Here is a 144179-nt window from a genome sequence, read left to right on the forward strand (position 1 = left end):
ACAGATGCGTCTTGATTCGTCGTTTAAAGATAGTCAAAGTCTCAGCTGTACGGACACCTAGAGGAAGTTCTTTCCACCACCTAGGTGCCAAAACAAAAAAGAGCCTGGATGAATGCCGCCCTCGATCCCTGAGAGATGGTGGGATGAGGCGAGCAGTGCTGGAGGATCGGAGGGAACGTGGTGCAGTGCGTGGTGTGATTAGAGCAGAGAGGTAAGTGGGTTCTGGGCCATTTTTAGCTTTGTAGGCAAGCATCAGCGTTTTGAATTTAATGCGGGCAGCTACAGGAAGCCAGTGCAGGGAGCAGAGGTGAGGTGGTGTGGGAGAACTTGGGAAGGTTAAAAACGAGACGTGCTGCTGCATTCTGGATCAGTTGCAGAGGACGAATCGTGGACAGAGGCAGGCCTGCCAGGAGTGAGTTGCAGTAGTCCAGTCTTGAAATAACAAGGGACTGAACAAGCACCTGAGTAGCCTGTGAAGAAAGAAATGGGCGAATTCTTCTGATATTGTAAAGAAGCTTCTTGTTGGTAGGCAGGGGTCAAGGACAAACACATGGGCATTTTGAAACCACCGTTACCCTTTTTCTACCAAAGTGAGCCAGTGCTAATTTATGTGTGGTGTGGTCATTTTTGGTCATAAAGGAATGGACATGGTCATCAGGAATACTCAGGTGGCAGTTTAACCATGCTCAGGTAGTTCAAAGGGGCTTAAAGTGGTCCAAGAAAATATTCCTCATACCCTTACACCACCAGCAGCCTGATGGATTCACGTGTTCATGTTGATTACGCCAAATTGTCTTTTTTTTCCTATTCTGATGCTTGATTTGAACTTCAGAAGATTGCCTTGACCATGTCTTCATGCCTAAATACTGTACATTGGGTTTCTGCTACATGATTGGCTGATAGATATTTGCGTTAACAAGCTGTTGAAAAGGTGTTTCTAATAAAGTGGACAGTAAGTATCTAAATTTTTAATATTAAATAGCGTACCAAAAAGGAAACACAGGCCAAATTGACTCTGTTCACAATACACAATATTCTTTATTCATCGTATTACTTTTAATTTTAGTTGGTCTAAATAAAATTCAAAGACAAATACATATCCATCCAATGCACATTACAGTACACAAAGCTATTTCAATAGCATTTTAAACATGACACACAAACATAACATTTGATAAATCTCACCATGTCTGACCGTGTCTACTAGTATGAGTCAAATCAACACGCTTCAAGTGTAACATGTTAAGTAGAACAAACAAACAAGAAGAAATTAAAAAAGATCACATCAGCAATAACAAAAATAACAGCCATGTGTTTCAGATCTATCGTGACTTGCTTACGTACAGTTTTTTTTCACAAATAATTTGACGCTTAACATAGATTTCTGTTAAATATTTTAGCTTTTACATCAAGCTAGTTTTTAATAAACATTTTTAAAAGTACAATTCTTAAGATAGTAAAAGAAACAGCACCATTACAGAGCACCACAACAACCGACAAGTTAAATCTCACTTCATTGTTGTTAAAGCCGATGAAAAGGAAGCAGCCTGTCACAGCTCGGATTTCAGATTTAAAGCACTCAGAAAAAATGCATGTCGTTTATAATGCTGGGTAACAATGGGACTGTATTTTCTGGACAATATTTCTGTCCAATGTAAATGGCACATCATCTGAAATATGTCTGATTAGAAATAAGTCAACATACACTATGCCTTTTTTAAAAATAGAAACTACAGGTACAGTTGTCTTAACACACGTCAGTGCTTTAATAAAAATGACCAGCGGCTGGCATGGCAATGCTAATGCTTTTGCTAGTCCAAATGCTAATTACCTCATCCGCAGCTTTGGGATTTTGAAACGTAAAGATATGTGTTAATACCAAACTAACTGTACTGTAACTGTACCTTCCCATAAACATCATGTCAAACTATACTAAATAGGCTAATGCAAAAAAAATAAAAAACCCTAACATATACAGTATATCTATAATACTATAAACTGAAAAATAAAAGTAATAATAACAACCTATTTCATTTATAAAGCACCTTCATAACACTCAAAGTTGCTTAGCTCTTCTAATGCTAATTATATCTAACTCGTTCCAGTGCTTAGTGTATTAAAGCAAAATAAATGCTCTTAATTTTCTCCTTTAACCCAAATTTAATCAATGCTAAACTGATGGATATACGCTTCCTTTACTTGTTTGCTACAAGCTCAAAAGCAATGAAGCAAACTATGGATGGGAAAATCGTAAACAAACAAAAAAAAAAAACGATAGAAAAAACTTAATTTCTGGCCAGATTGTCAACTTCTGATAAACTATTTAAAGCTGAAATCTTTAAGCATCTTACATAAAATGATTTTAGATTTTTTTTTTTTTTTTTTTTTTTTGATAAACACAAGCCACATTAAAGACATTTTCCTTTTTTTGGGAACAAGCAAAGCGGAATCAGACAAAACATCTAAATTTGCCGCTTTGTTTTAGTCAGGTCTATCAAACAGCTCTTATAGAATTTTATTCATTATGGAGACATTTTCCACACCGAATGTGATGAGTTCATTTACTATTAATCACTTTAGTATTTTTTTTGCAAAGTATCCTATATATTTTTCTCTTTAAACTGACAGCTATCCTTTTTTTCCTTTGCTAATATTCTAGGTAGTGTTCATAGTACTACTGTACATGACATCCGACAAAACCTTTTTAAATTATGTCATCAGGTAACATAAGAACTGCAAAACAAGTAAATGTTTATCTAGTTTTACGTTATAGCACCTAATGTATAAAACTACATAAACATTTATAAATGCTTCTCAAATAAGCATTATCTAACTTAATTGACTTTTTAAACATTTTAGTACTAAGTTGACACAACAACTACATAAACTCTTTATAACACCTGACACAAGCCTACAGTAATGTTTGTAAGTGCCGACTCCAATGCACATAAGCACATAAGCCCTAATTACTGTAATGTAATGTTAACATTAATATTAGGGTGACATAACAACTACATAAACCCCTGATTATAATGGCCGTAAAACTAAATAGACATGTATAAATGGTGTTAGCTGATAAATACTACTTTATGTAATTTGTATGTAAAAGTGACAAAAGGACTACATAAGCCCTTTATGACAACTAACAGAAACTTAAACACACTCAGCAATGCTTACTCTGACTAACACTGGTTGCCTTAATTTCATATTAAAGTGACATAGAAACTACATAACCCATTTATTAACCTACATAAATATTTGAAAGTATTTCTCTTTAATAAGTGCTGGCTGGCATAATGACCATTAACATAAACATTTATAAACACTTAAGAATTGGCTAAATGATCATTTCTAGAGTCTTTATCATCTGAGTCAAGTGACAAAGACGGTTGTTATTTCAAGTGATTATAGCCTAGTGCACTACTAGTGTGTCAGATCCACATAACAGCTATAAGGTGATGGAACTGACCATGTGAGTTTGATGAAATAAGCTTACACTTCGGCATTTAGATGGTTATATAAAAGATTGTTTTTCTTATATGATTATGAAGATTGTTTCTTGCCCTTGAGTAATTGTCTTATTACTGCTTATAAGAGCCCAAGGAAGTCCAATAACTATGTCACGTTACCATAATGACAGATTATGTATATAGCTAGAATGCTGTCACGGCACGCGTTCTAGCAGTCCGGTTTATAGCACAGTATGTAGAGATACATTGTGTCATAAAGGGCTTATGGAGCTCTTAAGTAGCTCTATGAACACTACCTTTTATTCGAATTGTTTGATGTGTAAAAATACCGCCTCATGCCAGAGTATAAGGTAGCGATCAATCTTGACCTCCTGCTATGTTGGTCTAGTGATCTGAATAAGTGTGTTGAGATCATAGTTAGATTAATACTTATTAATAAATCTTTCCATACCGAAGGGCAAGATCAGGGCAATCATAATACAGTCACAGAGAGGTTATACAGTATACAGCATATATGAAGCTTATTATACTGAATGGTTGATACTAAGTGTTCGCATTTCCACAATTTTTAGATAAGCTAGATTTTTTTCTAATATAAATTGACTTTTTAAAATTTTTATTTCTTTCTGTCTAAAGTGAGATATAATTAATGCAACATGTGACATCCAAGTATTCCCGATTAATAGAAGGACGCTAAGATTCTGAAGATTGTGCAATGCAACATTGACTTGAACAATACGTCATGTTGCAGCCATGAAAATATCATCTTTTCATGCTCCTTTATTATTTCGCTAAATAAATAGCTGTAAATAATATTATAATCATTAACATGTGTCTTTAAGCCACTTGACTCCACCCACCTTCCTCATTCCAGCACCAATGACTATACTGTGAAGTCTGATTTCTATTTCTAGACTAAAAACACATTTGTGTATCTTTAATACAGAACTGAGACGTTTCATTTACTTCTTAGCAACACTAGGTCTCACATCATCAGCGCAAAACAGTTAAGCAGCGACTGTCTCTTCGTTGATCGAATACATTGGAGAAAGGAATACTGTGCAAATACTGTATGATTATTGGATGAACTGTACATTTGCCAAATGTTTGATGTCATCCTAACTCAGCACGAACACCTAAAGCTCCTAATAAAAAAAGGAAAAAAACACACCAAAAAGGATAAACCAAGATAATGTAAACAGTGAATAGTGTGTGGTCATTAGTGTTGTAGACTTTTTTTTAAACAGAGCACTGCACAGTTCAGGTGTTTTCCTTACATTACAGCTTTAACACACTGATATTTCAGTCATTGCTCTATCTTATGAGAAATAGAAAAGAGGAAGTGATCAAAAAAGAGACCTGAATGTTCCATGCAGAGTCAGGGACTGAGAACTGGTTCTACGCTTGGACAAAAACCAGTCTGTTTTCAGTTCTGTGCGGATGAATAGAAACGTCAGTTTGAGGTTACTGGTTTTACCCTAGAGCATGATGGCCGTTGTAGAAAAAGTGAAGAGCAGTGATTAATTACGGAGTAACATTTGTGAAAGTAGAAATTGCACTTGTGTTCCGTTGCTGTGAAATTTGATAAAGTATTCCTATCATAATCTCTCAGATTCCTTGATTAACTCTAAGCAGGAAAAAGCGTTTATTGAAAGTGAATGGATTACATTTTTTCCTTAAGATTCTTTTGTTGAATTAAGTCAAACTTTATGAGTTTAAATGTAATTCTACTACGGGTATAAATTTTATGTACTCAATTTGATGAACAAATGTGATAAAATGAGTACATTGTTACACCTGACCACTGATATGATGGTCGACAGGATTTGCTCAATATGAGGCTGCTTTCACACTAGGCATGATTGCTTCTCCCTCCCTTCTCCTTCGCTGGCCAGCTTTCACATCAGTTATATTTTCCTGTACCCGAGTACACTTGCACATCCTCGTTCTCCCAAACAACAGGAGGCGGTATGCACCAACTTGGTTTGCGATCCAGAAGAAGAAGAAGATTATATAGATGTCGACCTTTTCATTATGCCTAATATTGTTAATATTTATGAGAAAATTCCGTGTCGCCTGCTTTCCTACGTTATCAACTATGACCATGATTAGACAGATATCAGAAGAGACAGGTGGCTTTTACCCCTTTTCCACTGCTCTGGTTCCCGTGCCGGTTCCGTGCCGGTTCCCAATTTTGGAACCAGTGCTGCGCTTTTCCACAGAAAAAAAATTGGTGCTGGTGCCCTAAAATAAGCACTGAACCGGCCCCTAAACTCTGCTGGTCTAGTTGCGAGAACCCGTGATGTCACGAGCGGTGGGAGGAGTTATAGGGCGCGTTAAAAAAAATGGCGGAGACCCAAAGTCCGTTAATGTGGAGCGCGGACGAAACAAAAGCGTTTTTGCTGCATTTAGGACATTCGCCGAGATTCAGCAGAAATTGGAAAGTGCTTTAAGAAAAAAAAAAGTGTATGAGGAAATAAGAAAAGAACTAACAGTCGCAGGCTTCACACGAACAACCGACCAAATAGTGTATAAGCTAAAAAAACTAAAGAAAGACTTTCAGCGGTTATAACACGTCGAATAAGCTGCTTTTGGATACTGAAATACATTTTCATATTGTTTGGAGGATAACCAGTTTGGAGGATAACCAGTAAACTGACTTCGGTCATGGTCGTTTCTGTTTAGTGGGCGTGGCCTGTGACGTATTATAATGCAGCTCCCGCTGAGCTCCTGTCTAGTGTAAATGCGGGCCGGTTCTCGGTGGTTCCCATACCAGCACCAGCACCAGAGCACCAGAGCACCAGAACCGGCACCTGGCACCAGCACCAGTGTAGTGGAAATGAGGTATTTGTTGTATTCTAACCAGTGGTCCCCTGTGGGTACAACGTCCATGCCCGAGTACAACACACAGTCTTCAAAAGCAGATTTTCAAGTATGTTCCAGCACCTTACACTTATCAGTACCCGGGCACAGTACAAAGTTTTTACATTATGCAAATGTACCATACTTTGGGGTCAAGAGTACTCGGATCCGTGCCTGACTCCGTAGTGTGAAAGCAACCTGAATCTGTTGCATTGAATTTTGGAATTTATTGTTCCACCGAAATTTTGTACATGAAACAGGCTGAGCTTTAATATTTCGATTTAAAACATTAACAAACATTTCTGCAAATATTTTGCATGCTATTTAATTTTCTTTATGTGCTTTATCCGGGTCTATTATATTCTATGAATCAATACAGCGCTTCTGTCTCTTAAGTTAGCTTTGGAAAGAAAAACAAAGTCAAAGCCAGATGTAGGAAGTTCTCTAACTTTTGCGAAATTAGGTTTGGTATTTCCATACTTGGATCGATAATTCATAAATCAGAAACGGTATGAGCCTATAAGCAGGAAAAAACAGTAATCTGTGCAGTCCTATGCTCTGTTTTAGCTGTAACTTAGTAGAACCAAAGTATCCCGTTTGAAATATGGAAGAAATAAGAACTAGCACCATGTTTAGGACAACTAATAAAAGACAAATGTCTCTCTCTCTGACCATCTGACATTCACAGGAACTGCACGAGAGCAGCTGGTTTGGAGAAGTGGAGGACAGCAGCACAGTCCCTCTCTTTTCTTCATTTCTTTGCTCGATCTCTTTCACTCTCTTTTTCTCACTTTAGGGTGGGATTGGGACTCCAAGCATGGAAAGAAGAGACCGAGGGAGCACAAAGAGAGAGAAAAAGAGGAGAGAGAGAGAGAGAGAGAGAGAGAGAGAGGAGAAGAGAGGAGGTCAGTGTCCTTGGCAGGTCTTGCAGCACATCTGTCTGAAATATGGGCGGCTGCAGAACTTAAACCTGAGCACCAGGGGGCAGTATGCGACCGTGTTCACATCTTTACACTCTACAGGAGAGAAGAGAAGAAAAGACACAGATTGAAAGATTTTTCATGTGTGTTTTTGTTGTTAAACCTGTCTATACACACAGCCAGACAGACATATCCAGTGACAAAAAGATAAAGATCACCGTCAGACAGACCAAGAACCCGAGCTCAGGTTACTGTCTGTCTGACGTCGTGTCCATGTGGGTCTCTTCCAGGTTTCTACAGTTTCCTCCCACTTTCCCAACACATTCCAGTAGCTGGACTTGGTATAGGACATTACACCGGGTTGTGAATATGAGTGTGTGTTAAAGGTGCCATGCAGTAGACCAGGGTCCACTTTGAGCGCTCACCCTCAGGGTTGTCTGTGGGGACGCTGATGTCACACTTGCTCCGGCACTGCTGCATAAAGCCAGGTCGGTGCAGCTCCAGACACTCGTTGGACGGCAGACCAGTGTGTGACACACACTGCACGGCACGCATCTGATGCCCCACGCCACACTTAGCTGAACACTGGCGATAAACACACACACATACAGGACTAATCATACACACCATGGATCTGTTCATAACAGCACATTTTTTCATTTTTTTCTAAACATGAAGCTGATTGATGACAAATTGCACCTAAAATACTGCGCTGCCATAAACCCAACGTTACAAAGTTACAGTGAAGACAAACACCGAGGGTTATTTCTTCTGTATTACTGAGAATAATAATTCAAATCAAGACACCAAGCTAGGCTAATAAATGAGCCGTTACTAGCTGAAACTGGCCAAACCGTTGCTATGATTACAGCGACATTTCTTGTGCTAAAATGTCAGCAACTTTTCTGTAAAAAATCTCCCAGCTGTATGATGTGTAGTGGGATTTGTTCTTCTATGGATGTCAGTCAGACCTCGCTCCATGGACCAATGAGCCACTGAGGAGGAGGACAACGCTGCAGGTTACAGCGCATCCTGGTGGTGGGACGGCTATGTTTGGGACACTCGGACTCGTCCAGGATGTCTCCGCTCTCTCCACTCCTGCACAGAATTACCCTCTGTCTGTAACCTGGACCGCAGCTGGGAGTGCACTACACGTACGAGGAGAGAGAGAGAGAGAGAGAGAGAGAGAGAGAAAGAAAGAGATGAACTTCAGAAAGTAAGCTTACAAAAAGAATTGATTCTCCTCCGCTCCTGTGACATCCTTTACTTTATCCAGACATTGGATCACTGCTGAGCGTACTGTACTGCCTCAGTCAGGGCTGTGAGATATGACGGATTTAAACACCAAGGTGTTCCCTTGGTTTTAAAAGTCTGTCTGGTTCTGGACTTACTTCTTTCGTTCTCATGTCTTCTTGTTACTGAACCACTGTCTCTACAGTGCTTATGTATAAATGCACATCCATCCATCCATCCATCTATCCAGGAACCTCTGTAGTACAACTAACGACCATCGGAGGCCAATGGTGACCATTGAATTTACAGTATTTCCATTTTTTACCACCGTGGTGTGACCTCCAATTAACATTTACATGCGCATTCACACAATTTAGTTAACCTAATGTGCATGTCTTTCGACTGTGGAAGGAAACCGAAGTACCCAGAGGAAACCCACCAAGCGCAGGGAGTCGAACCCTGGAGGTCCAAGACGACAGTGCTAACCACTATGTACTATATCTACATCCTTTCCACAACCATTATCCTAGCTAAGATGAGGTTCAGTAATTATAATCATTTACAGTACATATTTAATTCAAGTTTTATTATTTAAAAATGATCAAAGTAATGTACTAAGTATGTACCTATATTAACATATAATATATTAATACAAAAATAATTCATTGTATATATTAAACCAATAAACTAGGTAATATAAAGGGAAAATGTTTTATTTATTTTTGTAGTATGAGTGAGCTGAAGGTGTACCTCAGACCAGTCGAGGGCGTGCCATTCAGGTGGACAGGTGTGATTATTGCAGGGTTCGGTGAGGGGAGGCCGCGGCTGGACGCATGCTGAATCGTCCTGAACCTTCTCTTCCGTAGAGCTGATCCTCCTCTTACACAGCACCTCTCGCGTCTGCACACCTCCACTACAACTCCTGCTGCACTCGGACCACTCGCTCACCCACCAGCTGACGGAGTGTGTGTGTGTGAGAGAGAGATCAGATTATTGCACTTGCACTAACGGTGTTCAGGCCAAACCAGAACTTTTGATTGCGTCTCTTTATAATCCTCTGCTAGGCTAATGCACATTTGACTAGTGCTTGGACACCATCAAGGTACATGTAGAACGTGAAAGCCATGATCAGACTGCCTGCTTCACCTCTGAAACACTGGCCTCCCAAGAACTCCTTTAATGGCCCAAACACGTGGAAATGGCTTAGAGTCACGATGTAAATTTTCAAACTTCAGAAGTTCCACTCGCTGAATGTAAACCCTCCTATAAAATTTCAAGTTTTTGGTTGCACGCCAATTCCTGCCCACGAGCCAGCTCTCTAGATCTATGAATCACAGGTAGACCGTTGATTCGATTCTAATTTTATATTTCTGCTCTACACACACTCACGTCGGAGGACACGGCGCTGTGTTGCATGGACGTTTCTTCTCTTTAGGCTTGCTCTTCTTGTCACAGAAGTGATTGAAAACCACTGAATAATCCGATTGCTTCTTACACACCACCTGCTGGATTTGAAACCCTGTCACACACAAACACAAACATACATATTTCTTACTTAAATTTCCAGCCATTTGTAACAAATCAGACGTAAAGCGTGTTGTGCTCTCAGAGAAGTATTAGAATCAGGGTCACCCACTCACATACACACGACATCCTGCACACACAGCATTGTTTTGAGCTTGTTGAGACTAGTCTGAAACCTAAGCTAAAGTGTAGTTTTGCCTCCTGGTTTGTTAAAGTGCGTGCAATGTAAAGGCGATCCAAACAGGTCTTGATTTTTTTTTCTGTTTTAGTGTATTAATTAATTGAATTTAATAAATGTAATTAAATAATGAATGAAGCTCTTAGCAAGAACCTACAATCACCTCCTTCTTTATTGCGCCCGTATAGGTGTTTAGGTGTGTGTGTGTGTGTTCGTGTATCCGTACCTCCAGCGCATGAGACGGAGCAGCGGCTCCAGGATGTCGAGTGCCAGGTGAAGACACTCTGGGTGTCTCTGTTTACAGGGGGGTTAAAGCGGTAATGAATACCTTGGTTCTCTTCCCTTACCAACACCTACCACACACACACACACACACACACACACACACACACACACACACAGAGTCAGGGATTGTCGAAATGTTATTCAAATACTTCAAAATTTTTCTAATAGTAAATCAATAATATGCAACAAGCTTAGAGAAACAGGTATTATATTTAACTAGCTTTTTCCACAACATCTAGTTTGGTTACCATGACAACAAGAGTCATATTGGTGGGCCCTAATGCCTCGAGGGTCTCAGGCTGATCAGCAGGTCGGCTGTAGTGGAACGTCGTCCCGGCGATGTCGAACCGGCGTGGTGTGTCAATGGTCAGCTTGCCGTTGATGAAGTATTGGTCACTTTTGCCTTTCAGAACTGCAGGGGGGATGTTGTGAAGATATAAAAAAATATTATAAGTATTTTATTCACTCGTATAGTCAACATCCATGCGCGTGTGAACTGTTTACTGTAACATTGTGGGCAAATAAAAAATTTGTTTTATTTTTACTTTATTTTTTGTGTTAATTATTTTTATATGAATATTTTTGGGCTGTGAAACGAATCATCTGAGTTTTCATCACTTCTTATGGATGGAATTCACTTGACATACATGTGCTTTGATAAACAAGCATCCTCCCGGAACAAATTATGCTCGCAATCCAAGGTTTAAATTGGAAATATGTGTAGAATCAATGATGTTCTGAGCATGCACTGAACAGTCTTAGCGGAAAAAACTGCTATGAGTCAATATTATCACGATACCTAGGTGGCGATTCGATTTGTATTGCGATTCTGTTAATATCAAGATTTTAGAAACATCCCAATTTTTATATATATAAATTATATATAATATATAACTCTAAATGAATTTCTCGTCTGCGGCAGAGGTAGGTTTTGGTCTCGCCCTCCTGGGATGGCCTTCATGAGAGCCAGTTTCATTATGGCGCTTGAAGGACTTTGCAGATGCACTTGACAATACTGTTCTTGCAAGAACTATTAGAGAAAGGCTGACCTCTGTGTCTTAAAATAACAACTAACTGTTGTTTTTGATGTTGTTACGTAATTACCTAATTCCATGTGTGTTATTTTATAGTTTTGAAATTCTCAGTATTGTTGTAGAATGTAGAAAATAAACCACTAAACAAAAAAAAAAAAGAAATTTGCAAGTGACCCCAAACTTTTGAACTTTTGCACACCTGTACATTTACATTTCATTTTTTGACTCTGACACTTTCATGCATATTTGCACACCACCAGTCATTTTTCATTTATACAATTTTAAAAATATTTTTCTATATTGTACAGAATCTTTTCCATATTTGTACAGCTACGTTTTCTTATATTTTTTATATTTTTCTTATATTGTATATTTGTCTTCTATAGATATATTATTCTTACCCTAGCTAAATCTTTTTTCTATTGTATTTCTTTTTTATTCATATTTATTTCCTATTAATAATCTTTTATTTTTAAGGTCACAGGTGGTCGTATAAGCATTTCCCTGCATATCATACTGTGTATGAATAATTTTATTATTATTATTATTTATTATAATTATTTATTTATTTTATATTGCAAAAAGCCACCGAAGGAGAACAATTTTATGACAGATTACTGCAGTCCAGTTCTCTAGACACCTAAGAGTCAAACAAATAATCCTTTTCTTTTCTTACCTAAATAATTAAGAGAAATGTTGAGCTCTTGTATATGTATGAACACAGACCCTTTAGGAATCCTGATCACCTCTTCATAACCTGAGAACAGACACACACACACACACACACACACAAATGGAAGTTTATTCATGGTTACACTGAGGAATAATGTGGTGAGTGGTGTTCTCTACAGCAGGCCTGCTCTGGAATAAGCATTCAGCAGAGGTTTAAGATTCCTGCTGAATTCCTGGGCAACGTCTCCACAGCTGAGCACCGAACTCGTCTGAGGTCAGTCAGCGCCGGCCAGCTCTAGACCGCAGGCCTACAAATAACACCATCTCCAAAAACCAGACCGAAGAAGAAAAAAAAGAGTAATTTTTTTGCAAGCGTGTGGGTTTCAGTGGAGAGGAGAAGAGGAGAGCGAGAGTGAGAGAGTAATAAAAATATTAACGGGTAAGAAGCCATGTGGTAAACATAACTGCAAAAAACTGGCAAAGCTCATAAGACTAGGGAAGAAGGAGGAGAAGAACAACAAGATGGGAAGAGAGGAACAGATTACAAAATGACTGGTGGCATTTCAATATTCACAAACAAAAAAATCAATTAAAGCCCAGACCAGGTCCCTGAGCTTGACCTTCCTGGGCTTTGTGGTCCAGGGTGTGGTCTTCTAGGCGTCCCAATGCCTAAAATAAAGATCTGAGCCCATATGTACTGTAAGCCACCAGCGCCACCTGGCTTACCTTCCACTCCACCAATAATAAACCCAAACACCAAACCATGCACTCCTCCCTGCTATATATGAGCTCCTGATGATTCTGTTAGCAGATGAGCTCACTACTTTTCAAAATGCCTATACTGACCAATATATCTCCTGATGATCATAGCACCAACCACGTGGCTACTACAGTACCACATCCTGTTCACTAACAAACTTTCAAGAAGTACTTTTACACCTGCCCATGTTAGGTACTATTAAAGGTACAATTTCTTCCAGATTGTCTTTAACTTATCAATAACGTTTGACGTATCAAAGAAATGCCAGCAACCAAAAACTATCGTCTCTCGTGAACTTCTATCGTCTCTACCGCTTTTATCCTGTATTCAGGGTCGCAAGGGGCCTGGAGCCTATAAAAGGAGATTTAGCGCACAAGGCGGGGTACACCCTGGACATGGTGCCAATCATTCGCAGGCCACACACACACTACAGGAAACTTGGAAACGCCAATTAGCCTAATCTGCAGGTCTTTGGAAGGAAGTCCATGGACACATATACGGAAATCGACCCTGGCTGAGAATCGAACCCAGACCCTGGAGGTGCAAGGTGACAATGCTAGCCACTACACCACTGTGCCATCACCAGCAATCACATTAAAAGGAAATTAAATCCTTTTGCCAACTTACAGTATGTTAAGAATAAATACTGTCGATTGCAAAAAAATTGTTTATCATTACTCTTAGTACATGCTAACTTTGCTGACAATGGTGGCTCAAATGTAAAACAACCACCATTATCACTATCTAAACTCTTCTTTCTAAAAACTACTACACCCTTCCCTTAATACTGACCCAACAGCCCAATGTCAACATTCCACCCAACCACCAACACTGCTACTAGCACCAACTCCAACCCCACCCAGGGCGTTTGTCCATATTAGGGCAGATGAAAGCCACAACGGTTATTCTTAGCCGATATTGAGAACCCATTTGGACTAGAGGCAGCATTCACTGACAGATGAAGTATTTCTTTGGCCCAGTGCAGTAGGATCAGGGTGAAATGTGTTCGACAGTGTGAACGGTGACCATCGCTGGGGTAATGACTAAAGTTCAAACCACAGACCACTGCATGCCAAGTAACCTCTCAAACAACCGCTTTAAAAAAGCATGTGGTTTTCCTGGAATAGTCTCAAACCCATGACCTATTGCTTCATAAGTCAATACTCACCGCGCACATACCTTAATGATGTGATGAATTCTGCAGCATAAAAACTCAAAAAAAGTTTTTTATTCATAAAATGTACAATGACTTCTTGGCCAAGCTTTTAGCTAAATCCTCCTGTAGGCCGCTTTATACCTCTTTAAGCCTTTGACACTACACCATACTACTTTATACAGATCTGTATCACTTTATATCCCATTTAAAACTTTGTGTCTCCTTCTATAAACCAGTGTACCACCCTGTACCTTTTCCATTCCATACATCTATATCCCTTATATTCCCAGAAGTACTTCAGCCACAATATTAACACATTAACATTGATTATCAATTATATACCAGTAAACTGGTAACAGGATCTTAAGCACCCAAGGCTCATGGGGACCAAAGGCAAGTCTGTCTGGTTTGATCCAAATAAAAAGTAAATGCAGCACAAATCACCAAAAAAGTAAATGCTGGCCTGGTACTGTATAAAGGCACCAAAAAACCCAGTGCACCTGGCAGTGAGGCCTGGCAGGCAAAGAGCTCAAGGCTTCCAACCTGGCCTCCCAAATTCCACAGAGTACCCATAGGATGGGCCGGACAAACAAGTCCAAGTCCCACAATTCACAGCACCCTAAGGATCTGAAGGGCCAGAGCCACACTAGTTGCACAGGAGGAGTCTACACAATATTGGACATAATGTTTTTATGTTGCAAATTTATTCCTGATGAGTTTATATCCCCCTGTACCCCTGTTTATCCCTTCTTATCATATCCACTGAATATCATCCCTTCTACATTTACATTTGGCAGATGCTCTTATCCAAAGCGACTTACATTTTTATCTCATTACACATTTGAGCAGTTGAGGGTTAAGGGCCTTGCTCAAGGGCCCAACAGTGGCAACTTGGTGGTTGTGGGGTTGAACCTGGGATCTTCCGAAACGTAATCCAATGCCTTAACCACTGAGCTACCTCTATACCTTCTACCATCACCTGTATCCTCCATAACCCTGAGCATCCATCTCTACAATTCAGTTCTCTACAATACAAGTCTGTTATGGCTACACAATTCCCTTGTCATATCCTACTCGACTACTCCAAATGTCAAATGTCCAATATTCATACACTGTGAATAAATGACTCTGGCCCTTCAGACCCTTCAGATCCTTAGGGTGCTGTGAATTGTGGGATGGATTGGACTTGTTTGTCCGGCCTATAACCATCTCTTTATCCTTATACACCCGCAGTTGCCCAACCCTACCCACCTCATCCTTCCATGCGTCTATCCTTCCTACCCAACTCAACCTTCCAACTTACCTTTTCTTTCTGTTTCAATCTTCCCTGCCTTACCAATCTTTTATACCTTTCAGTTATCATTAACCCCCCCCCCAACCTCCCATGCTTTTTTATATCTCTTCATCCTTAGCTCAACCTTCCACGACCCTTTATACTCCTGAGTACCCTTCACTCATCAATTATACCAATCTCACTAATCTCAACTTCTTCCAAAGAATCCCTCTTCCTATGATGGTTAACTATCCATGTACCCTTTAGATAACCCTTGTATCCATCTCTACCCTCCATGTCCCTTTATATCCACTTGGACCCCTTGGTTATGTCTTTGTACTATTCAGTTACTCTGGATATCAATTTGTTGAGCTCCATACTCCTCTATATTCCCTTATATACCCCCCTGCATGCCATTTCTTATCCATTCATATCCTTTATTTCTCATCATATAGCCTCCTAGACTCTAACTCCACCATCTCCTTTCCCAATCCCAAACTGGATAAGGATGCCAAATTTTTAGACAGTGTATGACAGACAGTTCAGTCTTGGCACAGATCATATATATTCTTAATTTCTTTTTTCCTTTAATCTTAGATATATTTGAACGTTAGAGACATTGCATGTGAGCAAGTAATTATGAATTTGCCTTAAAATCACTCTCTCAAAAGGGGCATGGGTCCAACTCTAAACTGGAAAAAAGAAAAAGAAAAATGAAAGATAAAGAGAAAAAACACGACAAAACACACAGACACATTGTTTGACTTTCCATAAAGCAATTATAGAGTCGTTTGGAGCAGGTATGAGGCGAAAAAGTGTTAAAGTTGGCTCTCGCGAGGCTCAAACCTGATCCAAAAGTCTTATTTCATTTGATTTGAGTCCAGGTTGGCCCGTGTTTTCCAGCCATGCTGAAAGACAGGTTTCACTGCCTGTGTTATAAATGTGGAGACTAATCATGATTTATGGATTCGAGACAGAGAGAGATGGAATATGAGTGGAAAAAAACAGGCTGTAGTACATACAGCAACCAAAAACAAATAAGAGGTTCTGAAATCAAGGTGGTACAAAATGGTGCATTTTAGTATCTAAACAATCCAGAAACAACCCTGGCACGCTCGGAGACTATTTGGCGTGCACTACAGTCGAAGGGTGTGCCAGGCCCGTGAGTATGAAGTGCTTCAATGCAAACTTTACCATTCACAAACTGTACATGATAAATGCTTTAATGTAAGACTGGTCTACTGATAAATTATAACTGCTGAATTCCAGGCTCAGCACTTCCTGACATCTTCAGGGCAGAAGAGTTTCTGGTTTCTTTTTTTTTTTTAAACGTGATTGGTTTGTGCTTGGTAACAGGTTAACTTTAAAAGAAAAGACGAAAGGCTTAAGAGGGGGGATAAAACAATCCAGGACATGGTGATGGTGGTAGGTTTTTAATCACCTTCAGCTTGGTTACAGCTACAGCCCTTGTTGTTGCTTACTTTCCTGTAAGAGCATACCAAAAAGTGTTTCATTCCATACTTAAATGTTTTATACGGTATCTAGTGAGTGAAGTTCGAGTGAACATAAATAGATGTAATAGCGGTTTTCTCTCTCTCCCTCTCACCCACACACGTTTTGCTTTATGAGATTATAATAGAGAAGCAGGGCCAAGGCATTACTGCGGGATTACTACAAAGACAGAAGACACATATCCGATTGCTTCAGTCAGACCACAGGAGCTGAACCGGATCATTTTTTCCTGTACAGCGAGAGCTTTTGCACGTCGTTGCCCGAACGTTCCACTCCAGAGACCTGTAACCCAAGACGTGTGTTCACACAGTGAGCGAGCAGGATTTAAGACCATCCAGTGTAGTTCCAGGAACTGCACCTCAACGCCCGACAAACTCCATGGACTCTGAGATGAGGGGAAAAAAAATTCGTGCTGCTTTCTTTTTCAACCAAATAGCTTCACCGGTCGTATTCTGACACCTACTGTAAATCCACTGTGTCTCCGTGCCGGTAATTAGACAGGTCACTTTATTTCATAATTCGATGACTTATATCTCAGAGCATGAGTTGACATTTCTACAGCTTCCTGTATAAAGTCGGAGAGGACTGCCAGGAGAAAGGGATCTGCAAACTTGGAAAGAAAACGGTATTGAAGCAGTCTGTAAATAGAAAGAAACACAAATGAAACCTACCTCCTTCAGGCAGCGAATCGTTGAAGATGCCCTCGACGGCCTCGCAGCTGCTCCCATCACCCCCACACACGCGGCAGCGGTCCTCGCGAGCATCCGAGCCAAGGATTTTATCACATCCCACGTGCTACACAAACAGACACACACACATACACACAGATCGAATCAAGTCACAGGAAAAATCATTGTTCTTTTTAAATACACTGCAAGGAGACTCGGTGTACGAGGCAGGGTACACTCTGGACCTGGGTGCCAATCCATCACAGGGCACACACACACACTGGCATTTCAGAATGCCAATTAACCTAATCTGCACATCTTTGGAGTGCCAAGAGGAAACCCACCAAACCCATAATATACAGAATATAAAATCTCTGCATATTCAGTTCCAGGGGCGAGTTCTTTATAGGTGAAATTTCATATTACAAACCGCATTTTCTCATAAGGGGAATCATTTTAATGCAAAAATATTCTAAAAATGTACAATTTCCAACATGTAATCAGATCTTTGCAGATAAAAACAATCAAAACATTTACATAAAATACAGAATAAACCCCACTTAATCTTAATTTACGATTCCGCTTAGCTTCTTTAAAAACGAAACTGAAAGCGCTTCCTTGTATTCTTGCTGACATGCCTCATAACATTCTTAGGACCCTCTTTATTAAATATTGCACAAAATGCAAAAAAAAATAAGTTTCTTATGTCGAGGCAAATTGCTTGCAAAATTTTAGTTCTTATGGTGAAAATTCACTAGGCGGGGCGTTCATATGTCGAGGTACTACTGTATATTTAAATCCTACAGTATAAGTCAATGCTAGTCACAATGTAAAGGCAACAGAACACCCAGTGCACCACAGCCTGGTTCACACGGGGCCCAGCAGACAAAAGAGCCAACAACAACGAGCCCACTCGACCTCCAAACTCCCAAGAATCAAGCACCAATGGGTTGCACCAGGCAAACAAGTCTGATCCACGGAGACCTCACCAAGCAACCCACAAACCTCCCTCAACGTCCTGGTGCCAGACACCACAGCACACACCCAGCGGTCTTGTCACTTCTACAGTATAGCGACACTAAAATAGAAGAGAAAGAGGAAACAAAGAGGGAGTGAATGTAAAGTATGAAAAAAATGCATTATCTGAGGGGTATTACAGCAGGAGCATTAACACATACACTGGGCGAGCTCTTTACTTTAACTATGGGACCTTTTATAAAAGTATGCATGACTTTCTATCCATGATCTTTCAATCTAAAATTCTCGCGCAAACCCCTCACACCCTTCCAGTGCACCGCTCCTTGGAAACGTTCCTCCTGACCTGGCCTACATTTCACAACCTGCGAGTGTGTGACCCAGTTCTGGGAACGGCCGGAGTGAGTCAGCGACCCTCTCTGCAGGTCGCTCGAGTGCGTGTTTCTCCTGAGGCTGTGCTTGGCTCTGCGTGCTTCAAAGCTCTGCTCTGAAATCGTCCTAAATCAAAGGCACGTTGTTTTGGAAGCGCGTCGACCGCGAGGCCGCAAACATGCCGCTGCCTTCCACTCCTGCTGCTCCCTCGTTTTAATACACGCCATTAAGTAGAGCGGAAGGGGAAAGACGGGAAAGGAGATCGAGCACTGGGTGTCAAGGAAAGCACGATTTTGAGAGGGATCAAATCGAGAGGGGGGAAAAGAAAATATGAAAAAAAAAAAGAGCAGGGCAGGATGGAGTGAGGGAAAGAGGAGAGGAGAAATCAGTTGCTATGATCTTGTTCGGCTGCTGGCGGTTCAGACAGCTGCAGCCTGGAAGGGCACCGAGTTCATTTAGACTGTAAATATAACACAGAGGAGAGGAGAGGAGAGGAGAGTGGAGCAGAGGGAAAAAGACGAAGAAAAGGACAGAAGAAAAGGAGTGGAAAAGAGACGAGAGAAGCAAACTGAGAAGAAACAGGAAAAATAAAAGGAGAACAATATATAAAAGAACATAGAAAAATCGAATAAAAGAAAAAAGAGAATAAGAGGAAGAGGACAGAAGATAAAAGGAATAGCTGGGAAAAGAAGTAGGAGCAAAGAAGGAGGAAAGGATACGAAAAAAGAGGAGAAAAGGGTAGAGGATAAGAGTACAGAAATATGAGAAGATGAAAGCAGAGTTAGTATAAAATAAAAGGAGAGGATGCGGGGAGAAAAGAGGAGAGGATAAATGAGGTGAAAGGATTAGTGCAGGGGAGATGGAATGGGAGGATGAGAGAAGAGGAGAGGAGAGGAGGAGGGGAAAGGAAAAGCGAGAAGAGATGAGAGGAAAGGAGAAAGAACGAGAGAGGAGGAGAGGACAGCATATGGAAAGAGAAGGGACGATAAGAGACACGGCTCCTTAGCCAGAGAGAGAGAAGACGATGAGGACAGAAGGAGAATGAGTGCAAGAGAAAGAGAAAGAAAGGAATAAAAGTAAGAATAAAGTGTGCAATGTTGGTGATTAATAGAAAGAGAGACAAAGAAAATATAATAACAATGGACGGAGTCAGACACAACATTTGAGCGACTTAGACTTTCATGTTTCTACAACTGAAAATGTTGCAGCAATGTTGTGGAAACGTTATTAAAGGTTACAGAAAAACAACTCGGAGGAAACTTCGCCGAATAAAAGTACCTGAACCTGGATGGGATTTCTTTGTGTGTGAGTGTCTGCGTGTGTGTTTACGGTGCTCTCACCTTACACTCGCCATTAACACACAGATCCAGAGAGTCGTCTCTGCACGGCGTCCCATCCACCACCGCTGGAGCACGCTCAGTGTAGAAGTTATAACCCTCAGCCAGGCAGTTCAGAGAGCAGGGTTTTACTCCACCTGAGTTCACACACACACACACACATAAACACACACACACTTTCAAACATGTCTTCTGCGAATGGAGGTTTAGGCATGATCTTATTTGATCGTGTGTTACTGAGCTTTTTACTGAGGGTTTTTATGCGAGTGTGTTCTTCACCAGCTGCTAGAAAGACGGGGCCGCAGATGGGAGCGAGAGGGAGAGAAAGTGAGGTACTAAAAGGGGAAGAGCACATTTTACCTGGCACACTTACAAACAGCTGAGGCTAATTAACAACACTACACACATAACAAGACACACACACACACAAACACTTTCACTACATCCTCGGGCCTCTTCGGACTGTGCTCTAAAAACCCGTGTGACAGAAAGTGAAGATGGCAGACAGGTTTGAGTCTCATTAAACACATTCCTGTAAGGGTAATGTCCATAAAGTTGAGATCTGGCTGCAATGCATTTTGGGAAGAGGCGCACCATCTCACGAGGAACATGCCACTGTTCATTTGCTTTGGATCAAAAGCTTATACTATGACATTTGTCAAGTGCATTAGGACAGAGGGATTAGGGGTGTAATTAACTGATCGCAAGTTTTCCGGGTCATTTTCATCTAATAAAATGTTCAAGTCAAACCAGGACTTCTGATTGTGTAAAAACTTGTTACACAAGTTAGGCATGTTAAAATTGTGTTAGCATCATGCAAGCAACAGGCTAGTCATGTTAGCATCATGCTAGCAAATTGCTAATCACATTAGAGTCGTGCGAGCAACATGCTAACCATGCTAACATCATGTTGGCGACATGCTAATCATGTTAGCATCATGCTAGCAACATGCTAATCATGTTAGCATCATGCAAACAAATTGCTAATAAACATTAGAGTCGTGCTAACAACATGCTAACCATGCTACCATCATGTTGGCGACATGCTAATCATATTAGCTTCACGCTAGCATCATGTTGGCGACATTCTAATCATATTAGCCTAATGCGAACAACATGCTGATGATGTTGCCAGCTACATGTTAACACAGTTAGCATAATGCTCGCGACATGCTAATCATCTTAACATCACATCATGCTAGCAACATGCTAACATGTGTGTGGGCTCATTTTACTTACCAGTTAGTCTCTCAGGATCATTTTGAATCTGTCAAGCCATGCCCTAGGCCTGAGTTTTGCTACAGCAAGCACCACTCACATTTTCTCCAGAAAACGTACCTCTCTAGTTTCTCTATATAATCCCCTGCTACACTAATGCGCATCCCCCAGAGTTTCACTAGTGCTTGTATACAATCAAGGGTTCCAAACAGTTTTCTTACTAAGTCCGAGCCATGACTGAACTCCCCTTTTTAGGTCTGAAACGCTGGCCTCCCAGGAACTCCATTACATGTGGCATGCCATGGAGCGAGGTCAGGACTGGATGGGTAATGTGGCAATAACTTCCACTGTTAAATAATTGTGTGTACAATTCTCACAGACAGACGCGTCTCTTCTTCAAGTTGGTGATCAGTTATTCGACGATTTTAAAGGAAAGTTGAAAGTTAACGGGAACGACTGCAGCGGCTCCGAGCCACCTTGACCTGGATCGTCACTCACGGATGTACGCCATCTTTAAAACGTTTGCACCGTTCAAATATTTTACTGTGGTCTCATCGCCATACTGTTCTAGAACTCTTCTGTAAACATCACTACACCTTCATTCTCCAGAAATAAACACCAGAAAAGTCACGGTTTAACTTGAATGCCTTTCATAATTTTTTGCTAGAGTATTTAACACATTTACACAGAGATAGTTGTATGCCGTTCAAAATTCAACATGAATGGAAAATTGAAGACACACACACCGATCTAGATGGTACTGCCTCTATTTCTACCCTCATAACACATCGTGCACTGAGCGGAACCCCTGGTCCCAAACAGTGCTGTACAAATATGCACAGACTTGCACACCCAGCTCTTAAACTGCCATTCTATCCTTTCTCTTTGCCCACCTCGTCGTATCTAATCCCCTTTGCGTGCCCTTACTTGACCCTGCAGGTCGTGTGAGACTTGGAGTAAAGCTTTAATCACAGCTGAATTCCATCTGTTACTAACCATAGAATATGTGCACTAAAGGGTTTATTTTCTCTCCACCGCTCCAGACTGGCACTGACACTTTCTACCCTGATGGTTTCCAAGCACTAGTGAAACGCTGGGGTAAGTGCATTAGTGTAGCAGGGGATTATATAGAGAAATAAAGGGACAATTTTTTTGCACAATTAAAACTACCGCTTTGACTTTGTAGTGCAGCCACATAAAAGGGTTCTTTATATAGGCTTTTAATAAGCTGGAAAAAAGGAAAAGAAAACTGCTGTGCCTTATAAATCGCACCCGTTTTGGTTTACGTGGCCCAACGACTTTGTGTTTTGGTTCGGGGATGAAGGCTCGCGAGAGTGCGCAGCCGCGTCCCGAGGTCATCCCAAAGACGTAACAGGGTCAAGGGATCCTATTAAAAGGACACCCAAGGAGAAGCTCTAGGAGGGGAGTATTAGGAGCTCATGAATTCGGAGTCGGCGGATATCCTTTCCAGTTAGATTATCACCCCCGGGCTACTTCCAGTGAAGCCGATCCAGCTCTCCCACTACATATACCCTTCATAAATAACCTGGACTTTGGACAATCATTCCACACACTTACACACCATCGCTTTTTGTATATATTTAGTAAATATTATTATGAATTTTGTTGGTTTTTTATGCACCTCTTTTGTTTATTTATTGTTTAATGCACTTTGGGTTGCTCTTTACATTGGCTGTGTGCGTCTTTTCTTGTTCTGAGCGGCTAACGCTTCACCAGAGACTAGATTTTAGGTTCTTTTTAGTGTAACCAGGTTATTATTTCATCCGAACGTTACAACTTGAACATTCCTTGTATATGAAATTACAGAGAACATAGAAACTACTCCCATAATGCTAATGCAGGCTTTACCAAATCAACCAGTAACATTAGTTGTTAAAAAAACAGCAAGTACGACCTAATACGAATTAATTCACACTGATATGAAGATTATTTTGTTTGCTTCATTCTTCTCCTTTTCCTTCTGCTTCTGATACTAGACACCTTGTGCTCTGATCTACAATGTTCTTGAGTTTTGCATCTACACTACCTCACTGTAACACTGGAAGAACTCTGAGGAATCTTTAATGAACCTTTATGAATAGATGAAAGAGAAGGCAAGAGGAAAAGCTTATGTCTGAAATAAGCACTCGCAGTGTAAGTGGAACTACTGTGTGTGTGTGTGTGTGTGTGTGTGTGTGTGTGTGTGTGTCATTTGTCCAGCTGCAGTTTCAACATCACTCACCGCCTCTGTACGGCTTCCAGGTGTAGAATTTCCCCCGGAAAGCAACGCTGTCAAAATCCGAGCACTGAATCTCTCGGAAATCCTGAGACCCAGGAGGGCACTCCTGCAACGCACAGAGAGAGAGAGAGAGAGAGAGAGAGAGAGAGAGAGCAGTCAGCCTAAGCTCTTTTCTTTTATTATCCAAAATAACAGGTCATTACTATTTGCATTTATTTTTGAGACTTGTCTGTTACACAGTGGAACAAGAGGCCATGTGTTCGCAATAATTATGCACAGAATAATCATAGACACGAAGCGTCTATTCTTATAACACACCACATACTGTATCTTTAATAGAAGCCGATTGATTTTTATCTTTATTATACACCGCTTGGCCAAAAAAGGGTCTGCATCAAGCAATGAAAATTTTTAAATGACTTAAATTGGGTTAAGAACTGTTCAACACATTATTATAACCTGGAAGGATAGTGCACTTTCGTTCGTCAAGTTGAAGTAAGACATGTGGTTGGAAAAAATCTCGACTGATTGTGATCAGAGATCACTTAAACGCTTGGTAAAGTTGCATTGTCAATAAACAAACAGTAGAAATCAAAGCTATATTTAATAATGAAAGTAGAGGCATTTCCACACACACACACACACACACAATGTGATGGGAATTTGTGAATAAACAGCCGTATGGCCGTAGTGGCCTTGTTAGTGGGATTCATCAGGAAAAAAAGGCTTCAGTTTGACTTTGGAACCTAAAGATTGGACTTTGGAGAAATGGAAAGAGTGTGGTCATGTGGTCTTATGAGTCCAAACTGAGCCTATTCCAGAGCGATGGGCGTGTCAGGTTATGGGAAGGGTAAGCCATGTCCTTTGCCTTAAGTAAAGGAGCAGATCTGGGGGACTTATGGACGTATTATGTGTTATGGTGAACTGGTATGTTTAGATGATGTCTTCCACACTGTCATTGATCACTCGGGTTCGGTCACTTTACATCCCAGGGAGCCCTCATGGCTGTGTTTCCTTCAGGCTCGCCCTTTTAGTTATGCTGTCGAAGTTAGTCCTGCCGGAGTCCCTGCTTTCACTGTGCACTAAACATACATTAACCTTATGTGACTGTTAGTAGTGTATGCCTAACTGTTTTCCCTCTTTCTCCTCTCTACTGTTCTCTTCTTTCTCTCTCTCTCTCTGTCGAGCTACACACGTCACTCCTGAGCCCCTCTGCCCTGTGGATCTGTCTGACCTTGCTCCTCCTGGTTCCCCACTTCTGTTTGAAGGCCCCGTGTGGTCTGTTTGGGATACGTGTGCTGACCAGAGACGATCTCACGGTCCATAAAGACAGTCCTGGCCTCGGCTGAGCATGAGGAGTCATTTTCACACATGAATTGAACACCACATAGAGCACTGTAATCAAAGCTGAAGGCAGTCAAACGAAATATTGGTGTTTGACTTCCTTTTATGTTGTAAGTTTTGTGTCTGTGCTTGATCATGAGTATGTCACATGACCAAGACACGAAGGTTAGGTCTGAAACCAAATAACTTGTCTATGCATATTTTATTCTGCATATGGAAATGTTTTGATTATGTAAATTCCCCAAATGTATATATATATATAAAACAAATGAAGGGTTTGCTGAAAGCCTGCTAAACACCATTTTCAGACTTTCACTCCATCTGGTAAATTATTTTCCTCATAAGGTTGTCTATGAGAAAATTGTTAGATATAATTTTTTTTCTTTAACTTCTTTGAACTTTTTATTTAGTTGGGAAATCGCAACATTGAACCTCTGCATTACACAGCAAAACACAGCACATCCGTGAAGATCCAATTGCATCACTTCTCCCTGTCACATGATCAGTGATGTGAAATTATCAAATTTCACATCACTAAAAAGCTGCTGTAAATGAACTTAACATGTTCAATAGGCTTTGAAAATGTTGAAGCCAAGAAAAACAATGATTAAATTCGGTTCCATTGCAGTTCCCCAGCAGTCATGGACTTCTATGAGAAGGACATTTCTGTACATTTTTCATGATTTAAAAATCATAATTCCCATATTTTATGAATAATTTGCTTATTTCTACAAATAATACTAAAAACTAATAAAACATTCAGCATTTCTTTGACATTTTTCCTCCACACCAGTTCAGAAGGTGCCTAAAGTGGTCATAAAGCAAAATAAACATTAAGTAGTAAAAGGTTGTGACCTCTGAAGACGGGCAGGCTGGGCTTTAAAAAACTCTTAGGGTGTTTACTGCTGGACCACACTATGTGTTTTACCTAAAACTCACCTCGATGTTGCAGGATTTGAACCTTTTCCTCTCGCCTAGACAGAAACGTCCTCCAATGGTTGGCCTGCTCGCACACACAGACACACACACACACACACACACACACACACATAAACTGAGATTAAAGTAACATCTGAGAGCAATTTCACATGAAGTCCTCATCACGCTGTCAACTCCACTCCATGTTATTCAAAACCAGCCATCATGTCTGCTCCTGCTCGGTTTAATTTTTATTTGTTTTTTCATCAGTGAGTTACACTGGCCTTAATAACAACACATCATATTATAAATAAAATACACTTCATTACTGAGAGTACACGATGAATTACAATCAGGACAAATCAGAATATGACAAACATAATTACTTTGATATGCTAGGAAAATCTGGCAAACCGGCAACACGTGAGAAGAAAAACTTTCTGAGACGCTGGTTTATTAGTTATGAAGTGTACGTAAAGTGCAAAGTGTAGGTAAGTACAGTACATGTGAGTCATCAATCAACACACAAACAACCTTACAGAGGTTTATATACAGTACACAACTGTAGCAACAAATGGTGAGTTTGTTTAACTGCAAGCACACAGAGATGCAAGAGCAGGAAATATTGACCATATATAGAAATTAATTTTATACAAACAGGACAGAGTATTATAATAATAATAGGGTATGTGTGTATGGAAATGTTTGTAATTCCTGAATACTTAATACCACACTTGAGTATACACTTGATGAAAGTCTTAACTTTGCTCACATCTTGAGTCTTTCAAATGCCAAAAAGCCCTTATCTTCGTTCCAAAATTTATGGACCCAGCTGTAGCTTTCTTTGTTTAATACTCAGTTTATTATTAAATATTAACGATGCATCGTGTTTACCATATAAGGCCCTGTTTCTATGAAAACAATAATTTACTGTATTAGGAACTGTGTTGGGTCCAAGTTAGAGTACTTGGATTACTTTTTTGATGTAACGAGTAATCTACCGCGTTAGGTCCGCCATTTAAGTACTCAGTTCTCATCACTTACTTACTCATCGTCTATACCGCTTAAACCTGTATTTAGGGTCGCAGGGACCTGGAGACTTGGGGCACGAGGCGGGATACACCCTGGACAGGGTTCCGATCCATCGCAGGACACACACATACACGCACTGAGCAATTTGGGAACGCCAATTAGCCTTATCTGCAGGTCTTTGGACAGTGGGAGGAAACCCACCAAACACGGAGAGTGGTGTTAGGCAGAATTGTGGGTAACCGTCTCCCCTGCTCTGTCTTACTGCACAACTCTTACTGGTACAATCAACATTTGGTTTACGAGTGTTTTGAAATACGTTTCCATAACAAATTATGCTCGTGATGCAAGGTTCCACTGTAGTAACTTTAAAAAGTAACGTCCCCCAACACTGATTAGGACACCTGCTGACCAATCAGAATCAAGATTTCAGCTGTACTATGACATATGTGTGTATAACACATACATACAATTTGTAATAAAATGTACATTATATCTGGGAAAAATGTCTCACCTGGGGCTGTCACAATGCCGTACAGAGGAAGAGACTCCACCCCCACAGGTACGACTGCACTCCTCCCACGGAGACCACGTACCCCATTGACCGTCCACTCCCTCCGGACGAGTGCCGTACGGCACACACATCCGCTTGTAGCACCACTGTGCAGAGAAAAAAAAAATCCCTTAGCGTCATCTTTATTCTCAAACAAAAAGTGTAGGCACCCTACTCTCAACACAATGGACACTAATACAGAGATTCTGCTTCTGAAACTAATTAAATTATAATTTATATATGTTTTTTTTTAGGACATACTCACCCCTTTGTCTATAGTGCTGGTTTGGCAGATGGTGCCTTCAGCTGCAGGGATGCTGCTGGTTATACAGCGGTTACTCTTGCTCATACACCAGAGCTCACTGCACACCTCCTGCACAGAAACCCACAACAGACCTTTTTAATATTTAATTTTAACTTTTTTTCATTTCTTAAACAAATGCAATGTATCATCTAAAAGTAAGTAGATTTTAAAACGACAGAATGACAGTCAATTAAAAATGAATTCATATGAGAACTTTATGGTTACCATGTGTAATATGGAAAGCCACTGTGGCCAAAAGCTGTTGCCATGATTGCATTAGTAAAGTTATTATTTTATGTGTTTGTCAAAAGTCTTACTGAACACTAAAATACATTTTTTGCATTGTTTTTCTCTATCTATTTGAACCAATTTATACAGCTGCCCTTTCCAGTAAACTGATGTGTGCTTCCTCCATATTAGTGTGACAAACGGCAGACTACACACTCAGAGGAAAGTGCTATCCACCCTCTTCCACACACACACGAGCTCACAGATGCCCATAAGCCCATTATGCTCACATGTACATAATTGGCTAGTGTTCCTGTGATTGACAAGAAACAGACGGCATAGCCCTCTTACTCCAAAAACACAGTCGATTGTTTAATTTAATTTACATTGCTAGCATTCACACTGATGTTAAAAGCTAAACACATCACAAGCCACAATTCTCTCTGTCTATAACACTTGAAGTTGTTTCAATAAAATTATTTGTTAAAAAAAGAAGGTTAAGTATCAATACTGCTGCCTGACTAAACGTAGTGGCTCGAATTTAGCACTAAGCCACTTCAGTTTTTGCTCTCAAGCAGCTTCGAGCCGACAAGAAGTTTAACTCAACAAAGCACTGGCATCTAGTCTGACATGTACAATATGCATCAGAAATACTGAGCATACCACTGCTTTAAAAAAAACAGTGGTGAGTGAACTGAGTGTTAAGGTGCTATCCATGCACATTTGCATCAATCACCTAGTTCAAAAAGTGCTGACCACCTACCCAATTATAAATGATGACAAATTCCTATAACCAACCCTAAGACAGTAGGTGCAATTTGTCAGCTGTTTTTTTCTTCACTTTTCAAATGTACTTTTTTTTAGCATAGCTGTTTATCCTACAATATTTTTTTCCCTGCTTTATCCTTATTATCCATAGAAAAATGTCTACAGTTTGCTATTTAATTAATGCAATTTTTTATTAATGCACTTACTATGTAAGGTAAAACGCACTCTACAGTATGCATATCTTCAGGATTTACGCATTGATTTAATTTAAAGGAAATACACGTCAAGTGACATTTTTTTTCAGAAATAGCACAGCTAGTGAGACATTTGAACTGATTGACATAATTTGACATATTTTCTCTAAGCAAACGTACAAAGGAAGACAATGAAATAGATAGAGCTACAAAAGTGCAACAAAATGTTCATCAACCTAACATTAGTCCACAGCTCTAACCCCGGACACAGTACACACACACACACACACACACTGCACACCATTCCCACACGGGTTCCTAAGCTAACCCAATGCAGGATTAAAATCAGAATGCGTCCTAAATGTAATTTCCTATTCCAGATGTTCTTCTAGCAGCATGTCATAAAAACCGGGTATACACATAAAGTCCTGGGTCAATAAAGACAGCTATAGATGTTTTTAAAGACTAGCTGGAGCTGGACTGAAGCTCTGTGGTCTGAAACCGTCCTGCAGAAGGTACAAGAGGTCATAGTTATGGTTGGCGTAGTGAGGCCACACAAAAACGAAAGCAGCAACCTTTTTTATCGCAGTTTTTTTTTTGGTAAAGGCAAAAAGCCAGGAATGAGCAGAGCAGACAGAGAACAGAAAGAGCTACAACAGACATCTGGGCCAGATGTGAGCGAAAGTTTGGGTAGGGAAGGATAGAGAGAAAGAAAGTGATTCACTGAGAATCGAAAAGAGGCACCTAATGAGGAACTTTTCCAGACTATTGACTAAAACACAATTCCCCTAACATCTACCTGCTTAGAGTAAAAAAACATGTACTTCACTTTGTTGCATAAGTCAAGTTGTTATAGCAGTTATTTTGTACCGGCTCTAAAGTGACATTCTGAATGTATCCGCATAGTGAATTCTTTTTAAAAATTTTTTTTACTTTTTGTCCTATTAGTGTTGATGAATTGTAGGACTTTTTACTGTTTCCTGTGATTTAACAACAACAAAAAAAAACAAACACAAGAAGTACTGGACTCCTGGAGTCGCAAACCTCCCGTAAAAACCCTAGTAAATGTGCATATATAAATTTGTGTAATAATGATAGAGTTTTAAAAAAGTATGATATTTTTCCATATTTTGTCAAGTTATCACCACAAACAAAAATGTATTTTATGTGGCCCATAATTGTGAAGTGGAAGGAAAATTATAAACGATTTTCAACATTTTTTTACAAACAAAAATCTGAAACGTTTAGCGTGCATTTGTATTCATAAAATCCAGTGGAACCAAGCATCATGAAACCCAAGGAACACACCAGAAGAGAAGTTTAAAGCAGAGTTAGGTTATAAAATAAAAAAAATGCAATGCACACTGTTCAAATTCTCATCTGACCTATGTAATACATTTTTACACATAATAAGGGTCGTGGAATTTGGCCCCTATTGTTCACATTGCATTTAAATTCTGGGTGACAATTAAGTTAACAGTTAAGAATAAGCACCTGTACACATGTATTACCTCTATATAACTGGCACAGCTGTATATGTTTTAGAGCTTGCCAGGGATGGCATTATAACAAATAATTTTTTTGTTTATAACAACCTGAACATGTAAAAACCATGAAACAGAGTATAGAGAAGTGAGTACCCCATATTTACACTGCCGAGATTTTATTCCGTACTGGAAGCGGCACTGCTCATCCGCATCGTAGGCCTGACCGGGCGCCGTAGTCGGATACATAAATTCCTGCTTCGGGGGAATGTTGTTCACACACGAGCCCATTCCAGAGCTGCAGAAAGTGACCCGGACACACACAGAGTAATGTCAACTCAGAAATCATGCTCATTAAACAGCTCTCCCAAACATGCTGAGATCGCTTAGAATGATTACAAATAAACCCAAGGCTAACTTGTTACACAAGTCAACTTCTTTTTTTTTTGTTGCTGAAATTTATTACACATGCTTGCAAAAATACTTTTTCTTAGATAGTACATGGGCGTTAAAGTCAAACCGGGACTGGTGCTGAAATTCATGGTGAGTGAATTCATTAAAGCGAAGACTTCAAGCACCGTACGACGAAATAAAAGGATAACTTGTCGCCAACTTATTAAAGAGACGCATCTGTCTGTGGGAACTGTACACACAACCATTCACCAACACCACTTGGATGTTACAGGAACTCGGACACAGCAAGACATTTAAACATGTTTATGCCATTATAGGAGTCCCTATAAGATAAGTGCATTAGTGTAGCAGGAGATTATATACAGAAATAAAAAGAGTATTTACTCTCAGAACTGTGTTCTGCAGTACAGTATATCAAAAGTCCCAGTTTGACTTGAACACCCCTCGTGATTAGCAACACGAAGCAGTAGGGCTGTAAGGATATTTCATATGATATGAGCTGGAGCAAACTTCTACATCAAAATAAAACATCTCCAAAATCTCATTCAGAGGCAAAAATTCTAAGTTTTCTAGTTCACACAGGATGCTACTTTAATACCCAGTGTGATCATTTAAAAGCTAATAAAAGATTAGTTTTACAGTACGCTAAATAGTTGGCAGGTAAGTTTCTGTACTATGCTTTGACTCATTTCTGAAAAAGAACATAAATCTTTACTTGAGGAAGTTTGTGATGTAATCGCGGCTGCAGGCTGACCAGACAAAGGGATTCGTCTTCATGGTGATGTGTGCGGCCATGAGCTTTGCCGTCTCCTGACTGCGAGCGCCACAAGGGTTCCCTACGCCATCATGATTCATACCAAACCTAAGACAGGGACAAAGAAGGACAAAAAAAAAACAAGAGAAACAGACAAAGAAGGAAAGAGATGAATTGACAGAGGGATACATGGGTAGACATTTTTGTGGTTGGCAGAAATTTTTGTCTTTAATTGACACACCTGATTAAATACAGCAACCCTATGTAATCTTATATGCATATGCCCCCTTGTCTAGACAGTCAGCAGGGCTCAGTGGCTTTAAAGCTGGCCGCTGCATTAGGAGTCATTTGCTAATGACTTTCCCACCTGTGAAAAGCTCAGGACCCAGCGAAAACCGATTACACTGCAATAACACTGCCACGGAGGAATGCAAGGCCACCAGGCAAACGCAAGAGGCTTGGATTTTTGGCTGAAGACTGAGGAAGATCATGACTGAGTGATTGAGCAGGGAGGCAGCAACTTCTTCCAATAACAAACACTGTGTATGTTTAGAAGGAGACCGAGATACAGTATCATGGTTAACTCTCTCAGGATGGAGGATGGACAGGGCTCATTCTGCTATCCACACTCCCTTTTAGAATCATATTTTTAACAAATTCTATAAACGGATGTGCACATTCTACAAGAAATACATTCCTTTGCAAAAATTGTGCATTCCCGAGAAAAAAAACATTCACCAACAAGCACCAACATTCACTTGAGAACTATAATGCACCAAGAATCACCAAAAAACACCAACCATCTTCAATGAACATTGAACATCACCCCATGATTCCACAATAAACATCAACATTTAATTAACTTCATCATCTACCAACTCCAATATTCACCAACAAGCACCAACATTCACCTGAGAACCATAACGTACCAAACACCTAGTTGCACCAACAATCACCAAAAAACACCAACCATCTTCAATGAACATTGAACATCACCCCATGATCTACCAAACTTCAATATTCACCAACAAACACCAACATTCTTTTACATTCATCAAAAACAATTTTCCCCAAACACTTAACACTTTAATTCAACATTTATTTAAAAACATCAACACTCACCACAATTACTCACAAACACCAACATTCATCAAAAACATTATTTACCAAACACCAACACTCCCCCAGAAACACCTACCGTACACTCACCCATAAACAGCAACATTCACGAGAAACACCAACAATCAACAAAAACACCGCTTACCAAACACTCACTGACACACACCAAACTTCATACAAAACATCATTCATCAAACACCAACACTTAACAAGCATTAACAAATAACTAAGCCTCAACATTCACCAAACATCAACATTTACCAACAAACTTCAACAAATATTCTCCAACAAAAATTACCTGCAAATGAGAATGTTAAATAAAAACCAATCTTGTCTAAGAAAATTGACATTTAACCGCAAAAAAGTCCATAGTTGAGGAACAAACACCACAATTCACAAATGCCATCATTCACCAAGAAACAACATCATTGAATAACCATTAAGAAAACACCGTTTACAAAGAAACACCCTCATCCTCTATCAGGCATCCGGACTCCAAGAAGCTTCCTCCATTAAACAACATTTAAAAAATCCAATACATTCTTTGTTTAAGTGCCAACATTGTCACTTACCACCAAAGAATATCTACATTCATTCAAAGCAAATCAACACTCCCCATAAAACAACATTAATAAAAAAATATAAACTTTGGTTATTATAAACCTACATTCATTATCAAACTAACATCAACTACTCAAAATTAACCAAATAAAAAATGGCAATGAAAAGTACTTTTTAAGTATAACACAAGTAAATGAGTAATTCTAATGGTAATTATGTATTAAATGATATTTATTTATTGATTGATTGATTAAACTTTGTCACACTCCACCCGCCATAAATAACAAAGAAGCTACCACTGAGGTCAAGCGGGTTCATGCTGGATAATCCACTTCCTGATACAACACTCCTTAATCTGTTTTGTAAGCGACCACACATGTGATGAAAGTAACACTTTAAAGTCATGAGAGGAAGTTCATGAAGGTGTACTAAAAACACCTGGAGCCGAGTACTACTTATCGTCTCCGCTACAACGGGCCTTAGATTTCGCTTTAGATTCTCTTAGCATTGGAACTGTCGGGATCGGTAAATCAGTGCACATTAGTCACGCATCTCCTCGAAACACCGGAACAAACTGTTCACTAGAGACTGAGCATGAGCAGGGACAATGAGGAGAGAGAAAGAGGGAGAGAGAGAGAGAGCTGGCATGAAGAAGAGCCAGAAAAATGAAGAAACAAAAATGCTGTTGCGAGATGAGACTCACGTGTGTCCAATCTCGTGAGCGATGGTGAACGCCGTGGCCAGACCGATGTCTTCATTTATACTGCAGCTTCTCTCCGGCTCACACATTCCACCAACTGGGGCCAGGCCTGACACACACACACACACACACACACACACATACAAACTGAAAGAGAGGCTACTGAAGGTTTTAACGTTGTGCAGCAGTACACTATTTCTACAGACTACAAAGTTTAAATTGTGTTTCTACAGTATTAGACCTAATTTGGAGATTATCCATAAAATAACACTGATCTGAGATCAATCATGAGTTTCTAAATGTAGCTGATCAGCCAAGATATGTAGAATGTTTGGCGTCTGTTTCTTTAGTTTTGATCTCTACTTATGATTTGCCACAAGACTAATGTAGCTAACTTGTAACATAAATCTGCTTCACCCGGAATTTTGGACTTTTTATTTTGAAGTCGGAACATTTTGGTAAATACTGTACCCATCTCTATTGCTCACACGATCGTAAAGTTGTATCCGTTCTAGCAGGAAGTGATGCGAATCATAAAACTTTTCACTGCAAGAGCTATTTTAAGTTATGCAATGTTTTTATCACCCATTGTGCTCGAATGTGTTGGGTGTCTAATGGTGGATTCCAGCGTGCCCCCAAGATTTACCATGACCCTGATCAGGATAAATCACTTACAGCAGATGACTATATAAATAAACAAATACTGTACAGTGGAACCTCGGATTACGAGCATAACTCGTTCCGAAAGCGGGCTCGTATTTCAAAACACTCGTAAATCAAAGCATATTTTCCCAAAAGAAATAATGGAAATTAAACTTATTCGTTCCACAGCCCCAAAAAATAAATACATAAAAATAATTAACACAAAATATAAAGTAAAAATAAAACAAATTAACCTGCATGTTAACTTAAAAAAAGTAAAAATAAATCCCGACCAATAAGTGTTTCCATTTATGCGCACAAGCGCTGTGTGTCTTTTCCTTTCTCCTGCGCTGCTGAGTGTGTGTTATGTGTGTGCGCGAGCGTAATTTGACACCGTTCCAGTTGTGTGTGAGTGAAGCACTCCCTCTCTGTTTCACACACACAGACACACACAAACACATTAAAGGCGAGAGAGAGAGAGAGAGAGTGTAAACCGGCACGGTGTCAAATTACGCTTGCGCACACACATAACACACACTCAAAAACTGACACACACTAACGACGAGAAAGAGTGTGTGTGCGACCCTGCGCGGTGTAAAATTACGTGCGCGGCCATACACATAACACACACACACACGGATTGATTATACCAGTAAGAGACGAGCACTAAGACCTAGTAGGGGAGATGAATACCCGCAGCGCCAGAGAGAGAAAAACCGTTGGCTCAGTTGTGATAACGCGATGCTCGGTGTCGAAACAAGAAGCGCATGCGTTATACATGATACTTGAAGCTCGTAAACCACGACAACGCTCGTTTTTTAAGTCAAAATTTATTAAAAATCTTTGCTCGTCTCCTGGAACACTCGTAAACCGCTTTACTCGTAATCCGTGGTCCCACTGTATTTATATTTTTCGCCTTAAGAACTGAAATTATGCAAGAATTTTGCATCAGCATATGAAGCATTTTCAGCATACGAGCGACCGAGCTGAGACGAATCGAACATCGGCTTGTGCTTACAGTACGTTGTGTGCACCTTTAGGACCTGGTCAAAACTTGTTTGCGTCAGTGGAAAGTCAAACGAAGCTTTTGTGTTTTTTTTTTTTTTGCATTTTGCAATGAGTAGCAAGCACGTTAGCGAGAAGGAAAGGGAGCCACTTTCAGTTTGGTTTTTAAAGCAGTCGGTGGCAAAAGGAATCACAAATTACACTCTAAAAATGCTGGGTTGTTTCTGTAAACACATTGTTGGGTTGTTTATGCTGGGTCAAAATTCTGGGTTATTTCGGGTACTTTAAACACATGGTTGGGTTGCTCATGTTGGGTCAAATGAGATGTAGTGGGTCATTTATAAATGAACACCTTGTTGGTTTCTTTTGACCCAACAACTGGTTTATCCTTTATTCTCTTGTTTCACAAATGGCGGCCCTCAAAGTGTTCTAAATATATAATACTGTTATTGTGTCACAAAGTGTAGTTTTTTAGAGTTGTTTAAGCAAGAATGTATGTGTGTACAGCTCAAAACATCCATCTGTTATTGAGGATAGCGTCTATTTAAGAAATTGACCGAGCGGTTTCGGAAATTTGAGCTCCAGGCAAATCCCCCAGGCGCCCAGCCAACAAAGCTTCACCTCGGGAAGAACTTCTGAAAACTACCGCTGGCTGTGATGTGTCTGCAGCGGTTAAAACAGCGGATTTATCTAATTTCTAACAGGCAATTTTTGGTGTAATATGGTTGTGGTATAATATATCGCGGCCGTGAGAGACATCCTGTTAGCAATATCCCCGATGTCCTCATGCCCTTGAGTGTTCTTGGAATTGAGACACGGCATGACGAACTTTCTGGATTCTTCACTTCTGAAGTGAGGTGCACGTCACCCAAAGCTGGTAGTATTTTATGGTAAGTTAATATGAATTTTTACCTAAATTGTAAATGTTGTAGTTGTGGTGGGAGCAAGCTCATTTTCATGTTCATCCGCTTTTCCACCTTTTAAGTGCCATTTTGATGGGGTGTGGGGAGTTCATGTTTTTATATTCTGTGGCAATAGTCGACTTTACTGTATGTTATAAGAAAAGTTCTTGTATTTTAGGTAAATTACTAAAAAATCTTCACTAAAGTTGTATGTGGACAGTCAGTTACCATATTTTATAATATTTTATAGTTGTCAGAAGAAGCAATTGGGGTATGTTTTAATATGTCTTCTCTTTCTGTCAGATCCAGGATCATTAAAAAAAAAAAAAAACCTCAAACACCTGGTTGTGTTATTTTGACCCAGCAGTCGGTTTATTTTTGGCAAACTTTCTGGATTCTTCACTTCTGACTAGATCATGCTCAGTAAGTTAATGTGAATTTTTACTTATTTTTTTAGTAAGTTGTGGTAGGAGCAAGAACATTTTATTTTTCAAATTAAATGCTTTGACATGGGGGTGTGCAGTTAATTTTTTTTTTTTCATTTAGTTTTTTTTATTATTCAAAAACTGAGAAAAATGTGCCCGTCAAGTCATAGTTAAAAACAAGCTATTTTTGCATCCTTATGAAATATTCAATAAAAGTTGTAAAAAGTTGAGAATTTAAAAACGTCGTATCCTGTTATCCCTCATATGTTAAATTGTGAGGTAGATTAGTCAGAAATATACACTAAATTCATGTTCACATGATGTATTTTTGTGCATTTACAAGGGAAAAGACATTTTGCATTAAATCCATACGTAGTTGTACATCTTTTGCAAAAATTCTTGCCGTTATTGGTAGTTTTATTAAAACACTAATTGATGGTATTTAATCCACTGATGGGGACCAAAATGATGGGAATATTATGGAGATGACTGGAGCACTGTCCCACGTTTTGTGCCTTGGGGATGAGACAAGGAGGACACTTCAGACCTTTCCCATTGTTGGAGGCAATGCTATTGATACAGATTCTTTGGTGGATGTTTGTTTTGATGTTTGTTTTTTGTCTTTGATGTTATCTACACAAAGCAGTGTCTTCCCACCTGGGAGTTTCTCCAGCATACTGTATCATACTGTATATCAGATTGATGGAGATAAGTCCTCATCTGTTACAATTTTGAGCCCAAATTAATCAATAATATTTTAAAAAGGAAATTAAATGGTAATAGTTAAATAACTAATAGTTAAAATATTAAGATGGGGAATGTTTGATGCCATGTGGATGTGTCACTTAAAAGTGTTAAAACATTGTATTAAATGCAAAAAAAAAAAAAAAGTATTTCAAATCGGATTTACAGGAGCCTCTTGGTTTTATTGTTTTATAGTGTGTTTATGTTACATTTATTTTATATTTAACAAATTGTCAGCTTGGGATTATATGGTTCTGTCTGACATTTGTGTCAAAATTGAGTTATTTGCTTTTTCTTATTCTGTGACAATCTATTTACATTATGTGAAGTTGTGTACATTTTGGGTCTTTTTTGAAAAAAAAAAATAAAATAAATGGTTAGACCCAGAACTTAAGTCAAAACAACCCAGCGTGTTTTGTCCAATAGTGACCCAGCGGTTGGGTTGTTTTTTAACATTATACCATGTAAATGAACATTAAACCATGTAAGGTTCAATGTTTATGTATTTCATATGTTACTTCATTTGCATGTTTTTTCTGTTCTTTTATATGCAAAAAATTATGATTTATAGTGTTGGAAATTTCGTAACATTGGTAATATTTTGGGGTGGAACGGATTATCTACATTTATATTATTTCCTATGGAAAAATGCGCTTCGCAATACGAAATTTTGATATGACCTGTATGTTCCTCATATACTGCATATGGGGACCGTATACAATATACTGTATACAGAAGTGTTACCATAGTTTACCATAGTTTGGGGTGAGATAGAAGTTGCATATTTGATTTGTAAAAAACTTTTACAAAATTGATATTATGTCTATTTTTTACTACAATATAGTTTTAAAATAAAACTTTGTAAATAAATGTTATTCTGTTTAACATTAAACTATAATTATTTATTATTGTTTCAGTTCATGAGTGAAAACGGTTTAAATATAAATTTTGTTTTAAGTAAACATATAAAATGTTTAATGTTTTAAAATGACTGTAGCTTAATTAAACAGGAGTTCGTTGTCTCTTACCGAGCGTCCCACACGGCTTGTTCTTGTAGATGCAGATGTCGTATCTAGAGCACAACACAATTAAACTTTAACAAACACACACACACACACACAAAATACAAATACACAAAACCTGAATGAGCACACAGAGCAAATCGAGGGTTGAAACTGTACAATGTCCTGAAGCTCATCTCCCAGACAGGACAATAACAGGAAGTGAGGAACGCTAACGGCACCCTTTCCCAGACGCATTCCCTGTTCTTTAGATAAAACACACACGCGAACACACGCACATACAGTATCAAAGCAGAAGGACTGTTTTCTGTAAATTGCTTGTTGTACTAAATGACTCCATTCCTGATGCTTGAGTGTTTCCAAGCTGGAGCTCAGCCTTAGGCTCAGGCTAAACACAACAAGATTTCAGACAGCTGTACTGGTGTGTGTGTGTGTGTGTGTGTGTGTGTATATGAATGCGTACAACAATGCTAAGTTTTTTTTTTCCTTCTTTAAATAGCTTTAAAGTTGGCATAAAGTGAGACATGTGACAGAAGGAATATTCGGTTCTGACCTCGTGATGAGGACGGCTGTGTCATGGGGTGCGATGCCGTTCTCGGGGATGGCGTTTCCATGGCCGTTGCTCTGCTGGATGGATTTCTGCCACTTACAGAAACTGTCCAAAGACTTCCCCGCGTGGTGGTTGATCTCCAGAGTCGGCTGTGAAGAAAAAGAACCAGGAGAACATGAAGAATAGATAATGTTATAACTGACCTGAGGACGGGTGTCATGGTGTCCGTAAATCTTGAAAATACTGTTTGATGAGATGTGAGCTTTAATCATTAGGATATGTTTTTAATGACTTTCATGCACTCCATCTGCGAAATATAAGAAATGAGATAAGCATCCCAGGAGGGTCCCATGACCGCAGATAACATAATATTTTCTTAAAGTAATGAGTCAATGTTGTGTTTTTAGCTCATGGCAGTATAATGTCTAAACCGCGATGCCTGGGTCATGACATTTCTATCTTTGGATTTAAAAAAATGAACACATTTATAGCTGCAGTCACTCCCTCTCCCTCTCCTACAGTCTCTCTCTCTCTGTCTCTCTCTCTGTCTCTCATCATTCCACCCTGGCAGTTTTACTGGTCATGGTTTGGTCACACTCACAACCTGGGAATGCACATACTGACATAACCCATAATCATCTGCCTCATACTCCCCCGATGTGTGTTCCTATGCTCTAACTCAGGCTGGAAGTGGAGGTGGAGTGTCATAGGATGTGTGTGTGTGTTTGTCTGTGTCTGTGTCTGTGCGTTCTAGGCCTAAAATGCCCCTCCATACATGAACCGTTCTGGATTCTAATCGGTCAGAATGTTGTTGATTCATTTCCCATAACAGCAGCTCTAACAAGAGCGCACCAGCACATCGCAGGTTTAAATGAATGCACTCATTCTAATAAAGCCTAACACCTCATTCATATAAACAGGGTTAATGTGAAGGTTTTCTCTAAGGAAATGTTTACGGATGGAAGGAGTTCATGTATTGAAGTCTTCATCAAAAAAAAAGAAAAAAAAGGGAAAGTTTTGGTAAAACTTCAAGACAGATGAGTGTATGCTTTGGGATTTCATTGTAATATTACAAGCCACGTAAAAGGAAAAAAAAATTATGCTGGTGAAGGTATGACTGTTTTAAATGACTGTAACATAACTCCTATTTAATGTATATGACAACTTATAACATAGACACTCCACAACATTGAACCTAACTATAAACGGGTGAAAAGGTAAACACATCCTTTTTTAAAGGAGACGTATCACGCGATCTTCACATTTGAGTCATTTTTAAGGCCTCCTGTTTGCTTGTACTAAAACATCAAACAAAATTATGACGTTTTCTCCTTTTTTCCACTGTTGTACTGGCCGAGGCATAAACAAGCCGATTAGATTTTCTCCTAATGTGACCTCATATAAGAAGATACTCTCTCCCAGTTTGTTGCTCAGCTCAAGCTCTGGTGGTGGAGGCGGGGCTTAGCAGGAGCTCATTTGCATAGACACTGAAATGGGATATTTGGAACAGGAGTGAGACAGAGGGAGATTGAGGTAGAAAAAAGGGGTATTTTAGGGGGATACACTTTTGGAGGAGCTCTGCGCCCTGTTTAAACATGGGTCCTTTAATAAACAAAAAAAAAAGGTAAGTCTTGGTAAACTGCTGGTGTTTTTAGAGTGCTGTTATCTTTTATTTTTGGGGCGTGCTGTTATTTTAGAACGTCTACTTTAGTAACAGTGATTTTATTAGTGACTTTATTACAGCACAGGGTTATTAATTGACAGATGCTGTTGGGTGTTTCTGGCTCTGGATGCTCCTTTTATTGCTTTCCTGTATGTCTCTCTTTTCTAAAAGCTAGAGAGAGATAGAGTGAGAGAGCGAAAGAGAGAGAGAGCAGCTTCACCACAGACCGGACCCGCCATCCTGTCGCCATACATAAATGTTTTAATGCGCTTATTCATCGGTTTTCACACACATCCATCCCAATCAACAGCAACTGCATGACATGCTGCAGTCATGAGTGCACCAAATACGGCAGAACAGCAAACACACGAGACTCAACATCGACTGTCTGGATCGACTCATAACAGGAAGGACACTAAGTCCGCAAATTAACAAACAAGAAGCTCTTTGAGTGGGGCATAAACACCGTGGAATGTATTCGTTATGCTTCTCCGAGTCTGAGGACTGAACGGGGAGGAGTGTCTGTGTGTGTCCATCATTTATAATCTGTCATATACACACCACTTTGGTGCGTAAATGCCTTGAATAAGCATGCATAGATTGTCGGCACCTGACCATCACAACCATGTGTTCTTGTTGAACATGCCTTTCCAGATTTATTCCAGATTCATCTGCTTGCGTATAATGAGCTCCTCTCCTCTGGGAAGGGTTTTCATTAGATTTTGGAGCGTGGCTCTGGGGATTTTTGTTCAGAGCCCTGGAGTGCAGTTGGTGTTCAGTGGGGTTAAGGTCAGACTGAACTCTGTGTAGGACACTTCAAACTTCAAACGCAGCGTGTCCTCAGTGTTTTTCCACTTTTAAACTCATTACAGTTAAAGAATGAAATGAAGTAAGCTTTATAAATGTCAACTTACACTTTATATACAGTATAAAGAACATTTTATCATAAACAATACAAAATAATACAATTCCTAAATAAGGTTAATGACAATCTTCTTCTTCTATCGGGTTGCCACAGCGGACCATTTGTCTCCATATTTGTCTCTGTCCACCACTTCTTCCTTTGTTACTCCTCCTTAATGTCCTCTCTCACCACATCCATGAACCTCCTCTTGAGCCTTATTCTTCTCCTCCTGCCTGGCTGCTCCATCTCTAACATGCTCCTCCTAATACATTTACATTTAGGCATTTAGCAGACGCTCTTATCCAGAGCGACTTACATTTTTATCTCATTATACATCTGAGCAGTTGAGGGTTAAGGGCCTTGCTCAAGGGCCCAACAGTGGCAGCTTGGTGGTTGTGGGGTTTGAACCTGGGATCTTCCGAACCGTAGTCCAATGCCTTAACCACTGAGCTACCCCTGGCTAATATACCCCTCATACCTCCTCTGCCATTGTCCAATGCCGATATAGTCATAGCTAATCCTCTACATTTATGTTGCTCCCAAAGCAAATCGCAGCATCTTCAGCACTGCCACCTCTGTCTTTTTGTTAGAAGCAACGCCTTCAAACCGTACAACCTGGCTGGTCTCACTACAGTCCTGTAAACGTTCATTTTCATTCTTACCGATACACAATATACTTCCCCATTAAAGAAAAATCCTTATACTATTTCATGAGTTTGAAAATATTATAAATCTTTCAGGAGGAGCTATTATACAGCGAACTGAATTTTGGTGTACTGTATGTGTGTGTGTGTGATTTACCTGGTCCTCCATCAGTAGGATCAGTCGAGTCACCACAATGTTCACTGCGTTCCCCAGGCTAGAATCCTGGAACAGTTTGGCAACCTGACCTCCAGGGAAACAAGAAAAGACCAGTCTTTAAAAAGAGCCTTCTCTCTCTGTCTCTGTCTTTCTTGTTTTTTCTCTCCTTCCAACTCTCCCTTTATCTCTCTCTCTTTCTGTCTCTTTGTGCATGTGTGTCCCTCTCTCTCTTTCTCTCTTTTCTCCTCTGCGATATGTAAAGCTCATTGACCTCGCTATAAACTCTGACACTTTACACTAGGCTCTTTACAGTCTGTTGTAAAAACTGCATCGTTATGGTATGCAATTTAGCTGACTTCAAATTTAACAAGGCGTTTAGAGTTATTTCTGCTCTGCTCTGACACTGAACGAAATCTTCAGCTCATCATTGAGGAAATCATAAATTACCTAGATTAAGGTTCAATAAAGCAGAGAAAACCCTCAACTTTGCAGCTTTCTAAAAAAAAAAAACAACAACAAAAAAAAAAAACAGAGCTGAAATGTACATTACAGTGGCAAGAAAAATATGTGAACCTTTTGGAATGTCATGGTTTTCTTCATTAATTTGTTATAAAATGTGATCTTATATTCATTCAGTCACGAGCATCGACAAATATAATGAGCCTAAATTAATAACATAAAAAGGTCTGATCTTTTATGTCTTTATTGAAAACAACCATGAAAACCTTATGGTTCTAGTGAAAAAGGATCCTTGAGTTAATGACCTCTAAATGGCTAATTGGAGTCAGGTGTTAGTATACATGGAGACTTGTTAAGAAAATGAGTTTAGATGAAGAAGAAATAGTGTGAGCGAAGAATACGCTGATGTGAGACATGCCTCGCCAAAAAGAGCTTTCAGAGAATCAATGGTCAAGAATTGTTGATTTACGTAAAGCTGGAAAGAGTTACTAAGTGATTTCAAAGACTTTACACATTCACCAGTCTACGGTTAGTCAAATGGAGACACTTTGGGACTGTGGCTTCTCTACCAAGAATTGGGCACCCAGTCAAAATGACCAGAAGAGCACAATGAGGTAAGGAAACAACCCTGAGTGTCAGTCGAAGATTTGAAGGCATCATTGAAACTGGTTAACATCTGTGTTTATGAGTCTACAGTACATAAATACATCAAACAAGTAGAGTGTCTATGGCAGGACACCCCAAAGGAAGCCGCTGCTTAGTAAAAAGAAAATTGCTGCACGCCTGAATTTTGCGAAAGAGCACTCGAAATGTTTTGTGCACTGATGAAACTAAGGGTGAACTATTTGGAAAAAACACAGCACTACATCTGACGTAAAAAGGTCACTGCATACCATCATGAAAACATCATCCCAAGCGTAAAGTCGCATAAAGTGGAGGAAGAAGCATCATGATTTGGGCCTGGTTTGCTGTATCAGAGGCTGGCTAGCTTGCAGTCATTAAGGGGAAGATGAATTCTCAAGCGTATTAAAAAATTTTTCAGGGTAATGTGAGAATGTCTGTATATCAGCCAAAACTCTTTAGAAGTTAGATGTTGCAACAGGACAATGACCCAAAACACCAGAGCAAGTCCACAACAGAATGGCTTCAGAAAAACTGAATCTGCCTTTTGGAGTGGCCGAGTCAGAGCCCAGACCTCAACCCAGCAGTTCTGCCGGGAAGAATAGGCTAAAATTCCTCCTGAACGATGTGCAGATCCGATCCACTGCTACAGGAAGTGCTCACGGGTGGTCAACCAGTTATTAATTCCAAGGGTTCACTTACTTTTCCCACTACCATTTCGAAAGCTGAATGAGTATGTTCAGTGAAGACATGAAAGTTCAGAATTTTTTTGTGTTATTATTGTATGCACATTATATTTGTCAACACACTTGATTTAGATGAAGATCAGAACACATTTTATGACAAATAAATGCAGAAGAGCATGAAATTGCAAAAGGTTCACATCCTTTTTCTTGCCACTCTATATGCTAAGGATGAGGTCTTGTAAAATAGTTCTCATTCTTGCATCAGTGTTTAATCTCATCTGGAAACTGGAGATTTGCAGCTAATAGCATCTCAAAACTGTCTGCTTCTCCTGAACACCCTGTAAACACACTCGGTACTGTTCCATTTTGAGTCTGGTTTCTCTCAAGGTTTTTAGACTAGACTTAAACTCTAAATTAGACAGCTAGATACATTGTTAACGATGTCAATCGTTTAAATCCGTGACATCATTGTTTTCATGGAACAAAAAGATTTTAAACTTACAATATTCATGACAGCCAAAATGTACTGCTCAATGTCACGCCTCCCGTGGTATGACACCATCATCTTATCAGCCACTACCAGGGTCTCTACGTAGCGCTCACGGCCAACCGAACGCTTTAGTGGCAGCTGGCCACGGCCCATCTGGTTGGGAGGTTTAATTGTTCTCTGCCACCAATCGAAGCTTTTGCTTGGTTTCTCATCTAAAATAAAGAAACATGCTTTAACCTTTAAGGTTGAACAGCATTACATCCTGATTAGGCTCAATATCCCTTGCAATCATCAGCATTTATAATATTTGACATCTTACCAATGACGCCACAGGACTGGTCCATGTAAAGGTGTCGCAGAGACGATCTCTTATACACCACATGGGGGCGCGCTTCTTTTTCATCGGCGCTTGTCTGGTTTTCAGCAGAAACTAAAGGTTCAATGAGGTATTCCTCTCTACCAGCTACGATCACCCCCTGCTGCAAGAGAAAATGTGACAAATATTAACCTTGAAATGAATCCCATATAAAATATACACATCTTAAAGACAGCCTGCAATAAAACAGACCTTTTTTAAGCTTATGGCATATGGTTGACATTTCGTTGGTATTAATTAAGGTTTTTATGAACCTTTAAAAAAGACTCTAGTGGTTTAAGTGCATAAACATGTGTGTGACCCTTGATACTTAAAAGAAAAGGCTAATCATTTATAATTTGAAAACATAAAACAAGAGTTCAGCTGTTTCTTATCAGCTTGTAAGAAAACAAGCTGATAAAACTCAACACAATAACTTCAACTCAAACCTCTGGTCAAAGTTTGTAAACAACTTTTTAAAAAATCTGTACAAACTAAAAACTACAACATTTGAAAAAGAAATCATTAATCAGTTTGTATTTTAAAAACATTTTATAATTTTAGTTATTAAAAAAAACAATTCCTAATTAGTTCATTTAAAAAAATGTAAAACTGTTTAAATGTTAAAATTTCAGTGATTTAAAACATTTTACAATTGTAACATAAACTTTCAATTAGTTTGTAAAAAATATGTAAGTGGCACAAACAAAACAATCAAAACAAGTGGAAAACTAATCTGTTGTAACTTATTAATTTGCAACAAAAAAAAGACCTTTTAATAATGTCATATCCGCAAAACAGCTTTACAGAATTGACAACAGGGAAAAATAAGTTTAAAAAATAAGGAAAATCTTCAGAATGTTAAAGATTTATAAAAGCGAATTGTAAATTAACTGCTTCCAGAATGTAAAAAAAACTAATAATCTTTGCATATTTAAAGCTAATTAAACCATATTTCCTTTTTTTAAAAATCACAAAAATGTTAACATTTTAAAATTCCAGTGATTTTAAAATTATTCAAATTGTTAACAACATGTTGTGTTGTTGTGTTTGTACCTAATCAGTTTGTAAAAAAAAATGTACTGTATATACCTGGAAAATGTTAACATTTTTACAATTTTATAGATTTATACTGCAAATTTTAAATCAAATATTTCCTTTGCAGATTTAAAACTACAGTTTAAAGTGTAAAATAACAAAACCAAAATCAAATTTTAAAAAATTGTAAAACTGTTAATTGTAAACATTTATTTAAAACTGTACAAAACTTTGTAAAAAAAATAATACATTTAACTTTGTAAAAATTTAAACACAAAAAACACATCAGTTTGTAACTGTTGTGTTCTGTATCTGTTCTGTTTTTTTTTAAATATGTCTTTAAAAATGTTTTTTGTAACACAATCAACTGCTTCCAATTAGTTTATAACAAGCTTTTGTAAATTTTTAAGTTTAAAACTGTAACTACAAATTACAAATGTAAACAATTTAAAATTATACAATACAACAATAGTTTAGAAATGAACAAAAATTTAACATTTACTCCAGATTTATTGTAAAAATGTTAAGTATCACAAAATAGTGTTTTTTATACAGTATATAAAAAAAAAATATATATATATATATATATACAGTATTTCACGAAAGTGTATTGTGATGGCATCATATCAGCCATTCCTTTAACCTCTCCTCAAGATATACCAGCAAACCCTTAAATTCCCAGGACACTGAGCCAATAGTAGCCGGTGTCTTGCCTTTAGTCCCTCATTAACCTGAGCTGAAATTGTATCTAAGTGCACATAAATAAGCAGCCATTAGTCTTGGCTCTGTTCGCTCTTGTTTACGCAGGTGCATTGCTGGCGCAGGTTGGTAATAAGCATGCCACAGCACGCTGCTCGAAACCAAATCCATCATTAGGATCCAAAACACCTGTTTGTGGAATGGAGTAATAAATCAGCTGGCACTGGGAACGAAGCCGCAGGAACAGCTGTATGTAACAGCCCCCACAAAAAGTGCTCTCTCTCTCTTACAAGAGAAGAAGACAGCAAGGATTGTCATATCATCCTGCAGGAGTGATGGCTTTAGACTCCAGAATAGGAGGGTCGGTAATTTTTACCACATGTTCTTAATCCCCCAAAAAAAAAAAAACCTAGAGAAGAATAAGCGCCCTTGTGTTGTCAGGCTGGTGAAGTTGTGCTGCTGACTATTTGAACTGACACCTTAAGCAATTTCAACACGAAAGGTTCTGCTTATGTCTATGAATTAGGAAAGTCTTTTAATGGGTAGAAGAAAGTCATCGGCATTGATTCATACACATGCAAACAGGTAGCCTGAACAGAATGTTAGCTAGCATACTGACAAGATTTCTGACGGACTTTTTTGTCCATTACTGCTAACAGCAGAAAGCTAGCTAACATGAGCTAACCAGAAAAAGTGTTGTTTTTTTTTAAAGTCAATTTTCACTACTAACTGTAGCTGGCCTGCTAATTTGAGCTAAATTTTCATTCATTCATTTTAACAAACGTTTAGTCATTACTCATCCCTGTCTTAATGAGCTGTCTAGGATTATTTTTCAGTTAGTTTCAAGCATATGCTAATGCTGGCTATACAGATAGAACTTTTGAGAGATTGACAAATGTTTGCTAACACTATACTGCCCTCTAATATGTTCATGAATGCTAATGAGTTCATGAATGCTTATTTATTTATTTATTTATTTATTATATTTACTAATGTTAACAATAGTCTCCACTAATCTTAGACAGCTAGCTAACATTAGCTATGCAAGATAAAATTTTTGTTAGATTATTTTCATCATATCCACAAATGAGTCTTGTTGTGCCTGTGAATGTTAAGCTGTTAGCTAACATGAGCTAACCAAACAGAGTTTCTGAGGGACTTTTCAGTCACTTTCACAAATGCTAGCAGTTTTTTAATGGTAAAGTTATGCAGTTAGGTAACATAAAAATATACAGAGAATTTCAAAGGGAATTTTTGTTATATTCACAATTTGCGTTCCTTACTGCTAAAACTAGAAAACAATTAAGATTTTACTTCCTTTTAAACATTTTCCTTAAGTCCTCTTCTTAAAGAAATGTTAAGCTTTAATGGTAACTTGCCAGTTAGTTACTAGCTATATATAACAATATATAACATGTTTCTGGCTATGTAACCAGAGAATGTTTTTGGAATATGTACAAATATTTACAATCTTTGCTGCTTAAGTTGACACCAAACTAACATAAATTTTACTGGCAAAATTTTGCGAGATATTTTTTACTATATTCACAAATGCTAACATTTATAGTAAATTTAGGCAGCTAACTAACATGATATATAGAGCGAATCTATGAAGGAAATTTTGTAATTATAACAAATGTTTAAAATTTTTACTAGTAGTGCTAGAAAATGTAAAATTGGTTAATCAGGCTAAATTGTGAGCTAGTTAATATCAGTATGTCTGAGATATTCTTTTCAATATCAATATATTGATCGTCATGCTTATTTTAGTTAAGAAGAAATAACTAGAATTCATTGCTGCTCATTTTCAACAGCTAGCCAACATGAGATATTTCATCAAAATCTGTAAGGAAATTTTTTAGTAATATTTCACATTTTTACAATTTGCACAGATAATGCTAAACCGTTATTTAACATGACCTACACACATACCTTAATGTTAAGTTCACACCCTTTACTATACTAATGTTATACCAAATGTTAGACAGAAAACTAACAATCTAATCAGAACTTCTGAGGGAGTTTTAGTTCATATTAACTAAACTAACTTGACCATATTAAATTGTTCACAACCCAGAGAGCTGGCTAAGATAATCATCCCTGACAGGATATTTAAGAACACTTGCGGTTCATTATCTGCAAACAAAGCCTCTATAAAACGACTGACCTGTTTTAGTGCCAGGAAAATGTAAAGTTGTGATTGCTGAGTTCCCCTGGGACCGGATTCAGGAAACACTTGTTCAACACACCTGGTTCAACTTTACGTACCAATTATTAGGAACTTCAGAAGCTGTGGTTTGTTCCAGTAAATCCTGAACTGTAGTGTGCAGGGTTTGAGTCACACCAGGTGGGTAAAGGTAACAAACCCTTAGCAAGTAATCAGCTTTGGCCCTGAATCTGTATACTCAACAGAAGAGATGTTGGAGAATTTACTATCCATCCTGCAGCATAAGGTTTAGAAATACTCGAGTTGATCTAAATTTAGGTTTCATTTGGGCTACAAGAAGACAGGCAGTTGAGATCCAGGTTTTGGATGCTTTCTATTTAAGCAGCGTAAATCACATGAAGTCAGCTTGTATGGATAATTTTGCAAGCTTTCTTTTTTTTTTTTTTTGTTTAAAAAAACAGACAAAACTAGCATAAACAGTGGTCTGAGTAGGGAGGAACTAATCCTGGAGCAACAAGAGATGGCCTTATTTATTCATTCCCGTTAGGGTTGTGGTGTATTTGGAGGATATCCTGGAACACTGGGCACAAGGGAATTAGTGGGAACTGGCAGCTGACCAAATTGGTGAGTATATGGGAAAATGGGCTAAAAAACAAACTGAAAGGTGGAGGACTAGTCTAGCATTATTATGTCCAATCCAAAGCTTGTTTTATGATATAGACATATTCGTGTTTCAGGGCATCTATGCAAGATATTACCAGGCCATTGCAGTTACTGAGGGCCACAGTGCTGGACTGGGGCTGGTGCTGCAGATGCCCCACATACTGGCAGTCGGAGAAGTATGGGTGACTCCATGCCAGTCTGCCTTTCTTCCAGTACTCGACACGAAACTTGCGGGACAGCAGGCCATTCTGCAGCGTGAGGTTCAGGAAGAGGCTGGTGCTCGGTGTGGACAGCTGGTAATAAAGCTGTGGCTCAGGAACCTCCTGTTTTGTCTCGGCGCTCCGCCGATGGCGCCTGTGCCTGTCTGAGGCCTCGCCATTGTACAGTGAATCGCCTCGAGGGCCAACACGGATCGGGACGGCGATCTCATAGTGAGCCAGAGTGGAGAGGAATGCAGCTGAAGATGAATAGAAGAAGTTAGAATATTAGTGGAATAATAACAGGGGTACAATTTTATGTAAAGTAAGCATATTTTTAAATGTTCTCTGATAAGCTAAAATTGTGCTCAGAATAGTGACCTCATGGCGGACAATTTTGCTGCATTTTAGAAAATATTCTTTCAATAAAAATTGAATTTAAAACAGCTTAATTTGAGTAAAGATTTTAAAATAGGATTTATGATCCTTTAAAAGCGTTTTGTCATAAATCCATAATAAAGTCAATATTTTCAGCTCGGACACTGAGCACTTCTTCCATAAATGTTAAATAAACATCTCTTTACAAACTCTTTAAACATCTCTTGAGCGTCCATAATACAGAAGTAAGATTAGAATTGGAGCATTAATATAAACCTGTCACTGCTTTCAAAGAAAATAATAAAAACTTTCTGACCAATTAGAATCGAGACACTCAGAAGGTATGACAAAATCTAAACAGAAATAAAACTTGGGAATCTGAGTGGTGTTTCTGGCATTTGGCAGTCTACTTAGCAATTACCAATACAAACTTAACCACATGCGTCAGAGTCCAAAGCTAGCGGTCCAAAGGTCTGAGAGTTAACTGTTTCCACAGAAACCCTGAAACTGTATACTTCCTGCTCTCCAAGGAGTTACACTATAAATAGCTTATGTTTAGCACCAATGGGTGAGGTCAACTCTGAAACCCCCAGCTGTCCAACTCATTGCTTTCCTTAATGGGTTTAGATGCTAACATGCTATCCACTGGCTCTGGAGAGAAATAAAGACTTTGGCTGGTGCTCCTTCATCAGAGCCAGTTTAAAATAAGCTCTGAACGGGACAAGCAGAAAATCCCGCTTTTGTAAAACAGAATGCCATTGGACAAACGCAGTGCGAGCTCTCCAAGGACCTGACTTATTAAGGATTTGTAAAATCTTTTGACTTGCCGAGAAAATGAGTGTAGCGTTTGCTTTGGAGCAATCCAAGATGAAGCTAACCATGGAAAAAATGTCAAAACATCAGAAACTCAACATAAAACCTGATTATTTTTTATGTCATGCTGTAAGTAGTGTTTCAGGCAGAGACATTTGACAAAGAACGTTAGAAGTCCTTGGACGTCCAAACTTATCTACAGGAGTTAAACCTGGAATTGGAAGCTGCGAGATCTACAGATTTTATGGAAATATGATTTAATCTTTTTGATATATCTATTTCTGTCCCCAGAATTTAATTTGACTGAATCTTCTTGGTAGATCCATTTATACTATATACAGCTTAGCCTGTGTAGGGTCCTGGTGGGCCTAGGGCCTATTCCAGGAAACAAGGCAGGGTACACTCTTGATGGGGTGTCAACCCATCAGACAAAAATATACCCACACACACCCAATAAAACACTACTGCAAACAGTAATCAGCCAACAACTTATGTCTCTGAACTGTGGAAAGAAACTGGAGTGCCCAAAGGAAACCCACCAAGCATGGATTCAAGATTCAAACAAGTGCAAGACGATAAATAAAGCGCATGAAGGGATATCAGGGATTGGTTTTTGATTGACTTTAGGGAAAACATGTTAGGCCCATTAGTTGTTTCCTGTGGTACTCCGCAGTAGGAACAGGTCTTGTTAGGAGCCAAGATTTGCTCGGTCCTAATCTGCTGTTAACAGGCTTTAAACTGCAGGCGTAAGATTCCTAAATGATCAAACTGAAAACACTTCTTTAAGAATCTAACCAGAACCAGCCATCCTGATCTGATTAAATCTGATTCGAGGTTTTACATGTGGTTTCATTGGGTTTTCAACACCTCTCTCAGGCAGACCAAGTGTCACTGACACTGAGCTCATATCTGATCTAATGCTTTTGTAACGTCACTAATGTCTTCGGGAAGCTCAGTTTTTTTATCCAAAGCAGCATGAATTTGCTATTTTAAGTACATGCTTATTCATGCTTTCTCTCTGTCATCCGTTATTTAGTGTAATGAAAGGGAATAATCCAGTTGGAGTGGTGTAGCTCTCCTGATTGTTCAATATGGTGCAATAATTATAAAAATAATTATACTAATTATACCAATACTTTACACCTGCACACTGTAAAGTGTAATTGATTGATGTGTTAGTACAATTCCAGAAAGTGGAAATGCATTTAATACCTAACAAATTTGTTATACAAGGGTCATTCAAGTCAAACCGGGACTTGTGATTAACTTTTTCATGAATGCAGTAAAACATTTGACTGATGAAGTGTTTTAAAGAAGGCTGTACATCCGAGAATAACCATCCCGGGCACATTTAAACTGTACATAAAAAGATCTATACAGGTTCTCAGGTCTGTATGTGTTTTTTTTAAATACGTTTAGACACTTTTATGTGTTTTACATGGAGCAATTTCCTAAAGCAAAATGAGGTCAGGGACCACCAGAGAGCAGAACCCTTCCAGTTCCACATGATCTTATTAAGCTTGTGAATTCCATCAATCAAATAAACCAGTCAAGTACATACAAAAAAAAAATCATAGCCATACAACTTCCTCATCATTAAAAAGACGTTGACACACACCTAGTTTCCGGACCACTATGCACCCAAACACTCTCTTAACTAAACATTGGACTACAATGAGCGGAAAGACCTCTCCCTGCACATATAGGGAAGCCCATTTATTTATTAAAGCCTTTTGATCTTTCCTCTAATCTCTGTGACGAGGCCCAGGGGAGATGCAGGATACCCCCATTATTCTCTCATAAAGTCAACAGAGAGGCCCATAAAACACTAAAAGCACTCACCTTTGATTCAAACACACTCACTATAGTTTACATTACAGAGACCGAAAGGAAAAAAGCCCTTAATTAAATGTGGAAGTGGAAAATAAAGGAAAATTTGATAAGAGGGTCTTGGAAGGAGAATTAGCTGAGGATGCGGGTCCACTTTGAAGGGAACACATGGGCAATCAGATAAACGCCAACAGACAACAAAAAATAATAATAAAGTCTTGGATTCAAATGACAAGACTGGGAGTATATCTGATTTAAAATATATTTGGAATAATTGGTTTAGCTAGTAAAGCTCTGTGAAGGCTGAACGTGAGACTGGCATTCACTCGTCTTCACACGCTCTCACGCCACACTGCCAATTTCTCACGCTTTCATATTCAAAACAAATGTTTTGTGGAAGCAAAATGACTGGACTCCATCCTCTTTCTGACGAGTCAGCAATAAACAGCTTTTATTCTCGGCATGAGGCTCTTTATCCACTTCAAGTGAAGAGAAATAATGTTCATGTAATCTGGTTGAAATTAACACACATTTACAGCTGTGCGGAGCAGAAGTCAAATGGAAAAAGAAGGGATCGTAATTGGAAGAGTCGTAACAGTGCTAAACAGATCAACAGAATAATAAAATATATCAACATTTAAAGACTTTAAATGTTGATATATTTTTACAGACTGCAACAAAATTACGCATCAGCGTAAAAGGGCGAGTGAGGGCAGTGACCGTATTATTTAAAGAGGGAAATACATGTCAATATTTACAGTGACGTTCAAATATTTCTATTGCGTTTTAATCTTGTAGCACTTTATATTCATAAGGACACTACTTGTAATGCATTCCAGTTAAATTTATAACCACTGTTGGTCGTCTTATCAGCGTTTCTGTTAAGGTGTGAACGGAACGTGTCGTAACCTGTAAAGCAAAAATGGGTGCGCCCCATTTATTGTGATTTGTAATAAAGAAAAGCAGATTCGTTTATTGGGGTCTGAGGGTATACCTGGTGATATTGAGTGTATTGAAATATTCTCGCTCAGTATGGAAAAATGTTTTCTCGCCACATACTGTCGCACAAGCATTTGCCATCAAGAAGGAGCGGGACGCCAGTCCATGTCCACGGCTGATGACAAACGTCCACGCATTTCCACTCACACTCTGTTGACGCTCTGCAGAAACTTCGTTTTGAGGTGTTAAAGTATCCTCCCTATAGTCCTGACCTCACACCATCAGGCTTTCACCTGTTTGGTCCCCTGAACGCAGCCCTACGAGGACAAAGATTTACTTCTGATGAAGAACTGAAGACAGCGGTGCATTCATGGCTTGTAGCTCAGCCTTAAACATTTTTTTTAATGCAGGAATACGAAAGCTTGTTGGACAAAGTGTATTGAAAAGCAAGGAGATTTAGATTTATTTTCTAAAAGATAATTAAAATAAATTCTATGCTATATATATATAGTGTTTTTTAAGCACTCTTGTCTGGAAAAAGAGAGAAGTTGGTCCTAAATCACTAGTTTTACTCGGGAACACTTGATGAATATGACTCACTGTTCCTGGAGAATGCAAGGAAAACAGCAGCCATCTGTCTGTCTGTCTGTCTGCTTGTCTGTCTGCCTGTTTGGGTCTCTCTCGCTCTCTTTCTCTCTCTCTTTCAAGTGTCCAACAGCTGTATCCAGTCACGGCTGATCCAGGGCTCGTGGAACAGCGTATGCATATCTGTGTGTCAGGTTCAGAAAGTCCTTTTTTTTTCCTTGAATGAAGGCCACTATAACCACAGGACTCCTGTCCACAGCTCCAAACGAGCCTATTCATAACTCCGTGTGCAATCCTGTCTCTGTTTTTGTCCGTCTCGTGGGGAACCATTGCACGCTTAAGTTATAAAACCATGAAATGCCTGTCTGAGCCCTAAGATTACACACGCACTCAGTGCAGGTCTTTATTAACCGATACATGACACAATGCCGGTAGCATGATGTCTAACCTCATTAGCTATTTAAAGGACAAAGTACATGGAAGAAAAAACACTACCCTGTGCCCTGTCAGCATATTTGTCCCATTACTTGTTAAATTAGCGCAAACCACATTTTACCTTTCCTACAATGTGTAATTACATGTACAGTCCCCAAAAGTCTGACTGCACCGCAGACAGTTTATTCCATAAAATATTATATCCTACGAAACTTCCGTTTAAACAAACAAGTCATTTTTTATGCTTTCCAGCTACTAAACTGTAAAAAAAAAAAAAAAAACCTGGACACTTCATGTTTTATTACCAACAATCTTACCATTAGTACCAGAAGTGATCATGAATTTATGATATAATCACTTTCTTAAAAACTTTAAAGTAAATGGTACAGCTTTAACCGAATGACAGATTTGCACTGAATAATACTAAAGTTAGTAAAAACTACTATAAACTTTCAATTACTTTTAAAGTAATGACCTGATACTTTGGTCAATAAGATATAGATAATTCGTCAGCCATTACCTTGACCCTCCTGGGCAGAGATGCTCACTCCCACTCCGGCGGTTACCATGGCGATGACCCCAACACAGGCCAAGCTCCTCCACACCGTTTCCATGGTTACTACAGCTAGTTTCAGTGCGGTACCCGTCCCTGCGTGCCAACATGTCTTCTGCCTGGTTCGCCCCACCGCTCACCAGAGTGACGCATTGAATTCTGGGGCCATGACAGCAACTCCGGGATTCAATATGTTGTGTTTGAGCAAAGTTGTATGTTCAACTTCAACTTCCAGGCAGCTCTGCGAGATGTGTGACTCGTCTGTGTGTCCACTTCCCACAGCCAGGGAGAGAAATCAGTAGTGTTGAAGACGCTGAAGAAAAGACAAACAAGGCGATAATCAGCAGCGAAAACACTGCACAACGCTGCAGGAAGACATAACAGCATTAGCGTGGATAAAATGTTAAGCAGCTAAAGCTCTGGCCAATTAATCTGAAAGCAGCACCGGTTTTGGGACACTGAGCAAAGCACTTGATATACTCTTTAACAACATACAGTATATAACATTTAAATTGACACACTGGTAAAAAATCATTCTTTTTGATTCACAGTTTTTTTCTTCATAATGGAAACTCCCCAGGAAGGGCTCTTTTCCTATCGTCCCCTGCCAAAACCAAATATTGTCCTTATCCGATGCAAATCAATCATTATTACTTCAAACATATCCTGCAGGTACAGTATATGTCCAGGAATGTTAACATGTCTATTACCTACAGTAAAGAGTATCAGTGTACTCTTACTCAACCCTGACCAGGATCATGTTGTTACTGAAGATAAGAGCTAGAGGATTACAAGCCACGACTACTCTGCTGTGTGAATAGCTAAATTCTTTATAGCTGGCCTTTCACTAGGGCCTTAAAACCAGTGTCAAAGAAAGTATTCCTGATACTTCCTAAGAATCACACCAAAGTCTTAATGCCAACTAAAGGGGCTATTAATGAAAATTGGCCAATTTGAGAAATCTCGCTACTTTTTCCCCACTCAACAGAGGCCTCACAATTCCCAAAGTCCCATCATGGAGGTAGGCTGCAGCCCCAATAACAAACCCCTGAGTTACACACAGTCTGAATGTTCTTTAGAAAACCAGATAAAGGCACTTTATGGAGGCAGACAGGGAGGAGGCCTCAGGGTGGTTACCACACATCACACAACCACCCACTTCTCCACAACTTCAGCTTATACTCCATGTCGTCTCCTGCATTTGGACAGTTTTCTCAAGACTACTAAAATCCATTTATTATCAGTATCATCAGTATTCCTACTCAGGAGTCCTAAGGGCTTGTTCAGTTTTCTCAAGTCTTACAACACAAGTTTGTCTGGAGCATGAAGAAAGACCTTGTACTGTGTAAAAGTAAATGTCAAGTCAATGTACCAAAGTGGTGATGGTAGCCCACAGGCCTTAATGACTTAAATTATAAAAGGGGCTTTCACACTACCAATGGCTGCTTCATGCCACCCCCAAGTACAACTGCATCCCAGTCTCACTACCATGCTGGGCAGCTTTCACATTAGTAATATCATTACTTACCCGAGTAGGCTTGCGCATCACCACTCTCTGATTCAGCAAGTGGCGGCGGTATGCACCTAGTTGTCTTACAAAATTAACAACAAAGAAGAAATGTTCAAGGAAGTCCACCAGCACACTATTCTTAATATTATTGCTATTTTGGGGGGAAATGTCTAGAGCAACCACCTCGAATGACGTCAAAAGAAGATATCGACTTGTGCCCTGTGCATACACAGGATTCCAAGTAGACAGACATAGTTAATGAAGTCGGATGCTAATCTGAGGTCCACTTGCTTGTTTAGGTACGGCTGACTTTTATTTTTATTTGAACTCTGCCCGAGTGTACCGTACCATGCTCAATTGAAAAGCGAACTCGCGAACATTAGATGTGTCCAGGCAGGTGACAGTGTTCACACTACATAAATGTACCAGACCTTGGACTCAAGTGTACTCGGATCTGTGCCTTATTCATTAATGTGAAAGGCATTGAAAAGGCTGGTCTTGGTCAAGCTTGTTCACACTTGTAGTTAATTAGAACCTGTGCCCCATTTAGTTGTAGATAATGTAAAAAGACCTACCTGAATATAACTAGAGGCCATGTGGGGATAATGTGTTCTCCAGTAATTCTGACATTATAAACTAACAACGGTTAAGAATAGGGGAAAATGCAGGTGTGTGCCCTTAGGATTTCAGTGATAATAGGCTACCTGTGGAGCGCTCTGCAATTTGTGAGTTCAAAACTGTCATATAGTGATTACAGGTGCTCCCCATATGAACATACTTTCTTCCTTCCTGTTTAGACGTCACACATCAGTTCTCAAGTAAAACGTGAGTTGTGTTTCCCGCACAAGTTCTCGAGTGATGCAAAAACAAATTATAGGATTTCTAATGTGATGTGGTGGGTCAAAGTTTTAAGTTTTTGGGCTACTGAGTTTAAAGGCCTTGAGTTTAAAGCTTAGCACTGGCAAGCTACAATGGTTGCATCATTGAAGGCAGTTCCATGCAAAGTGATACTACCGGGAAAACCAGTGGTGAGCTTCAGAACAAGAGGACCCCTTCAAGTTTTGTCTGCCTTCACGTCATTAACATACCAAACATAGTGGCTTAGCAGGTAACTCTTTGGGATGCCTATGAGATGGTTGTGAGTTCAAAACCACTGTTGTGTCCTTTAGCGAAGGGTTTAAACTTTTTAACTTTTCACATGTCTGTCATGAACCTCTGTAGTCCAACTAGGGGCCATGGAGGCCAGTGGTGTTCATTGTATTTATTCCCATTTTTACAACCGTGACAGAACCTTAACCCACCAATTTTCCCACCATGGAAACCCACCAATCACAGGGAGAACATACATACTCCATGCACACGGCAGGAATCAAACCCGGACACCGGAGATGAAAGGTGACACGGCTAACCGTTGCACCATTTGTAAGATGTTCAGGATAAAAGCATCAACCAGACAAGCAGAACCTTCCTTTTTTTCAAGTATGCGTTATGTTGTTCCATAGGTACCACTTGCATGTGGTGTAATAAGAAACAGAAAGGCCAGCATATTGTAAATGAATTGACATGTATAATCTCCGTCTTATCTTTAACCTACTAGAAGTAAGCTGGAGAGCAAACTTGTGTCATAACTGATGACCATGATGGACAATGTTTTCTATACTGCTATCACATCGGATAGAAGTTTAAATCTCCTCCTGTCCAACAGAGGGTACCCGTTCCTGAATATTTAAGAAGTTACACACCTCATCCTTCAGGGAAAGTATATTAAGACTTCTGCGTCTCAAGTGTTTAACTCATCTCTAGTGAATCTGTACTTGGACAATTGACATAATCATACTAGAGATTTATTTTGCAGTTATGTGTGCTGTAACAAAGCAATTTCCCCTACAGCGTCAATAAAGTATCTGCTTGTCTATCTGTCTACCTTTTTTTTTTTATTTACTTTTTCATTTGTAGCAGCTGCCAAAAACTTAATTCTCCTCAACACTCATTCTCTCTCTCTCTCTTTTCACTTTCAATTTCTCTCCCTTTTGGACATAGCCTAACCTCTACTCCATCCTTTTTTTGCAAATTGAAAGAGGGGAGAATGAAAGAGAGAAGGAAAAGAAAAAAATAGCGGAGAGATAAAGAAAGACAGAGAAGGAGAAGGAAAGAAAGAGAATATGGAAACCCAGATGGTTGGCAGATTACCAAGTGCAACGAAAGGTAATCAGGAGCAGATGGGAAACAATTTGGAAATGGGATTGAAGGAACAAGTCGCTTTGTCATGTGAAAAAAAAAGTGGGGGAGAAAGAGATAGAGGGAAGCTCAAGGGGGAAGCAAACGAGAGAAAAAGAAAGAGAAGTTATGCACTCTTTCACCCAGCTGGGATAACCATTCCTGATGAGCAACTTATAGTACAAACAATGTGATGTCTGTGTCTGTGTGTTCCCATGTATTTGCACCTCCAACCCCAGAAAAAATAAACCTATTTTCCCTCTGTGACTTGTCTCTGCTTTGGGAAAAAACATTGTTTTGGAAAGTTATTTGAAACTCCTGCATGGTGCTGTGCTCGACTGCCTCGTCGTGTTAACATGTCTCGCTTTAAAATACTGCCCTTAGTGTTCCATCTTACCGAACCTGGTGTACAAAGATCCCTTTCTCACCTCACATGAGGGAGAAATACATTTCCCTTTATCTTCAAAGCACAATATAACACTGAATGTTCAGGCTTCAACTGAGGATGTGTGTCTGTGTGTGTATGTGTGTGTGTAGGGGCCGGTGTAGGGGGCGAGTTTGCGGTGGAAAAGAGGTGGATGCAGGTTTAAGGTTGCCCTCATTTCCTTTGAGAGCAAGTCAAATGGCCCCAGTTCAGCAGGGAGTCTTAAAACACTAAGACGTCTTTGTCCCCCCCTCCACCTCCGACGCTATACCAACTACAAATGCTGAAGGACTGCAGTGGGCCCCTCTCTTCTTCTCTCTTCTCTTTCTCCTCTTCTTTACTCTGTCCAAACTCCAAGGGCTTTTCCTGAGATTTGCCACTTGGCCAAATTCCCTTTGGTTTCATTTCTTCTTGTTAGAGACTTGTTTTATTGTCTACTTGTAAGACTCGCTGTCAGACATCCAATGGTTCTTATTAAGGCATTTATTTTCTCTTTCTGCAAACAAAGGCTCCTCTAATCAGACCCCTTTCCTAACATCTCTGTTGTTAATTTAGATTTATTGTAGGCTGTTTAAGAGTGGTTCAAACATACTAGATTCCTCATGCATAAAAAAAACAGCATTTAGTCATTTAAATCATGCTGAACTATTACAGTAACTACATCTAAGATCACCTGCTAAATGTAGCTAATAGTGATGTTACCTAAGAACAACAGATGTCAACTGTAGCTGGTTCACCTGAGAACTGTATTCAGCAAAGAACTAGCGCTAATGTATATTAGAGGACTCTAGATAATGTCTAGCTATTACAAATGCATTTTATTTTCTACTAGCATTATCTGACATAATTAGCATTATAATGTTTTCCATGGATATGGAACCCATCTCTGCACAGTCCAGCTGTAATTTTTTCATTTATGAAATTTCTTTTGGGGCGGCACGGTGGCTTTTTGGTTAGCACTGTCGCCTTGCACCTCCAGAGTCCAGGTTCGATTCACAGACAGGTTCGATTCCCACCTCTGTGTCCATGGTGTTTGCATGTTCTCCCCATGCTGGGCAGGTTTCCTCTGGGTACTCCGGTTTTCTCCCACGGTCCACAGATATGCATACTATACTAATTGGCGTTCCTGGAATTGCCCATAGGGTGTGAATGAGTGTTTCTATGTGTGTGTCCTGCAATGAATTGGCATCCCATCCATGGTGTATGCCGCCTCGTGCCCTAAGTCTCCTGGGATAAACTCCAGGCCCCCAGCGACCCTGTATACATGATAAAGTGGTGTAGATGATGAGTGAGTAAATTATTTCAGCATCAATAAAGTATCTATCTATCTATCTATCTATCTATCTATCTACAAAAGCTTTGAATATGGGCCTCTGGTTAACCTACAGTAGTAAATGTAAGGCTACTTAGCTCAAATAAAGCTAGCGTTTAGCGATTGATGAAAGCTAGTTAAAGTTTAGCTCCCAAAGAAAGCTATTTCAATTAAGAACTGTTAATACCCAGTTGGCACTAAAATTGATCTGATAACTTTAGCTAGAGATTAGTTAGCAACTAACAAGTGTAACTAAGAACTGCTGTTTAACGGGAACAAACTTGGTGCAAATGTTAATCTGACAATGTTAGCTAGCAACTTTATAGCTAATTTATAGCTACAAAATTCACACATAGGTAACAGTAAATTGCTGTGTTTTTAATTTAGCCAGCAACAATTGTGTTTTTTATATTATTTGACCCTTTAAAATTATTTAAGGTGCACATTAAGATCTACTGACTAACATTACTGCATTAACCTTAGGACTACTCCTGCATTTCTGGTTATTTTGTTACACATCCATATATAAGCATTTTACATACAGTATGTAATAAAAAAAAAAAATATATATATATATGTATATATATATATATATATATATATATATATATATCACTGTGTGCTTTAAAGGACGACAAAGAAAAGTTCAGACATCCTTGTTTTACGATGTTTTTTTTCATTACATACTGTAAAAAAATAAGTTGCATACAAATGCTCCGCCTTGCGAATTTTCGACTAAAGAACTAAAATTTAGCAAGAAATTTCCGGCGTATGAGCAATGCTGCCAGTTAAACATACTTCCGTTCGCGTGTACATTCAGTTGTGCATACTTCTAGTAAACTTGTTTGCGTCAGTGAAAGGCCAAGCCAAGCGAGTTTACATATTTAATTTTTTTTTTGCATTTTGAATTTTGTGTAAGATTTAGTGAAGACATCCCCATCACCATGGGCCCCAAGAATGTTACAGTAGCAAGAACAGCAGCAGGAAGAAAACGGAGCTGCTTTCAGTTTGGTTTTTAAAAAAGCCGGTGCCCAGACGAATCATTAATTAAGGTTAGGTGAGGTTTAATGTCTATTTATTTCATATTTTACTATATTTACATGTCTTTTTTAAATGTTTTTTTTGTTTTTATATGCAAAAATATGATTATAGTAGAAATTGGTAATATTAGTAATATTTTTTAGGGTGACTAGAACGGATTATCTGCATTTACATTATTTTCTATATACTAAAATACGAAATTTCGCCTTAAGAACTTGCCTCTGGAATGGATTAAATTTGTATGCAGAGGTATCACTGCATTTTGTTCTGGGTAACTTTGGTTGCTCTATACCCATACCATCCATTCATCCATCTAGGAACCTTTGTAGTCTAACTTGGGACTGTGGAACCCTGTGGTGACCTTTGTATTTATTCCAATTTGTTTGACCATGGTACAACCTCTGGTCAACACTCTCACATTCACTCTGGAAGTTTGGAAACACCAATTAGCCTGATCTGCAGGTCTTTGGACTGTGGGAGGAAACTGGAGAACCCAGAGGAAACCCATCAAGCACGGGGAGAACTCCTTGCACACAGACCCCAGACGGGACTCAAACCCAGGACCTAGAGGTGCAAGGCGACCACTAAGCCACAATGCCACACTCAGGGAAATTACCAAACATCAGTTGTGCTGTGCAAAAAACTACATATTAAAACATCTTGCACGTGCACTGAAAGACCTCTATCATCCTCTTGCCACCATGCCTGAAAGATTTTCTAGGGAAACGCTGAGCAATCTTGTTCATCTTTTTGTTAGCAAGATTATGCTGGAATGAATAGAATTATGTGATAAATTAAAACTTACAAAGTTGTTACAAAAACAACATTGTGAAAATCTACATATATCAAGTCCAAACCAGTTTTATCAAACAGAAACAGATGCAAAGCTAGATCTGTTTACTCAGGCAAGCTGGATGTTGCCCGAAATTCCGACCTGGAATTCCGAGCTAACTGACCGCTCTTGCACGTACACTTTTCCATGTCAGAGGTCACCGAGTTCAATGGATTGCAGCTGGACACAGTACAGTAACAAATCATTAAGATAAAACTTTAAAAGAGTCTCCATCAGACAAAGGTTCAGTCATGTGGAAAGCACATCATATCCTCTTATATAATTTGAAGAAGGAGAAGGTCACTGGCGATTCCGAATGTCCAAGCCCAGAGGCATCGCACGTTGGTGGACTTTGTTAATCAAACCCATACAATGCTGCTCAATGCACAGGAGTCTTTAAAGAATGTAAATCACCCCGTCTGACTCTCTTACTCTTCCACAAATACCATCAAGCTCTGTCTCTCCAATTTTTTCTCACAGTGCTGAAACCCTGTCTCCCACTCTTATTCTACCACAACACACTCTTGGAAGCCAAACAGATCTGGACATTTCTGTGCTTTTCCAGGAATGTCTGTCCTTCATTTCCCTATTTGGACAGCATATCATAGAGCGTCGTGCCAACAACGAGGAAAGAGGTATTAAATGGAGAACGGCCAGAGGCCACTGGCGTCCACGAACACACAATGCTTATCCGCAGACAACGTGCTCGGGTCTACAGAAACGAGGAGATCTGTGCGTGGAGCAAGCCAGAAACAGATGAGGTGATAACATTAATGCTAAGAACAAAGGCGGGTCTAAACCGACCTCGGGGTCTCTCCAGTGTCCACAAATAAACACGGCTTACGCAGCAGAACGAGGAGCGTTCATGGCCACTGATGCAAACTTGGCGAAAATGACTCAACGCAACATTTAATGAACTCAATCAACCATGGATCAGTCAACACACTCTGGCATCTGGGATCGGAGTTGGTGAACAGACGTAAGCTGGACAGAATTAGCTTGCTCTGCTTTGACATTCTAGGATTTTTTTTTTTATGCAATCCAGTGAAACAGTTGAGTTTGAGACTTGCTCTCAGTCATCCATGTGACTACAAAAAGAGAAAGAGAGAGACCGACAGAGATAAAGGGAGAAAGAGAGGAAGACATCATGGGATTTCTCTGCAAATCTTCTGATCGCTGAAGATTTATGCTAGACATAGATGTCACCCCACTCGTCATGCAACTTTACAGGCACAAGATTCAGAGGTTATATATGCAGCGACCCACAATTAACAGCCTCCTAAATGTCACGTGCTGCTTCACATCAAGCTTGGTACTTTGTAATAATAACATGATAATAACAATCGCAGGAAAGCCAAAACGGGATTTATAGTTGACGGCAGGTGTGATATTGCTTTTTTTTTTCCAGCGTATGATCTTCTAAAAAAAACTTCAATCTAAAACAAACAAAAAAATCCTGAAGCCATAAACCTAATAAAACCTAAAACCCAAAGACCCAGTATCACCACCATGGCAAGAGGGTTCTGAATTAAAGAAAAAAAAAAGCGCCCTTGCTCATTCGGTTGCCAGATTGGAGCATTTTGCTTTGCACAAGCCTCCAACCAGTATGTGCATAACAATGAATCTATGTTTGAAAATGTTTAACAAGCAATTTAACAGTACATGCAAAACAAGGAAAGGGAAACTACTACTACATGATGCACTAAAGTAAAAGCAGGACTAGTTCTTGGATTCCATCAAGGTAGAAAGTTTTCTCATCGGACTTCCACTTCATGTCCAACACGCCGGCCTCCCAGGAACTGCTTTAATGGTCCAAACATGTGATAATGGCCTGGAGCCATGTCAGGACTGTGCAGGGGATGTGGCAATAACTCCCAGCTGAGTTCCTATGAAGTTGGTGAATGACTTTGTGTACAATTCCCACAGACAGATGCGTCTCTTTTGCAAGTTAGCGACAAGTTATCTGTCGATTTTCAAGGATCAGCCGTTCTACTCGCTGGATGCTCACAGGAATGACTGCAGTGAGCTCTACACCACCGCAGCCTGGATGGTCATTCATGGACCTGTGGCTCATTTACTGCGGCTAAGAGTCTCATCACTTGAAGTCTTCTGTAAATTTCACCCGGTTTAAAAAACAAAAACCAAAAGGTTTTATTCCTGTCATCACACCATACTTATTCATTCATCTTCTATACCGCTTATCTTGTTTACATGGTTGCAGGGGCATGGAGCCTATCCCAGGAGATTTTGGGCACGAGGTGGGGTTCACCAATTAGCCTAATCTGCATGTCATTCAACTATTAGGAGGAAACCGGAGTACCTGAAGGGACCCCACCAAGCATGGGAAGAACATGCAAACTCCAAGCACAGAGACCTGAGGTGGGAACCAAACCTGCCCATATGAGAGACCCTGGAAATGCAAGGTGACAATGCACAGTGTCCATACCTTATTTATTCCTATTCTTGTCCCTTTTTTTAAAGATTACTTTCAAGCAGTAGTATCAATAAGTCACATTGGGATTTAATCAACACAAAAAAAAAAAGTACAAATACTGATATACATACTAATGTCTTCAAAGACACACACTCTCCAATACTCTTGGAGAAAAATGGTACTTAATGGTAGTCATGGGAAAAATCAATCACAACGCAATATGATATTATCAGGTTACCTGGGTATTTGATTTGTATTGTTATTCTATAAGTATCATAATTTCATAAATATCACAGATTTCATTACAATTCTAAACAAACTTCACACACAGTCGGTGTGTGAATAGTTTAGAGCACACCACCTGTAGGATCATAGAGGAATTGCAACATATTACCACCTTAAATGCAAAAATATAAAAATTTAATTTATTTTAAAAAAATAAATGATTCTTAACTCTAACAACAAAAGAATTACACCTGAATTGTTTTCCCTTCTACTTTACCTAGGAAGGTGCATGTAGTGTACCTTTAACCCTTTCCTCATAAAACTAACTAGTGGACTTCTGGCTGTTTCTGTCGAGGGGTCGACGAAGCACACAGCAGAGCATCCAATCTGTACATCTTGGCACAGGTTTTACACCGGATGCCCTTCCTGACGCGACCCTTCCATTTTATTCAGGCACGGCATCCAGTGGCTGTGGTTTGGACATTGGGTGGGAACCGAACCTGCGCCTTCCGCAGGGGACAAACCTACCACTGAGCTCAGAAAACAAATGATGTACATTTACATTATGGCATTTTGCAGTCTTATCCAGGGCAACTTATATTTTATCTCATTTTATATCTGAGCAGTTGAGGGTTAAGGGATTTGCTCAAGGGCCCAACAGTGGGTACTTGGTGGTGCTTAGTGGTTTGAACCTGGGACCTCCCGATCAGGAGTCCAATGTCTTAACCACTGAGCTTACCCCTGCCCCATACTGCAAATCATGTCCATATTCATTTTCCATATTACTTGTCCATTCTTGAACACTTTCTTGACATCTTTAGAGTATCAGGGAAACTTTAGCGTATACAAAGAAACCTAAACAACAATCAAAACCTGATTAAATAATAATAATAATAATAATAATAATAATTATTATTATTATTATTATACAGTATAGAGTGCAAAGTGACAAGTCTAAAATCAAATCCAAACTTTAAGAGAATCAGTGTGACTGAGGATGGAAGAATTTAGATAGATTCAGAATAAAACCCATGACAGGTCCAGGTCATGCTTTTCCTTGGCTTTTCCTTGCTGTTTTTTTTTTTTTTTTTTGCTTCAAACTGAATTTCTGCAGTTGCTCTTTAATTTCTGCAGCTCACAGCTCCCACGTCATGACTGTTTCAGATTTGTCTTCTCTCAAGAAGACTCAGAGAAACAGCACTGATTTTCTCCAGCCTGCTTCCCTATACACATTCAAACCAACAGCAATAGCAATACAATAACAGCAATAATATACCATAATGCACTAAAGGATATATGACACTATCACATTTTATTTAACTTGTTTGTCATGCAATTTCTCTTTTTCAGAGCTACAGTCTCTCTCGTTCAGCTGCATGCAACTCAAAGATCATGCACAATACACATGCGTTCGGTTCCCACCTGTGAGTGCGTGTGCGCTTCGTGCAGTAAAAAGTCTCTCTTCTCTGTGCCGTGTGTGTGTGTGTGTGTGTGTGTGTGCGTAAAGTATCTCCGCGGTCCTCCTGGCGCTTCACTGCGGCATGCTGTGGAGAGCGCACGGCGGAGCAGAGCGCACTGTTCTCCTTTTTTTCCTCCTTTACACTCTCTCTCTCTGTCCCTCTCTCTCTTTCTTTCCTCGTTCCTTGCAGTAAAGAGGAGGAGAAGCAAAAACGCACACATACGCATACGCGTGCGCGCGCACACTCGCTCGCCCGCTCGCTCGCTCAGGCACGTGCACCCGCCCCGTTTGTTGCGTGAGCGCGCGAGCGGTGAGCAGGAAGTCGCGCGCGGGCGGCAGTAGCTAGCGCGCGCGCGCCCGCGCGCCGGGCCTTTGATGGGGGCCCTGAAGAGAGGGGCAGAGTGAGAGAGAGAGTGAGTGAGTGTGTGTGTGTGTGTGTGTGAGGCTCCCTCACCTGCTGGAGATCAGATACACCAAACTGCCTCTCTGAGTGCAAATGAACACCACATGGGGCTTTTTTTACACTCTGATTGATGCTATACAGTATGTTACCATCACTGCTATATATAGCACACAGCCTATATATCAGGGGCGTCAAGTGGAGTATGTAAATGTTGTCAAATTAAGTGTGTCAGTGGACCAGACAGAAAAAAAAAAGGAGGAGTTAATAAATGTAAATCAGCAAAACTTAACAATATAGAACAAAATTCTAGAATGTCGGGTCAGACCTAATCCAACTCATCATGCAGAGATGGAGGCTGTCTAACCAAAAGTCTATGGGGGAGGGGGGAGTCAGATTTGGTCCAGCACCTCCCACATGGGCAGAGTCAAAAGTCAAGGAGGTGGAGTCGAACCTAATCTAGCTACTCCTACACAGATGGAGTCGAACCAAAAGTTCAGAAGGTGGGGTCAGACCTAAACTAGCTCTTCCTACACAGATTGAGTCTAACCAAAAGTCCATGGGGTGGACTTAGATCTGATCTAGTACCTCCCACATGGGCAGAGTCAAAAGTTGAGGAGGTGGAGTCAGACCTAATCGAACACCTCTTAAATAAATGGAGGCTAACTAAAAGTCCATGGGGCGGAGTCAGATTTGATCCAGCACCTCCCACATGGGCAGAGCCAAAAGTCAAAAGTCTAGAATGTCTAGACCTAATCCAGCTACTCCTACACAGATGGAGTCGAACCAAAAGTTCCTGGGGCGGAGTCAGATTTGATCCAGCACCTCCCACATGGGCAGAGTCAAAAGTCAAGGAGGTGGAGTCGAACCTTATCCAGCCACTCCTACACAGATGGAGTCGAACCAAAAGTTCATGGGGCGAAGTCAGATTTGACCCAGCACCTCCCACATGGGCAAAGTCAAAAGTCCAAGAGGTGAGGTCAGAACTAATCCAGCACCTCTTAAATATATGGAGTCTGACCAAAAGTCCATGGGGCGGAGTCAGATTTGGTCCAGCACCTCCCACATGGGCAGAGTCAAAAGTCAAGAAGGTGGAGTCGAACCTAATCCAGCTACTCCTACACAGATGGAGTCGAACCAAAAGTTCATAAGGGCGGAGTCAGATTTGATCCAGCAAACATGGGCAGAGTCGAAAGTCAAGGAGGTGGAGTCGAACCTAATCCAGCTCCTCCTACATAGATGGATTAGAACCAAAAGTTCATGGGGCGGAGTCAGATTTGACCTAGCACCACCCACATAGGCGGAGTCAAAAGTTCAGGAGGTGTGGTCAGACCTAATCTAGCTCTTCCTACACAGATGGAGTCTAACCAAAAGTCCATGGGGTGGAGTTAGATCTGATCCAGTACCTTCCACACGGGCAGAGTCAAAAGTTGAGGAGGTGGAGTCAGAGCTAATTCAGCACTTCCCACATGAGCAAAGTCTAAGAGGTGGAGATTTGACTCTCTTACCAGGGCAGAGTCAAACCACAAGCTCATAGGGTGGACATCATCCAGAGTCAAAATCCAGGAGTTAGAGTCAAACCCACTCCAGCTCCCCCTTACACAAATGAAGTCCAACCAAAAGTCCATGAGATGGGGTTAGATTTGATCCTGCTTCTCCTACCTAGGTGGAGTCAAAATACATGTCCTTGAAGTGGAGTCATACTGATCCAGGCCCTCCAACATGAGCAAAGTCAAAGGTCCAGGAGGCTCTACAAATGTATAGTCAAATGTATGTAAAGTCAGATCTAATCTAGCTCCTCCTACACAGATGGAGGCTAACCAAAAGTTCATGGGGTGGAGTTAGATTTGATCTACCTCCTTTACATAGGCGGCATCAGATATCAGATAGTCAAACCACATGTCCGTAGGGTTGTAGTCAGATATGATCCAGCATGTTCCACATGGGCTGAGTCTAACCAAAAGTTCAGGAGGTATAATTGGACATTGTTTGCTTTTCCTTCTCTAGACATCCTTCACGTCCTGTAGAGTCAAACCGTAGAGCTGAACCAGGTCCTCCTACTGAACAAAATTGTGTAGAGTCTGTAGTCAGACCTATTAGTAGCTGCTAGTACAATGGTAAAAAAAAAAAAAGTCAAAAGAAAAGTCGAGAGAGTATAGTCTGACCTGATCTAACTCCCCCAACATGGGTGGAGTTTAACGAAAAGTCCAGCTTCTCCCATCTGAGTAAATTCAAACCAAATGTCCAGAGGGTGGAGTTAGACTGGATCCAGCTCCTCCTACATGGGTAAACGCTAACCAAAAGTCCAGGGGGTGGAGTCAGTCCAGATCTAGCTCCTCCTGCCAGAGTGGGCTTAAACCAAAGAAGTCCTTCAGAGTGTGTCAGATTGGATGAATGTGTTTGTTGTTGTGTACTGGACAGCACCTTGTGGGTTAGACATTAGTCTTATAGGAGGAGTTGGATCAAGTCCAGCTTCACCCCCTGGACTTCTAACCCTAGGACTAGAAATAAAAGCAAACTGAGTTTGTCCTGACTATGTAAGGGCACAAACGATAAAAGTGATGAGAACAGAAAGTTCTCTGGGCCTGAACGTACCTGGGCCTTCTGGCAGAAAACAGATCAAGGTGTGTGATGTCGATTTCATTTGTGACTTTAATAAATTCCTGCTCAGTGTGTGTGTGTGTGTTTTAATTGCGCTGTGCTGTTCATGTGGTAATAATAATCATCAGATGACTTTTTTTATAACGCATTACACTATGACACATTTTTGACTTGTACACTGCTGCTGTAGTACATTCCACTGAAAGAAATATGAAGTGATTTTTATATTGTAAACACGATACACACTGCCTGCTACCAGAGCCCGCGCTACACTGATTGAGGTGGAGGAGAAATTTTCAGTTTCTGAGAATTGCAAAAAACATAAAGGGGACTCTAACAGCCCACATAGTTCACCTGCATGTGTAAAAGGGTTGACACACACACTCATGCATTCAGACACACTCACACACCCACACACACACACGCACGCACACACGGTAGTGCTTGGCAAGCACAGATGTCATACATCAAGACAGATCAGAGTTCATCACCTCCTCAGACTGTGCACGATTGTCTCTGACGGTTGATTTGGGCTGCACTTCTCAGTCTCTCCATCTCTTTTCTCCTTCTCTCTCTCTTCCTGGAGCCTCCTGGAGTTGGTGAGTGCTCAATTGGATCGTGTGGTCTCTTTTTTCCTCCTTTTCATCCCTTCTCCGTTACTGATGGATCTTCTTGTCTGGTTCTCGGCTGATTTCATGACCCGTTCCAGTGTTGATCTGAGTGTCAGAGTGGTGAGTGTGTAAATGAGGTGAGCGAGACTAGGACGGTTGTTAAACTGACAGATGAGTTAATTCAAGGCCAAGTTATGAACGAGAACAATAGCAGCCATTAGAGAACATTGATGCGTTGAGGTTTTCTTTCTTTCTTTTCTTCTTTTTTTCAGGGGAAACCTGTGCCATGTCGCAGTAACAAAAGGTTTCTAACAGCGACAGGGCGTCTTTCCTTTGTCTGATGTTGGTTTAATTTCCAGTAATTTAACAACTGAAAAAATGATCTGCTGCGTTTTGGTGACAGAATAATGACATTTCATATTTTATGCATTACATTTGCATTTAGACTTAATCTGCTTCAGTCTTATCCAGATCAAATTACAGAAACAGTTTGTAAGCTTTGTTAAACACATCCTAAGCAGCATGCTAGCAGAATAAATTGATCAGTTGATGTTTCGTGTACCGTAACAATTTCTACTCACCTCATGTCCTTTGCATTGTGCGTCATCTTATTAGCACTAAAATATGTACGTATACACAGTATGTTTACGCCTGAAGCTAGCTAAAATAGGTTTTATTACCCTGTACTCCCGTGCATATGTGTGATCCTGAAGTTGTCATAATTTAAAATATCATTAGTACGTAAAATACTGGGGAATTATTTCTAAACTGCTACGTAGACGCTCAGGAGTGAAATTAAGAATGGTACAGTCCAAATGTAAGACAAAAAATTATGTTATAATAATTATTATTATAAAAAAATAGCAAAGAAATTTAGACTGATTGTCATTTCTATACAGTTACTCGAATTTATTGACATTTTTCCTCATTGCTACTTTTTACTTACATGGGACCGCTTTGAAACTCAAGGTCACTTTCCAAGGTCAAGGCCGACATTAAGCAAATAACAAAAGACAAAAACTCTTAAATAATCATCACATGCAAACGTTTTTATGCAAGAAGACATAATGCAGATGAGTTATTGATAGCCGAACAGTGAGATATCAGTGAATAGCTTTCTTGTAAAGAATGTTAATTTAATCCCTTTTTTATTTTTCATAATGTGTTCCGTTACCTAAAAGTATATTAATAATAATTAATTTATCTAAAAAAATAATAAAGCAGATGCAAACCCAATGTAGGAAATTTATTAATAGCGCTATCAAACAGACTAATGCACTCCTGTTCAGGAAACCTGACATGTTTTGGTCCCGCCACAGCAGACGTTAAAACCCTGCGACCTAAGTTAACCCGCATCCGTTCAGCCTAAATTTCGCCTTGCAGCGTAAAAGAAATCTAATACATAGATGAGTAATCTATTCAAGCTATTTTGCCAGCATTTAAAGAAACAAAATAATTTTACTTCATAACTGTTAATCCATTTTCAGCAAGTATTACAGCATTGTGAGCAATAAGGCATTGTAAAGAGCATTAAAAACAGCAGGAAGTCTGTGGCAGGATTCCAGGCCTGTCTCAGCTCTAAACGCTCGTGATATTTCAGCCGACCAGTGGGAGCAGCTAAGTACGGGCGAAAAAGCTGTTTGTGGAAAATCAATGACAAATGCAAGAAAAGGAGTATAGCTTAAAAAGGCCCAGGGTCAGAGTCACTAATGATCTCAAACACATTTGCGGGTGGGGGTGGGGCGCTGGGATAGTGCACATAAAAACATTTTGGTTTCCAGTGTAGGGTGTAGAGAGAAAATAATTTCCATTCACTTTTAGAATAAATCGGTCATGCCGAAAAAAACGATAATAATAATCAATATACGCTGATTAATATATACTGAATAATATAACGCTATTCAGTATGGTCCAGAGTACAGCGCAAACCCTAGTGATGAAAATTACAACTAAAACAGCTATAAATACGTACTAGTATTTAACCTGATTCTGCAATAACTAGGATGAATTGATGCATGCAGTACTTAAACAGAATTAATTGGTAAGATGTTCCTAGTTAAACATTATTCATGGCTCTCATGTTAGCGTTTCATTTGTCATTTGACAAAGTGAAATATGGATCTCTGGTTTTAGCCTTAGGACTGGAAATGCCATGAAAACATTACACTCAAGCCTGAATCATTACACTGTCCAAAGCTTCAACAAAATCAACTTTTAAAGTTGAAAATGTAATGAATTCAGAAATGACCCTCTTGTTCATACTCATAAGTTGCTCATAAGTGTTTACACAACTGCATTTTCTCTATAGAAAAACATACAATAATATCATTAGAAAATGTGCCATACATGCCTGAACACTGTAATATTTTGTGCATGTTGTAAAATGCAATTTGCATTCAATCATATGTTTGTATCTAGCAAAGATTTTTATGTAATATGTTGGAAATAACTGCATCATTTGCACTTTGGACTTTGGTTCCTCTCAAGGTTACTTCCTCATATCGTCTCCCTCATCATCGACTCATTTAAACGTAAACGCAGAACTTACATATTTCTGTAACCCTGCATTGTTGGAATCTGCGTTGTTAAAAGTGCTTTAACAAATAAAATTGAATTAGTTGAAAGTATTAAAATAAGCCCATTATTTCTGAATGTATTAAAACCGATTAAAGGAAATGTAATCTCCAGCTTATGGTTATTATGTCCGCTTCAAAAACATCCTAATTTTTTAGCTTTTCTTTTATTATTATTGTGAGCAGTTACAATAGCATGTGCTGATAAAACGTTATTATATATATTTAGGGCTGAACTAAACCTACTTGATATTTCTACTTAACTAATGATTGATAATGATGAATGAATAAATACATTTAGTAATAATAATAAAAATAAATGATAATAAATAGTTGCCCGTATGTGAATAAAATGTAGATAATTAAGTCTCATTATGGACAAATAACATCCATTTCACATGTGATCGTGCATTTGTGATTATATGAATAACATGTGATGTCACCATGTTCTACCCAGGACATTATTTGTATAGTACAGTGATCGCCAAACGTGTCGAGATGAAAATTAAATTCTATGTATTAATGACATTCTGAAAATGTTAAATAATGACAATTAACATAATACAGTTTTTTTTTTTTTTGATATGAGAAAATTGTTCTTCAAGAATTCTTACTGTATTTAGTATGAAGTCTTTTACTCCTTAAAACCTGTCAAAAAGACGTCTGTAATACTCTGGTGTCACCTCTCGATTAATGCCTGCTTCAAGATTATATACAATCATATAGAATTTATCACAGAAGTTCACAATTCACTAGTGAAATTCTCTAATTTAAGCTATTTTAGTGCGGAGGCGGACACCCCGGCTTCAGAAAGTAAAAGTCCCGCCATACACATGCTCCATCCACTAACTAAGCCAGCTGATTGTAAATAGCACAACTCTTTAGCCAGAGAGGATGGAACTAATAAGTGATATCATAGGGACAACTATAATACATGGTATATGCTGTCTTAATAGTTTTGGCCACCATTGTATATAAACATCGACGGATAATTTAGTCACTAAATATATTTTATATGTGATCATAAGTTGGTGATCATGTGAATAATATGTGATCATACAGTAGGTGCATGTTGGTATGTTATACACAGGGAGGTATTTATATATTATTATATTATGACTCTGACAGATGTTTTATATATATATATATATATATATATATATATATATATATATATATATTTTTTTTTTTTTTTTTATATATATATATATATGTTTTATTATTGATCTATTGACAACAACCTTTACAATCAATGAATAGATTTCCTAGGCTCAATATTAAACTCTTTAGACTCTTTTGAAGTGACTTCTCCTTGGAATTACAGTGATGCTTGCTTTCACTTACCTCATCTTTTACTTATTTTTGTAATAAATATATAAGGTTTATATATACAGTTTATAGGCAGACTGATACGCCCCACCGGACTTAATGCTCATCTGTTTCGAAAGATTTATAACCAAGAATTATAACATCATGCTTCTGTACGTGTGCACAGTTTGAAGGAAAGTACTATAGTAAAAAATATAAATATTTTTTTTTAGTTTAATCAGACGTTAAAGCCTGGGATCACCAGTTAGTTGTAGTACTTAAAGGTGTCAACTGACTACTGCGGTCTCCTTTTAGTCTTTAATCTAAGCCTAAAATTTTGTTCAATACATATAAAAAAATTTTAAGTCACATTATGGAACACTTGTTTTTATCTTTATTTATCTTATCCGTAATCAGAGAACTTTTGATCTTTCTCATACATCCGGAACAAGAAAAGGAAAGAGTCTCGTTCTTTACCGCAACGTTCTTTCTGGAAACTCCAAAGAAAGAAAATGGCTTGTGCCAACAACCAAATTTGCTTTTTTAGCTAACGACATACTTCCCACAGTCATCAAAGAACACGAAATTAAGTTTCCTTTGAAGCTACAATAAGTAATTTTGATGTTCAAATTTGTATCATTTTGTTTGCGAAAGTCATGCCTACTTAGTTACACATTGTTTTATTGCACATTTAATTTTATTTGCATGGTTGATTTAAAAGTCGGATACTCATGTGTAAATCGATGTGTCAGAAAGTGCTACCAGTATAGTGTATCAGGAAATGCTACCTCTGATGAAACTGCAAGAGTTTTTTTCATTGCTGTATGAGGGAAATGTTGATAAAGTAGTACAGAGTGATATAGCTATACATTTTAAATACTGGTAGGAAATTCTGGCAGGAGAGTAAAAAAAAGGTAGAAATAAAAATGTTCTTACTGTTTTTTTTCCCTCTACACACTTATTGCTAGCCACAGTGGCTATAGCTAGCCATACGTACCCCTCGTCTAGCAGCCATCTTGAACCACATGTTTGAACGCTTGAACAGCATAAAGCAACTAGGTTTCATTCACTTCATTATACTGAAAGTACAGTAGCAATTCACTCACCACCATGATGCAAACCTACAGTAGCATAGGCATGTACGTATAGTGTCACATGACTGGCACATGCCTTAATTTTTCACAAGAAGAAACTGGTCAGCTCGTTTGGCACTGTGGCCTCCCCATTGAAAGGAATATACATATACGAGGGGGCAGTGCCACATGTTATGCCATGGCTGGTGGCACATCTTCAATTGAGGATTCTCTGCTAACAAATGAGAGGCGGTGAGTGTGCTGGTTTGGACTTCAGTGAGATCAAGGGTAGAGATGGTGTAAGGCATGCTGTGAGTGCCATACTGTGTTTGCATGCTCTTCCGAGGTTCAATGCTGAGGGTCCGTTGTTGATGGACCTTTTGTTACCTCCAACTCTTGAGATTCAGCTGCTGTTAAGATTTACTTTTGACTCTGGCATGCTGCCACTGAACTATGATTGGCCCCTTTGACATTCAGTGTGGACTTGCTGCCGGTGAACCGGCAGTTGCTGCCTCTCTTTCGTTGCTGCCACAGCTTGCTGTCATGCCCACTAGACACTGCTCCTGACCCACATCCTACACTCTCCTCACTTTATTTCTATGTCCCATCTTCTGAACTCCCCATCTCACATTAAACTGTTTAATAAGAAGTAGAAGTTTTTTAAGGACTTGTTTATTTCCAAGCTTCAAGGTTTCTAGTGTCATTGTCTGCCCGCCCCTCCCCCGCTTTGTAAAAAAAACATGCTCGCTAGCATCATTCTTAGCTAGGTGTCAGTTTTTCAGCAGCATTGTTCTCATCATTTGAACCACATGAAGAGAAAAAGTCTCGCCATACCATGTAGCAATTCACATTTACATACTGTATATACCAAGGAGCAGGCAGGTGTAGCTTAGCGGTTGAAGCTTTGAACAAGTTGCAAAAGAGTTGCAAGACACACCATGCTAGTTTGCCTTTGTGCAGCTGGTCAGCGGTTTGTCAAAGTACTTTTCTGGTTCGTTCTCCACCACACCTTTGTCACCTGACTGCCCTTTACGGATAGGATCCCTTTGCTGTGGTTTGGTGCGGCTAAGAACATAGAGCATGTGTGTTTCTGCATGTGTGTGTCTGAGGGTCTTCCGCTCTGATGCTGCAGTCCTCGTTAGGATTGCGGGCTGATGTGTGTGTGTGTGTTTGTGATTTTGTCCAGGAAACTGTGGTGTAACACACAAGCGATGTTGAAAGTGTGTGAATCATTGTGGGAGATGAGGAAGGGTGGGGGGGGGTATTGATGGGTGGTTGGAGAACGGGCAGATAATTGAGCAAAATCTGATCAAACACAGCACTCTTTGTCTTGCTTATAAGATATTATTAGGGCGAAGCTGATTTTTTTGCTTAACTTTTCAAAAAGTTTCCTATATGCTCTGACCTGTCCACCTCCCACACAGTGGAAAATAAGTATCATAAATACTGAGCAAACAAAGAGAGAGAGGAAACAGTCTGATACGGAGTGAAGGACCGTGCAAAGAACTCACAAGAAAAGGTAACAGGATTTGCTTAATATGAAAAAAAAAAAAAAAAACATGTTTAATATCACACGACTTTGCTTCAAAAGTCATGTTCGAAGCTAAAGTAAATCTTCCTTAGTATCTCAAATAGGCAAGTTATAAAGCTCTTTTCAGGTAGCGAGGTTTCTGCAGTGATATTAAGCACTCGATGCACAGTGCAGAGCTGGCTTAATATAAAATAGTTTTTTACTAGTTCTTAATACTATTTATTTTAAATTATACTGTAAATTGTTAAATCTGGCACATTCCGAATAAATCAAAAGTCCTTATTTTTTCGCACTGTCATTAGAAATGTTAATATTTATGTTTTTAATCATTAATTAACTTATAAGTTAATGCAAACGAACGCATGCGTCGATCTTCATCTTACTTCATCTTATCAGAATTTACTGATGATTTTAGCTCTTGACCAGTGAATATGGGTCACCAGTGAGTCTGTACGTCCTCACTCTAAGGACAAATTCCAGGCTTCCAGATTCCGAAATTCCAGATTTTGGAGACAGTTCTGAGAACAGTTTTAAAACAGCAGAACTGGTTCACTCTGATGGACCCTTAGTTCTAGAACTGTTCTCAGAGTTGTTTAAGTTTGCGCATCTATGATTTTTTTAATTATTATTACTATTTTTATTTATCTGACCGTGTCGCATTGAGGAAGTTTAAGCTTAAGCTTTGGCATCGGCCTTTAAAGACCACACCCTGGGTCAGATTCAGTTGTAAAGTGAACCTAGCTGTCATTCTTGGCGAGTTTAGTATTTCGGTAGTAAGTATCTCAAAGACAACGAAAACACCTCATTGTCTTTAAGATATTTACTACTGATCAGTCCCAGGTGTAAAGACCCTGACTCTTGCTGAAAGCGAGTATAGGGTATAAGATATAACAAATCTGGTTGATCTGTGCTTTAATGCTCTGATATCTTGGTCTCATTTTCTACAAATTTAATTTATATCAGTTGTCATATGCTTCAATTTTTATATTTGGAAGCCTGGGGTGTCATTTAACCGTTAATCAAGCGAAGAACCACAGTTCATAACTTCCAAGAGATATATGCATTTTTATGTTTAAATAAATCTACCTTTAACCTTATGTGTATTTTTTTTTATTACCCTAGACATGTGAGGAACCATATCCCTTCATAAGGCCCTTATTGAAATACTAAAAAAAACAAAACGCTTTTTTTCACTTTTGATTGTGAACTTTAGATTTTTCTTAAAACATTTCATCATTTTTATATTTGCAAAGCACGGTTGATGAAGTTACCATATATGGTTCCTCACCCATAGTTAATAGGGCCTAGGGTAATGTTTTTTATATTTTAAATGGTACCTAGTTTGGACCTTGAACGTAAAACATATAGCCGTACAACCTTTATCTAATAAGAGTGCGTTGCAAATTTGAAAACGGATTCGGACGTATTTGATTTTATTTCAAAATTGTTTCTCACCACGACTTCAACCTTTGTAACAACTCGAGTCGTGTAAGCTGTTAGGAATTTGTGAGTGTTCTGCCACGTATGTGCATCTGTACAGCTGAAGAATTTCCCTGATGAATGTTTTTGTCTTTATTACCTTTAAACAGATTTATTTCTTACTTTTGACTTGATAATAATTGAAATAAACAAAACCAGTAACTCAAAAGAGATGCTACTACCCTGGACCTCTTTCCAGTCCTCTGTCTCTCAGTTTGTCCCTCTCTTCGAGACCATGAGAGCCTTATACACGGCTTTACTGGTACAGTGAGCGTAAGAAAGCATGTCCTGTTTTGTGGCGAAGCGTTTGTGTGTGTCACAGAGGAACATTCGAGAAAACGTCAGCACCTGTTAGAATGAGAAGATGTCGAGATTAGCAGAGGGAGGCAGAGGATGTGTGTGTGTGAGCTTCCTGTTGTGGCGATGCAGGTCTCAGATCAGCACTAAAGAGCATCTGCACATTGCAGAGCAACGTGTCGGCATACACACTTACAAACTGCGGCATGATAAATGCATAATGTGGATGACAGGGGCATGTTTGTGTGATCTGGCTACAGTCCTGAAGAGTTGTGGGACTGAAAGGAAGCATGAAAAACAATGTGTGTATGAGTCAGAGAGATAGTGAGTTAGTTGTTTCCACATTTGTAGTGAAGCTTTCACTGTAACTGTTAAAGTTATGAAAAACAGAATCACACTGGTGTCTTTCTCTGTCTCTTCTTTTGCTTTTTTTCCAATAAACAACTCGTAATTTTTTCCCTCCTTCTCTAATTCAATCCTGAAATACAGTATTACACATATTCTGGCTTGAATATAAGTTATGTTTTCCAAATTCTAGCTTTCTTACTGACTATCTAATATTTTGACGTCCAGTCTCAGAAAATCACACTAAACTGTACGTGTCCTTGTCACTCAAGTGGTGCTGCTACTTTTCTTCATTTTTAGATGATGTAAAACCTACATTCAACTCATCTTTCCTCTCTTTAGACTGTAAACACTCCTGATCCGGCTGCGCCATGCTCGACCCCGCGGCAGAGCTGCCTTTCTTCTATGGCAGCATCAGCCGCTCAGACGCTGAGCAGTACCTGAAGCTAGCGGGGATGAGTGACGGTCTGTTCCTGCTGCGTCAGTGTCTGCGCAGTCTGGGCGGATACGTGCTGTCTCTCGTCTGGAACCTGGAGTTTTATCACTACCCGGTGGAGAAACAGCTGAATGGGACGTACTGCATCGCGGGTGGAAAGGCCCACTGCGGCCCAGCGGAGCTCTGCGAGTTCTACAGCAAGGACGCGGATGGCCTGATGTGCGTGCTCAGGAAGCCGTGTCTCCGCGGACCAGACACAGCCATCAAACCCGGCGTCTTCGAAAACCTAAGGGAAAACATGCTGCGCGAGTATGTCCGCCAAACCTGGAACCTGGAGGTGAGTCAGTTAAAGTGTAAAAGTTGAAGGTCAAATAATGCAGTTGGGGTAACGAGGTGCGGCCGGCTCCCCAGTTCATCACAAAGGTGATGAGTTCTACTAGTCCAGTTTTAACGCACTGTTGTTTGATAAGGCAGGCAACCCAGACATGTTGGTAATCAGGTGAAATGCAGGGCGCCTGGTCGCATGCCTATTTAAGCTCCTAGAAACCGGCACGTAACATGCGAACATTAGGTTATTATTATGGTAATAGGGACTATACATCCATCCATCCATTAAGGGGAACAGTTGTGTTAACAGTGGAACCTTGGATAACGAGCATAATTCGTTCCGGAAGCGGGCTCGTATTCCAAAACACTCGTAAACCAAATAAAATTTTCCCATAAGAAATAATGGAAACTAAATTATTGGTTTCACAGCACAGTGTCGGCACGGTGTCAAATTACGCGCGCACACACACACACATAACGAAAAAGTAAAAATAGAACCCTGACAGATAAGTGTTTCCGTTTATCCGCGCAGGCACTATGTTCGTGTGTTTGGGCCTGTCGTTATGTGTGTGCGCACACGTAATTTGCCACCGTGTGTACATAATGACAGGCTGAGGGAGAAAATGCGTGCACAGGATGTTGATTATACCAGTGAGAGACACACACTAAGACCTAGCAGGAGAGACGATTACCCACAATTCCGCAGCGCAAGAGAGAGAAAAACATTGGCTCCGTTGAGATCACCTGATGCTCGGCGTCAAAACAAGATGCGCATGCGTGATACATGATACTCGGTACTCGTAAAACCAAAATTGGTTCATTTTTCACGTCAAAATTTATTCAAAATCTTTTCTGGTCTTGCGGAACACTTGCAAACCGCGTTACTCGCAATCTGTATTTGTATGACTGTGGTAGGACCGTTCAACACTCACATGCTTATTCACACACTACGGGCAATTTTGAGACACCAATTACCATAATCTGCATGTCTTTGGACGGTGGGAGGAAACCCACCGAGAAGAACCCAGAGAAAACCCACCAAGCACACGATTGAACACAATTCGAGAAAGCGAGGCAATATTTTAAAGCCTTTAGTTTAGCAATGTGCTTCCCAGTACTGATAAACCTCCCACTGAACATCCTCATACAGCACATGCAGGCTCCCACAATACAACATCATAGTGCTATCCTTAAAGGGCCCCCCTTATAACAATTTTTTCTTAAGCAGAAAGAGAATTGAATTTGCTGTGATGTGAATTCGATAAGATCAGATCAGAGCCGTTATGAAGCTTTACAGAGCATAAGTCGCAGACACATCTCAATATCAACTGTTCAGAGGAGATTATTGTGTATTTTGGACGACTTCAGCATTATTTTACAATGAAGACAAAGAAATGCTGCCTCAGTTTGGAGCAACGGATAAAGGTCACGTGACCTGATGAGTCCAGATTGACTCTATTCCATGGTGATGGGCGTGTCAGGGTAAGAAGGGAAGCGCATGAAGCGATGCTCCCATCATGCATTGTGTCCACTGTACAAGCCTCTGGAGACAGTGTTTTGATCTGGAGTTGATCAGTTGCTCAGGTCGAGACTCAGCAAAGTTATCTGGCAATAAAATAAAGTTAGCTTACGACCTGAGTGTACTGAATGACCAGATTATCACGTCTATGGATGAGTTGGGTTTTTTTATGCCCTGATGGCACAAGTATATTCAAGGACTGAATAGTAGTGTGAAAGAGAGGTTCTGGGAGCATGAGGAATCATAACAGATATAACAAACTAAACCCCACAGTGTGTGCCGTAATCAAAGATAAAGTTGACTAAATAACATCTTAGAGTGTGCAACTTTTTTTTTTTTCGTGTTATTTAGATAGTTAATCTAATATGCAATCACGACTGAAAAACCCCAAAAAAACTGATGAGTCAACTTTCATGGCGGAGCTCAGAAACCTTTTTTTAATCTACTATCGTACTGTGGTTGAGTTTGAGCATCAATTCTGACCAATAATCCTAATGCTTTATCGTTTCTCTAGGAACAGCTCATACAGCACATGGCAGATGCTCTAAATAAGTCTAATAATAAATATATAAAATTGGTGATGTGATGACAGGGTTATTTATCATTTTTACGGAAGGAGTCTCCAGTGTCAGCACTCTTGACTTCTGGTTTCTCTGTCACATGACAGGCTGCATATTTTCTTCTGCGTATTTTATTTTCTGCAAAAGAGCAAATATTGGTTTATGCAATGACTTTTATATGTGAGCGATTAAATAAAGTGTTAAATATTAATAAACAAAATTGTACTTGTTGACAGATCACCGTGGTATAAGCTGAATAACACGACCCATCTTGTTATATGAAAATAATCGTCTCTGTGAGAACATGGCACATACCACAGCAAACGTAAATTAATGTACCATGTGTGAAATGCACGGCAAGATATTTACATAATCCATAACACATACAGTAAGATGTAACGTACCCAAAGTCTAAACTATTTCATTTGTATCATGTTGCAATATATTCTTACATGCATATCTAAAAATTGCTTAATTCAAAAATATGCATATAATCCACCAGGGGCGTTCAAGTCAAAGCGGGACTTTTGATTGTGCAGAATAACAGGAAGCAGTTATTGAAGTAAAAACTCTCGTTTCTCAGAATGATCAAAGCGCCTAACGTCTAAAACTCTTCTCTTAAATGTTTTACTGCGGCAAAGAGTCTCATCACCGAACCGTGCTTGAAGTTTCCTGTAAATGTCAATCACTTTTCCGCCTTTCTGTAAATTTTTCTGTAAAAGTCCCGGTTTGGCTTGAACGCCCCTCGTAGACATTAGACTCTAACTTCTATTGGTTGTCCAGTGTTAAAGTGAATATAGTGTGCTGACGTGTGTGTGTGTGTGTGTGTGTGTGTGTGTGTGTGTGTGTGTGTGTGTGTTTTCAGGGCGAGGCCATGGAGCAGGCCGTGATCAGTCAGGCTCCTCAGTTAGAGAAGCTGATTGCCACCACGGCCCATGAGAGGATGCCGTGGTTCCACAGTAAAATCCCGCGTCAGGAGGGAGAGAGGAGACTCTACTCGGGCTCTCAGCCAGACGGAAAGTTCCTGTAAGTCAGCCTGATGTCCTGGAGTGCTGCAGATTTCAATCCTTTACAGCCATGTGGTTTAGATCAAATTACGAGTAACATTTTATGCATGCAAAGTGTATAAGTGCTTAATGTGTGAAAAACATTGGACACTTAGAGACATCCAGTACATAAACAAGAGATATGATCAGATGAACAGAAATTGTGTAAGCATATAAAACACATTTTTAAAAATCTTCTCACCAAAAAAAGCATAGATGGTAATAATATTTTAATCCGAACTGAGTACTGTACAGTAAAAATCTTTTCTTAAAATTACACAGCATATTACAAATAAGGAAAAATGTCCTTTAAACATTTGTATTTTACATCTTCATCAACCTGCAGCCTGAAGCGTTGTTAACAGCGAGTGCACATCTATGATGAAGCCCCTAGTGTGTAACTACGCCATCATAAGTCTGGATCTGATAGTAGAAAGTGTTATTATACATGCAAAAAAAAAACTTTTACAAATTTTGTTTACACAGCTACTTTTTCCAAATGACAAAAAAACCCACAAATGTTTTTCACTTCATTTAAAAAACAATTTATACTTAGACGCTCTAATTCTACAGGATTTAACTCGAACCCTTTCCTCAACCTTTAACTAAAAACTGTTCATGCGGGGGGTTTAAAAACTTTTGAGCGGCTGTGCCATTAAAACCGTGCCACACACCAAATGCTCTAACGCGGCTGAATAAAAAAAGTAAAGAATGTTTAAATATTCATTTTGTGAATTGTTTATACAGATATAGCAATTAAAAAAAGACTTAATTACTAATCAATGAAGACTGTTAAAGAGTTAAAATGAAATTTTAGTAATAAAATCCTATTAGGAATAAATTAAAATAATGTGAATTAAGGAAAAGGACATAAAGTCTACAGTCAAAACCTTGTAATATAATTTAATAGACTGGAATAAGATTCAATAACTTGAATATTAAAGCAGTGAAAAGTGAACCAACACCAAAAATTAAAATAAAAAAAAAAATAAAAAGATACAGTAAAAATCATAAAATCGCTAACCGGTGCCAGATGTGCAGATGTTTTCATGTCCTTACTCCTTACTTCATTTTACTGTAATAAAGTAAAACAAATAAATCCAGTGCACCAGCAATAACTCACACACATGGTGTATACTGTATGCATAATTTTTTTTGTATAAAATTAAGACATATAGAGCGAATAAATGATAAATTAAAACATCTTGGTGTGAGGGAGGCCACTCCAAGCTATAATTAGTCATGGAAAAAGTAGCGAAACCTGAGCTGCATTCGTGATGCACGGTCGGAAACTTTCACTCGTGTGAAAGTGTGCAAACAATAAATCTGTCAAGTTGTAATCCTGTGCGAGAATATACGAGTTATTAAAAAGATAAGTGTAAAAATACTAATATGTATCGTTCTTGTTTATTGTTTCAGAGATTTAATATTATCATGAGCGACAATGTTTAATACATTAATAGATAGGGTTTATGGAAGTATGATTGTGAGGAATAAAACACTTGAGTGAGTCAATGTCAGGGTGAAGCCAAGAGATTGTTAATATATATATATATAGTAGCAGTATATACAATAGCAGTAACAACATATTAAGAATATAAAAACACTATAATAACAACAAAAATTTATATAATGATGAATTTTTCTAATTATTCACATAACTATGTTTATTCACTTATGCTTCAGCTGCTAGACGCGATCATTTTCTCACCCGTCTCTTCGTCTCTCTTATTCTCTTTATTCTCTCCTTTCTTGAACGTGAAATTTACATTACGGCATTTGGCAGACGCCCCCTATCCAGAATGCCTTACATTTTTATCTTATTTTACATCTGGGCAGTTGAGTGTTAAGGGCCTTGCTCAAGGGGGTGGTCATGGGGTTTAAACCTGGGACCTACCGAACCGTAGTCCAATGCCTTAACCACTGAAATAAAAAAGTTATTTTCTTCAAACGTTGTCACGTCAGTGATTTATATAAAGCATCCACAGTATGAGTTGCTCTGTGAGATGTTACGATAATATAACCTACTCGAGCGAGGGCGATCATAAGAATTCAACACCGCTGCTGTATAAACACTATTAATGCCTGCGGTAGATATTAATCGAGCAATCTTTTAAGCAAAAAGCAGAGACATTTTAACTCAAAACACACTTTTTTGTGTTATTTATAGCTGTTTTTAATAACTAGTACATAAAGTGCAGAGATGCTGGTTTACACACAGGATGTTGTTCCTGTCTGCAGAGTGAGAGAACGAGACGAGTCTGGCACCTTCGCCTTGTCTTTGTTGTACGGAAAAACTGTCTACCATTACCAGATCCTTCACGATAAATCAGGGAAATACAGCATGCCTGAAGGAACCAAGTTCGACACCGTGTGGCAGGTCAGTGGGAGGAGAAATGCTTCATGATCACATGATTATAAGGATGTAATGCTGCTTTTAAAAATATAGAGATTTTATTTTTTTATGAAGGGTGTTTAAGTCAAACCGGGACTTTTGATTTTACAGACGAACAGAACACAGTTATGAGATTAAAATCTCACTTTATGTCTCTATATAATCTCCTGCTACACTAATGCACTTATCCCAGTGTTTCTGGTTTTCTCAGTATCCCGGAGCTATGATCAGACTGCCTGCTTAATGTCCAAAACTCCTGTATTGACCAAAAATATATCTTCAAGGTTGAAGATTATTAAGTTGATCTTAAATGTATTAATTGATCATAGAAAGCTAAGCTGTGTAAAGTCCCGGTTTGACTCGAACACCTCTCATACTTTGTGAGTGCTAAACAAATTATGGCTATTTTGCAGCTGGTCGAGTATCTGAAAATGAAGCCTGATGGTCTGGTCACGTTACTGCGCGAGATGTGCGTAAACCAGAACAATGCATCAGGTAAGAATTTATAGAAATGCAGTATGTTACTATTACTATGCACACCATATATAGGTTGAGCTTTTATCACGTTTTTAAATCACAATAGCTTATATATTTACAAACTGTTACATTAATTGAGTTTCCGGGACATTTTGTGCATAACAGTGAAAATTTAAACTTGCAGAGTGTAATAATAAAACACTATCAAAAAAATATCAAATACACAGACAGGATGTCTATCCACACAGTGTAGAAGTATATCATTTATCTACAGTCTTACTCATAGAGAAAAATCGCCAGGATGTTTTTTTCATAATGGCAAAACTTTACATAATTACGAAGAGAAAGAAAAACCCGAAACTGTGAAACCCCACTGAATAAAATGAACCATCCAGGAAAAGTCAGAGTTTATCAAATATTATTTATATATAGGTAAATTAATTTATATAGAAGGTAATATGAAGCTCTAAATTAAAAAAAAAGTCCACCCTCATCTGATTAATAGAAGAACGAATGTCATGACTATGAGTAGGATGGTTTGAGTTTTGAAGAAAATTGCAGCCGTTCTGAGCAACATGCAACATGTATTTGGAGGTTAAATCCGTATTTGGAGGTCAAACAACTTCGACACACTTGTCATCTTGGCGGAGGAAAAAGCAGTTTCCTCGATAAAACTGTAAATAATTATTTCTTTTTCTTTTTAAAAAATACGCCTTGTTTAGCCGGTTGGCGATCAGCGGACAGGCGCTAGTTCAGAACGATGGGATAGGCTCCAGGGCCCCGTGACCCTGAATACAGAAGATGAGTGAGTGAGAGTGAGGGCCCAAGCACTATAATCCTAAGGATTATTTTTTTCCCACCCTTTTGGACTTTTTGGGGGTCTTAACTTGCTCAAAAACTCATGAAAATTGGCAGGGATGTTGGAATCTGCTGCCATTGGGATGCCTGAAGTCGCGCGGCCCGGGGCCCCCATGGGCCCCACACGAGATTTTGCTGGATAGCTCATACACACTTTCACGTAGGCACACGAAACTTGGAGAACCTTTAGAAACTTTAGAGCTCATTGAACCAAACAACTTTCGCACTGCATGTCATGGTCTCAACTCAACAGGAGGCCGGTTATTTTGGGTTGTTTACAAAAACGCACCCGATGAGTTATTATATACTCCTCCTAGGGAATTTATACGATCGTCACCAAACCAGGCCGATGTGATCTAAAGACATTGAGGATGCAAAATTGCGGAGGGATCTTTGTTACCTTAAACGGGTCAGCCGTGATAATGTCTTAAACAAAACTTACACCGAAAAATGATTAATAACTTTCTGTGTGGCATTATATTGAGTGACACGTTCAGTGACATCACATTGAGGAACATCATAGTGTGATGCTTTTCTTCCAGCATCTGTGTCCTATTGAACACACGTACACACACACACACACACACACACACACACACAACCACACTCATACATCACACACATGCACACATACATACACACACATTACAAATGTTAACACGCACACACACACACACCTCTCTTGCGCAAACACACGCACAAACACACTTATATCACAATGTTAACATTCTCACACTCACACAGACGCACAAATATACACAAACACACTTATACTCATGTACTTGTACTGTATATGACACATCGCAAATTCTAACCCGGGGTGGCGATGGCACAGGGTGCTTGGGCCCGTCATCGTTGCTCGTCAACTATATTCTACTTTGTCATTAATACGTGTGTGAACACAATAAATGAGCTTGATAGCGGGTGCTGCATTGTTTGCTCTCTCTAGTTACTGTGATGTTTATCTTCCATATTAGAAAATAACAAATGAAGTTGTAAGTGAAGACCAAACTAATGGGATGTACAGGTCTGTAAATAAGCTGTAAACCAGTGTTTACTATATTTGTTTTTAATGATTAACACAATTATTTAATTAGGACAGGATTTTAATACTTTTTGGCTCTCAATATTCTTTTTTGCTCTGCTACGAATTCACAGGAAATCATATTATTTAAATTAATAATATACATCTATTATATATATATATATATATATATATATATATATATATATATATATATATATATATACACTTGCAATCAGAAACATTCAACCCCCTCACCTCAATAGACAATATAGTAATGTTGATGAAAGATAATAAAAATAAATTAAAAATAAAAAAATATTTGCGTTATTTTCACAACAGAAGTTGATTAACTTTGAAGTTCAAATGAAAATTGTAAGTCTTGTAACACATGAGCATGTGCAGTACTATTCAACCCCCAGCACCATGTGGAGCGCCTTTGGTTCTTATAACTTCTAACAAGCATTTTCGATAAGTGCTGACAAGCTTCTTGCACCTCTCGATTGAAACCTTTGCCTACTCTTCACGTGCAAAACGTGAAGTTTGATGGCTTCCATGCTGCAACTGCCTTCTTCAAATCCCACCAGAGATTTTCAATTGGATTTAAATCTGGTGACTAAGAAGGCCATTCCAGGACACTCCAGCATCTTTTCCCCAACCAAGCTTTGGTTGATTTGGAGGTGTGCTTGGGATCATTGTCTTGCTGGAAAATCCAATGATCACCAAGGTTTAATTTATCAACAGAAGGCATCACGTTCTTCTTCGAAATGGAATCCATGATGCCAGGTACACAATCAAGATCGCCAGTTCCTGCCGCAGAAAAACAGCTCCACATCATAATTGACCCACCTCGGTGCTTGACTGTGGTGATGGTATTCTTCTGGTCATAAGCCTGACCTTTTGCACGCCAGACATACCGCTGGTCCATATGTCCAACAAGTTCCAGTTTGGTTTCATCAGTTTATAGAACTGTCTCCCCGAACTCTGTAGGTTCATCCAAATTCCTCCTGGCATATTCTAGTCGACTCCTGATGTTCCTTGAGGTCAAGAGTGGAGTGCGTCTTGGGGTCCGGCCATAAAGTCCTTGATTATTCAGTGCACGTCTTATAGTTGCCACTGAAGCACTTGTACCAGCCTTCATCATGTCATCTTGTTATATACATATATATTAAATACATTAAGGCGTTCTAAAATACTTTTAAGGCTTTACGCACCCAAACTATTACAAATTAAAAAGTATATATTATGCAAAAATACGGGTTTGCAAACCTGGTTTTATTCTGTTTCAGCAAAGGTGTAGTCCCTAGTAATCGCAGAAGCCATAAGATCTGTTGCTGGATCACACTGTACCAGTCATCTCGTCCTCATGATCATGTTCCCCTTTTCTCTTTTTATCCTTGATCTTCTTCCAGTCGTCCTTCCCTATCTACACCACCTTCTCCTCCGCATTCTTCCTCATTCACCCTTTTCTTTTACTCAAATCTCACTCCTTCTACAGTGGACTTTCCTCCTTCTCCCTGTCCTATATTTTCACACCTTACAATTGTTTTATCTTTTTCATTTTCCGATCAGTTAATCTCCCCTTTCCTCCATCGTTTCCTCTCTCTGGCTTGCCTTCTTCGCATCTATTCTTCTTCTTCTTCATTTTTCAGCCTCTTCTATCTTCGACTCATTTTGTTCCTTATTCTTCTCCCATCCTTGTCCTGCATTGACTTTCATTTCCTATTCATTCACACCTACTAAATCCTGTCTTCTTCCTTTTCTTGTACTTTAGTGTATCACTGTTCATTTTTTTACCATTCCTTCATTTTTCTCTTTCTCCTTATCCTCTTTCCTTTTCCTCACATATTCTTCTCCTCCTTTTTCATCTTTTTCTTCTCCACCATCTTATTTTCCTACCTCCATCTCTTCTTTCTCCACCTTCTCATCTTCTCCATTCAATCACCTTACTCTTTCTTCCTATGTTTTTTATTCTTTTATATTACCTTACTTTTCTCTTTTTGTGTCTTCTCCTGACCTTCCTTCTATTTACTTCTCCTCCTCCACCTTTTACCTTTTCATTCTATCTCTCACCCTGCTCCCACATCTCACCTCTTTATCCTTCTTCTTCTTTCTCCTTCCTTTACGTTACCTTCTCCTCATTCTTAACATCATGCTTCTAGTCCTCCTGTTTTCCTCTCCTTCTTCATATCTTCTCCGTCTCTTCCTATTCTGGAGTTTTCTCCACTGCCTTTGCCTCCTTTTTCTGCATGTTTAACTCTGAGACGGCTGAATCAGGACATGAAGGTCTTGCTAATTATGTGATCAATACATGAACGTAAGAAACACAAACGAGACGGGACGGGACGGGAGATGAGTTAAAGGATCCCTGCTATGTGTTATGTTATTGAAGCATTTGTCTCTGTTTCTGTTTTTCTCTTCAGAGGCTCCAGCCGTGCCTGCGCTTGTACGTATCAGGTTTATCTCTTCTTACGATATTATCATAAATTGGACATGCACGTGTCCTCTGTGCATGTGGACATGCACGTGTTCTGTTCTCTGTGCATGTGTGTTTGTTTTGTCTTCATCTCTCTTTCTCTCTCTCTCTCTCTCTCTGTCTCTCTCACCTTATCTGTTTTACTTTCTTGCAGAGGAGAGCCAGAGCTAATGGCTACACACCGCCCCCTGAAGGTGAGCATGTGTTAACACAAGACCTGCTGTACAAACATGGCAGGACACATGATCTAACAATTATGCATGTAAACTGAGTAAAAAAAAACATCTGCTGAAACATATATCAGTATCTTTAAAAAATATCAACCTCACAATGTATTTTTGTTAGTTTTCCTCTATTTTGTCTTTTTATTCTTCTCATTTTCCTCTCCTACTTCCATTTCATCTCCTTCTCCTCCCAGGGTTTTACCTTGTCCAGCATCTTTTCTTTTACTATCATTCCTGCTTCCTGCTTCCATCCTCTCCTTCTCCTTCTTCTTGAACATTTCCTACTCATTTCCTACTCTCTTTCATTTTTTTTTATCTTTGTGTTTGTTCTTTTTTGTCTGTTTTTTTCCCCTTGTTATTTATAGAATGTGTGAAGTAATGCTGTGAAGTAAGAATGCTTTCAAAAATAGTAGTGTTAATAGGTTATTTTTATCAATTAACACGATGGAAAGTAAGTAACCAGAAGAGAAATCCGAATTAAACCAGTGTTTGGTGTGACCACCCGTCTTATTATGTAATCCCACTCGATGAAGTTGAGATCCGGGCTCTGCAGCGGCGACACCATTCCTTTCAGGACTCCTTGCTCTTCTTTATGCTAGATATATATATATATATATATACTACCGTTTAAAAGTTTTAGAACACTTGCAAATTTCTTTGTTTTTGTTTAGTGATTTATTTTCTACATTCTACAACAATACTGAGAATTTCAAAACTATAAAATAACACATATGGAATTTAATAATAACAACAAGAAAAACAACAGTTAGTTGTTATTTTAAGACACAGAGGTCGGCCTTTCTGTAATAGTTCTTGCAAGAACAGTATTGTCAAGTGCATTTGCAAAATCCGTCAAGCACCATAATGAAACTGGCTCTCATGAAGGCCGTCCCAGGAGGGCGAGACCAAAACCCACCTCTGCCTCAGACGAGAAGTTCATTTAGAGTTATCAGCCTGAAAAATGACCAATTAACAGCACCTCAGATTAGAGGCGTTATAAAGTCTTTACAGAGCAGAAGTAGCAGAAACATCTCACCATTAATTGTTCAAAGGAGATTAATGCATTTTTTGGACGCCTTCAGCATTCCTTTAAAATGTAGAAAGAAATAAAAATCAGGAACCATCATGGAGTTAGAAAGTGACCCCAAACTTTTGAACGGTAGTGTATATACTTATATTTACATTTACATTTAGGCGTCTGGCAGACACTCTTATCCAGTGCTTTGAAGTTCCCGTCACTGGATAGATCCTTACACTAGGGTACTAGGTTACTAACTAAGTATTCTTCAGCCAATCATCTGCCCCTGTTTCTCACTGGTTTATGCCCTAAGTAAGATATTTTTATATTTGAATGATTCATAGGTCACTGTGTGGCTTAACGAACATTAAACATTCCTCTGAAACTGCTCAAGTACAGCGACTGGGCTGAAAATAATGAGAGACAAAAAAGTCCATCAGGAAACCTGGAGAACTATTCCTCAAAAGTACATAATAAAATATAAGAAAGTTTGGAGCTTTGGAAGCAAAATATAAAGAAATGAGCGTTGGCTCAAGAGTTTTGCAGAGGACTGTATGTATGTATTAAATGAATTATTATTAATATTAATGTTATTATTTCCAGTTCCTAGAGCTCTGCCGATGGACAGCGAAGAGTTCGTCAGCCCGTACGCTGACCCGAAGGAGCTCCAGGATAAGACGCTCCTCATTAATCGAGAAAAGCTGATGGTGGACGAGGTGGAGCTCGGATCTGGAAACTTTGGCTGCGTGAAGAAAGGAGTCTATAAGATGAAAAGGTGAGAGCCGTGAATGGATATTAGGAGAAAGTTGAACCTGGTATCTTGTGTTTATGGCATTTTATGTTCCTCAGCAAACACATCGACGTAGCCATCAAGATTCTGAAGAGTGAAAACGAGAAGGGAGTGAAGGAAGAGATGTTGCGTGAGGCTGATATCATGCACCAGCTGGATAACCCCTACATAGTCCGCATGATCGGACTGTGCGAGGCCGAGGCGCTGATGCTGGTGATGGAAATGGCGCCTGCCGGGCCTCTCAACAAATATCTCTCCAGCAGGAAGTAAGGACGAGTTCTTATTGTCGAGTTAAACAAAGAACTGTTTAGTAAAACTTTCAAGCAGCTTTCCCCGAACCTTGAGCAAAAGTCTGTTGAGGATGTCATCTACTCAGCATTATTACAAGCAATAGTATTAATACTTCTACATTAAAATTATGATGTAATATATATTTTCTATTAAGAGGAAACTAACACAATGTTAAATGTTTAAATGTGTGTGTGTTTGTGTGTGTGTTTAGAGACCAGGTGTCAGTGGATAACGTGGTGGAGCTGATGCACCAGGTCTCATTGGGGATGAAGTATTTAGAGGAGAAGAACTTCGTGCACAGAGATCTGGCGGCTCGAAACGTTCTGCTGGTCAACCAACATTACGCCAAGATCAGTGACTTTGGGCTCTCCAAAGCGCTCGGTGCAGACGATAACTATTACAAGGTGAATTTGCACATCGTACTCTGGCACAGTTTTTGTAAATGGTTTGGCGTTATTGTATGTTGCAGTGAGAACGATAATGATAACGACAACCTCAGGAACCACAAAGAGCAGCGTGTGGGTGGAAAAAATTTACACCAACATCCGTATTTGTGTGTGTGTGTGTGTGTGTGTGTGTGTGTGTGTGTTTTTTGCACTTGTGTAGGCACGAACATTAGGCAAATGGCCTCTAAAATGGTACGCTCCGGAGTGCATCAACTACCACAAGTTCTCCAGTAAAGGCGACGTGTGGAGCTTTGGGGTTACCATGTGGGAGGCGTTTTCCTACGGAGGGAAACCTTACAAGGTACTGACTTAATACTCTTTTGAGTGTTACCTGTCTGTCATGAATTCCTCTGCTGCTGTTCCCGTGACGATAAGCCCCATGTGTTCGTGGTTACGTTTGTTTCCTGATTGTGTGCGTCTGTTTCGTGTTAGTTTGTGATTAGAGTGTCTGTTGTGTCTTAGTCCTGGTGTGAAGTCTGATTGTGTGTTTGTACGTCGAAGTCTGAGTCTCGTTTCCGTGTTCTGGTTCTTCAGGTTTTGTATCTCGCTTGTTTTTTCCACGCATATAATTCTTGTTCGTGTCCTTCGTTGACCCCCGGATGTCTTCTGCTACAGGTTCTCTAAAAAAAAAAAAACAATACACACACAAACTCTATAATGGAATGTAAAAGTTTGTACACCCCAAGAAAAAAGGTCATAAAGTTAAACATACATCAACATCAAGGGTGGATCGATGTCACTGATGCTCCCGAATGATAAGAAAGTGTCAAATAGAGAGTGAAGAAAATGAAACTATATCCGTTTACATATTCATGAGGAGGGAAGAGTGACAGAAATAAACAAAGCATTTTCTGAATAATCTAAATTACTGGATACTATTGAAGAACAGTGTTTGTGTTGAGCAGACTAAGACCTCTGGTGGCTAGGAAGGGTATCAATCCACGCTGTTATCACAATGACAAATATTAAAAACAGCACTATATCCCATATGGAATATCCCAGTTAGGAAGCTGGGGTCAGAGCACAGGTGCACTCAGGATACAGCGTCCCTGGAGCAGGTAGGGTTAAGGGTCTTGCTCAAGGGCTCAACTGTGGCAACTTGCTGGTACTGGTGCTCGAACCCCAGACCTTCCGACCAGTAAACCAGTGACTTTCACACAAATGTCCGACAATGCCTTCTTAAAATTTTGTTAGATTTTTAAAAATATTTAGTTTGTTTGTTTGTTTTGTTTCTTTTTATGATTGTCTTTTTCCAGGACAGAACACGGAAGGGTTTTTACACAAAACTTCATTGTACATTACAAGTCTGACTGAACGTGTTTGTACTTTTGTACTTATAAAAGTGCTAAGCTGCTTGCAAACTTTTTTAATCGTGTGCAGAAAATGAAGGGTCCCGAGGTGATCAGCTTCCTCCAGAGCGGCAACCGGATGGAGAGTCCAGCTAACTGCCCGGAGCCCATGTACGAGCTGATGAAAGAATGCTGGACGTTAAAGTATGTGAGATTTGTTAGTTATTAGCTAATGAATAATAAAACTGTATTAACTTCGAAACCCTCCAGGAACTCCTTTGATGGCCCGAACATGTGGAAATGCTTTGGAGCGCGGTCAGGGCTGTATGAGGGCTGTGGCAATAACTCCCAGCCGAGCTCCTGTAATGTGCAAGTGGTGCGGGGGGCCGTATGAGTTTGTGCATTATCCCGCAAAAAAAGAACTTTGGTGATCAAAACAGGCTGTTTTTTTTTTCATTATTATTAAAGGCGTACCAGGGAGGCCCGCAACCCTGAATACAGAATAAAGTGGTATAGAAGATGAGTGAGTAAGTGAGTACCAGGGAGGAGAGCGTTTCAGTCATGAAGTCCAAGCACTAGTGAAATGCTGGGATAAATGCATTAGTGTAGCAGGGGGTTATATAGAGAAATAAAGGGTTCTGTTTTCTGTTATTCTGCACAATTAAAGTTTGACTTGAACACCTACCCTGACAACAAAAAAATATTTATAGACAGATTTATATATTTGAATCTATTCCCCTTTTAACATAATAATAATGCATCTTAGGGTTTTTTATTTTCTCTTATACTAATACAGATTGTTATAACCTGCTCATGAAACTCCCCGTTACTTGACTTACAGATGGTCAAGCAGATGTGACTTTTGAAGCCACATTTCCTCCATCTGTGGGATAGTTTGCATTTCTGGTCATGTGACCTGTCATGGAATCGCACGCATATGAAAATTACTTTTAAGAAGTTAGATATTCTTTAGATATTACAAATATTTATTATTTATTTTTCAGGGTTTTGTATGTGTTTAGAATATATACATGTTTACCAGCGGTAAACAGCGGTACCTTGGCATACAAATTTATTCTGTTCCGTTAAGGTGAAATTTTGCATTGCAAAACACATTTTCCCATAGGAAACAATGTAAATGTGGATAATCCGTTTCAGCCACCCGAAAATATAACCAATATTACAGATTTTAAACACTATAAACATATTTTTGCATACAAAAACAATCACAACACTTAAGACATGTACAGTAAATGCAGTAATATATAAATATAAATAGGCATTAAAACTCACTTAACCTTAATTTATGATACCTCTTGGTACCAGCTGCTTTAAAATCCAAAACTGAAAACCAAACTGGCTTTCCACTGGCGTAAACAAGTTTTGAACGACTTCTGGCCGTACACAAAATGTAGGCCGTTCGTATACTAAAATTGCTTCGCTAAGGCCAAGGCAAATTTCTTGCAAAATTTTTTTCTTTTTTCAGGTGAAAATTCTTAAGGTGGGTCAGTAGTGTGCTGAGGTACTGCCTTGTGCTCACAGTGTCATTTTTCCAGACCGACTCTGACATCTAAATGGAATTAATAAAGAGGTTTATTTTTACCAAAGTGTATTCCAATCAAAACAATGTGAAAAAGCCTTTTTGCATTCTTTCTATTTTCCTTTGCAGGTATGAAGACAGGCCAAGTTTTGTGAAAGTGGAGGAGAAGATGAGGACCTACTATTACTCCATTTCTAAGAAGAATCCCACTGAGGAGAATGGAGAGGCAGCGAAACCGGAGGGGGCTGAGATTTGAACCTTTTTTCCCAGGAATTACTAACAACCTGATGTGCTTAATTGTGAGTGTGTGGTGTGTGTGTATTTTACAAAATATCTGCATAGTGATTGCATATGCTCATTACAGGACTCGCTGTGTTTCAAAGCTGGCGAAAAGCGGAAGCTCTGTCTTTATAACATACATGAAGTGTTGTTTTTAACATCCTCTATGACATAATGATGCAAGTTAAACTGTTTGTCTTTCTAAGAATGAACGTCTTGCTCTCATCTTTGCCACTTTGTCCTTTTTCCACGAACTTTGCAGCTATGGTATGTGGTAAAGCTGATATAATAACAGATATTGAATTAACAGCGTCTTTTAATGCTAATGTTGTTGGGCCGTAATAAAGTGTTCTTAATTCATGTAAGAAATATTGCAGAATTGAGGTCGAATTGGGTTGAATTCAAATCTCAGTCAAACTCAGTTTTCTATTAATATTTTACACTTATGTGTGAATTCTTATGTTGTTGTTTTTTTTTGTTGTTGTTGTCATATTTACTTTTTAATAAACTATGCAAATACTGTCTGGGCGAATTGTTTTAATGCAGATGTTGGATGTACAAGGTTTGTACCTGCTTTTTCACATTTTAACAATTTTACTCTTAGCCACAGTAAAATATTTGGAAGATGAAAACAAGCCCATAGCAGTCGTTCCCGTGAACATTCAGCAAGTGGTACACCTGATCCTAGAAAATCGGCGGATAACTTGCACGGACAACTTCCGAAAGAGATGCATCTGTCTGTGTAAACTGTACACACAATCATTCACCACCTAAACATTACAGGAACTTTATTAGTTACAGTTATTGCCACACCCCCATACAGTCCTGATCTTATTGCATTAGTGTAGCAGGAGATTATATAGAGGAATAAAGGTACACAATCAAAAATCCCATTTTCCTTTGAACCCTCACATATAAATCTGCTTTTTATCCTTATTATACACACACACACACACACACACACACACACACACACACACACATATATATATATATATATATATATATATATATATATATATATATATATATATATATATATATATATTTATTATACTTATTATACTACTTATATACTTTTTTTCTCTTGAACTGTATTACTTAATTCATTTGTCCTTTATTTAAATGAAATTTATATATATATATATATATATATATATATATATATATATATATATATATATATATATAAAATCTCAATACAAATGTACAAATACAGCAAAGGATAAAAAAGATATTTTTTCATTGGGAACTGTTATATACAATATATTCTGTGTATATAATATGTATATTATTATTACTATAGATTTAATAAGTTATAGCATAAGATCAAACAGATTACAGTGGGACAAAAAAAGTATTTAGTCAGCCACCAATTGTGCAAGTTCTCCCACTTAAAAGGATGAGAGAGGCCTGTAAGAGACAAAATAGGAAATTTTGTTATTGACAAAATCCACCATAATTTGCAAATGAAAAATCCTACAATGTGATTTTCTGGATTTTTTTATTTTATTTTGTCTCTCATAGTGAAGATATACCTACGATGAAAATTGTATGTTAAATATGTAAAATTGACAAACATTATATCCATGACCTATTTGTACTTATATCTTATCTCTCTCTTTTTCACACACACACACACACACACACACACACCTGGGCAACAATGTGGTTTGTAGGCTTTTACTGTTCCTCAGAAACTGGGTAAGGTGCCACTTGGTTTTGGCCGTATACTGCAGTATTTTGTTTTAAATGCTCAAAGTCAACCTGTCGAGCCAAGATGAATATATAATAATATGACAACATTTAGGATACAATGAGTTACTTTTTTCAAAGGAGTACGTTTTAGCTGTTAATCTGTTTTTCATACTTAACTGACTTTTCTTTAGCCGCAACAACTCACCCAGGTATAGAGTGAGACTGGAATCTAAGCAGATCCTCAAACACCATGTCTTTTTTAAAAGGTCAAGACTGAGCAGCTGCTGATGTTTTACTATTGTTCCTTAAACTGAACTATAATTCTGTTTATGAAAGAAAGGGAGATTTCCTGATAAGTAGCTGTTTGTCTCTGGGACAATTCACTCTACCAACAATCTTCCTCTTTCAGAATCAGACTTTTTTTTTTAGAGTTTTCACTTCTAGGATTAAAGATGGGTAGCAGCAGTCATGGAGCAGTGGTAGATCGGTGTTTTAAGGCGCTGAGTTACTGAACAGAAGGTAGAGTCCCTGTCTGGTCCAGGGATACCCACTAACTTTCTGTAAGCAATTTATTTAGGGTCATGGGAGGCCTGGAGCCTATGCCAGGGGACTTGGGGCACGGGTCGGGGTTCACCTTGGACGTGTTTCGAATCTATCGCTACGTACTCGTACTTTAAGGAATCTCACCAAGCACGAGGAGAACATGCAAACACCATGTACGTAGACCAGAAGGTGAGGGTCGACCCTTGACCCATGGGGTGCGAGGCCACAGCACTAGCCACTATGCCACCATGCTGCCTTTTATTATTCATTTTCTATAGAACCTTATTCTGAATACATGGCCATGGGGGGTCTGGAGCCCATCCCAGGGGACTTAGGGTGCGAGGTGGGGTACACCCTGGATGGGGTGCCAATACATCACAGGGCACACACAGTCACACAAACACACATACATACTACGGGCAATTTGGGAATACCAATTAACCTAATCTGAATGTATTTGGACTCCAATGAGGAAACCCACCAAGCATGGGGAGAACATCCACATAGTCTCAAATACCACCTTTGCTCATTCTTATTAAGTTTGTTGTTGCTGTTGTTAGTCTTTTGGCTGCTCCAGCGAGGGGTTGCCAACGTGGGCCATCCGATTTGCACACAAGTTGGCGCAGGTCTTACGCCGCATGCCCGCCCTAAAGCAATCCTCCCACTTTTTTAAACGAGCTTGGGACCAGCACGCCATCCAGTGGCTGTGGTTAGGGCATTGGGTGGGAGGCCCTTGCATATTATTTTGTTTCTTGAAGAATGAAGAATAATTTTATTCTTCAATTAAATTTGCAATGTACTTAATTCAACTTAAATAGCTTAACTTAAACTAGCATTACCTGAAGTATCTGAAAGTTAAAAGGTTGTAAATAAGTTTTTTCTCCAGTGTGTTAAAATTCACTTAAACCACTTCATCTAATTAATATCTATTGGTGCAGGTGTTTGTTTACATTGAGACAGTAGCGCATTACTAGCTTATTTTAAAGTAGATTATTAAAATCCGTCACATAACTGTTCATAACATCGCTTTTACTAAACATTTTGATTTCACTTATGGTGCAGGTTAAACTTCAGGCAGATTTCTAAGTACTGCAAAAGTTCCAATAAACTCTTTTTTGCATGAAATCTGTCTGGACAGACTTACAGACAGAAAATTGTTTTCTGCTTTCGGGTCCTCCAATGTATGAAACAACAAGATATCATTGAAACCAATGTATGGACAAAAACTTTTTTATTTATTTATACACATTTTGTATTTTTGTTTATCTTGCATATTTTGTTATTAATTAGTTTTAATGCTGTAATTTAGTGGGTTTCTAAAGATCAGAAGGTTTGGGGGGGGGGGGGTCAAACCCTTAACCCTATCTGCTCCAGGGGTGCTGTATCCTTTCTGATCCCTTGGGATATGTAAAAAAATTATGATTTCTCTTTGAGATTAATAAAGTACTTATTATTTTGTTGTGAATTTAAATATGTTGATACTTTGTTTTTAGTTTATTTGATTTTTTTTTTAATGCATCTGTCTATTCATTTGTTGCATGCCTGTCTGTTGCTATGTAATTAAACAAACTTTTTCCCTTTTTTTTTTTTTTTTGTTTCATGTTTGAGAGCCATAAAGTTAAACCTTTTTCTTTTCAGAAATTGAGTCACATCCCAATATGATTTGGCTCGATCCCAAATCAAGTGCGTCACCCTGCGCGCGTGCAAACACAGGCATTTACACCCTACGTAGTGCACTAAGTTTACAGCACTGAGCCATTTTGGGATGGGGTGCGTACAGTAGAGCTGTGACGTTGTTGACGAGAGGAAGTGGACTTCGCTCAGTGGACTCGAGGCGCTCAGTGCTCTCTACACCCCACTGTAAATATCTCCGAAAGGCTCTTCATGAACAGGGACTAGCTTTAACATCACGACTCGAGGTGTCAGAGGAACAATGATGTAGGTTTAGGAGTCGGTGGACAGATTTATCAAAGCAACAGGCGGATAAAAGTAGAGTTAATAAGCGGCCAAAACTAAGGCGGTAACATCAAAGCGGAAGTGGAGGTAAGTTTGTTTCAACTTCTCGAGACGGAAATGTTGCTGATGGATGAAACGGCGAATTAGAACGCTGTTGTTTGAACTCCGAGCTTAAGATACTTTTCTTTCATGTGTTTTGTGTCTAAAAAAAGGAAAAAGGAACCGCCTTTTTTTTGGGGTGGTTTTTGTTCTTTTCTTTTTTTCTTTTCCACACACACGGACATACCTACATGTTGCCCACTCAGGATTAGATATGAAGTGTAAATTCACTGGATTTCAAAAGGTGTAAATTCCTCATGATGCTTATTATTATTATTATCATCATTATTGAGTATAATTATATGTGGAGACTCCCACAGTGTCCAACAGGTAGTTATTTCCCTCTCAAGCTCTGCACTGTAGAAACGCCCATGTAATATCTCTCTACTGATCTCTAGTTACAAAGTGTTCATGTTCAAATATCCACAGGTTGATCCTGACTCTGTTGTATGGTGCTGGATGAACTGAGGTGAAATTAATTGTCTTTTCACTGTAGCTGATGCTTAATGGCAGGATGATGGCGTAGTGGTTAGCATTCGCACCTCTAGGGTCCGGGTTCGATTCCCACCTCGGGTCTGTTCGCATCTTCTCATTGTGGGTTTCCTCCCACAGTCCAAAGACATGCAGATCAGGTTAATTTCGGAATATCGTGAGTTTGTGTGTTCAGGGTTATTCATTCTGTTTTTGCTCTCATTTCAACAAGAAATGTTTTTTGTCTTCATCTCACGGTTTATTTGCACTACCTCAACTCAGTCATAACTCAGTATTGTATTGCGTCGTGTTGCTGCTCTTATTGCCCTTTTGCATGTGCACTTATGTTGTCCATTGCTGCCTTTTTTGTCTTAATTGTGTTAATTTGTTTTCTTTGCTAGTCTTAGCCAGTTAGTTTTGTTTATTTATGGTGTTCCTTGATGTTGTGTGTAGCAACCTGGTCCTGGAGGAACGTTGTTTCATTTCACTGTGTATTGAGCTCCATACGGTTGAAATGACAATAAAATCCAACTTGACATGACTTGACTTGACTTGGTCACTATTGGCCTTCACGGTCCCTAGCTGGACTACAAGAGATGAATGGATGGTACCTAATGTACATTTTCTAAACTCTAACATTATAGTGACTGACAGAAGAGAAGTGACCCAAACAAATTTAGAACAAAAGAATTACCTTGAAAAATGCATTAAAATTATACATAGATGTTTCTTTTTATTATAAATAAGTAAGAAAGTCATAAGGATGTGATAACAATTGAAGTAAAGATTTACTTTAAGATAAAAAAAAAAAAACATTAAGCAAGAAATGATACAAAGTGTATGGCCTAAATAAAGACTTTACTGCAATGAAGGAAAAATTGCACTAAGAAAAATGTATATTGTATATAATGTAATTTTATATATATATATATATATATATATATATAGACATTTATATAAAATATAAAAATGACACAAGATGTGCAGAATGTGCTATATAAAATGGTGTGTTTCAGCATTAGTGTTTTTGTTCATGTTTTAAATTGTAAGTTAGTCCTCATGTTATACATAAAACAGAATCAAGGAAAAAAAAGAAACATTATTTATACAAAGCGCAATAGAAATCAAACAGATTCTAATGATAAGCTATTATTTAAAAAATATATTATTATTGTTATAACCATCTTATTTAATCCAACCACCAAAAACAGTAACAACATATTTAAAGAGGTATGCTGAAATATGAAAGATAATGCTAGCACGCTTGAGAAAACATCCATAAGAACAGTTAAATATGATTGTTTCCTAGTAGGGACAGGAATCACCAGTTAGCATGCGATACGTTATTACGTATCTGATACAATTCTGTATCCCTAATTTTTGGACAACATTTTTCAGACAATAAATTGTAAAAATTTGAATGAAGTATGACATCACTGCCTGTGTTTTGTTGTGAAACACCACATAAAGGAATGAAGCGAACAGCAAACAGTACAAAGCTCAGCGGCAAAGCCGAGCTAATGGGGAAACGAGGTCATGGCCGCATCCCTGCCGACAGGTGTTTCTCAAAGTTAGTTCACTAAAGAGCCGAATAGTGTGCCATGATGCAGGAACTCATCCTGCGGTTGAATATTTTGAAGCACGTATCACATGTGGGTTAACTAATGAGGCAGGGACATAGGTGCATAAACTTATTAATAAGTGCCTTATTGAAGGTAATTGGGGGTAATAAAGGTTTTATATCAGTCAAGCAGATTAAGGAATAAAAACAACATGCACAGAAACAGAAAACAAGACAGTTTAGTTTATGATAGTCTGCAATATATCGATCTATCACACCATCATTAACATACACTCACGCAAATTTCCCCCAGCATTCCCAAGATGCTACTCGGGTTAGTTCAGTAGTTTCCCAGTTGAAGTTGTTCAGGGGATTGTTTGTACCACAACATTCATCAGAAACACATGACACTCTCCTTCGCTCTGTTTGTTTAGTGGCCTGTGTCTGTTTGTTTTTCTTTCACTTGAATTTCTCTTCCTTGTTGAAATTAGACTTTTATTTTTACCCATGGGAATGGTTGTTGTCGTCTCTCCCTCTATTGTGCATTCATCTTGCCTTTCCGCGCTTTACAGTACATCTAGTGGGAATTCAATCTTGAGACGGCAGGAAAATATCGACATTAATATCTTGTGCCATATTCAGCGTCAGGAAGATTAAGGACGCTTTCAGACTACGCTCTCGAGCGTGGATCCCGGTCCGCTTGGACCCACAGTTTGTGAGATATGATATGGGTCCTGTGTGTAATGGTTAAGGTGTTGGACTACTGATTGGAAGGTTCCCGGTTCGAACCCCGGCACCACTGAGGTAAGGTTCTTACTGCTTAGATGTATAATGAGATAAAAATGTAAGTCGCTCTGGATAAAGGCGTTCAAGTCCGCATGAAAAGGCAATGCACGGATATGAAATCTCGACAATCAGGACATCCAGATCTTATCCTCATTCCTGAAGTAGGAAGGCACGCAAGAAGGTTGCTTTTTTAGATTTTTCCCCAAAAATCTCTACCAATTCACATACCATGAAGGTCAACTGCCTGGTACTCTTCTTCTCATTGTGCTTATTAAAAACCATCTAGGTGTGGACTGCCGCATACCGTATCGTAGAGTGTAAATACACAAGTAGCACAAAACCATATCACTAATGTGAAAGCTGGCCAGCAGGCAGGGAGGGGGAAGCAATCGTACCCGGGCATGGAACGAATCGATTGTGCCCTGTATAACGTAAATCCTAGACATGTGATGGAAAACTGTATCATTTGATTATTAAGCGTACAATGTGGGTGTTGTTCTCTTGTGGCAGTAGAAAACATTGACAGCAACTTTGCATTTTATTCTGGGATACGTCACGGCAGTGAATGCACCGTATAGTCAGTTTCCATCAAACCCTGGTGAACTAACCCCTTTCCCCATCCCCTTTAGTTTCATACTTTCCAGTTGGTTAGGAAGCTGGGCTCGCACCCCTGGAGCAGACAGGGTTAAGAGAGGGTGGTGCTGGGGCGTGAACCACTGACCTTTCGATCAGTACCCCAGAGCTTTAACTGTTGAGCCACCATTGTCTGGAAAGGTGAGACCACAATACTTAAGCAATTTCCACTGAAACACCCGGCTGAGCGCTTCTCAACTCTGAACCAGTTTCAGCCTGCTTCTGACTGAACTCTTGCGGTGATAAAGTGATTCAATTCTGATTCAATCCGGCTGCAGGAAGTGAATCAAACATGATGTGCGTAAGCTAAACCGAGCCAAAGGACTAAGCTGTAGCACTGCGGACAAGTCAGTGTGTCCTGGAGATTTGTAATGATGAAGAGAAAGAGGAAATGAACACCGGATGAACGACATAAAAAAAAACGTAAACGAGTTCTATATATAATTATCTAGTCTTTTATCGTGAACGTCTGACGAGGTAATGAAAGAGCTCAGCGAGGATGTATTTTTCAGTCTTATCCCTGCATCTGGTTATCTTGATTCACTCTGATTCAGACTCAGCAGTGAGCGTACACTACATGGGTGTGAAAGCACTTTAAGGTCTGAACACAATAATCTCAATACTTTAGTCATACCTGGTTTTATCACGTGCCCTGGTCTTCCTAGTTAGGAACTCCATCACAATCACAAGTTACTCATCTCTCATACCTTTTAATGAAGCTTAATAACACTGTGTACTCTCGCTCTATAATCAGTATGGGTTGGCACTCGCGACATCGAACAATCCTGATTCTCGCCTGATGTTAAGGTAGCAAGCTGCTTTAATGCCAAAGTGTTTTACCTTCTTTTTTAATTGGTAAGTTTTTTTTTTATTCTGTTGCATCACCTCTTTTTTAACTTTTTATAAGTGTGTTTTTAAAAGTTAAGGCTTCTTCTGTGAAAGTGCTTTGCTTCGATTGTAATCGAGGTTTATGTTGGTGTCACTAGGGTTCCAAAACAGATCAATATACGTACAAGCGACTCTATATGTTGTTTACGTCACGTTTAAAGTGTCATTCATCATTCCGGATAAGTTAAAATTAGGAATAGGGACGATATTTTGGTTGTAATTACAGATGAACAGGTTTGCTCTGACGTCCTTCACGTCCAAGAGGTGGAAGTTTTATATTAAGCAGTTTGAAAACACCCATTTTATCCACCTAATGATTCATGGCGTTTAAAATTGCTTCTTTTGTATGCAGTATGTACTGTATGAAGTATGATAATAAGAGTATTAGGCCACACCCCTTCAAGAAGGTTCTCGTAATGGTCAGGTTGGTGAGTTCAGCTGATGTTAGAGGAGGTTTTGTGCACATATTTTTGCCTCTTTTTATTTATTTTTTGATGGACGTTTCTTATGAAAATCTGTATTTGGAATGTTTTACAACAACATTTCCAACAAAACTTTGTTTTTTTTTCTTCTTAATTCTTATTTGAACAACTGTCAAGTCAAATTCCTTAAAAGTGAAACATATTCTGATTATGTAACATCTCCCTCTCTCCCTCTCTCTCTCTCTCACTCTCTCTTTCAGAATTGCAAAACAGCTGTCGGTGACTTAAGCAACAGCCTTTCCCTTAGCGTTTGTTTTTATTCCTCCCTCATCCTCTTTCAATAATCCGCACCGTCCCCTTCGCCATGTCTCTTGCCCTGAAGCAAGTCTTCAACAAGGACAGAACGTTCCGGCCCAAGCGCAAGTTTGAGCCCGGCACGCAGCGCTTCGAGCTCCACAAGAAGGCGCAGGCGTCCCTGAACGCGGGCCTGGACCTGAAGCTGGCTGTGCAGCTGCCCCACGGCGAGGACCTGAACGACTGGGTGGCCGTGCACGCGGTGGACTTCTTCAACCGGATCAACCTGATCTACGGCACCATCAGCGAGTCGTGCACCGAGCAGACCTGCCCCGTCATGTCCGGAGGGCCCAAGTACGAGTACCGCTGGCAGGACGAGCACAAGTACAAGAAGCCCACGGCGCTTTCCGCCCCAAAGTACATGAGCCTGCTGATGGATTGGATCGAGGTACAGATCAACAACGAGCAGATCTTCCCCACCAATGTCGGTAAGGAAAAACCCAAACACTTTCCACAGCTCGGCCGTCTCCTCTGCTTCTCTTCAGAATTTTTTTTTTCCCTTAGTTTAGTCGTGGCAAACTTCCACCAACAAGCCAGCTCTCGTCTATCACCCGACACCTGGCAACCTGGAAAAGTGAACGCTATCACATGCTTTATTTAAGACAAGTGAATCAAGCCATCTGCATCTTTTCAAACAGCTGACCGCGCAGGTCGTTGTAAGACATTACAAGGGAAGGTGCTATCCATCCTATTTCACATCCATATCCGCTTAGACACCTGTGACTGGCTAGAGTCCGCGTGATTGACAGGGGAGACAGTGTGCAACCCCTCCCACTCAGAAAACGCAGCCAGGTTTGCTTTCTTTGAGCACTTGCACTTACCGAAATGATTTTTACCTGGTCTTTCACATCTTTATCATAAGGATTGTTCCTATATTTCATAAGCAGCATAAAGCTTCGGCTTATCGTTGCTTATTTCGTTGCTCAGTGGCTATTACTAGGCATGAGAAAATACACCAAAGCCACCATATTGGACATCCTGATACACGCTTCACCAGATGATAAGTAAAAAATATAAACCTTTAATATACTGTATGTCTCATAACAGCAAATTGGATTAAGAAAAACATTGTAAGAAAAGTAGTATTTAACACGTTTTCAGTGTCAAAAACGTATTTCCTGGCAACGTTATTTATATAGAAAGATGCTTCTGTATTAGAAATTCGCGTCATTGTCACTCATACTGCTGTCTGACACGCGAGTGAGATTCACAAGCACATCACACTTGTAGGCTTAAGTGTACACATCAGGAAATGACTGATCTTATTTTGTTTATTTCCTCGTCCAACCCATATCTCTTTCTGGTTGCACCACATACATCGAGACAACCCGCTTCTGAATCGCTCTCACACGCAAATGGTCAGCACTCAGGTGTTGACTTTTAACCAGCGAGCATGAATCAACCCAGTCGCCTTAGAAACCGCAGCGCTATACAGGCTATATGGTGTTTTACGGGAATTAGATTAGAAGTTTGTGTTTAGAGGTTTATTTCATTAAAAACAAAAAAAAACACAACCTTCGATTTTAAGGAAGTACTGTGCAGGTGAGAAAGATTTAGATTTCCAATCTTTGTTTAAAACATCCCATGGTAGCATAGCAACCTGGACCTGGTTTTGACCTCGTCGTAAACTTATTGTAAGGCTTCGCACTCAAATAAGATGCAAAATCAGAAAGCACTGTGACACCCGGCAGGCCCGACTCGACCTACACACACGGACTCAGAACAAATCGCTCATGAGTATCATCTAATTGAAACCACACACATTTAACCAGACGCAAACAAAACATTTCTAAGAAAGCAGCGCCATTGTTCCAAATGACTCCGGCTTTTTTTCTCCCCCCGTCTGTGTCTCAGTGTCAGTGTAAACCTGACGCCTCGCTGCTCCTGCACTCATCCGAGCGTCACCTTTCAAATCAGGTGACGCCATCCAGCTCAGGATATAAATACACCTTTTCAAAACTCTGCCAACACGCAGCTTAATGGCTTCATTAAATCCTTATCAGTTTGCTATTTATAAACCGTACAAAAATATCATCCTGTGATACGTAAAGATGTCTTTGTGATGCGTGACATACAGTATATATGATATTAATTTTGTTATAGAATAAAAATGCTCTGTAACAAGTATTAGCTACAAATATGTTTTTTTTTCAAATGTTAAATTGCAGTGGAAAAATTTATATGTTATATAGAAGAATAATTCTGTAACATGACATGTCTTGGTGGATGAACTATATTTGGGTTATACTAATACTATAAGTTATACTAACCCACTATGCTAATTTACTAAACAACTTCTGCTGCAGTACTATAATGTGTACATGCTGTAATTGCTCTTCGTGCATTAACATCAGTTTCTTTAAGCGTAAAGCCTTCAGCTGTGGGGATTTTTTGTGTGTGGTTTAAGTGCAGCGTGTGTGAGTCATGGTTTCTTTATTGTGTTTAGTATGAAAACTAAGAGGAAGTTAAATGAAGCCAGACGGAAAGTGCAACCTGGACTTGTCATTTGACATCGAGGGGTTTAAATAATACAAAAACCCACCTATGTTTAGCAAAAAACAGCTGCTTTTGTATCGGGTGCAAGTGAGCCGGATACGGCGTTAAAAGTGAAAGCGAAATAAATGATTAATCACTTAATACCTATTAAGATGAAACCAGATTAAAATGCAGTCACCTGTAATGTTTTGCGTAATGTTTCTCTGTAGCTCACATAGCTGTTAGCTTGTCTACCACAAGAGGGCGAACTTCAGTTCTGGCGGTGGTTGATGTGGGATATCAGAGCGACAAAAGCAGTGTTTTTTTTTTTTTTATTGATGATTAGTAATGATTAATCGATTATTGTTTGTTAATGTGTTAAACTCTCTTTTCAACCTATGCTTTTTAGAAACTGAAGATACGTGTACTTAAATTTTTGGCTCAAATTTTCAAACAGAACTCCTGAACGCTAATGCTCGAGTAAAGATGCAGATTTCTAACGGCATGTCTATTGGCTTTACCCGACAGGTACGCCCTTCCCTAAGGGCTTCATGCAGGTGGCGAAGAAGATCCTGTCACGCCTGTTCCGCGTCTTCGTCCACGTCTACATCCACCACTTTGACCGAGTCAGTCAGATGGGGGCAGAAGCGCACGTGAACACCTGTTACAAACATTTCTACTACTTTGTTACTGAATTCAACCTCATAGACCACAAGGAGCTTGAGCCGCTGGTCAGTGTTTGTGTATATGTGTGTGTTTGTGTGTTTTAATCCTTTTCCTGCTCTACCATACAGTACTCAGTGAGCTGTTAATTAGCGAATTAGTTGAATTGGCAGAAACTGTTCCAAAGAACGATGAGTGTTTTCAGGTGTCGACTAGCTGCCAGTATTCAGTAATGTCTAATCATATTGCCGTTAATGATTCCCGTTTGTTCGACTGCATCTACGCGGATGTTGAATAAAACGCCAAATAAGACCCTGAACCTCCTCCACTGTTGCTACTCTTAGTTTACACAGGAAATGATGTCGCTATACCACATCCTCCCGAGAACTCCTCCGACTTTCAGATGTGCTGTTATGTAACAGGAAAACAGAAACAAGGTTATACACAGTTTTGAATTCACATTAGTGATCACACACCCTTAGCAGAGGATACATCATGGGTTTTTAAGGGCCTTTCCGATTAAGAATCGATGTTTAAGAGTTCTCTGGGACGGACAACCAAAGAAGGGAAGTTCTCTAACGTGTCATACTGTTTAGTGTTGTTAGAGAGGGTGTGAGACACTTACTGAGACATAAAACAGTTGGAGTGTGTGTGGGGGCTTGTTTTTATATATCAAATATCCCTACAAGGGAAGGACTGTTTAACTAAGGTTAAGGGTTAAGGTTAGGTTTAGGTGGAGCACAGCATTAGTGCACAATAAACATAAGGATACTTAGCGATAAAGAGGACCTATTATGCAAAATATACTTTTACGCGGACACACAAACAGCACGAGAATAAAACAATCCCTAGTGTTTATACTTTATTTCATGTTTGTATTGTCCAGCACTTAAACAAGATTTCCCCCTATTGTGAACTCATATACCAGGACACCCTGCTCCAGCTCAACGCTCAACTTCGCCCAGCTCTGCCTTTTTTCTTGCTTGATGAAGTCTCTAACATTCTCTCTAACATCCTTAAAAGCACTTCCGTTCAGCGGCAGCTTGTTTAAAGCAATAGACACTAAAGCAGCGCGTTTGGAAAAGAAGTGAAAGAAATTCAAGCAGGCGCAATCAGGAAGTTGAATGTCAACCCTGATCCTGCATTCTGCAGTCACTCAATTGAGACCTATAAGAGCAGTTTCATATTCGAGCCCTGGGATCATTTTCAAGAAAATTTGGCCCCCAAAGAAAAGCCTGGTTCATTTTGATTAGTGAGAATACAATCGTTCTGGCCTCGGGAACGCCTCGAGTCCGCTGGAAAAGATGGTCTCAAGTACGATAGAGTGTACTCGCGCACGGATCGAATCAGATATGGATAAGCCAATCGTACATGAAACCGGAAGTGGACGTGATGTCATCAGTGCTGTCTGTTTCCCCCGAAATCTCTCTGCACAGTTCTAGCTAATAGAGTAGGAGGGCACGAGAGACATTTTTTTTCTAAAATATCCATAATAGTAGGCATATTCTCCTCTTTGTGCTTAATGGCGGCTCGGAAACCAACTAAGTGCGTACTGCCACCTGCTGTATTGGAGGGTGAAAATACGGAGAAAAATAATATGAAAAAATAATATGAATGGGGGGGGAGGGGGGACAATCTATCCTGGGAAAAGTACAAATCATACCTAATGTGAAGACGCCTTAGTATAATGCGTTACCGTTGAGTGTGTGTAAAGAAAAAGCTCTGAAGGCAGTGGAAAGTTTTAGGAGGAAAGTCTGTGTATGTAAACCCATAAATGTCATTTAGTGTGCGTGGATACATTTCCATTTAAATATGTTTAAAAAAAAAAAAGAGGGAGAGGGAGGAGAAGCAAAAGGCTAAAAGCGTGTGAGTAATAAGCCATTTTGGGCGCCTCTGGGAGTTCATAGTGCCAGCGTGATTCACTGGGTTTTCCACATCATCTCTTCCTGCCAAAAGATGTGGCTGATGAAGTAAATGAAGCTAAGAAGTAAATGTTGAAGTCAATATAAACTCATCCTTAACAATGAAATGAAACTGCGTTCCTCCAGGACCGAGGAGCTACATACTGTACATATTACATAAATGAACAGAAACTAACTAGATAACTAGGACACCTAATTAGCTAACTATCTACACCATACATTATCAAAAACTATTCTAAAGTACTATATAAAAGATAACACAAGACGACATAAAGCAGCAACACAACAACATGCCACACACAATGCAACAAAAAAAAAGTTATAGCGGGTTGAGGTAGTGCAAGTTATTGGCATGATAGATCCTAAAAAATTTTAAAACATTACTTGTGAGTAGCAGCATAGACGAGAAAGAGTCCTAAAGCAAATAGCAGCTGATAATGTAAATATTTGTAAAAGTTCAGGCTCCATGAAGGACGTTTTTGCTTTTCATTTTTGACAATGCATCTCATTGTATTCAGTCCAATCTCAGTACCGGAGCAGTTTCAGAGGAATGTTTTTGGTTTGTTGAGCTGCACAGTGACGTATGAATCATTACAACATATAAAACTTTTAACTTAAGTCCTGACCCAGTGAGACACAGGTGCAGATGGTGACAGAAGTTCAGGCAGGTGATTAATAAACTGCTGATGCTGAATGCTGTGTGGTTGGAACAGACGAGAGAGGAAATGAGGTCGCTGCTGAGGCTGTTACATAAACAACCAAGTTTTAAATTGCACTTTGCAGCCTGTCGCAGTAACACATTTGCTCCCGTTTCTTTCATCTAACCTTGCTAAAAAAGTATGTACCATAAGAAAATGTTTGTTATTTTTTAAGGTTGTATTTGCAACATATTTTGTCATTCATTTGAAGTAAAACAACCGTCATTTTATGGAATTAATTTAAAACTTAAAACAGTGTTGTTTCGATGTGAACGATGTTACAACCTAATTACAGTTATATACTGTAATAACATCTCCAATGTTAGGGGTCTTGTTGCAGTGTGGTGGTTTAAACATGCGGTTTAACCTGGTAACCGTTAGAGATGGGGAACAACCGACAAGAAAATAGTTTTTTTTTTTTTTTTACATTTTTATTTATATACACTATGTTTGCATTTAGGGTGGTAAAATGGTGCTATTCTCCACAATCCTGCAGATGGCGCTATTTACACATCAGAAAACACATTAATATGTATATTCCTAAAATCATGATACTTATAGAATTGAAACACAATAATGTATATCATATCAGGTGACCCCTGGTGATTCCCGTCCCGAGCGGACATGAGCATTTGTTTCTGGAAAGATAACTGAAAAACTAAAATCATCTTAAGATAACAAACATGTTTTGGTTGATCCGTTAACATTTGACGATGATTTTTACCAAATTCGTTGCTGCAATAAGAGAATGTGAAAGAAAGGCTCTTCAATAATTCAAAATTCTATAATTGGTCTTCTTTGAAAACAGGAAGAGGCTGCACATAACAGCAACATAAACTAATATTAATGTAGTGCATGTGCTTTCATTTTTCATTTACATATCATTTTTTTGTTTTTTTACATGATCACATAATACTCACACAATAATGTAAAATGTATGCTTTTTATAAAGTTCTTGTGTGTTTTATAACATGTTGTGTGACACATTTTCTCTTTTCTCTCCTAACAGAAAGAGATGACGTCACGGATGTGTCACTGAAGCGGCGTCTCGAGGTGGTACATTCCAGCCCCACTGACCCAATCGTCCGAATCAACGATTTCAGAAAACCAACCAAAATTTCCAAAGACTCTATTTTTATACGTATTAAAGTACTGTAATATTCTATTTAGCGGGAAATATGTTAACACCCTCCGAATTCCTCTCTTTAATGTGTAGAAATGTGTTTTTGCTAGAATTCAGTATTAGAAATCTTTTTTTTTTTTCATTTGATTCTGAATCATTTCTTTAATTGTTTGCTGAAAACTTTTCCCCTGTCACAAGCATACAGATTATATTTGTTAATATTTATGTATGTATTTGAGACAGTAAACATATTCTGCTAAACATGTTCACTGTTTGTTTGTCTGAAAAGCATCTCGGTATATACTGTACATAAACAGTAGGGACATTAATTGATATTTAAGCAGAAACATTTTAATTCACACATTTGAATTTAATTATTTTTCCCCAAAAATAATTCAATAATTACAAAAGCAAGAAACTAAATGTAATAATATTTGAAATAATCATTTGCGATTATTGTTAATCAGAAATATAACCAAAAGGCCAAGCATCCATGCAAATCACCTTTACATTTAAATTAACCCTTACCTTTGCCCCTACAGTAAATAGATCTCAGTAAAAGATTCCTAAACATAGGGTAATCGTGCAAAAATGACGCTTCCTCTTCCTGAACTCACCGAACTCATCTAACAACTAACTATAAAGTACTTTTCTGAGTTGGAGGAATATGTGCAGAATAAAGACAAGTATATTTAACCTACTGAATGCGATCAAATACACACATAAATATATTACATGAGGAGTGTTCAAGTCAAACTGGGACTTTTGAGTGGTGCAAACGTTTTAAAGAAGGCTGTACATTACACTGTTGTACAATTGTTACAATTGTTCCCTTCAACTTTCAGCGAGTAGAACGCCTGATCCTTAAAAATCTACATCGCCAACTTGCGTTAGAGATGCATTTGTCTGTGTGAACTGTACACACAATCATTCACCAATATCACTTGCATATTACAGGATCTCGGCTGGGGGTTATTGCCACATCCCCTGTACAGTCCTGACCTCGCTCCAAGGCATTTTTACATCTTTGGGCCATCAAAGGAGTTCCTGGGAGGCCAGAGTTTCAGACGTGAATTAAACAGGCACTCCGATCATGACGTACTGAGTACGGCGTACTGAGAAAACTTTATATCTTGATGGTGTTCAAGCACTAGTGAAACACTGGGATAAGTGGGTTAGTGTAGCAGAAGACTACATAGAGAAATAAAAAAAGAGTTTTCACTCTCGTAGCTGTGTTCTGTTATTTTGTGCAATCAAAAGTCCCGGATTGACTTGAACACTTGAACTTTTATATCTTTTTTTGCTGCAGTAATAAACAAACAAAAGAGAATTTATGATTAGATTTTGCTTAGGTTATAAAGTGTAAAAAAAAAACCAAGGTGATTGTTCGATCTTTTTAGCGGACACTTATAATCATTAATAATCACTGATAGTTATTTAGACATTCACACCAGAAGAGACAGAGTGAAATTACACAGTTTGTCCACCAGGGTGCGCAAGCAGCACTGAAATGACACACCATCAGCCCTGAGAGTGAAATGTGGACTTCTTTGTTTCATTCTACCAATATAAACATGATTTCTTTTTACACACATTTCTGTTTTTTAAATAAACCAGCATGAGTGACAGCTCGTTTGTTGTTGCTATAAACCCTGCATGACAATCTGGGGCATTTTAATGACAAATGTGTGAAATATTCTCTTGTGTTGTTGCTTCGGGGGCAGAAAGCTCGTGGAACAAATGTCCGAATGCCAAAAGGAGAAAGACAAACAAGCTAAATATAACCGAGGCTCATCAATTGAGGCATTTCGAATGGAAATTGCACGCAGGCTCATTTGTCAGAATTGCGTCATTCGTCAGGACGGGTTAGGTTACCGGCTTTGTCTTTGCAAACTCTAGTAGTTTCTTCAAGGCTCAGTGGATAAGTCTCTGGGGTTACTAATCAGAAGGTCAAGCTGCCACTAATGGACCCTAAAGCAAATACATTTTTCTTAAAAAAAAAACAATACGTGTGTTAAAACCAATAGTTTGGATGCACCAACATCATTGTTTCCATTTGGCCTTGGGTCGGGTAGCAAACGAAAATCATTTTTAAATCCCTAAGGCTGGGAGTAAGAGTCATGGTTTAATTGTTTACTGGCAGAAATGTTCTTCCAAGGAAACAAAGTAAAACCTCCCAGTCCATCCATCAAAGGAAAGCGATTCTCAGGCCTGTGTCGACACAACAGTGTTTAGAAAGTGACGCTAAAGAAAGCTAGAAAGCATTTGTAGCCTTTAACCCCGTCTCACTTTCAGTAAGCGCTTCGTCCCTATCCGGGTCAGATAGAAGCCCGCGGGCAATAATGCGTCTCTTTATTTATCATTTAAATACACATCTCCAATATCTTTCTCTTAACATTGTCTGTCTGTCTGTGTGTTGCTGTATATTTTTTTTCTAATTCATTTATAAAGTTCTCCTAATTGCACCTTTGGAAAAGTCTCACTCCTAATTTCTTATGACAGTAAAGTCTTCTTCGTCTTCTTCCTCACAGAAAACCAGAGAACCCAGAGGACAAGCAAGCTCCAAACACACACACACACACACACAAGGCAGGAATCAAACCCTCACCTCTGGAGATGCAGTGCTAACCCCTACGCCACAGCGCCATATCATTTATCAGCAGTGGTCACTGTTTTTCTGGGCAGAGTTGCAGTGGAACGCATGTTAGAATACACTCTTCAATTTGATCACCATGAACACACATTCGCACCGCGTGCAGCGATTTAGCATAGTCAACCCAGGACATTTCTGAGAACACGGAAGAAACTGGAGAACATTTGAAACTTTGCTCAGACGGAAACCCAAGGTCAGGATCGAACCCTCACCGCAGTGTACGATAATATTTTGTCTACTTACTGGAGCCATAGAGCTGCTCAATTCCAGCACGTTCCACAGCGAGAATACATTAAGCCCAGGATGGTGTTATTTTTAACTTTGATAATGGTGTGTTGTGAATTCCCTCAGCTGTAACTAAATCACAGTAAAACATCACAGAGCCTCTGGCAAATGCTTCACAGATCCTCCTGGGGGTCCCTGGACAGCACTGTTGGAAACTACTACCCTAGGGCAACGTTCTCAAAGTTGAGCTACCAGGATTATGTTTTTTTTATGTTTTTTTTTTAAGTTCAAGTGGTGGAAATCAAAACCTAGTCTACCATTTTCAAAAAATCTGACCGTCACACCCGTATAAAACTATAAAGGATTTGTTCATAGTCTCCAGCAATATGACTCGCTTTCACAAGAACTAAGAACCTCAAACCTGTTCCAACACAGAACTGTAAAAACATGGTTTAATGAGGTTGTAGTGGAAGAACTTGATGACCTGCACACAGCCCTGACCTCAACCCCCCACTGAGCACCCTTCGAAGGAGTCGGAATGCGGTATTGGAATGTTGCCCCAGGTCTTGTTGTACAGGCCTAGTGCCTGACCTCTTTAATGCTCTTGTTGCTGAACGAGCACAAATCCCAACAGCCAAGTTTCAAAATCTTTGCAGAAGCGTAGCGGTTCTTCTTCTTCTTCTTTGTTGTTTAACAGCGGTTGGAATCCAGAAGGTTACATTTCCCCCAGCTGAAGGTCTCATTCACCCTCATCTTCCCGGCCTCTTTTTCTGATACCAGCCTTCCATTCAAAGGTCTAATGCATCCTTCCCTGATTTTGTCTTCATTTGTTTTGTCTTAAACACTTTGTCTGCTTTATCCAGTACTTCCACACACTGTTTCTTTTTGACGCGTTTCCTTTTCAGAACCAGGAAATATATGCAGGAGAGGCTAGATATGGTGGCACAGCTCCAAGAACTAGGAGAATAGAAAGCAATGTTAAGGGACTCAGTGATCAGGGGGAAAAAAGCATTGAATGTTGTTTTTGAGGAAGGTTGGACTTGGCTTTAAAAGGACAGGGAAGATGAGGAAAGAGAGAAAGAGAGAGAGAAGGAGAGAAAAGGAGAGAGATCTATAGGTGACGTTGATGCAACTTACAGAACTTCAACTAGATACATAGTGGTAAAGGTTATTATAATATCATAACAGCAATCAGGGGTATAACTCCATGGTTTATAAATTCCTAAGGATGTTTAACAAGCATGTGTTCACATACTTTTGGTATCATATTGTACTAGCGAAAGTACCTGTCATCAACGGCTGCGAAGAGTTTGTAGAAACAGTTAAAAGGTTAAAGCTAAAATTAATCTGATGATCTTTAATGTAATCAGTGATATTATTATTATTATTATGATTATTATTATTATTATTATTTGAGGTTGAAGCCCACGTCCATGTCTGTGTGTCTCTCTGTACAGCAGAACTCTCTGTCTAACTTATTAATACAAAGAAATCACATTCTGTAAGGTTGAGTATCTTACGCCTTGTTTACACTAAGTTGTCCTTCTTTGGTGCTCAGACAAATACACTCCCTGTTCGGTAATCGGAGAGTGAATCACAGATGAGAAATGGAAAAAGTAGATAAAAGGATAAAGATGAAGTTTTGTCTTAAAACCACTCCAGCGTGTTAAAATTCACTTATACCACTTCAGCGCTGTTATTTCAGCCAAAGTGAAAATATGAACTAATCCCAGTCAAAATATTCACTTTATCTTTTCTAATTAATATCTATTGGTGCAGGTGTTTGTTTACATTGAGACAGTAGCACATTAGGAGCTTAGTTTAAAGATTATTAAATCCAGCACATAACTGTTCATAACATCACTTTTACTCAACGTTTAGATATCATTTATGGTGCAGGTTAAACTTAAGGCAGAGATCTAAAAACTGCTAAAGTTTTATTCAATAATGTGTAAATGCTGTGACTAAGTCTGGCTGGACAGACACATTTTCTGAGCCTGGTTTCTGGACCTCCAATGGTCCAGTCCAACTTAGGACAGGGATAAAAGGCTCTATAACAATCTTAGTATAATATACACTTTAAAATAACGAGTCCATTAAATTAATTTAAACTTTAGAGTAGTATTTGGCTCAAAAATAATGTTTAAGAACCTCGTCCTAGACTGTTTAGCTTTAGAGCTAAACTAGGAATTGTATCGCGGCCTACTAATGATTTGGAACACGACCAAAATGGCGGACAGAAGGAAAAACAACCCACAAGTGAATTTTCCAGAAAGTTCTATGTGTATATTTTGTTGTTTATTTATTGATTTTATTTTCCTTTGTAAGTTAGGTGTCACGCGGTGTCTTTTATTCAGGTCAGTGAGACTAACAGCCTACACTTGAGGCAGAAAACCAGAAAAAAAACGTTATTTTATGCTGATATAAGTAACTAGCTAGCATGCTAGTCATTTTGGATTTTTCTAAATAAATGTGCACACAAGAAGTCAAGCAAGACAAAAACAAACAATTATTTGTTCATACTTTTATATATTAAAAGGTGTATTTTTTATTTGAAGAAGTTGTTTTAATATATGTTTAAGTTAACTAAAGACATTTATTTAACAACAACAACGTTGGTCAGAACCATAAAGTTTGTGAGGCCTGGATTTATTATTAAGCACATAAGTAAAACAAATAAATTGTGAATGAATGCAAATGAAATATATAAGAGTACTATATTAAGAGTAAACAAACAGAAAAAAAACAGATGACAATATTTAAATCCACAACAGCGTGCATTTCTAACAACTAAACCTGCTGCAAAATAAATTAAAACCACGCTAGTAAAGCTAGCAAAATATTAATCCTAATTAAAAATTAGCTCCTTTTCTTGCTCTTAACCTTTTGCTCGTAAAACACTGTCCAAAGCCCCCTTGGTCATGTCCGTGTGTTACGTGCGCGATGTGTTCTTTCCCCCTTTTCCTCTTGAACACGTTTGTTGCCAAATCCTCTGTTTTCCTTCAATGTTCCTTAAACAAAACAAAAGAAAACATTTTAATTGAAGTAATTAAAATTTAATTTGGATTAACTTTGATAAGATTACTTATACAGACATTTTATGTACATTCAAATAAATTTTCTGTGTCTAGTGCTAATATAAATCAGCTCTTTACACCACTTCAATCTTCACCCAGCCACATTTTTATAAGTTTTATGCTGATAAATATCTCTTAACCTTGATTAGTCAAGTTGCCGTTCTTTAACATACACTATATGGACAAAAGTATTTGGCCAAACCGGCAATGCCATTGTATCCAAATACATATACTTTGATATGTAGCCAGTCCCTCTTTTGCAGCTATAATAGATTCTGCTCTTCTTGGAAGGCTGTCCACAAGATTTTGGAGTGTTTCTGTGGGAATTCATGTCCATTTATTCTGTAGAGCATTTATGGGGTCAGGCACTGATGTTGGACGAGAAGGCCTGGCTCGCAATCTCCGTTCCATTTCATTCCAAAGCTGCTTGATGGGGTTGAGGTCAGGGCTTAGTGTTTGGGCCGGTCGAGTTCTTCCACACCAAACTCATCAAACCATGTCTTTATAGTCCTTGCTTTTTTGCACTGGGGCACAGTCGTGTTGGAATAGAAAAAGACCTTTCCCAAACTGTTGCCATAAAGTTGCATAGAAGCATAGCATTGTCTTGATGTGTTAAAGCTTTAAGATTGCCCTTCACTGAGGATAAGGGGCCTGATTGAAACACCTGAATTCAATAATTAACAGGTTTGGCCAAATGCTTTTGTCCATATAGTGTAGCTTGTACATATTGGACAACCGACACACAGGATATGAACTGCAGGTAGGATAGCAAATAGATTCCATAGGTCCACAAAACGTGCACCCGCAAATTGTAATATTAATAAATGAATATACATGATCATATCAGTGCAATCAGGTGGTCAACATAAGAGAGTGTAGATTAAGGTGGGTTGATGGGATCTTAACAGATTTAACAGTATGGATAAGAAATACAGTATATGACCATAGAATGTACAGTATATGACCATATTTATAGTGATGATGTCAGAGGAGGAAATCCCTCTTCTGACTAAGTGCAGTGGTATCATACAGACCAATTACAGTGTGCAAGAAAAACGTCCTGTAGCATTCTTTTCCATAGCGGAGCTGAAGTATTTGTTTTGCTAAAAGTACTTCGCTATTTAGCCGGTAGGTAGTTAAAGGGGATGTGACGTCTTCTCCATGATGATTAACAGTTTGTGAAGCATAATTTTCTCCACTTCCAATTCCATGCTCTCCAGGAGATCCCTGATATTCAGATATTTATTTCTTAAAAAATTACAAAATGTATAATTGGGAAATTTATTACTGGACCTTTTTTTAAAAAAAATAATAAGTGTGTATGGATTCAACAGGATTTACTTTTTGTTCATGATTTTAAATCTCCAAAACACATAACATTTCCGTAGCTCTACAGCTCTGTACTTTGGCTTAGCTTCTGGCACAAAAATGCCCTTTAAAACACAAAACACACAAAATATTAGACTCGGTTGCCTCATTATGGACAAAACGAGAGCGAAAAGCGCCAGAGTTTGACTTGACTTAAACCACTGAGACCGCCTCACAGAAAGGTTGCTTTGTTCTGCACAGCGGGTTTTCAAACATACTTATAATGCTGTAGGACCAGTTTCAGTTGGTTTGATAAATTCCCACTTGTTTGCATTTCAGATTTATATCTAGTTTCATGTGGCTGCATTTACACTTTATATATTTATAATTTTTCCTCAAAATTCTTAAACTCTAAGAACTCTATGTATGTTGTACATACAGCAAATGTATAAGGATTACTAATAGGACATATTTATTAAGACAAAATAATGCAGCATGTCATCTTACAAAGGAATAACAAAACGCTGCAAACTTTCCTGTGACAGAAAACTTAGAGGTACAGATTTCCCTTAGACTGTTGTAAAACACTTACACTGGAGGGTCCTTCCATAAATGACACAAAAATTTTATGTGGAGTAAAACACGTCTCTCTAAGTTGTTACTATAGAAATAATAAGCCTTATATTAAACGATGCATAAAAATGGAAAAAAAAAAAAATTAAAACAGAAAATTATATTAGAAATATAAAAATTTAAAAGATATAATCAAAGTAAGTTCCATTATATCTGACTTCCTAATTGAAACATAATTGAACAATTGATAACTTCTCAATTTTTTTATTTTTAATTATATTAAGTAAAAAGTTATATTTCAAAGGTCACACATGCAAAGGTCCCAAGCTAGACGACGACTTCTTATTCCTTAACCCACAGTCAGTCTACATTTCACTGTCCTAGTTCTAGTCCACTGTCCTAGTCTTTCCCATAATACACCTTGAATGAGAACTAATTTAACTATCTATATGCGTGAATAAACATTCCATGCATTCCAGCCTCTGTACAGCAAGTACACGCAAACATACCGTTTACATACCAATGTAGGATATCACAACACACTCACCTATATATACCCGCTAATCCGACACGATGTTCGTGATGTAGACGCAACCTGGGTGTGTCCTGTTAATGATTATGGAAAACACGTTCCAGGGCATGGGTGAACTCGAAGTGCAATTTTTGCCCTGTTTCACACAAACCACTGACACTGGAGACTCCTTCCATGAACTTCAAATAAACATCTTACAGAAATCAATGCTTACATGCTTAAAACAATTTTAATAGGTCTAAGTTGTTACTATAGAAATAATAGGTTTTATAATAAAAAAAAGAGCAATATACATAAGGCTAGAAGATCTTTTTTAAAAATTAATGTAAAATATGAAAAACGAAAACAAAAAATCAGTGAACAAAATGATTTAAAATTAATAACCATTTGTATGGCAGCATTTTTGTATTGTTGGATGATTTTGTATTGTTACTTTATGAAACTTACATCATATTTGGAGATGTCTGAAAGTTAAGTCATGTCAACTGGACTTGTAAACAAATCTTGTAAACATATTCAACTCATTTTATAACCCTTTGTGTAAACACATGCGGTTTTACTTCATGAACATCATAACATTTTTGAAGAAGTCTGGAAGTTGAGTCATGTCAACTGGACTTCTTTCTTTTAAACCTATTCAATTTATTTTATATCCCCTTGTTTAAATCTGTTGTGTCGATTTTACTTCATAAAACTTAAAACATAATTACTGATGATTGTCATAAAGTTAGTTTGAAAGTAGTGTTTGCTGTAGAGATTGTGTAGGTCGTATATTTAGAAAGAACCATTTCTATTCATCGAAATAATATTTTGGTTGCATCTGACTTCCTAAATGAATCTTGGTTTAAATAGTGAATAATGTCCCAAATTAATACAAGAAAGAAGTCCAGTTGTCTCAACTTCCAGATAACTTCTTCTGAATGACTGGGAATCTTCACAGACATATTTGGTGATGATTTGTCAAAATTTTAAAGTATATAAATTCAGACTATCGTTTTTTCTGTATAGTTTAAAAATAAATAAAAAAAATTTTTTTGATAAAAAAAAATATGTTAGAGTTTAAAACTAGTTTTAAGTGTATAGCTTGTGTAGATTGTATACAGTTTTACAGGGACTGAGACCAGTGTTTGTTTTTCTACGATCTGGCAACCTTTGCAGCTGAATCAGCGCAGCCGGTTCCAGCCGGTCGGTGTGCGCTTTGTTTTCTTCTAGAACGTGCCTGAGGAACCGAGACTAAACGTCATGCGTCAGTCGGTGGGCGGAGTCAGAACATCCGTTCGGCAGTAGGCGTGTCTTCGGCGCTGCTACGTGCCAGACGGCTTGTGTGTGTGTGTGTGTGTGTGTGTGTGTTTTGTCTGGTTCAATGCGGTCCAGGGTTGCGTCAGAGACAGTTGCAGCTTTACCAGTTGGATTTCTACAGCCTCAGTCCACGCTTTCTTTTGTTTGCCTGATTTTTGATGACGCAGCGCGTTTTTTTTTTCTTATAAAGAAATAGAGATGGACGATACGATACGACAAAACCAAAATCAATAATATTTCATGTAGATTTCCGATACAACGATATAAAGTACGTAGGAATGAAAACAGTGATGCATTATAAAAACTGACTTAATAAAGTTTATATATTCAACATTATGAATTATTTTTTATTTATTATAAGAAGGCAAAATGACCCCATAAACCCATGATTTTTTTTTTGTTGCAACGTTATATTGAGTTGACGGTTCGAGCCCCAGCTCCGCCAGGTTGCCACTGTTGGGCCCTTAGAGCAAGGCCCCTAACTCTGTCTGCTCCAGGGGGCGCCATATAATGGCTGACCCTTCACTCTGACCCCAGCCTACTAACAAAAAGGCAGGATATGCAAAGAATAAAGAATTTCACTGTGCAGTAACATACAGTGAGTTCAGGAAGTCTCTCCACAGCGGCCATGAAGTTAGTTGGTGTGAGAGAAAAGAATGCAGAGGATAGGCTTAGATGGAGGCAGATGATTCGCTGTGGCGACCCCTGAAAGGGAACAGCCAAAAGACAAAGAAGAATTCAATAAATAAATACGAGTGAGAATAATGATCTGTTTCATTAAACGAATATTTTCCTATAACCTACTCGATGCAGCCACTGCGAAGGGACTTTCTGAACGCTGACAAATAATGCCTGAACTTTTCCCCCTTATATTCATGTTTAAATCAGTAACCAGGTTAAAAAGTAACCCACTTTTCAATTTTACATACTTTCCAAATACACAAATTGTCATTAAAGTCTACATAAAACAGCTTCAGATCCGTGCCTCGATTCTGTATGTCGACATGTTTCCTTCCGCAGCAGGAAGTCGTGATGATGATGTCATCCTAAACTTCTTTACTGACTTGCGTAAAAGTCAACAGCATCAGAGATAAGCCAAACCCCCATGCTGAATCCACACAAACCTGCCAGTGTCTTTCCGAGTTTGCTAAATGTCAAGGGATGAGCTAAAAGTATAATGTCAAGTCAACTCTTATTGTCGTTTCTCTCCATTGCACCACGCTCCCTCTGGAACGGCTCGACGAGTCCCACCATCTCTCAGGATACAAGGAAGGCCTGCATCAAGAGTGTCATCTAGATGTCCAAATCGCTGACTGTCTTCAAAAAACATCTAAAGACCTAAAGAACACTTTTTGTAAGTCGCTCTGGATAAGAGCGTCTGCCAAATGCCTAAATGTAAATGTAAATTAGCACTTTAATTAAAACATGTATTGTCTCTGTGCTTATTTTACTACATTACTTCTCCAAGAGAATTTTTAGTCTGATGGTATTCTTAGTCCATGACCTAGTGAACCAGTATTAGGATGTATTTATTAATAGAAACTTTGAAGTGTTTCTGTAAGTCGCTCTGTAAGTCTACCTGCCAAATGCCTTAAATGTAAATGTAAATGTAGTAGATGCCAGCTTGGAAAATATTCAGATGTAACAGAATAGGAGCAACGACTGGTGCGCACACACACACACACACACACACACACACGTTCCAGTACTACTCTCACACACACGTACACACACGCACGTGTCTCTCTTGAAGCCCGTGTAACATGTGAGTCTGCTTCCTTGAAACCGGAGTTTGTTTTGCTCACAAGATTTCTAAAAAAATCTAAACTTTAACTTCCGCTTTTCAAATAAATACTTGTGAAAAAAAAAAAGTTGTGCTTCTCACTTTCTAGTCACTTTTGTTTTCATTTTAGTAAATGTCACTTTGCCCATTTAATAGGAAGGATGGTGAGATTTAAAATAAAATACAATATCAATCTTAAACATGACTTTTTAAAATGTGCATATTTATTTTATACATTAAAAATGTTTTCAATTTACAGAATTTCATTTAAAAAAGTATTTTATGAATGTAGTCAAACTAATTATTGTAATTAGACCATAACTTTATAAGCTAAAATACAATCGTCATATAATTATTTTTTCATAATGTAGACCAACAGTAAAGAGATAACTAAAGTTATCTAAATAAATAAAAAAATAGGGCAGTTTTATATTATCAATCTGTAACTAAGGCAAAAAAAATGTGCAAACCCTGTGTTTTTAAAAAAGCAAGTGTGGTGTAAGTGAGATAGTGGCAGTCGTGTACCCCAGGACCAGAAGATAACAGACTTCAGTTGGAACAGCTGCTTTTTCGCCTCCACTTCGGAAAATATTTTCTGTGATGTAATAAACAACGATACAATTTATAACGAAACTGTGAACACGGAAAGGACTGTTTCTCTTCTTTAAAAAAAAATATATGAGTCAAATCTCACTTCTTAATTGGGAAATTTGAATTATTAATCACTCTCTAAATTTAATCCTAAAAATCTCGTTATATTTAATACAAAGTTAAAATTCAAAGATCCCAAACTAGACTTTCATCTTGTTTTTTCAAAAACTGAGTAGTCGGCCTACATTTTTCTGCCCTGGTCCTACTATAATGCACCCGGGTTTGAGAAGTGATTCAGCCATTTATGATGCATATACTGTTTACAGTACGTATAAAAAATTTTTATAAAAAAAACACACACACACTTGCTAGATGCATTTTGGTCCATCCTACATAACCTCATGCATAAAATTTACACAAGCATGTAATGTAATGTAATTGGAACTTACAATGGAACACCCCAATATTCCAGCCAATCAGGGGCCATGTTTGTTTTGCAGAGATTTCACCACACCATATATAATGTGCACGCCATATGTAATTACACATGAGAAGATACAGGCATTCCAGTCTCTCTTACATAGCATGTGAATGTCCCACCCTGACAGGACATGCGTTACACCTACTGTAGCGTACACGTAGGAACGCCGACCCAATCAGAGCCCGTGTTTGTCTTGCAGACATTCATCCATACGTCGATCAGCCAAAACATTAAAAAAAAAAAAAAACACTGAAAGGTGAAATAGATTACAGTGATTATCTCACTTCACTGACATCTGTCAGAGGTGAGATATATTAGGCAGCAAATAAACACTCATTCCTCAAGTTGATGTGTTAAAAACATGAAAGAGTGACTTTGACAAGGGGCCAAATTATGATGGCTGGAAGACTAGATCAGATTTTCCAAAACAGCGGGTTTTGTGGGGTGTTTCCTGTATGCGGTGGTTAGCTCCTACGAAAATTGTTTCAAGGAACCATGACAAGACATGTAAATAAAAATGGCTGAAAAAGTTAAAGCTGGGTTTGATATAAAGATGTCCAAATACTCAATGCATCACAGCTTGCTGTGTATGGGCATGAAAACAATCAGAGTGCCAATACTGGCCCGTGTCCACCACAGAAAAACTCTAGAAAATCTCCAGCTCTAAATCCAGCCGTGAATCCGTTGGAAGTCCGATCCATGGAAGCCCCACCTCAGAACATCAAGGACTTCCTAGGAGTTAACGTCTTGGTGCCAGATGCCACAGCACACCTTCAGACGTCTTGTGCAGTCCATGGCTTGATGGGTCAGAGCTATTTTGTTGGCACTGTATTAGATGAGTGGATTTATTGTTCTACGTGTAAATACACACACCCGTGACGATGTCTGCATTCCAGGATCTCTTACATAACATGTCAATGGTTACCCTGATGGTAAATGCTTTAAAAGCATTTAAAAGCATGAATAAACTCTCAATGAAACACCTACACATCCCAGCCAATCAAAGACCGTGGATTGTGGAAAACATTCCAGGCCGCGGGTGAACCTGAAGTGCCCCATCAGCCCTTTTTTTTTTTAGATGTTGTGCTTGTGCTGGCCAACGTGTAAATCCTGCTCCTACCTCGGAACACGGCTTGTTGTCAACACCACCAGGAATTGCATCATGTGCTTCTCCCTCCCCAAGCAGCATACGGAGCTTTCGCAATATCTGCTTCTGTTTTCATAAGTGAGTCTGTAGGTCATGAGAGTGTGTAAGAGAGAGAAAGAGGGAGGGAGCAAAGAAGTAAAAGAGACAGTCATAAGATTCCAGTTTATTAAGTTCCCTTAAACGGTAAGGGAGGGAGAATGTAGGATCTGCTGGACGGCTTGTCGTGGAAAAAAAAAGCCCCTCTAAGTCACTTGTAAGAAGAGATACTCAAGATCTTTCTCTCATCTTTCATACAGTCACATGTAGCACATCGCTCTTTCTGTGTCTGATTCAGTTTCATGCAAAAACAAATGATCAGGAATATGTCTATTCAAGTCACAAAACATATCCATGGTCCACTTTTAACTTTTACACAAATGTGGTGGTTTCTTTGAAAAGCTCTTTCGAAGAACAGGGATTATAACGGTGAGGTATTTCATTAACACCGCCATGAGAGTGTGTACCACCTCGCTTGATCTTTCTCAGCTAACTGTCAAACGTTTTAGGGTCGAGTAGGTGCCAGGGGGAGGTTATGTCTACACTTCCTAGAAGCACTGGGCACTGTTTTAGGTTGATATTTGAACACACATAAGGTTTATTCCAGGACATCCTTATATTTTCATTACACAGTTTGTTATTTTACTGACATTTCTTACTTTTCTCTTAAAAGCAATCCATTTGCAGATTTTATAAAACACTAATTCTATATCATTGACAAAAAGTTTTAACCCCCTTTTTGTCTGTGGGCAAAGGTGTTAAATGTGCAATTCATCAACATAAAACAGGATCCTGAGGTAGGCCGACACTTAATTTACGAATACCGATTATATAGAAGGGACTGTTTTAAAAGTGCCTAATCATCTTGCTAGCCTGTTACATTATTTACACAGAGGGATTTTTGTTATCACTAAGTGGATGTTTAAACCAATGATGTAATTCCTTATTCAAAGCATTTTGCATGCTTTGTAATCTTTTTGCGCTGCTATTTGATAAGCCAGATAAAACAGCATTTAGGCAATCCATACAAGTAAATAAAAATAATGATAATTTTTGCGTTTATCATGAGAATGTCACAGACTGTACATATATATCTAACACTATGCTGTTTTGCAAATATTACTGATGCAATTTTTCAAGCTTAGTTGGATAATAAAATTCCCTTTGGGTTTTTGATGCATATTTTAACCATATAGATAAGGACTATATTTGCAACAATTTCTGGTTTATCTTTATTTACCCGCAGTCTTTTAAACAGGCAGGAAAAGACTCACGATGGTCCAGAACTGAAGAAGTTGTATAAGTTAGGTTCAACTCAACATTGAACCTTGAGGAACTCCATATGATAAAGGTTAGACTCTTGGGTTAGCAAGTAACAAATGAAGCACAGGTGAGGTTCAAACAAAATGAAGCCTGAGAGACCAACCCATGTTTATTATCTTGTGGTCAGACGTATTGAAAGTTGGTGAAAAGCATAGGTGTTTACTTAGATTTAGAAGGACAAATGCAAATATTTGTGTTGATGATATGTCAAGTTTAAACCTTATTTTTTAATCTTTACTTAAAATGAAGTACAATCTTGTAAATGCTAACTAAAATGAATTTGTACTGATTATTAGTTTATTTACTTGTAATTATGTGATAATAATTCTGGCTTAGATTTTAATTATAGGTCGGTCTCTTTTTTAGAAAAGCTTTTAATAATAAGTGGTGCATTAGGTAGGATTATAGTTTTTTGCTTTGTTTAGTTTTAAGATTTCTTAACAGTTTAATGGTTTTGACCTTTGATCGATTCCTAACCACATTCACAAAACTCCAAGTCCAGGATCTATGTTGGACTGTAGTGTCTATGAAGTTACTAACAAGAGGCACATCCAAGCATCAGAGCAATCGGTTTTCTCACCGGTATAAAGGAGTCGCTGACACTAGGGCAAAAAATTTTGATATTTGAACACAACAGCTGAACAATTCCACCACTCCCTTTAGCGATCCTTCAGATGCCCCGCCCCTTGAATTTATGGATGCCCAATATAAATATTTAAAAAACGCCATTGTGCATGAACTTCCTTGTTCCTGATTGGCTAGAATAGTGTTGTTGCCTGTTTACAGAGCTATATTTTTGCCAACCCACACAAAAAATTAACATCTAGCAGACCATGAATAGATATTTGCCAAATTTGACAAGTCTATTTGATTAAAATAACTGACTCTCCTTTTGAAACAACATAAGCATGACTCTTCAAATCGTCCTGTTTATCTGTACGAGAAAATAATTTGCACCTGTACCAAAGTATTTATAACATGTTTCTCATTTAAGTTGACAATAGAATCCAGTGTCAGTGGCCATGGAGCATGTTTGTTCTCCTCATGCTTGGTGGTTTCCTCTGGGTACTCCAGGTTCTTCCCACAGTCCAAAGACATGTGGAGAAGGCTAATTGGCATTCCCAAATTGCTTAGTTTGTGTGAATGTGTGAATGTTTACCATGGTTGTAAAAAATTTAGGGATAAATACAATGGCAATCACCATTGGCCTCACCAGTTCCAGTCCCCCAATTAGGCTACAGAGGTTCCTAGATGGATGATATACTGTATGTATATATATATATATATGAAACCAGAGTACACAGGGTTATAACTAGGTGTTATCTGAATAGCATCATGACTCAGAGATTCTCTTCAACTGATCCTGTGCTCACTCATCATGGTTTGAATAGATATATAGAGCGATGGAGGGATAAAAAATGGTGACGTCATACAGTAGTTGGTGTTATTACAGAAACTTGCATCATGCACGCGCATTCATACTGTATCCTAAGACGGTAGGGCACATTTTTTTTATCTTGCGTTTAAGGAGGAAAGATAAGATTTTACTTTTGGTTACTGGTTGTATATGCTTAAGAGCATTTCGGACTGTTTTTGTTTATATTTTCTGAAAATGAAACGGGACAAAGGGTGCGTGAGCTCCGCCTTCAAACCAAACGTCACCGTGTACGTACGTACGTGCGCGCTGTCTTCTCAGGAGAAGGGCGGAGTCTGCAATGAACAAGGGGCGGGAGAGGGAAAAAAATGACAGCGAAGTTATATAAAGCTCATCATGCAGCGTTTTGTACCTTCCACACAGTAGAACAGCAGCAGAGGGGTCGCGCAACGGCAGCCAGACTGGAGCTTTAAACCTAAATCAACGGGGTGAGCACATATTCCTGATTATATTTCTTTTTTTAAGAAATATCTACATGAATTTATAATGTCACATATAGTTTGTCCTGTTTTGCTGTGTAGCATTTAAGCCCCTGTCTGAGCAGACAAAAGCGCGTGACCCTAGCTCACAAAAAAGTTAGTTATTTAAGTTAGATTTTTTTAATACATCGTTTTTAATATTTATTATTAACTGTGTATTTTAAATTTTTGACACCTATAATACAGTAACCAGCTGTCTTTTTTTGCGTTATCATTCTCCAACGGTTAGCTAACGGACGGTTAGGAATGGGTGGTATCCTAAATTGATATGTTCTCCTTAAACAAGTGCACTACTTCTCAGAATCAAAGAATGGCCTCGGTAGTCTATGTAGTGCACTACGCGTGCGAATTGGGATTCGGCTCCTGTACGAAACCGCAGTTATTGTGATCTGCCTCTGCACTGCTTTATATTGTTCAGTAATAAAAAAAATTAGCTGTTAATAAAGTAGAGTTAATATTTATACTAATTAATATATTGAAATGTTTATGTAATGCTTGTGATTTAGATCGTGTTTGCGGGAAGGTTGCTTGCAGCCTTTTTGTGATGCCAGTGCTAAGGATGCAAATTGCAGGAAATTTTCCAGAATGTTCCAGTCAGATACTGATGAGGTTTAATTAACAGGGTGATAAATAATAAAACAGTAGTTTATTATAAGTATTCTTTGCCTGATATAAATCTCAATGCAGGATTGAGTAGACACCTTTGAGTGGAAACCTTTGATTTTTGATGGAATTCATTTTTCCTGATTTGGGAATTGTCCTAGAAATATGTCTTCCATGATGGGACATTCCACAAGGCATAGACATTCCTTTATTCTATGACTAGCACAGTGTCTAATAATAGACGAAACGTTTATGCAGCAGTTAAAGATCTGGTATGTATATGTGTGTGTGTGTGTGTGTGTGTGTGTGTGTGTTAGCAGTCTAAAAAGGGAGGGGGGGTTGAACTTGGATTGTCTCTGAGAGAGAGGTGTTGGTGCCCTAAATTGATTTTTCCTGAAGTTCATTACATCACAATTAAGTGGCATGTTTATTGGCTAGGTGGAGATCTGGCTAATGAGATGTTGGCCATGAATGACTTTCATTCATGGGTTAAATTGTGTAGAGCTCATGGGTGGGTGAGAATGAAGTTTATGGGTGTATGAATGTTTTTTTTTTTTGGACAGTAAACTTTAATAATGCAATATCATTGCACATAACATATATGATTTTGACAATTTTTTTCTCCACCCCCTCTCTCAGGTTTCCCGTTTAAAGCATCACAGTCGATAGGCATCGGATTAGCGAAGTGAGACTAATCACTCCAGCTAAGCAAACCGTTGTTGCCGGCAGCCACTGATCCGATCTGGGGAGAAAAGTCACCGAATCAGGAAGCAAAATGGTTCAGAACAAGATCACCGCCGTAACCGGATTCCATCGCTCTTTCAAGGTACGTTGGCACGTGTCCTCAATTCCTATTTCTGACAACAGGGAAATTTGCGAATCCATGAACATGCTTTGACACGTACCGGAAAATGTTAATGTTTATTTTACATGTTACTCATAACCAAATTAAAAACAATTACACAGTAATTACAGTTGATACCACATGAATTGCGCACATAATTTCATGCATTAATTTTTAGTTTTGGAATTTGTATAAAATGTTTGGTCTTTCATTTTAGGGCCAAAATCCTTTCGAAACGGAGGAATTCTCCAAAAGTGGATCCCACCTTCTTGACTCTTCCTTCAATTTCGATTGCTCCACTCGCCCCGGTGAGTAAGAAGCCCTCATCGACACCACTGCTTTTGTTTCGGACATGCCTTCGCGTTCCTGGAAAACCAGCGTTTACGTAGAGTTCTGCAAGTGCTTATAGTCTTTCTTTTTTTGGCTTACTTATGATGATCCGTTTCCAAAACCGCAACCCAAAGACATACTGTCATTTGGTGGAGGTTTTCCTATGATGTGGGACACACTCCCAGTCAGCTTGTTTACAGTAAAGAGTCTAAGCTTGGTTGCTTTATAGTTAAGCCTCTGTCTCCCATGTGCTGGTGTTCTGAGCCTGCTTCAGGGAGAGGATCGGCTTCTTTGTTTCTTCACGTGTAACCGTTTTCCCTTTTTTTCCCGTCCCGACATGAAGACATGCCATCCAGCCAGCCGATCGATATACCGGACGCCAAGAAGCGAAACAAGAAGAAAAAGAGGTGCCGGGCGACAGACAGCTTCTCTGGACGTTTTGAGGGTGAGTGTTACACCATATATTATCCTGAATGTTTGTCTCCTTTATGGTAATGTTATCATTATTTACACAGTCCTGGCATTTATCTGCATCACAATCGGCTCTGATTATGATGATTTAAACACTATTGTCTCTCTGAGACAATTACCGCTATCAGCATTTCTACCAAAACAGCATGACTGAAACATCTACCTAGAGTCTACAGACAGCCGTTTACAATGTTTTTAATAACCTGTAGAGTTAATGTGAGCCATCTTGGGAATGTTTTGTGTAGAGTTAAGCTGAAATATACACGGTCCTGAGGAGATGTTGACTAATGTACGATCTCAGGACTGTACCTCATCCAGCATTTATACTGGCCCAAGCACAAAATAGTCCTGATTGTATAAGCATATTTTAAGTAGATATTGTGCTGGGTATAGATTGTCTTAAGTTCCCTGAGTATATACAGTATATTTTAGCTTATCTCGTGTAGTCAATTTAGACACTTTACTGGATGTATTCATCGCCATTAATAGTTTTTGCTTTCCTCCACTCAGATGTCTACAAGCTGCAGGATGAAGTGCTGGGAGAGGGAGCGTATGCAAAAGTGCAAACGTGCATCAGCCAAATCACGCAGAAGGAATACGCAGTGAAGGTATGACGCACTTCCTGTCTCTACCTGGTTTAGGATCAAATTCTTAGAGGTTAAGTTGTTTATAAGTGAAAGTGTGTATATGCGTATGTTGTGTTTTATGCCTACGACATAGGTGGTATTACAGTGTTGTTTTGAACAGGATTATCCTGTTGCACTTACACCGGTTCTAGGAACTTATAAAACTTGTTACAGGAAACGGAGCCGCCGTCTGCACACGACTGTTAGTTTGTTATTGTGAGCGTGTTACATTTCTGAAGTCCTGCAGGGCATGAACCGTCACCTCCAGCTTGTTAATTATGACTATAGATCTACAATTTACATTTCTGTAAATCTGCTTGGAATTAAACAAGCTCAGTGTTTGAGTTTGTTTCTGAGAAGCAGGAACAGAGGTATTTCCAGGTTCTATGTGTTATTGTGGCTGTGAGTGTTACCTAACCCTGAAAGTTAAACATTAGTCAAGATTAAAAGGACGCGATAGACGAGCCTTGTACCTTTTGTTGGGTTGTGTTGTGAAAAAGAGAGAGAGAGAGAGAGAGACAGAGAGGAGGTCCGTGGTGAAGTGTTGCACTGTTGCTGCGTTCAGTGCTGGCTCAGCAAAGAAGCTCCCGCATCCTGTTTTTGTTAGATCATCCGTAAACGTCGGCCAATGGGAAAGCCGGGAGGCTCACGTCCTCCCCCGTTCTGCACGCCCGTTGGTCAGGGAGCCAGGCAGTGGCGGGAACATAGTGTTCTGTTCTGGCATGTCTGCCAAAACACACACACACACGCATACACCAGTAAAGGAAGAAGAGGAGGGGGCGGTCCGAGGTTGCGTCCTAAAATGTTTACCCACTTTCTTGATTACAAACTGTACAAAGACGTGAGGCGTGGCCTCGAGAATAAACGTTACGTGCCGGAGGCGTTTTAACTCGTGATTTTTTTTTTGTTGTTGTTGTTGCTTGTTTGAGGAAGTGGAGCATTGAGAAATACTTTGGTTGTTTTGATTTTCAGAGGCACGTGCTTAGGAGAGAACGTTCTAGAAAGTTTTGGTCGCAGAACTTAAATTAAAATTCCATTTAAATGTGATACAATTATTTGTATCATAACTATCATAACCTGTACATATTTTTTTGGGAAAATGGAAAGACAGGCCACACTCTTGCTTTTCACAACACTGGCCATCTATCTGCAGGGCTTTGTTGTCTCGAGGGGGGGTAGTCACTTGTTATCTCCATGAGGGTCGTTTTTTGGGTGGGAAGGGCACTGGAAATTGAGACCAGATGTCATGGCGATTCCACCCCTCCCAGAGGTTGGGGCATAAGGTGTGGGGGTGTGTGTTGGGGGGGGATGATGGTATCTGAGTCTGAACAAAAGAACTGAGGAAAACAGCCAGGCTTCCTGAGTTGCACCACCCCTCTCCTTTTTTTACCTCATTCAGTGATTGAACTTCATGTTTACAGGCTGGCTTATTTTACACGCTCTGTCTCAGTTCATTAAGGCAACAGTCCTGGGCAGCTATATGGGTTTACGGTGCCGTCAAGCAACTAAGAAAGGAAGGAAGGAAACGGACAGGAGTTTGATGTTTGAGAAGATGATTATCAGCACGGTGTTTTGTAATGACCCGAAAGCTGATTATTTTACAGTAACACCACTTCCTGAATGTGTGGCTCTTCTCAAACAGCACCAAATTGGATTATTTATTTTTTTACCTTGACATGATTGATTTAAAAGTCTTGAACTTTGTCTTGAGTGCTGAGACCAAAGGCTTTTACCACAACCGTTGAATAATCTTCTGGTTAATGAGTTTGTTAAATAAAAGCTGTTTTTAAAAACTTTAATGTAATTAAGTTTTTGTTTAAGTTGTCAAAGTTACTCTAAATTAATTGCTGCTTTAGAAACAATAACTTATCTGGATAAGCACATTTAAGAGCACACAAGTAAGAGCTCCAGTTATAGAAAAGTAATCAATACGTTTTGACAGATCAGAATTGAGTATTAAAAAAAAAACGCTGTGGTATGAATTCCTCTCATAACTTTGAAAGGGGACAAAGAAACAAGCAAAGTCTAATGGATTTTGTTCCACACATCTGAGGTTCTTCACATCCATGTGGCTTCTGTTCAGAGGCTGCTGACTCAGTCGCGCTGCGGTTTGTAGAAGAATGCAGAGCTGGCCCTCAACACCAGGCTCTAATCCAGGACCTACATTGTGTGCTGCTTCTCTCTCGCTAGCACAACTAATCCAGTCATGTTCAGCCAACGACACATGGCACGGGGGTCGATGGGGGCGGGTGCCTGGGAGAGCGAGAGCAATTTACTGTCAACAGCCAATTTCATTCCTGCATAACCACCAGGATCGATTTAGCTCGTTTTGATTTTCGTTGTACTTTTATTGTCGGTGGAATTTGACCTGTAGACTTCTCAAGGGCTGTATGTCTGCAATGTAACGGGCCTCCTCAGGTTGGGAAATAGGTTAGGATATATTTAGGAGTCTATATATCCAGCTCTATATCCACAGCTGTCACAAAGACTCGCAAATAATGACTGTGTGGACAAAAAAGCCTTTGTTTCTATAAGTAATGTTATATATTTTTTTTCTTTGTTTTGTAGATCATAGAGAAAAGACCAGGACATAGTCGAAGTCGTGTGTTTAGGGAGGTGGAGATGCTGTATCAGTGCCAGGGCCACAGGTAATGCACTCTCCATACTTCACAAAATACGAAATGAGGCTTCTTGTATTAGCCAGCTTTTAATGCTTTGCATAAAATATTCTAAGAGTTGATTTACTTCCCCTGCATAATATCTTTGTAATGTATAAAACAACCCTGAGTTATAGCATAAGCTTTGCATATTCTAAATGCCTTTAGAAGCCAGAATTACTGTGTGCATGGATAAAAAAAGTTGCGAACCGCTTTTATCTTTCTCGCTGCAGAAACATCCTGGAGCTTGTGGAGTTTTTCGAAGAGGAGGATAAGTTTTACCTGGTGTTTGAAAAGCTAAGAGGAGGTACAAGCTTTTGTTTTTTTTCATAAGAAATAAACTAATCATAGATCTTTTCTGTCCCCTGAGCTGTTGTGGTAATGGGATTTGTGTATGTCCTTTTTTTTCCCCTTCCTCCAGGCTCCGTCTTGAACCACATTCACAAACGAAGACACTTCAGCGAGCAGGAAGCGAGCATTGTGGTGCAGGACATCGCAAGCGCTCTGGACTTTCTGCACAACAAAGGTGAGCGGGTTCATGGAGATGAATTTCAGAATGACATCACACTCTTTACTTGTATATCAGTATAATTATAGTGTACGCTCCTTACCGGGAATAGTCCGTTTAGGAATCGGAGAAGGTGGTGATAGTGGTGATGTGTGGGGAGGAGGAGGAGAGGTAGCTAGGGTGCCGCAGGATGGGATATCAAAATCGTAGCCGGATCACATTTCCCGTGTTTCATATTACGCGCTTCCTTGAAAGATGTTCTGAGAAGCTCGTCGAGAAGCCGATGCGTCTGGTGTTTTTGTGTTCGCCCCGAGGACGTTTCTTATGATCATCTATTTATAGCAGCTCTTGGCAACTCAGTGTGTTGGAAACAAACTTTTACTCTGTTGATCTTTTGTCATCCTTCAAAAGCCTGGAGAAACCTCTCTAAAATGCTAACGCGTGACCCGTGTGTGTGTTTTTCTGTGTACTCTAGGGATGGCACACAGAGACCTCAAGCCTGAAAACATTTTATGCGAACATAAAGACAGGGTAAGTTTTTTCTTGAATGAGAACAGAAGTTCAGATTTCCTGTCTTTAGATAATCACAAGCATGACAAAGAACTCGTGCAGTCACAGTGACGAAGACTCCTTCCGCTTTCAGATTTCACCAGTGAAAATTTGTGATTTCGACCTGGGCAGTGGAATCAAGCTGAACAGCGACAGCTCTCCCATCTCTACCCCAGAACTCCTCACACCGGTAGGTGAATGTAAATGTCTCTTTGTGTGTGGGGGTCACTTTTAAACAATAAATCAAGAAAAACCCTATATATACCTATATATACTTATTTATTTATTTTTTACTCTGGTGTTTTTCCGGAGGTTATAAGCGGTTAAGGCTTGTTTGTAGATAGATAAGTCAAATGTTTTTACAACACCACTCTTATCATCCAGTCCCCCTCCCGCTGCGCTATTGGATGAGCTCGGGTGGTGTCAGCCTAACAAACCGACTCCTATTGGCGACAGCCCGTGTTTGTGTGAGGTCAAGGGCCAGATTTTTACGGCTGGCTGAAAAGATTTTGAGCGAGACAAACATTCAGGGCTGGGGTTTAATAAATGTTATCAGCTACAGGAGAACGATTGTTGCTTGTTAGTTCTACATTCATATCTCTTGAGTTGGATTTCAATCTGTGTTTACGGACTGCGTTTAGTGTAGAAAGTGCAAAAGCATTTTTGTGACTATGAATGTATGTAGGAAAGGTCGTGCATAAGAATGAATGAAATGGGACGCATAAAAACAGGTGATGGAGACACAGTAGGTGGTGTGTAGTGAAATGTTTTTCCCAAGGGCATTTGGTGTAACCCGAGTTGGCCTAGGCTCCAGCGTGTCTTTAGAAAGTCTCCAGACTATTTAAGGGGTAGAAGAGCAAATGGGTAGAGAGAAGTTTTTTTTATTTTATTTTTTTTATACACACGTTTAACCTGTGCAGCACTAAAGCATTGCCTCTTCACTGATTATCACATGGGTGGTGTTTTTACTTCAAAGAAATATGTCTCTTTAAACAAAAGCTGCACACCAGATTTAAAAAAATTTTTTTATTTTTGTGTTCGTTTTTACTTCTAGCCCTGTTTGGACTTGTCATGTATGATTCTCAGGAACAGACCCTGTTCAAGACCTTGATTTTTAAAATATGCTGTGCAAAACAGCTAATCTCAAGGCTCTGAGAAGTTATCAACCAGGAATTAAAACATATTTCCCGTCATGTTCTTGGAAACGTGTTTGTCGGAATTTATTGTGCTTTTCGTCCCTCTTGTCTCGACCCGTCCCTTTGCTCTTTAACATTTTCACTTCTCTGCCTTTTATTTGTTTGTTTTGTTTCTCTGTTAGAGAATGGCAGTGAGGTCAGATGTTACAGGAAGTTCTTTCTCTCTCTCTCTCTCTCGCTCTCTCTCGCTCTCCCTCTGCTTCTCAGGCTTAGCAACTGGGTTATGATTGGTTAGAGCAAAGGGAGTAGGAGGGTGAGCTACCTGGCTTAGGGAGGAGCCAAGTGCGGAAGTGTTTTCTTTAGTTTTTTTCTTCATCACAAGGATCATCTTAGCTGATTATTTATTTATTTATTAATTTTTTAAAGAAAGTCATAAGTTTAACCTGCGCAGCATATGTGCACTTCCTGTAAGAGCTGTGGGTTTGATTTCTGAGAAATGTCTGGTTGTGTGTTTTTTTTTGTTTTTTTTTGCATAGCTCATTGCTGAGCATGCGTACCACCACATAGCCATGAACTCTTCCTCACACACACATATTTGCGCACTCAGGGGAATTTTTAAACCGGCTTACAGTACATAAAACCTGCTCAGGCATGGGCGGCTGATGCAAAACCGAGCCGCAAACTGAAACACATCGCCAGCTGAGAAGCCACTTCTTGTCACGTGGCCAGGAAAACCCCACATTTATTTTAGCCAACAAGTCTACATCTGTCAGCTATCTGTCTTTCCCATGTGGTGTACCTCTCGCACAACCCCCCCATCCTCCACACACCTGATGCAACGCTTTGCTAGTTTTGCACTAAGTATTTACAGAAAGAGAGAAAATCTGCAGTGCAGGTTATTATCAGATCCCCCTCCCTTTCTTGCTCTCTCTCCTCGTCACTCCTTACATCTCCTGCTATTAGAGATATCGCCCATATCTCCGGTCTGTAGACACAAACCACAAAGAAGCATAAAACACGTTTTTTTTTGCTAATCATGGAATCTTCCATTCGCTCCGAGTAGCTAACAGCACCATTTACTCAAGTCATCTGGAGCAGCTCAGGGCTCGTCTTTTGTCTGACCCCCCTCATAGAGAGGCTGTTAAGAGGCGACCTGAATGTGGGGGTGTTGAGTGATGGCGAACAGGCAGGCGGTGGAGGAGGGTAAGAAGAAGGAGGGGGCTGGGGGGGTAGATTTAGAACAGCCAAGCTTTTGTCTGCAGCTCTTGAATTCCTGCACTGCGAAAGTGCATTGCATAAAGGCTCAGTGGGGCGGAGCGTCGAGACAGCTGCAGCCAAGGAGGACAAAAGACGCCCGCTGCATGAGAAAACACGCTAGCAGAAAAACGTCAGACCTCAAAACCAAACCAAAACAAACAGATGGCACAAAGTCCCAGAGCTAGTTCGGGCATCATTTAGTTGCAATAGATTTAGTGTCGTAAATAAACCTCGGTTACCTAGTTTAGCTGACCAAGGGTTACCAGGTCTTAGGGAAAAGTTCCACAAGTGGCTATTTTGTAAGAGAGTGGATTTCATAATTGCTAGAGCTCACTGTGAGTTTACCAAAAAAAAAAAATGCTGATAGAGGGAAAAATATATCCAAACTGACCCCAAAATCCTTGCAGCTTTTAAAGGATTATCTTTTGTTCTCCTGGTCTGCTGAACTCTATCTCCGGACAGGTTTTTTTTTTCTTTTTGGGAAATATATAAAAATATATGTTGAATATAAAGTGTGTTTGTGTGGTTGTGTTTTGTTTATGCGGTGTGGGTGTGTGGTGTTGTGTAAGAGGTGTTGAGAGATGGTTTTCTGGGACACTCAATCCTCTTTTCCAATCCTGGGCATTTGGCCTAGTTTCAGAACGGAGGCGTTTTACAGCGCGAGGGCCGAGCCGAGTTTTCAAAACTTTCTATGACTCAAGTGATTCAGCTATTCGGAACACAACCCTTTTCTGCATGTAAATTATCGCTCTCTCATTTAGTCTTTTGTGAGTTCAAAGCTACATTTCCATGGTAACAGCTTAGTCAAGACCTCACTTCTCCAAGTCTATTGTTGTTTTTTCCTAAGAAGTCAATACCTAACCCTGAACCTTCATGATTAATCACCTGTGTATCTGTCCGTTTGCGGTGATCTCATGCACACGGCTTATCTCTAATCTCGCTCATTACTTGCCGCGTGACAGTCACAAGGTCTTTTCACTAAGCACATGACCTCCGTCTACATACAAAAAAACACTTGAATTGCAGCTGGTGTTTAACACACACACACTCTCTTTATTTACTTATTCCTCTCACCTTTAACCACGCCGCACCCACACCTACACATAACCGGCATTTCCCTGCACATGCACAGCCCAGGTGGCAACCGTTTACTTCCTTCCCGTATGCTGACTAGGCCGCTTTTTTTTTTTTATTTGTTTGTTTGTTTTTGCAGTGTGGTTCTGCTGAATACATGGCGCCCGAGGTGGTCGAGGCGTTTAACGAGGAAGCCACCATCTACGATAAACGCTGTGACCTGTGGAGCCTGGGCGTCATCCTGTATATCATGCTAAGCGGCTATCCTCCATTTGTGGGTCACTGTGGAAGCGACTGTGGCTGGGAGAACGGGGAGCCTTGTCACGCCTGCCAAGTACGTTAATCTCGGCATGTAGTGTGTTATTTTTTATTTTTATTTTTTTTCTTAGCTGCTTGTAAAAGTGTTCCTAAAGATAAAATAATCATACAATTTCAAAGATACAGTCACAATTACAGTCCATGAAGCAGATTTGCATGCTTTGTTCATATTAAACTTTGAGTACAGTGTTACAATCATGGAGAAATAATTAATTAAATAATTGATTCATTAAAAATAATTTCTTCCTTAATGTTTTTTCCATCAATCTTAGAACACACTGTTCGAAAGTATCCAGGAGGGCAAATACGAGTTTCCCGAGAAAGAGTGGGCTCATATCTCCTGGGGTGCCAAAGACCTCATCTCCAGACTGTTGGTCCGGGACGCAAAGAACCGCCTCAGCGCCGCTCAGGTTCTGCGGCATCCGTGGGTGCAAGGGGTAAGGATCTAGGCTGTTACTCTCGCTCCTACCTAATGCGAACAGGGTTAACCTGTCTAGCCTAGGTGTATTCTAAGAATCAGCTTGGAATTTTTGCCTATTTAAAAAAAAATCTCTTTCTTAGGAAAATTTTCCCGCCGACAGACATTTCCTTTGCATCCGGCACCCGTATTTAACATAAGCTTCTAGAAGTATGATGTAATTGTAACGTGTTCTCTATTTTTTTCTCCTGTCAGGGTGCTCCTGATTCTATCCCAGCCCCCATCCTGCTTCAAAGGTGATTTTTTTTTTCTTTTTCTGTTTTAAATCTTTACTTAAGGAATAATAGTGCCTGTTTTTGCTCATGCACAAATGCTCTTTCTCCGTGCCCACAGGAACAGCAGCGCCAAGGACCTGACGTTTTTCGCCGGACAGGCGATGGCCGTGAACCGGCAGCTGGCAGAGCAGGACGACCTGGAAGCACAGCGCCAGGAAGAGACGTCTCCTCAGGTGGTGACCATAGGCGCATGCTCCATGCGCCTCTCGCCGCCATCCAACTCCAAACTGGCCAAACGGAGGCAGAGAAGCAGTGCCCTGAAGGGGGCGCCGGTGTCCGCCGCAGAGCTTAGCCAGCTTCTCGCCCCGCTTGTCCTCATCGGAGACTGCACCTGAGAGACATTTCGGTTCCATTCAACCTGCTGGACAGTCAAAAAAAAAAAATCAAACAAACAAAAAAAAAAACGTTTATTGTTTTTGAAGTCTGCCGCCCCCATCAGCCCCCACCCCCCCAGCCCCCGCCCTTTTCATTCAAGTGTCCCTCCGTGTATCCGTGCCTTGTTCTCATTAAAGGAATGCCTCACACCAGAAGTATTTCCTGTATGCAAAATGAGGACGCACGAGGCTCGTCCCGAACCCGGTCGCGGCGTCGCTCCCTCCTTTATTCATCCTCAGGCTCATCCAGCACTTCTGCCAGCACGCAGCACAGGGTTCGGGAAACGGATAAGCAGAGCGATTAACGCTGACCATTTTTATTAGTTTTTTTAAAGGCAGAACATTTTGAAGCCAGCCGCTCAAGACACCAAAGGACTACGACACCCCCCTCACACAGACACCCCCATCCCCACCTCCCCTTTCCTCTGCTGCTTCCACTTTTACAACTGGATCCACTGTGAATTGTTTTTTTTGTTGTTTTTTTGGTTTTGTATTGTTTTGTTTTTCCTCCTTCACCGAGAAGACTTTCAGGAATGTTCCGCTTCCCTTACATGTGTACGTGCCCGGACGTCCCAATCATCAGTAATAAGATCCGCACGCTTTATGCAATTCCTAATGACTGCATCACTCAAGCTGTCAGACTTCTGGGAGATTTTTCAGTGCTGCTGTGCCTCGCCTCAGCCCGCCTCCATTAGCGTTAGCATTTTAAAGCCAACGAATTCCTGTCATCAGCAGACAAACCCATCGCCCCCCCACCCCATACGAGACGCTTGTACAGCATTAGACTTTAAACTTCATTGTCTGTTATTCGAGGATTGGCCTCTTGTACCAAATTAATGAAGGCACTTATTATTTCTGAGGAGGTATTTTAATAAATATGCGCTAGATTACGAATGCATTTTCTCCAGAAGTGCACTTTGAGAACTCAGATCGCTCTTCAATCATTTCGAAGTCTGCTTAAGTCGCTCTTTCGTCCCTAAATTATTTTAAGGATTTCGCAAGACGTCTTGTATCGAGACCCAGGAACTTTTCAAAATTCAAATCAAGATCAGAAATAAAACTCTGGGTCGATCGAATGATCGAGACGAGCACAACAAGGGGGTTAGTCTTTAAGCGCACACAGGGTGGGATGATCACGTGGTTATGCAAGCACAGGTTTGTTTACGTGACTTAATCAACTCCAGTTGGTCATGAAACAAGAAAAACGCTCTCTTTGGTTTGGTAGAGAAGCCACGGCCTGATGGTACAGTGATTTAGAAAAAAAATGTTGCCTTATAGGCACTGCCAAATATGTTAAGGAATTACAAATCCATTGCAAGGGCGGGGAGAGGGGTTGTTTTTTGTTTGCTTGTTTTTTTTTTTTTCTTTCTTTTTTTATTTTGGGTCATGAATTAAAAAAAAAAAAAGTAAGAAAAAAAATGGAAAAGTATTCCAGGAAAAAAATAGGTCGGAAAAATTTACAAAAAAAAGTCTTCCAAAGCAATGTAGCTGTATGTATAAGTGTGAAAATTCTTTTTTTTTTTTTAATTTTAAAAAATGTTTACTTGTTTTTCTTTTGTTTTTGTTTGTGCGTAACTCCATTTGACTCTTGAAACTGTGCCACACTGACATTTTAAGCTTATTATTATTGTGTCTTCATCTTTAAGCAGGTGCTGTTCAAATGTTCAGGTGAAACACCAGATTTTTTAAGTTCCACATCTCTCAATTTTATTATTATTTTTTTAAATCTTTTTTTTGTAAGTATTCATGTGATGTTTTGTTGGTGCAGAAGTCGGGGTTATGTCACGTGTGAAAGTTTTAAAATTTTCTTTTTTTTTTCAAACAAAATTGAAGTGAGTAAGAAATGGCAATATTTTACTACTTTCAGTGTTTTTCTTTTCGGGGTGGACAAATCACAAATTCATTAGCAAGCGCGCACCAGGCTAAAGGGTGGGGGGTGGGGTGATAAAGTATAACGACACATGGGGCGCTAGCTAGTTATGTGCATTAATAGACGTCTAAATCAGTAAATTCTTGTGAAACAAATTAATGACGGTCTTTATCTGTTTCTAAAGAAAAACAAACTACAAAGTCGTCAAAGTTTCAACTATGAGGTGTGACATTCTGCCCCCGCATCACGTCACACGTCAAAGATGATATTCGAGTCTTGAATTTCGTTCTTTACATGTAAAACATCTCCCTTGTGAACATCTGTGGGATGATTTATCTTTATTTTGAAAAAAAAGAGAAGAAAAGCCGTGGCTAGTCTACTGAGCCGACTCGTTCAATCATTCTGTCGTCAGCGATACGTCCACCTCATTAGTAACGTTGTCTACTTCAGGTTAGTTTGCTTTATGACTTTTTTTTTTCTTCTCGCATAACTTTGTAAGACGGAACGCAGGATTGTGCTGGAGGGATGCTTGGATAAAACAAAGTGCATCTTTAAATCTAGAAGTACGCATCTACAATGCATCTGTAGATCGGTGGAACTTGTTTCATGGGTTGTACTTGCCTCAGGCATTAATGTCACCAATGAGAAGGTGAAATAAAAACCTTAACCCCATCCACGCACTATAGAACAATAATAATAATCCTGTTGAATGTTAAACGAGCGCTGTTTGCTCAGCGGTGCATTTTCTTTCGTAGGTCGCTAAACGACGAACAAACGGCACTCGAGCCTATTAGTTGAGAATAGGACACTGATTGTAAGTTTTTTTTATATATATAAATATATATTTCTACATTTGCATCTTTTGTGGAGGTTTTATGTCTTATAGTAAGACTTACTTGAATTGTATATGCAGCGGTTTTCTCACGTTTTGCTCGGGAAACTACCTTTCTACCTGTACACAAAGCTGTTCATGAGATCCCCTGGTTTGGAGAATCATTTCGACAACGTCGTTGAAACAGTATTTAACTCTTTTGTATTTAATTCTCCTCTTCTTCCTGTTTTTCATGCAAAGACTTTGGTTTTGTTCTCAAACTCGTCGGAAAACAAAGCGCGGCCCGGACTTGGACGTCCGCTAACGTCCGAGGCGAGATCCGCCACTTTTGTTTTCTCATCGGGAAGATATGGACTTGTATTAAAGAGTCGGGGATGATTTGAATCCTCATGTTTCTTTATTTCCGTTTATTTCATTTTTTTCATGGAAAAGGTTGAACAGCGATAATTATT

At 39.2% G+C, this 144179-nt stretch overlaps 4 protein-coding genes across 6 annotated transcripts in view; 3 read left to right on the forward strand and 1 right to left on the reverse strand.

Annotated features, from left to right (window-relative positions):
* Positions 1–2385: 2385 nt before the first annotated feature.
* On the reverse strand, positions 2386–67330 carry adamts10 (ADAM metallopeptidase with thrombospondin type 1 motif, 10). 2 transcript variants are annotated; one of them, XM_053503441.1, is made up of 25 exons: positions 67042–67330; positions 55592–55937; positions 49990–50351; positions 45292–45448; positions 44985–45184; positions 42717–42800; positions 39352–39497; positions 38805–38848; positions 34062–34167; positions 31640–31786; positions 30667–30808; positions 27798–27905; positions 27494–27639; positions 25972–26035; positions 23692–23794; positions 20235–20368; positions 17551–17674; positions 12183–12263; positions 10721–10884; positions 10414–10540; positions 9875–10004; positions 9236–9440; positions 8224–8400; positions 7678–7837; positions 2386–7348 (listed from the first exon to the last, which is right to left on the reverse strand). In XM_053503441.1, exons 2-25 carry the CDS (start codon positions 55683–55685, stop codon positions 7239–7241), a joined length of 3315 nt encoding a protein of 1104 aa, XP_053359416.1. In that variant the 5' UTR covers positions 55686–55937; positions 67042–67330; the 3' UTR covers positions 2386–7238. The 2 variants fall into 2 exon arrangements, with proteins under 2 accessions (XP_053359416.1, XP_053359415.1); XM_053503440.1 differs by having other exon boundaries at positions 45292–45451.
* A 3163-nt stretch (positions 67331–70493) lies between these two features.
* Positions 70494–96815, forward strand: LOC128529872 (tyrosine-protein kinase ZAP-70). 2 transcript variants are annotated; one of them, XM_053503442.1, is made up of 13 exons: positions 70494–70678; positions 79639–80069; positions 83004–83164; positions 85426–85564; positions 85993–86074; positions 90362–90384; positions 90569–90608; positions 92260–92431; positions 92506–92712; positions 92949–93141; positions 93344–93484; positions 94564–94676; positions 96142–96815. In XM_053503442.1, the coding sequence occupies exons 2-13, from the start codon at positions 79668–79670 to the stop codon at positions 96266–96268; spliced, it is 1800 nt and encodes a 599-aa protein (XP_053359417.1). In that variant the 5' UTR covers positions 70494–70678; positions 79639–79667; the 3' UTR covers positions 96269–96815. The 2 variants fall into 2 exon arrangements, with proteins under 2 accessions (XP_053359417.1, XP_053359418.1); XM_053503443.1 differs by lacking the exon at positions 70494–70678 and adding an exon at positions 77036–77163.
* Positions 96816–100331: 3516 nt separating this feature from the next.
* On the forward strand, positions 100332–112844 carry mob3a (MOB kinase activator 3A). The gene is made up of 4 exons (XM_053503451.1): positions 100332–100575; positions 105609–106130; positions 108706–108908; positions 112470–112844. Exons 2-4 carry the CDS (start codon positions 105713–105715, stop codon positions 112497–112499), a joined length of 651 nt encoding a protein of 216 aa, XP_053359426.1. The 5' UTR covers positions 100332–100575; positions 105609–105712; the 3' UTR covers positions 112500–112844.
* Positions 112845–129393: 16549 nt separating this feature from the next.
* Positions 129394–144179, forward strand: part of mknk2b (MAPK interacting serine/threonine kinase 2b) — a 15319-nt gene continuing 533 nt past the window's right edge. Inside the window, exons 1-14 of the mRNA XM_053503449.1 lie at positions 129394–129474; positions 130768–130954; positions 131190–131280; positions 131646–131747; positions 132284–132381; positions 134968–135047; positions 135290–135363; positions 135478–135582; positions 136040–136095; positions 136208–136303; positions 139720–139914; positions 140171–140335; positions 140572–140612; positions 140710–144179. The exon at positions 140710–144179 is cut by the window's right edge and continues 533 nt beyond it. Of these exons, the coding sequence (XP_053359424.1) occupies positions 130904–130954; positions 131190–131280; positions 131646–131747; positions 132284–132381; positions 134968–135047; positions 135290–135363; positions 135478–135582; positions 136040–136095; positions 136208–136303; positions 139720–139914; positions 140171–140335; positions 140572–140612; positions 140710–140986 (1431 nt within the window). The 5' untranslated portion in view covers positions 129394–129474; positions 130768–130903 and the 3' untranslated portion in view covers positions 140987–144179. The remainder of the gene's footprint in view (positions 129475–130767; positions 130955–131189; positions 131281–131645; positions 131748–132283; positions 132382–134967; positions 135048–135289; positions 135364–135477; positions 135583–136039; positions 136096–136207; positions 136304–139719; positions 139915–140170; positions 140336–140571; positions 140613–140709) is intronic.

Source organism: Clarias gariepinus, chromosome 9 (assembly GCF_024256425.1).
Source record: "Clarias gariepinus isolate MV-2021 ecotype Netherlands chromosome 9, CGAR_prim_01v2, whole genome shotgun sequence".
NCBI classification, from domain to species: Eukaryota; Metazoa; Chordata; class Actinopteri; order Siluriformes; family Clariidae; genus Clarias; species Clarias gariepinus.

What these genes read in the sequence shown, in the direction of transcription:
- mob3a (XM_053503451.1), top strand. Translation starts at nt 105,713, where the DNA reads ATGTCTCTTGCCCTGAAGCAAGTCTTCAACAAGGACAGAACGTTCCGG. An exon ending in GATCTTCCCCACCAATGTCG is followed by an intron (nt 106,131 to 108,705) that starts GTAAGGAAAAAC and finishes TTTACCCGACAG; the next exon opens with GTACGCCCTTCCCTAAGGGC. An exon ending in ACAAGGAGCTTGAGCCGCTG is followed by an intron (nt 108,909 to 112,469) that starts GTCAGTGTTTGT and finishes CTCTCCTAACAG; the next exon opens with AAAGAGATGACGTCACGGAT.
- LOC128529872 (XM_053503442.1), top strand. Translation starts at nt 79,668, where the DNA reads ATGCTCGACCCCGCGGCAGAGCTGCCTTTCTTCTATGGCAGCATCAGC. An exon ending in GGAGTCTATAAGATGAAAAG is followed by an intron (nt 92,432 to 92,505) that starts GTGAGAGCCGTG and finishes TATGTTCCTCAG; the next exon opens with CAAACACATCGACGTAGCCA. An exon ending in AAATATCTCTCCAGCAGGAA is followed by an intron (nt 92,713 to 92,948) that starts GTAAGGACGAGT and finishes GTGTGTGTTTAG; the next exon opens with AGACCAGGTGTCAGTGGATA.
- adamts10 (XM_053503440.1), bottom strand. Translation starts at nt 55,685, where the DNA reads ATGGAAACGGTGTGGAGGAGCTTGGCCTGTGTTGGGGTCATCGCCATG. An exon ending in TCAGTAACTGCAATGGCCTG is followed by an intron (nt 45,452 to 49,989) that starts GTAATATCTTGC and finishes TTTCTCTTGCAG; the next exon opens with CAGGGGGTGATCGTAGCTGG. An exon ending in TCCTACTGATGGAGGACCAG is followed by an intron (nt 39,498 to 42,716) that starts GTAAATCACACA and finishes TTTTCTTCACAG; the next exon opens with CCGACTCTGGAGATCAACCA.